We start from the raw sequence: 144,179 nt of genomic DNA on the forward strand, positions 1-144,179 counted from the left end.
GCAGGGCAATGAGCCTAGATTTCAAGACATTAAAATGCAGGGGAGAAAAAGGAGCCAGTTAGATGGCATACTTGAGCTTCAAAGGAAGAAGAAAAGAAAGTTCAGAAGAGTGACTGATAAAATAGAGAAAGACAAGAAGGTTCGCTTCAGATGATTTTGATTATGACAGGGACTAACCAGCATTCTTTCGTGTTTTTTTTTAAAGAATTTCAAAGAGCGAGCATTGTTCTTTAGAGTTAGGCACTAAAGCTACGTCAGCAACTTTGAGCCTCTTCGTGGAGCTTTGAAAGTGTGCTGGATACTCATTAAAGATGCTCAGTCAGAAGAGTGAATGTTGTGACTGAAGAAAATGCCCAGAAACAGATGGGTTGAAGATAATACGATCGTTGCCTTTATCTCAGCAGTGAGAAGCAGTTGCTGATCACACTGTCAGATCTTAAAGGCTATAGGAAAAGAAACATAGGGACATAGGCGGTGGTGTTCAGCTTTTTCTCAACGCTTGCTCTGGTGTTCAAGGCTAGACAGCAGTTTCTGTGAACAGGACAAGTTCCTTATGAACCAAAACCTGCAACCCTGTTATGGGTTAATGTGCCCGGCTTAATAATGAATCACTAATTGTGGTACAGTATATTGGTCACTGAGGAATAAATGGGATACCCACCCATTCTCCTGGTACTTCTGAAGGTAGAAAATAACATCTGCCACACCAATGCATATGGGTTAAAGTATTTGGTCAACTTAGTTTATAGGTTATACAATTTATAAAAACCAAAATATGCTCAGACAGCACAAGGCTTAAAATCTAGAATCCCCGCACAAAAAGTTAATATGGGGACGGTTTCAAGTTCGAGTGGACCTCAGAAGTCCTTGTCACGAGGCCCAAACCTTTTTGGGAGCAGGGCCTAATTTACTTACTACCAGTGAGCTGTGCCCACAGGCAGCTCCCCAGTCGGGAGGGTGGGAATTCTGGCAGCTCCAGTGCACTGAGCTGGAAGTTTTATCGGGGAGTGGGGGGAGGCACTGAATGTTTCATTCTTATTCATGTGCCATGAAGCAACCAAAGTGATGTTTTATATATTGCAATTAACCTAGTCACAGTACATTGAGTTATAGTCCAGCAATTTTATTTTAAATTCACAAGCTTTCGAAGGCTTCCTCCTTCCTCAGGTGAACATTGTTGGAAATGAAATCCTCGAAATGAAATCGCATTTATAAATCACAGAACAATGCTTGGTGATTACAGACAGTTTTTTCAACTGCCCGTTGCCAAGGCAATCAGTGTGCAGACAGACAGGTCTGTCTGCACAATATAACGGGTCAGTTGCTGTCTTTTCTATGTTTCTACCTCTCTATCTCTTTTTTTTTTTTTGGTGATTTGTATATTCGGAGACCTTGTAGGTAACACCTGTCTGTCTGCACACTGATTGCCTTGGCAACGGGCAGCTGAAAAAACTGTCTGTAATCACCAAGCATTGTTCTGTGATTTATAAATGTGATTTCATTTCGAGGATTTCATTTCCAACAACGTTCACCTGAGGAAGGAGGAAGCCTCCGAAAGCTTGTGAATTTAAAATAAAATTGCTGGACTATAACTTGGTGTTGTAAAATTGTTTACAATTGTCAACCCCAGTCCATCACCGGCATCTCCACATCACAGTACATTGAAGTGCTCTAGTGTTACAAAGAAAAAGCAATACTGCCATTGTTGTACTAAAATAACATAACTTGAAACCAAAAAAAAAATCTAAAATATGCCTGAATACATTAATGTGTATAGGACCCAGAGGACTAAAAACACCACTGGTGAAAATGTGCTCCGTATAGTGAACACACTTATAAAGAACTTGTTTGCAATTTCACTACATACATCTTCCCCATCGTGTGCTTGATCATTTTAGCGATGTAAAAGAGCATATAAGAAGGTGAGAGGGAAAATTGGTATAAAAAAAGAACAGTGGAATAAGAAGTGATAAAAAAAAATAAGCCAAACATTTAAAAGGTGAAGAAATGGTGTCTCATTTTGCATATGTATGTGGGACAAGTTTACTATGGCTGGGAAATTCCTCAGAGCTGGTCCCTCTCCCCCCTGTGACTTTCCTGTAACTGAGCTTCCGCTGCACTTCCGACAAAGTTACGTTGGAGCAGCTCCGAGGAATTTCCAAGCCTACTTTTGTCAAATATTATAAATATAAACATTAAAAAAATTATTATTTTAATTAATGCAGCTTTTGTTTAAAAATGTGAACATTTAATGCATAACAGGATGGAACATTTTCACATGGCTATATATCCTAAAATAATTTACTTTTCTTCTATTTATAATGTTTCCAAGAACTTGCCTCTGAGCTGTGGAAGGGTTCATCATTTGAAGGGTCCTTTCATAGAGCCATTTTTCAGTATGTGTATTATTGAGCTCAAGGTGAAGGATGTTAGTCTTCAAGAACGTAACACTATCCAGCTCATATACCTAATCAGGGAGTGTTCGATATTTGGTACAAGATGGTTAGATACAAAGTAAAGCTCCTTCTACTCTGACCCAACAATGTACCTCAGCTACAACCTCAGAAGAGTATCTTCTACTGCACCAGTTTTACATCTTTTCATTTTTCCACACCTGTAATCATAGGCTAGTTGTTTTTCCTTCTGGGACCATGCCCCCCGGGACTGTGTTGAAACCGATTGAAGCTGTTCCACGTCAGACTCTTAAGAACCTAAGACCCGGCACAGGCACGATGGGCTGAGTGGCCTCCTTCTGCGCCGTATGATTTTAAGAAAGTAAAAGAGATTTTCATCCCAACATTCTTACTAACAGCCTTTTCTCGATGTGGTATGCACAAGCCACCGGCAACTGGATATTTCCCCACAATTTCATGGCTTTCAGACGACGGAAGGAAACTCTGAATGGCAACAACCGGGAATTGCAAGCGGGACACTTGCTGATTTCTCATCAGTGTGATGAGCAGGTTAACTTGAGAATTAATCTGCCCTGCCAACAGTGCTAAAATAATTTGCATAAGATTATACAATGTCATTGTCACTGTTGGCGTTGCCAGACTGCACAGTAGCATGGACATTTCAAGCAGCCCCATTAAGCAGGTGAATCATTTCCTATAGCATGCTCCGTTTATATAGTTGAGGGCCTGTCAACTGCTGCTACTTCTCTTGGCCTTTTGTGGGAGACTGATAAAAATGAGGGCCTGAAATTCCTACCCAGGGCGCAACCCGGAACTTAGACCCAAAAATGCGCCCATTTCTGTGCCCATTCTGCCGATGTCAAGTTACGTTCAAATTTACTGTCAATCTCATCAGAATACGCCTGAACATTAAATGGCGGTAAATCAGCTTAAACAATCTGGGCCCAAGGAACATGTTGAATCCACACCATATATTTCTTCTTTAAGTATGAAAATTCCAGTTTCAACTCATTTAGCCGTCATTCATGCACATTAGGCACAGTGAGGTAGAGTTTCCACTTTGGGTGCAATCAGCAAATTGGGTGCAAATTGTGCTTGAAATTGCACTGGTTAGGTTACAATTCAAGTTTCTGCTAAAATACATTTGCATAATCACAAATGTATTTGCATAATCACAAAAGGAAAATCTTCCATGAACCGACACAATCGGTCATCGTATTAAAAGGTAATCGTTCATTTATTTTTTCTTCTTTTGCATTAAAAATATTCATTGATGTACTTAAGAGTGGTAACCTGGTGCAGTTTTATTAATACAGCTGAAAATGGGTTTATCACAAAAAATAAGCATTTTTAATAAAAGTGTCTGGTCCTCGACCTGTGAGCAATCTGATTTTAAATCACTGAAAATGGCTTTTATAAAAAAAACTATACTGAACCATTTACTAGTTTCATCGGAGTACGCTAGTCAGTTTCTTAGTAAATTAAATATTTTTTAATATTTTAAAAAGCGCCTAAGAAAACGAGCTCAATTTGAAGACCCTCCACAAACGGGCGCAATTGGCGGAAACTCACCCTCCTTGTTATTTCGATCTGGGGGCGTGGCCAGTTTCGTGGGCTTTGGGCGCAATGATTTTCGAACCAATGATAAAGATTGCTGAAACTCGATACTGAATCTGATAAAACTAGCGGAAACTCTACCCCAACATGTTTAATAACCTGCAATCGGGGAAGCTTTTCAAATTTTAATGTGACTTATACTGATGCCATAAAATCCATTCAAAGAAACAGAAAATAAGTTGCAGGTCTCAGTGAGGATAATTTTTTTTTAAATCATCCCTCAAGAAAATTGAAATAAAACACCAGAAAAATGATTCTTGTTTCCTGCTGCGCCTGAAAATCTGCTCGTAATTTGACGAGAGCCTCTGGGCAAGCACAATTTGCAGGAACCTGGCATATAAGGCTGTGTGACTTGTGGGCAGGACCACCATTATTATGGGTGGAGATGCATTGGGACGAAGGGATCGATAGACAATCGTAAAAGGTGGAGGAGATTAGAGAGTGTTGTACTTGTGCGTGTAACTCACGGAGGCACAAAGTCCTGCGATCTTCTAGGCCACCTTTTTGATTTGTGCCCGGATACACAGGAAATTCCAGGCTGAGGTATTTTCGTCTAGGTTTAGGTTTGCTAGTTGCCTCATTAAACACAGTCATACTACAGAGGGAGTTGACCAACTGGCCAAATTGCAATCTTCTACTAAACCTATTCTGACATAATGTTGCAAGTTTTGTCACAGATTGAGGTACGGATAATTCAAAGTTGAACAATGCAGTGAGATTGTACGTCACTGACAGCTTTTTCTTAAATCTGAGTGGTGGGATATTCAAAATCCAGTAAGTCCCAATAGCTCTTTTCTGAGATATAAAAGACAAGTTTCTGTTTGAATCAAACTTCCTGGAAAATTTAATGCGAGGAGATAGTCTCAGAGAAGCAGCCAGGCAATATTAGCAAGTTTGATATGCCTTAAAGAAAGGAGAAATACTTTTTTGTGAATTTAGAAGTTATTTACAAAGGATTAACTTAGTTTTTAAGAGTTTTGTTTTATTCATTCTTGGGATGTGGGCATCGCTGGCAAGGCCAGCATTTATTGCCCATCCCTAATTGCCCTTGAGAAGGTGGTAGTGAGCCGTCTTCTTGAACCACTGCAGTCCGTGTGGTCAAAGTTCTCCCACAGTGCTGTTAGGAAGGGAGTTCCAGGATTTTGACCCAGCGACGATGAAGGAACGGCGATATATTTCCAAGTCGGGATGGTGTGTGACTTGGAGGGGAACGTGCAGGTGGTGTTGTTCCCATGTGCCTGCTGCCCTTGTCCTTCTAGGTGGTCGAGGTCGCGGGTTTGGGAGGTGCTGTCGAAGAAATCTTGGCGAGTTGCTGCAGTGCATCCTGCAGATGGTACACACTGCAGCCACTGTGCGCCGATGGTGAAGGGAGTGAATGTTTAGGGTGGTGGATGGGGTGTCAATCAAGCAGGCTGCTTTGTTGCAATCTTTTTATTATTTTGTGTATTCCCCAGGCACCGCAAAGATGAAAATGAGCCCTTAGGTGTATTAGGAACATATATAATGGCCAGCCTGCAGCCCATTATGGATGTGATTTCATGTACATGCATCATGCAGCAAAATTTAGATCAAAGTATTTTTGGGGTGAAACTTTTTAAGAATGTGAGTGTGAGAGGAGTTACAGGTATGAATTGTTGGTGCAAAGTGTGCCCTGCTCCAGAATTGGCATATACAGTAAATGCTCAATGGACTGAAAGACTGAGGGAAGGAATGCTTTGTCCAGGTAATTAGTGTACTCTTATTTTGTCTGATTTGAGATCATTTTCCCACACTTAAAGCCATGTCCCCGCCTATCATGTAATGTGCACAGCTTACCCTATGTGAATGGTGCCCTTGGGTGTCAGACATGGCCTATATCCTCTGCCATAATTCATCCTGCAGCAGTTTACAGAGGCATCAGTAAATCATAATGCTCCGCTAGGCCTCTGTTCCACATTCCTAATTGCATTGAAAATTCTTTCCCCAAAAATGCCCTCAACGAATGAATTCCTAATTATGGGTTTTAATCATGACAGGAGCTCACAAAAAACACATTAATAAGCCACACGCCAGAACGTTATATGGAATCAGGCTTCCTCATTCCGTAAGGACACACCGGGCTGTCCCATGAACATTGCAGAGATTCACCATGCTTATGTGTTCCGACACCTGGATTTTCCGCAGGGATTCTCCTATCATAATCCCACAGGAAGATCAGCAGATACCCTGGAAAAGCTGTGTAAATGGACGCTGACTCCATTTCTCTGGGGTTTTTGTCGATCTTCCGCCAAAGTTACAGTGGAAGATCGAAAGACCTGACAGGAATTGTACCCAAGTCTTTATTCACAACAGAGATATGGGGCTCAATTTTCAAATTAAAAATCAGGTGGGTTGGGGGCGGAGACATTTAAAATTACCACCATTTCAGATTCGCCTCCAACCCGCCCATTTCCGGTTTTCACCGGGACGAGGGGTGGGCGACCAACCCGCTCCCAGGAAGCGAGTTAGGCTTTTCAAGGAAGCTTCAGGCCATCATTTTTCTCCAATTCCCGATTTCAACCCCGGGGGGGCCGGGATTCCCAGGCCTTCTGTTTTACACCTCGTGAAAGGAGGTGAGAAGGCCCAAGACTGACAGTTAGGTGCCTGAAAAGGCACAGCTTGTGGGCCCAGAGGAGCAGAAATGCTTCCCCCAGGCCCAACAAGCCTACCTGCACCGATCCCCTGATCTTCCCCCTCCATCTCCTGACCCCGGTCCCCCAACCCCCGACCTTGAACCTCCCCCTCTGACCCCTGATGCCGATCCCCCAATGCCCGACCCCCATCCTCCCCCTCCGACCCCCAACTCCGATCCTCCCCCTCCCACCCCTGGCACTAATTCTCTCCCCCACCCACCCCCCACTCCGATCATCGACCCTCCCCCTCAACGATCGCAGACCTCAGCGATGACCCGCGGTCCTGACACCCCACCGTCACTGACCCCCGATCCCATCTCCAATGACTCACAACCCCAGGCCCACCTATGACAACCTATGCCCACCCATACAAACAAAGACTTACCTGCAGACTGACCTGAAGACGGCCTCTCACTGGCTGGTCTCCCATCCAACTGAGACCAGCCTGTCAATCAGCCGGTCAGTCGGACAGGAAACCGACAAAAAAATTATTAAAAAACGTCCTTACGTCAAAATCGTAAGGACGTCCGGTAAACCCGCACTAATGGGTTTGCCGACCTCAATTTGACCCCGCTGCACCCTTCCCGGCTCCATTTTAAAATTGAGCCCATGATATGTGTAAAATCATTCAATCTTGAAAGATGATGCCCAAACGGATAGCTTTCTAGACTTCGGTGAGTGATGTGTGTCCCTCTGGGGAGAGAGTATGCCCGACATATCGGGCAAACAGAAATTATACAGTAGCTTGGTTCAATGACTCAAACATGATGGGTTTTGCATGTGTCTGAAAAAATAATGATATAGCCCCATAATTTTGGCAAGAGACTAGCCAGACCTCCAGGGAAATGGCGTGACCAGCCATTTTTAGCCGCTTATGCCATTTCCCTGGGGGCTCCTGCTGGAGTTACGCTGGGAGATCTGGAGAACTCCCACTTAATTTCAGGGCCACAATTACAGTTGGGTAGCACTGGTCAAGAACAAGGATCTGGGTCAATTTTCTTGTAGATGATTGCAGGCCCAATTGGGACAGGCTGGAGCAGGAGGAGTTATTGTTTTATTCTGTTGTTTGGCCACCAGCGGGTGTCATATTGGGAAGTGATGAAGGCAGGGTGCCACAGCCAAATCAAATCATATGAACTGAAGTGTTATCATTCAGTTCAAACCATCTAATTATAACAGGTTTCATTTCACTACTGTTACAGGGAATAGAATATCATGCACATACTGCATGCAGAAATAAACCTGAATGATTTAACGATATGATACAATGCCTTGAGGCCGTTTTAATTTCCTTTTTAGTACAATACTGGTACTGTGTTGGTGTAGAACAGAATATTCACTTCAGACATGCTTGTTAGAAAGCTGTCAAGGATTTCTTGCAGTGGCTGCACATTAAATCCCGGTATTATGCTTTGGGCAGCAAGAATTTAAAAATAGGTTTTCATTTCGAAAATTCGTTGTACAGTTATGAAACCTAATGCTGCATATTAGGTACAATGAAACCATCTAATGTGCAAGTACATGGGACTCGGAATAAAGCTCACGTTAGTGATGCAGTCCATCCTCATTTATAGTCGCTATCTTGACGTCTATCTTGACGTCAGTGCCCCTTTTAACAATCAGTTATAAAGAACTGTAATTCACTAACATCATTTTTTCTTCTCCATTAGCCTGTTGCTTTCCAATTTTTTTTTCAAACAAGACAACATTGTTAGGAAAACTGGCCTGGAGGATTTATTGACCCTTGACAGTGTGAGGAGGTTGAATTAGTATCAGTCAAGATGCAAGGCCTTATTCTTGGACTTCTGGGGAATTGGGGAAAAGGCTTTTTGGGGAGCAACTAAGTGTTAACCTCATTCATTTTTTGGCCCAGCCAAAATGTTGCTATTTTCAGATCCAAAACTTCTTAACTTATTGTCAGCAGTACATTGCACATCAGCATTAATTACAGATATATACCAGAATGATCCAGAAATGAAGTCCTTGACTTATGCTCATCTCCAGGCAACAATATCAATGGCTGGTCTAGTTGGAAATTGTTAACTATGATTAAATCTGTTAGGACATGCAGGTACACAGCAACAGACAGCAGAGCCTTTGTTTTTGGAACCCTATTTAATCAAATGAATCGTCACTTGTAAAGTTGGCTGAGAAGAAATTGATAGATAATTAAACTGAATCTCTTGAAATCAAAGGAATTGATGTGATATCGCCGAATGCTTTAACCCATGGTAGACAGAAGATGGGTTTACTCATCTCACTTTGCTCTTCTGCACACTTGCAAACAGTACACTATTCCATCACTAGCCTCTTTCGGGTTAGATGCTGTTATAAGTTCAAGGTCTTGCCTTAGATGGTCACTCGAGTAATGTCTTATGCTTAGGGCCAATATCTAACTGTACAATAACATGACCAAGAGGTTTAACGATATCCCTTGTAATCTGAACTGGATATTCGTGTCTTTCACACCTGTGCTTCTTCAATCTCTTTGAAGGTGGACTAAGAAAACATTTGATGAGATGAGGCCAGATACGAATTAATCAGCTGCTTTATTTCTCCGAGCGAACATACAAGGCACCAGTTATGATCAGAATCACTTAGCTCAATCAGTACAATTTGTCTTCATATAATAATACAAAATAACGAACACACTATCTTTCCCCACATCAGTGGGTCATCTTGACTTGACTTGAATAAAATAATTTCTAACTATACTCTTGTATTCTCCTTCTCTTTTTGATGAAAGCTTCCCCTTGCAGCTTTCAGTTTTAAAAGTTTGACCATTAGGAGAGGCAGCAATCACCCATTGCCAGCATTGGCTGACCATTGCTCCAATCTTGTTTCGGAAGTTGCTAGGCATATTCTCTAATAACTCCCAACAATCTTTCACGCTTTGAAAATATACTTCTTTGAGTAGCTGGACCCTGGAGACCTAGATCTATGGCCTCAACAGCTGGGGGAGGGAGGGGGAGTGAACTTGGTTTCTGAGGTGCTTTCTGCTTCTCTTCTACCACCTGCCATTTTATGAATGCATATGGAATTTTGTCCTTCCTTAGCCCTTGGAGAGGGTAAATGCTAAATGTCTTATTAATTCAGTAGGAGAAGCTAGGGAAGATTAGTGCGAACCTTACCCTACACCTGACAGTATTATGCATGATTTAGGAATTTTAATATTCATAGTGGATGCTTGAAACAGAAAACCTTCTGTTTCTCAGTAACAACTCCCCTCACCTCAAAATGCAAAAAGTTCACGAGGTGAATGGTGGGCCGATTTTCCTAGTCCCTTTTCTACCCTGGCACAGGGATAGGCGTGGTACGTCCAATGTGCACGGCATCTGTCCCGGTCGCATTGAGCCAAATTTGATCTACTGGTCCATTAATCTACCCTGATTGTACAACTGGCATAGGCTCTGCAGCTTCAGGACTGTCCCTCCAGCCTCCTGGTTGCTATTGGAGAGCAGTAGCCAGAAGACAGAAGTTCTGATAGGAGCGAAAGAAAAATATTCAACGTGCCTTTGGGCTCGCCGAGTCCCCCTCAGACACTCTCATCTGAGGGAATCCCAACACCAGCTTCTTGCGGCATCCCTCACCCCGGAGTCTGGGCATTGCTTGAGGCGAGAAATGTCATGAACATCCGATCACTGAGCCTGCTTCAGTTGCAGGCATAGGCCCAACTCCACCCATCAAGGGAAGCCCTGGAAATCCATGGGGCACTGGAGGGGATAACCACCCTCCACCCCCTATTCCTAACCTTTGTGCCCAGGGAATAGGCGTTCACCTGGTGCAGAGCTCAGGACAATTGGCCCCATCATTTTCATGCGATGAACTAAGATCAAAAGGGAATCATTTTCGGCAGTAAGAGAACACTGCTCTGCTAGTCAAGTCTGATGAAACTTTTCTTATTTCCCAGTAATTTTGACTTGAACGGGGACATGACAAAGAATAGTAGCTGTTGAAATATGAAGCCCCTGCTGTATGAAGGTACATAAATCTTCCTCACAAAGGATAATCACATTTCCAAGATGCAAGACAGTTGACACAAAAAGTGTTTGGCCCTTTAAGAAGGAAGTTCCATCGCACATGGAAGTTCCCTTTTTCCCATTCCAGATGGATAAGAAGAGCACACAATGTAATTTGACCATAAATGGACAGGAAGTTGTGCTGTACCTTATTCACATAGGTTACCATTCTTTTTAATATTGAAATGAACATTTTGTGTGTGAGCACTTTAAACCAGTCTTTTGGTTGGAAGATGGCACAAGGTGCAAAACAAGTGGGTATCTCCGCCAAATTTTCTGGCCTTCTCTTGCCTGTTCTGAGGCTGTGCAGACCAGAAAATCTGTACTTATAGGAAAATAGCCTTAACTAGTTATGTTAGCACAAATTAATCTGTGTGAACAGCTTGCTGTACTCCCTTAACAACTATCCCTGCAAGCTGTCATCTACCTCAAAGAACTGGAAAGTGACAACTGGGACACAATGAAGGTGTTATTACAAGATTTTGAGAAACTGCCAAATGCAGGAATAATGTATATATCTGAGTCTGTATGCACATTTACAGAATTCAGTGCTTATAGTTGAGGAATCGACATGAATCTTGATGAAGTGTAGTTTTTCCAAATGTCTGCAAACCATTATTCTAAATTTCCAGACTCCAGAGAAACCAGATATAGACCTAGTAGGGTAGGAATACGTTGTGCCCGTTTTTTGGGCGTATAACGAGCACAATGCTGACAAAATTAACAGTGGGACAGCTCGTGCCCAATCTGCGATTGCGTTCCACTGCTAAATTCGTTAGGCCCATTTTTTAGGTATCCCGGGCAGCCGCCTAAAACAGGAGTTAGGCCCCTTACAATGTTAAATAGGCTAAGCTGCCTGTGGAAGAGCATAAATGGGCCCAGATGGATTTCCTCCTCCGATTCTAAACCGAAGTTCCTTCCATGCACTGAAAATCCAAGTCCTACCCCCAATTACACTTAAATCCTGCCATGCACTGAATATTCAAACCCTCCAGTCATTAAAACTTCAAGCCAAAACACTCAAAATCCAAGTCTGCATGCATTCACAGCCCTCAAAAGCATTTAAAATTAACCCCCGCGCATTAGAAACTTAAATTCCTCTATGCTAACAATCCAACTGATCAGATACTAAAAGCCCAAAGCCTCCAAATGCTGAAACTCCACTGAAATAAAATCCACTGAAAATCCAAGCTCCCATTTCTACATAAAATTCAAGCCCTCAGACACTCAAAATCTAGGCCCTCATACATTCAGAATCGAAGCCAAGTATACTAAAAATCCAAGCCTTCATACTTTCAAATTCAAGAGCCCACGTGTTAAATTGAAAACCTATCATGCTTTAAATCACGCTAAACATCCAAATCACTAATAATTCAAACTCCCCATACACAAACAATTCCTGGTACAGTGTGTCAAAATGCAACCCTATATCCTAAAAATCCAATCCCATATCTTAAAAATCCCAGCCCTCGTACATTGAAAATCCAAGAGCCACATGCACTAAAAATCCAAGCGCCCCGTTCCCCCGCCCCCTTCTCCTCCATACAAGAAGACTTTATACCTGACTTACCTTTTTCCTCTTCACTCCTTGGGCAATTCTGCTTCCCCACAGCCTAATATTGATGGGGAATTAGGCAATGTTGATGCTATTAAAGATCAGAGGGAGGGAATAGGGTGTTTTCTTCTTGAAATTTAAATTTCTGCCCTACAACTAGAATGTTGTCAGGGCCCATACCCTTTGCTGTGTCCTGTGCACCTAGCCACTTCTTAATGTCATGTCGAGTGAACCAAATTGGCTGGACATTGCCATCCATTAAAATGGTGGGGATCTCGGGAGGAGACATAGTAAGATTGTCCACTCTGCACTTTTGGCTGCAGATGTTTCCAAACACTTTAGACTTTTTTTTGCACATATGCTGGGTGTCACCATGGTTGAGGATTAGGGTGTTCTTTAAGCCTCCTTCTCCTGTTAGTTTCTGATTGCCCGCCACCATTCTTGACTGTAGGGCTACAGAGGTTTTCTGTGGCCTGTTGGTTGTGGGATTTAGCTCTGTCTATAACGTGCTGCTTTTGGTGCTTATTGTGTGGGTAGCCTTGTGTTGTAGCTTCATTAGGTTGATGCCTCATTGAACCAGGGTTGATCTCCAGCTTGATGGCGATAGAGGAATGAGGGATGTGCTGGGCCATGAGGTTATATATCATGGTTGTATATGATTCTGCTGCTCCTGGTGGCCCACAACACCTCACGGATGCCCTAGCCTAACCCTGTCTTTAGTCTGTCCCACTTAGCATGGTAGTAGTGCAACACTACACAATGAAGGCTGTCCTCACTGTGAAGACAAGACCTTGCCTTTATAAGGACTGTGTGGTGGTCATGCTAACCACCTGGATAAATGTTTCTATGATAGACAGATGGGTAAGGATGAGGTCAAGTTGTTTATTCCCCATGTTGGTTCCTTCATCTCCTAATCCAGGCCTGGTCTAGCAGCTTTGCCTTTCGGGGCTTAGTCAGTGGTGGTACTGCTAAGCAACACTTTGTGTTGGACATTAAAATTTCCCACCCAAAGTACATTCTGTGCCCTTGTCTCCCTCGGTGCTTCCTCCAAATTGTGTTCAATGTGAAAGAGTACTGATTCAACAGTTGAAGGGGAGATCAGTAGATGGTGATCAGCTGGCTTTGTTTGACCCAAAGCCATGAGACTGCATGGGGGCTGGAGTCAATGTTGAGGGCCACACCCACCTGAATGTATACCACCTCTGCTGGAGATACTGAGGGATGATGATGATACTGCTCAATCAATATTTTGTTAACATCACTGTATGTTTTCAAGCAAACTCACGTGGATCCAGAACTCAAAGTGAATGAGGAAGAAGAACATTACTGCTTCCAGGATTGAGAATCCACAAAAACAACAAATATGTCCAGAGACAACAAATATGTCTAGAGTATGGGATATGAAAGATATGAGTAAGACCATACAACTATGTTAACTCTCTGAACTTGGGCACCAGTCCCCAGATGTTGGTCAGGAAGGCTTTGCAGGGTTGATAGTCCATTCGATATTTCTCTTATTGTTCTGTTTTGTAGTGGTTGTTTTATAACTGGTCACTTGCTGGGCCACTTCAAAGGGCATTAAGAGCCAACCACTCCCATATTCTAGACATATTTGTTGTCTCTGGACATATTTGTTGTTTTTGTGGATTCTCATTCCTGGAAGTAATAATGTTCTTCTTCCTCATTCACTTTGAGTTCTGGATCCACATGAGTTTGCTTGAAAACATACATTGATGTTAACAAAATATTGATTGAGCAGCATGACTTCCTGGCCATTGTTTTTAGCTCATTTGTAAATAATGCAAAGTACAATCTGCTCATTGTCATACATTTACATGAGATTCACATCTTAAATGGCTATCCATGACAACAAAATCCTTTTATTAAAAATAAAAACCACACCTGCTAATCAAATAAAACAAAACCAGCTTTAAATAAGAATCCCCCTATATTTATAATGTTTTTTTCTTAATGGAAAATTCCTGTACTCTGAAATAATTTCTTAACAGTTAACATGATAGATTGATGTAGAATAACAAGTTTGACTATTTAAAGAAGTGTATTTCAATCCAGATAGACCTCTTGCTTGTTTCAGACTATGTGACAATGGGCTGTGAAAGAGCTTTCGGTATCTTGGTTTGAAAAGCAACGATGATTAACCTGTCTACAGCTCTCCATTACTGAGGATGTACTGATAATACTACTGAGAGCAAACCAATAAAAAGCAATGGGGAATGTCAGCAACTCACAGCCTGCTTTACACGACATAAGTACATGACAAAATGCAGCTGACACCAGGGATGAGTCTGAATAGAGCTTATTCATGGAAACATATTGGGGTTCACGTTGACTTGGAGAGGTCGATCCCTGTGACGGTTAGTGGATTTTATGGTTAAATCAATGAAAAGAGAAACAAATTGTGCAGCAATAAAGTACCATTAAATTACGATAAGCACAGCAAGTTAATTTTGTACTCTAATAGCTTATTATATTTGCAAAGATATAAATTCATTTTTTAGATGTATCAGAACTTTATTGTAAACTGATCTCTGAAGAGATAATTCTCTTACTACAAGCCCACTCTTTCAAAAATTGAGTTGCTCCATACAACTATTGATCAAAAAGCTTATACCACCCTACTGCTTTTTATTTTCTTTCCCAAACATTCTTCTTAGGTTTTTTTTTTAAAGCTGGATGATGAAACATAACACACAATATCTTGGCATATAAGCTTGTTTGAAGGGGTGTCTTCCTGGCAGTGTGTAAAATATTATTTTCTTTACATCTCTAGATGCCCACATGGAGGAGCTTACTAAAGCCCCTGTCAGCCTTTCACAGCAGCCATCATCTCTCATTGCAGCTCTGGAAAGTGCCAGCACAGATACATTCACTCAGGAATGTATGTTAGTTGCAAGAGAAATCACTCAGTGAATCATGCAACATGAGTGATTATACAAATGTTTTATGTCAAAAATATATAATTTTGTACTGGTCTTTCAAAAATCATATGCAATTTACACCTTAAATTATTTGACTACATCGTTGGGAGCTAATGTCGACCTCTCTCCAAGCTAACCTTCGCTGCCATATGGATAGGGCCCAATAGCAGATTTTGGCAGACGTGTTACCCCTCAAACTGCAGCACAAGCCATGAATATGTTATTTTCTCCTTCGCATCACCTTCGAATCTTTGGGTATAGTGGCATCAATGTAGGATTATCCACACAAGAATTAGGTTTAAGCAATTTTTTCATTAGTATTATGATTTAAGGCTCTAATCCACTGCACTTGCATTACTTATACTCGCCAGTCACTTTAAACGGCGTCACAGAAATGTTATTTCATGTTTTGGAAAATGCTTCTTATAAAATTTAATAATCTTAAAATAGCTGAGTGATCTTTAAAGCAAATCATCGACGATTTTATTTTCTTGTACATTAAATGCATGATTGAGAAATCATCCCAGCAAGATAGCTGTCATAATAATAATATCTTTCTGTTCATTTCTAATGCTCAAAAACTTCCTAACATAACATAAGAAAGGAACCATACTGCGATCATAGAATTATGGAAATTTATGGCACAGAAGGAGGCCATTCGGCCCTTCGTGTCTGTGCCAGCCAAGAAAGAGCTATCCAGCCTAATCCCACTTTCCTGCTCTTGGTCCATAGCCTTGTAGGTTATGACATTTCAAGTGCATAATCAAGTACTTTTTAAATGCGATGAGGGTTTCTGCCTCTACCACCCTTTCAGGCAGTGAGTTCCAGACCCCCACCACCCTCTGGGTGAAAACATTTCTCCTCAACTGCCCTCTAATCCTTCTACCAATTACTTTAAATCTATGTCCCCTGGTTATTGATCGCTCTTCTAAGGGAAATAGGTCCTTCCTATCCACTCCATCTAGGCCACTCATAATTTTATACACCTCAATTAAATCTCCCCTCAGCCTCTCTCTAGTGCAATCACATCTTTCATGTAATGTGGTGACCAGAACTGTATGCAGTACTCTAGCTGTAACTTAACTAGTGGTTTTATACAGTTCTAGCAAAACCTCCCTTCTCTTATATTCTATGCCTTGGCTAATGAAGGAAAGTATCCCGTATGCCTTCTTAACCATCTTATCTACCTGTCCTGCTACCTTCAGGGATCTGTGGACATACACTCCAAGGTCCCTCTGTTCCTCTACACTTCTCAGTATCCTACCATTTATTATGCATTCCCTTATCTTGTTTGCCCTCCCCAAATGCATTACCTCACACTTCTCCAGATTGCGTACAGTTCTGTTCATCACATTACAGGAAAGATGTGATTGCACTAGAGAGGGTACAGAGGAGATTTACGAGGATTTGCTAGGTCTGGAGAATTTTTGCTATGAGGAAAGATTGGATACGCTGGGGTTGTTTTCTTTGGAACAAAGGTGGCTGAGGGGAGATTTAATTGACATATGTAAAATTATGACTGGTCTAGATAGAATGGATAGGGAGGACCTTAGCAGAGGAGTCAGTTACCAGGGGGCATAGATTTAAAGTAATTGGTAGAAGGATTAGAAGGGAGTTGAGGAGAAATTTTTTCACCCAGAGGGTGGTGGGGGTCTGGAACTCACTGCCTGAAAGAGTGGTAGAGGCAGAAACCCTCAACTCATTTAAGAAGTACTTGGATGTGCACTTGAAGTGCCATAGCCTACAGGGCTACAGACCAAGTACTAGAAAGTGGGATTAAGCTGAATAGCTCTATTTCGGCCGGCACGGACACGATGGGCCGAATGGCCGCCTCCTGTGCCGTAGCTGTCTATGATTTTATGAATTCTGTTTGCCACTTTTCTGCTCACCTGACCAGTCCATTGGTATCTTCCTGCAGTCTACAGCTTTCTTCCTCACCATCAACAACACGGCCAATTTTTGTATTATCTGTAAACTTCTTAATCGTGCCCCCTACATTTAAGTCTAAATCATTGATATATACCACAAAAAGCAAGGGACCTAGTACTGAGCCTGCAGAACCCCACTGGAAACAGCCTTCCAATCACAAAAACACCCGTCGACCATTACCCTTTGCTTTCTGCCACTGAGCCAATTTTGGATTCAACTTGCCACTTTCCCTTGGATCCAATGGGCTTTTACTTTTCTGACCAGTCTGCAATGTGGGTCCTCATCAAAAGCCTTGCTAAAATCCATGCAGACTTTATCAAACATGCTACCCTCATCGACCCTCCTTGTTACCTCCTCAAAAAATTCAATCAAGTTAGTCAGACACGACCTTCCCTTAACAAATCCATGCTGATTGTCTTTGATTAATCCGTGCATTTCTAAATGATGATTAATATTGTCCCTCAGAATTTTTTCTAATAATTTGCCCACCGCTGAGGTTAGGCTGTCTGGTCTGTAATTACTCGGTCTATCCCTTGCTGTCTTTTTAAACAATGGTACAACATTAGCAGTCCTCCGGCACCACGCCTGTAGCCAGAGAGAATTGGAAAATGATGGTCAGAGCCTCCGTTATTTCCTCCCTTGCTTGTCTTAATAGCCTGGGATACCTTTCATCTGGGCCTGGCGATTTATCTATTTTCAAAGATGCTAATCCCCCCAGTATTTCCTCTCTCACTATGTTTATCCCAGTCAATATTTCACACTCCTCCTCCTTAACTACAATCTCTGCATCATCCCCCTCTTTTGTGAAGACAGACGCAAAGTATTCATTAAGAACCACACCCACATCTTCCACCTCCACACACAGGTTACCTTTTTGGTCTCTTTTGGCTCTACTCTTTCCTCTTGCTCTTTATGTATTTATAAAACATATTTGAGTTTTCCTTGATTTTACTTGTCAGTATTTTTTCATGCCCTCTCTTTGCTTTCCTAATTTCCTTTTTAATTTCACTCCTGGCACTTTCTATACTCCTTTAGGCTTTCTGCAGTATTATGCTCTCTATACTGCACATATCTGACATAAGCTTTCCTTTTTTGCCTTATCCTACCCTGTATGCTCCTTGACATCCAAAGGGATCTAGATTTGGGAGTCCCACCCTTTTTCTTTGTGGGAACATATTTGCTCTGAACCCTCACTATCTCCTCCTTGAATGCCTCCCACTGCTCTGAAACTGATTTATATGCAAGTAGCTGTTTCCAGTCCACTTTTGCTAAATCACATCTCAGCTTAGTAAAACTGGCCTTTTCCCCAATAGAGAACTTTTACTCCTATCTTTATCCCTTTCCATAACTACACTAAATCTAACTGAAATATGATCACTACCACCAAAATGGTCTCCCACTGTTACTCCATCCACCTGCACAGTTTCATTTCCTAAAACTAAATCCAGAACTGCCCTCTGTCTTGTTGGGCTTGCTACATACTGGCTAAAAAAGTTCTCCTGAATGCATTTTAAGAATTCTGCACCCTCTATATCTTTTACACTGATTCTATCCCAGTTAATATTAGGGCAGTTGAAATCCCCTACTATTACTGCCCTATTGTTTTTGCGCTTCTCTGAAATTTGCCTGCATATTTGCTCTTCTATCTCCCTCTGACTGTTTTGGGGTTTAAAGTACACTCCCAGCAGTATGATTGCCCCTTTTTTGTTCTTCAGTTCAATCCATATGGCTTCATTTGATGATCCTTCTAACATACCATCCCTCCTCACGGCTGTAATTGTTTCTTTAATCAATATTGCGACACCCCCCCTCCTTTTTTATCCCCCTCCCAACTTGTCCAAAAACCATGTAACCAGGAACGTTGAGCTGCCATTCCTGCCCCTCTTTAAGCCATGTTTCAGTAATAGCTATGATATCATACTTCCACATGTCTATCTGTGCCCTCAGCTCATCTGCCTTATTCACTAGACTCCTTGAATTGAAGTATATACCATTAAGCACTGCCAAACTCTTTTGTTTATTTTCTAGCCCTTGTTTCCTCTGCCTTCCAAACTCGCTTACTAATTTTCTGCCTTCCATTTCGAGCTTTGCTTCTCTCCCTTCTGAATCTACGCTCAGGTTCCCATCCCCCGCCAAGCTGGTTTAAACCCTCTCCAACAGCACTAGCAAACTTCTCTGTGACAATATTGGTCCCGGCCCTGTTGAGGTGCAAACCGTCTGGCTTGTACAGGTCCCAACTCCTTCAGAACTGGCCCCAATGCCTAGGAATCTAAAGCCCTCCCTCCTGCACCATCTCTCCAGCCACACATTCAGCTGCACCATTCTCCTATTTCTGTACTCACTAGCGCGTGGCACCGGGATTAATCCGGAGATTACTACTTTTGAGGTCCTGCTCATTAATCTCTTTCCTAGCTCCCTAAAATCTGCTTGCAGAACCTCATCCCTCTTTCTACCTATGTCATTGGTACCAATATGGATCACGACCTCTGGCTGTTCACTCTTCCTCCCTCAGAATGTTCTGCAGTTGCTCAGTGACATCCTTGACCCTAGCACCAGGGAGGCAACGTACCATCCTGGAATCACATCTGCGGCATTCCTATAACTGATCCTTCCTATAACTGACCCTTTCAGGATGGCTACAAAGGTCAGTGCCAGGGAACGTCTTTTTAAATCCAAATAATGTAGTTAATGAGTGTAACAATTTGATTTTTGAAAGAGCTGTGCAAAATTTCATATTTTCTAGATGTGAAAAGTTTATATATTCTGTTAAATCATGGTGGGATTGAGTTTCTGGGTGTTGGAAATCTTAACGGTATAATAACACTCAGACATAACACAGATTTGCTAACTTCCAATGTCTGTTTCTGATGTTAAAAACTGTTTGGTGAAGCTGATGTGAAAACACTGATTAAATGTATTAACTTGAGGGGGAATGGGATGGATCAAATTGGAGTGTGCTACATTTCAGTTTCCATGCACTTTATAGGTCTAGCTCACATGCTAGTGCTGACATGCATATGGAACTTTCTCCTGTCACAGTAGCCATCATTCTATCAGATTAGGACGAGCATAAATGGAAATGACAGCACATGGACACCGGGCTCTAAGGAGAATATCAATAACTGAATGTTACACCTGGGACTGACGGAGAAATACCACAGGGAGACAATTACTGATCTGCAGCAGATGATTTGAGGGCATCCTCTATGACCAGAACTATTCTATCTGCAGCTGTAAAAGATCACAACTGCTTAGAGCTTCTTGATCTTTTGAACTCATTTCAATCAACTGTTGGAGCTATCTCAAGTATCAGCCAGATAACAATGTCCAAATGCATTTAATTCATAATTGATGCTGTATGGATAACAAACTGATGCATTTTCAAAGAGGTCAGGGGTAACAGTTGCAGAATCAGTAGCAATTCTACATCATTGATAGCTTTCCCAAATATCCAGTGATTGGTTTGATGTAAGTAGGTAGTCTCCATAGTCAATGAAGTACTTTTGAAGTGTAGTCACTATTGTAACATATAAGGACAAGCAGCAGCCAATTTATGCACAGTAAGGTCCCACAGACAGCAATGAATAATAATTCATTTTAGGAATGTTGATTGAGGGATAAATGTTGGAGAACTCCCCTGCTCTTCACCGAATAATGCCATTGCATTTTTTGCATCCACCTGAGAGGGCAAAATGCACCTCGATTAACATCTCATTCAAAAAACAGCATCCCCAACAGTGAAGCACTCCCTCAGTACTGCACTGACGTGTCAGCCTAGATTATGTGCTCAAATCTTTGATTTCCAGCTTGTAACCTCAAACTTCTGAGGCAAAAATGAAAGTGCTACCACTGAGCCAAAGCTAACACTTTGGCCATAGCCCTGGAAATTGAAACACAAATTGCTTATGTGGAAATTTTTCCCGAGGACAATTAACAAAATTCTTAAATCATAGCACATGTGAAACACAATATCTGATTAAAAGAGCCTGCATAGCTCAATTTTAGGGGCAATTTTGCTTTGTATTTCTACTCTGGCCAGACAAATGAGAGCAAAGGTGAAAGCCTACACTTCCATCCACCTATAACTCGCAATTAATTCACTCATCAGTAAAGAAAAAGATGGCCCCTGTCTCCTTATATTGCTCACTCATCAGCAAAGAGAAGGAAAGGTTTATCTTGCAAGAATTTCTTGACTAGCCTAGAAGTAGAATAGGAAACCTCCATCAAGACTTTCAGCCTGGTGAGGTAAATCATACTGTACATAAGAACATAAGAAATAGGAGCAGGAGCAGGCCAATCGGCCCCTCGAGCCTGCTCCGCCATTCAATAAGATCATGGCTGATCTGATCCTAACCTCAAATCTAAATTCATGTCCAATTTCCTGCCCGCTCCCCGTAACCCCTAATTCCCTTTACTTCTAGGAAACTGTCTATTTCTGTTTTAAATTTATTTAATGATGTAGCTTCCACAGCTTCTTGGGGCAGCAAATTGCACAGACCTACTACCCTCTGAGTGAAGAAGTTTCTCCTCATCTCAGTTTTGAAAGAGCAGCCCCTTATTCTAAGATTATGCCCCCTAGTTCTAGTTTCACCCATCCTTGGGAACATCCTTACCGCATCCACCCGATCAAGCCCCTTCACAATCTTATATGTTTCAATAAGATCGCCTCTCATTCTTCTGAACTCCAATGAGTAGAGTCCCAATCTACTCAACCTCTCCTCATATGTCCGCCCCCTCATCCCCGGGATTAACCGAGTGAACCTTCTAGTGAATGTCTTTGTTTTGAAAGACTACATTCATGTTCTCAAAGACCCCGTGCCTCTACAATAGCTCAGGGAAGAGGTCCTGGCTCTTCCTGTCCGTTGGTAAAGATAATTCTACATAGTTTTGTAAATTAAATGCTTTTTTGGACACCCATTTCAAAAAGTCTCAAAGCACAGTCTTGATGCCGAGTAACTGCTTGTGGGTTTCAAGAGACATTGCATGTATGTGCTTTTGCCTCTTTGTCTGTCTGTAGAGATAAGCTATTGTGCAGTCAAATTTCCTTTCTCTGAGCTATTGTGAAATGCCACGGAGATTTATTTTAAGACATTAATGCCAACTGAATGGCCAAGAAAAATCTTAATACCTAAGAAGCTAACAGCTAACAGCAAACAGTCGACTGCATCGGCTAAAAATAGTTTAAACCCACTCCAATAAACTAGAAATTAATGGAATGGTATCACCGAGCCTTTTCCCGCTTGTTTCAGTTGATTTGTGTGTCCTTAGTGTACAGATAGAATCCATTACCAGTCAGTCTGTTGGGGAATACCCTGATGCTTTAGTGAAGAACTGGCGGGTCACAGTGGCTTCATTTGCAACCTAATTCTGAATGCGTTTTCAAGCTTTTTAATCCTGGCTATGGGAACTATCGGCATAAAAATAAATGCAAAATGAATCCAATGAATGGTTCTCTATTAAACTGTATTAGAAATAGTACCGAAGTGTTTACGTATATATGTATATGTATAAAATACACACGTATAGAAATGTAGGTCGGTAGATGGGTATAGTTGGTAGATATAGGTAGGTAGATAGATATGATATATAGAATGTGTGATGGTATCATTCTAGTAATAATATAATTTTCTACTGGGGGACCTGTGTTTATTACTGGTTATTGGGCCTTGACCTGTTCCCCTCTGGCGCGAAGCAAACAAGAGCAGCACAAAACCAGTTAAGCGCTTGAACAAAATGAGACCAGAACTTCGTTTGAATAAATCTACTCATGTCCTCTTCAGACTCCACTTGCCAATTGTTGGTCATTATTAGCACCAATCTCCTTCATAATTTACATTTAAGGAACTTTATTCAGACACAACTAAATTAAATCATGTAATTTACTGAAAACAAACTCGGATTTAAAGCTGCTTATTGATCTAGTAAGAGACAGGAGGAGATTAATTCCCATTCACTCAGCCTCCTTGCATCGGATAATCCTTCACCTATTTATTTCTCATAATTTCACTTTTCCCACAACACAAGCTTTAAATTGTGCCGAGAAATAGCACCCCGAACGCCCGTGTTTGATATCCTTGAGCTGTTTGGCGTTCCTACGCTCCGCTCCGCCCATGTAGTTGCAGGCCTACACATACCCTTCCTGAACCAGCTGGGCGCCACAACACCCAGTCTCCATTTATTCTGTATACGATCTCATATACCAGTGTTACGGTGTAATCCAGGCTTCATGTATTGTCCGATAATACCAGGCATTGCCCTTTGAATATTATCACTAGACGATTGTTTGAGGTCGTGTTTATTGATTCACACGTTTATATTGGAATAGAATATTTTAGATTTGTCCACACTAAATATTTGTATACAGTATGTGGAATTTTATTATGAAGCTTTGCAGTTGCTCAGCAAATTTTGTGTATTAATCATTATTTTGGAAGCAGACTTAAATATGCTATTTTATAAATTCTGTAATCGTAAACTTTACATGGTTTCTTTCCAATGTGTAGATAAATTTATGATGTGGAGATGCCGGTGATGGACTGGGGTTGACAATTGTAAACAATTTTATTTTAAATTCACAAGCTTTCGGAGGCTTCCTCCTTCGTCAGGTGAACGATGTGAAAAAAAAAATTAGATAAATTTAGGCTGCGTGTACATCTGTTGTACTCCTGTATAGCAGTTTCAATTTGCATCGCACGAAAGTTATAAGGGCCGATTTTATCTGTGCTATTACCAGCGGGAGCCTCGCCCGCAGGAGCGCATATTGGGAATCGCAGATACGCTCCTGACCACTTTCCATAGTGGTTGGTGAGCCCCCAATTTTCTGGTATGTGCTGCTAGTTGATTTTGCCTTCTGTAACCCAAGGGAGCCGAGGCCCATCAAAGTGCGCCTAGCGCCACACAGACTGGGATTAGTTAATTCAGCACAAACCTGGATCAAATCTGGGACCTTCCTGGATCAGCTATTCGCTGGATAAACTCTTCGAGCCATTGGAGACACCCAACATAGTGTAAAGAACAGTTACATAAATCGAACAATTTGACAGGATAGAAGGCAATCTTATCTCCTAGGAAAAAGTCCAAAGTAAATCCGATAGCAGGTTGCCACGGGAAATACTAACTCTGGTCGAGTAGAATTTTGCAGTGCGAGTACATTGTAGAGTGTATGTTTAGAGCTTTTGTAATACGTGAAAGGACACTTCTATCAGGATTGCCATAACTTGTATTAAATTATTATTTAAATACTGTTTGCAATCCTGATAAAAATCAGTTTGGAGCTGATTTTACCAGGGCCCCTCTACAACACCTTTAAGTAACACTGTGATTCCGTTTTATGATGTATGCGAGTTGGTAACACCCAATTTGTATTCAGCATCCACATGACGGACAGCATCTCGATGTCACCCTGGGGTGGAAGGAGGGAATACAAACTGAAGCACAGGCCAAAAGAATGGGATTCTGCATATTAAATACCAAGCTGATTTAAAACTATTCATCTGACGAGAAGAAAATTACGCAGATAATCCAAGAATTAATCATTTTATTCATAATATATTTCAGTCCAGCGACTTTGTACATACACACATTAGATACTGGAGTTAAAACACTCCTGCTTGACATTTCCTTAAAACTCTAAAAGGAAATATTCCTTTTAACATGTTGACTTCCACCACCTCAGAAGTAAGCCGCTTAACCTTTATGTTCAGGTAACTTAGTTTTGATGTGTAATGGCATGCAATATTTAAAGAATATTCTATATCCACCAAACACTTAGACATACATGTTTGGGGAGAAACGGACGCAGAGAGGTTTTTTTGGGGGGAAAGGCATCTAGCCTCCATGTTTGAAGGGGGGGTCGGAGAGGGGGGGGGGGAAACTGGCTTAAAATATTAACAGAAATCAGTACACAGCCATAACTGTCTGTAGTAAAGCAATTCACTACACTTCCGAGCACAAATACGTTCGTCTTAGTGTAATCGCACGTAAGAACAACACGTTTTTTTAAATTCTGAAGGGGAGGTGTCTGTCCTATTGATTTTCACATGTTTTCTATGTAAATAAGATGGCGCGTCTTGTCACATCAGGACAACAACATGCGGTTCATTTGTGAATGACGGTGGTGGATGTGATGGATCCACCGGTCTGCAATATAGTTGATCTCTTTACGCACAATAAAAATACCGAAATTAATAATGACTTAAGTAAAAACCCTTAGTTTGTGAAACTATTAAGATCACAAAATACTGTTTACAATACAACACACTGTAATGAAACGCCCAACTGAACATTCCGTTGCCTCCTACTTCCTGTGATTTTCAGTGAGTTTACTCCATAGACATATTACATAGATTTGCATGGCTTTGTCTTAGTCTTAGTATTGAGCTGACAATGTTATCGCTATATGGCAATGGATGGGTCTAGCCAGCAGCAGCTGTGTGCAAGGAAGATTAATTTCGTACGGTTAAAAATTTGTAACCAGTATAGGAATCGCAGCTTTTTATTTAGGATCCAACTTGTATTGTAACAGCGGATACTCAATATAATCCCTAAATTAATATTAACTTAAATAAGAACCTTAGTTTGTAAAACTATTAATATTTCTATATATAGTTAATAAATTTAAAGGGGCAACGTCCGACCTGTGGAATTAGGAGTTCACAGTGATTCAAAGTATCGGATGTTACCATGACCACGGGAATTTAAAGTCGCAACATCGTTTTGCTAAATCTATTCCACTGTTTCATTATTATTACAGTAACCTATCAAGGGACCAAGTTTTTAACCCCGGGTAAGTACATGATTCAGTGGTTTGCTTATTTGGAATTTGATCTGATATTCACATCGATTGCTGGGAAGGGATGTGGCAGTTTTCAGATATAAAGCATCGCTGTTAAGCCAGGCTCCATCGATCAGTTTGTTCTTAAATAATTTACCAACCTGCAGTTTGGAATGGAATGGAATGAGTCACCCCTCACTATTTGCAAAGCTCTTTGACTTGAACATAGTTTGTTCCTATAGAAAGTGATCAATTTCTGTCGATATTAGATTGTACAAACAATCACACGATAACACAGAAAGGAACGGGTGGCTGTGTTCTTGCTACACGCCCCCTCAGTCAAAGTGTGTCTGTCATTAACGGTTAATTTACCGGACAACCACCGTCCTGGGACGAGTCGCTATCAGTACTTTCCCCTGATAACAGTCTGGTAATGTTTGGATTCTGAGTCAGAGACGCAACGCTGTTCCCAATGCTACATGAGCTGATTTGACGGGAAATTTTGCAGATGTCAGACTCTGATCCGTCGTTTTCAAACACCTCCTCACAGTCTAAAGGGTCCATGCTTCTTTCCTCCTCCTCCTCCTCCTCCTCCCCAACCACATCCTCGGCAATGGAGCTGAGCCTGGGGGCACTCTTGCTGTACTCCACTGGGGGTCGATAGGGACATTGGCTGTTCAGGAGTCTCCTGATGGGGATCAAAGGGATGATGACCTCGCCCAGCCGCTGCTGCTGCCGGTGCCTGGCGTCGTCTTGCCTCTTCAGCCTCTTGAACTCGTTGAAAGCCGAGGTGGAAGTCTGGTAGAGCAGAAGAGCCATGGCCTTGGCTTTGTCCGACTTGGAGACGAGCACGGCGTGGCACCTCAGCACCACCGCCTTGTTCTTAACCTGGTGCCGATAGACCCAGGCGAAGATTTTGGAGCGGCTGCCGTCGGCCACGCAGTAAGTGATCCTGTGCAAGAGGTACAGATGCCCGGCTTGTTTCGACTTGTGCTCCGCATGGCTCATCCGGATGCCATGTGGACCGATGGTCAATCTCATCTTGGTGCCCGCGCTGCCCTGGTCGCACTTGGCCCAGATTTTACCCACCGCTTCGTCCGTGCAGCCTTCCCCTTTGGCGTTGAAAGTCACCGCGCTGCCGAGGTACCAGACGGTGTAGGTCGGATCCTCCTTCGTCAGCACCACTTTCTGCCGCTTGGTTTTGAACATGCTCCCGAGGCGATCCAGAGAACACTCGGACCAAATATCAGGGCATGCACGTACAAAAGAAGAGATAAGCGAGCTGTAAGTGAGCCCAGCAGCTAAGCTCTTTGCCTTTGATTTGTTTTCTTCTTCCACCAAGACGAATTTGCTCCTTCTCCAAGGCAACATGATGGTGGTGATGATAACGTGTGAAAGGGGCTGTTATGATTTTAAACGGGGTTTTGCTGATAATACAACCGAGGACCTCTTGTTTTATCTGCGATCATTCGCAGTCGTCAAATGCAAAAGGCACCGAATTAACTGCACACAGACGGCAAGACAGTCCCAGACTGAAGCGTTACCCCGCCTACCTCGCCACAAACCTACTTGCAATGACGTTTGCTGGTTAGTTCGATAGGTGTGGTTTCCCCTCGGAGTCAATGCTCGGGACTGAGCAACGAGCTGCTTATGGCCGGTTTTTTAATAGTTTGTCAACATCTGACCAAACAAACAATCTTGGGCTTGTTACCTCGGAATGCACAAAACGTTCAAGTATTTCACCGAGCTCGCCTCCGCTGAGCATGTTCTTTTTAAGACGAAAATGGGAGGAAAAAAATCATAAAAAGTTTATAGCGTGGTCAAACTTTTATTTTAAAATTGGCTTTATAAGGACAATTACACACGTTACAATAAACGGTTCAGCCGAGAAGAGTAAACACGCGGCGGTTTACAAATGAGTGAACATGCGTTTTATTTATTGCAATTAAACATTTGAAATAGAGAATTCACAATCTGAATAATTTTAACTTCACTCAAGCAGTAGGTGAGAGAATAGATTTCGAATGAATTACAAATGTAATGACAATTTGTAGAGAATGTATTATGTAACCTAAGAGCTGAGATGTAAGTAGCATTTCAGTACAAATATATATTAGATCACCCTTTGTATTTCGAGGTGATTATTTCATGAAGGGTGGGAGGACATTATGTTATTTCATCAGCTTATTATTGATTTTAATGCCAGTTGTAGTGGAATTTCCCCTTAAATTGTGTTATGCATTGACAAAAATCTAACGCTGTGGATTTGTTCAACCTGTTCCGTACAAGCCAGATCCATAATGTTAGCTTAATGTGTGGTTAGGTTCTGGAACACGTTTGTAATCAGAATCTTGTCGGCAGGATTCGTCAATTCCTGCCAAGTTTAGCATAAAATGTGAGGTTTCAACCTTGAACTGTTTATAGATGAGATCTTGTAATGAAACGTTACCAAAAACATTTGGAATTTTGAGAATTGTGGTGGTGGCATTGTGTATCTGCATATGTGTTTGAGTTAGTATGTTTGTATTTGTGTATTTTTGCTTTTGTTTGTGTTCTTATGTTGTGTATTTGTGTTTGTGTTTTTCTGTGTGCGTTGGCTGGTTGTGTGTTGTGTATTTGTGTTTGTATGTTTTTCAGTGTGTGTTGGTTGTGTGTTTGTGTCTTGTTTGTGTGTGTGCAAGACTGTTGTTAAAACTTATTTTGGGAATATTGGAATAAAGAAAATAATAACCTTTAGTTTTACAGCTTATACCTTAAAGGAAACAATTATGAATCAAGATTATGAATGCATAGTTTAGCAGCTAAAAAGTAACTTTAATATTGGACAGGTAATTGTAACCACTGTTGTTGTCAAGCAGAACCCCTGACGTTAAGTGATTCATGTGTGTTGTGTAATTTTCTAAATGTATAGACATTCCTAATGGTTCTTTCCTTTATTACAATCCTGCATTTTAAACATTAAAGATCATCATTAATAAAGAGTAGCTGAGCTGTTCGGAGTCCCCTCAACCACACACAGATCATAGGTTCACATGTGTATGTTTTCACTGAAAACTATTCATTGTTTCCTCCCTTGGACATGCTGCTGTAAAATAAATTTCACTTCCATGTAGCAATTACAGAGGCTTAGAAAATATTGCTTTCTTTCTAAGGGTGAGATCCTTGTCATGCCAGAATACATTAGTATCAATCAAGAGATATTTTCATGAGTTGCAAGTCTGAAGGCACTGTGATATAAATTAGAGCTTGAATGGAGCTTAATGAATTAGAGGTCTTCGAACACAAATCTATAATTTCCTATATTTATACTGCATGTAGGATAACTGGATACACGTCATATGCACATCTATTGCAGGCTGTTACCTCAGGCTCAGCCATTAGCACACAGCAAATAAATAATTGTCTTTCTTATGACCGGCTATTTTAGTTAAAAGCTTTACATAGTAACAGAGGTAGGTTATCCAACCCCTCGAGGCTGTTCCGACATTCAATTAAATCATGGCTGATCTGTATCTTAACTCAATTTACCCGCCTTGGTTCCATATCCCTGAATATCCTTACTTAACAAAAATCTATCAATCTCCATTTTGAAATTTTCAATTGACCCCCAGCCTCAACAGCTTTTTGGGGAGAGAGTTCCAGATTTCCACTACTCTTTGTGTGAAGAAGTGCTTCCTGACATCACGCCTGAATGGCCTAGCTCTAATTTTAATGTTATGCTCCCTTGTAGAATTTACAAAATGGAAACAGGCCATTCAGCCCAACCAGTCCATATCGGTGTTTACCCTCCATGTGAGCAAACAGTTTTGATCATATTTAACTACTCTGTTCCCATATCCCATTATCCCCTTTTCCTTCATCCACCTATCCAACCTAATCTTGAATGCTGACAGTTTCTGCCTCAACCATTAACCCTTGAAGTGAATTCCGCATCCTCACAACTGTGTGTGAAGTTTTTTCCTCCCCACTGTTCTAAATCACTTGCATTTAATCTTGTATCTATGGACCCTGATTCTTGACCCCATAACGATTGGAAACAGTCTTCTTCGATCCACTCTGTCTCATCCTTTCATAATTTTAAACACTTCCTCATAATGTTGTATAATCTGCTTTGTTCTAATGAACAAAGACCAAAGTTTCAAGTCTGTCTTCATTTTTTGTATTTTCTCACCAGACAGCATCCTAGTGAATTTGTGTTGTACCCTCAATATTCTTCCCACAGTTGGAGCCCAATATTGCTCACAGTACTCGAATTGAGGTCTTAAGGGTTATATAGGCTCATCATTACTTCCTGGCTTTTACACTCTGTACCTTTTGAGATAAACCTAGAATTTGATTAGTTTTTTTACAGCCTTACCAAACCGAGGTACCGCCATTAATGTCCTGTGAACCTGTAGCCCTCCTCCCCCCCTCCCCCTCCTCCTTGTCCACAGCACTGTGTGTACTCCCAGAGTATAATTACTACACTTTTTTTAATCAAGAGCATCACCTCAAACTTAGTGACAATGAATTCCATCTGCTACTTTTTAACCCATCCCCATCCCCTCCCCATCTTATCACTATCCCTTTGCACCTTCCTTTGGTCTTCTAAAGAATAAGTATACCTCCTATTTCGGTGTCATCCGCATATTTTGACACCATTCCCTCTAGGCCTCTATCCAAATCACTGATGTACACATCGGACAAATGTAGCCCCAGAATGGAGTGCTGTGGCTTCCAACCACTTGGCGGTGGGGGGGGGGGGGGGGGAACTGCCTGTAACTCCTACTCTGTTTTCTCCCTTCTAATCAATGTTTAACCCAGTTTGCAATCCTCTTAATTACCCTAATCGAACCTGGTGCCCTAGTTTTTGTACTTAACTTTCTAGTTGTATTGTAAATCTTACAATATTGTGGTCATTACTCCCAAGGTGCTCACCCACGTTTAGTTCAACTACCTGATCTATTTAATTACTATTCAATTACTCATAACCAGCTTTAGCAACACCTCCACCCATCTAAACCTACCAATATATTGCTTGAAGAAAGAGTCTTATACACATTTTAGGAATTCCATTCCCTTTTCTCCATTTACTCCCTCTCTGTCCCAATCAATAAGTGGATAATTAAAATCTCCCAGAATAATAATTTTGTTACACCTACTCATCTTTCTCATCTGACTGCAGATTTCCTTTCTATTTCCTTCCAGAAGTCTGTAATGCACTTCTACTAATGTAACAAGCCCCTCTTTTAATCTTTGAGCTCCATCCCATAATGACTGTCTGTAGCCCTTTCTTGTCTACATCAACTCTCTGCAGCATTCATTCTCTCTTTTACCAATATTGCCACTCCACCTCCTTTCTTACCTGTTATTTTCCATTCTTGACAGTTTGCATCCAGGTTTTTGGTCATGCTATTGTCTGTCTCTTTCTGTAAAATAATTGCTTCCCGTTCCCCCAGTTTATTTCCTACAGTCTGCACATTGCAATATTTCACTGCTGTTTGTGGGACCATGTTGAGTGCAAATTGGCTGCTGTGTTTCCTACATTACAATGGTGACTAATCTCAAAAGTATTTAAATGGCTATAAAGCACTTTAGGATGCCCTGAGCTCACGAAAGGCACTTTAAAAATACAAGTTCTTTCTTTCTTGCTAGCTTAAGTAAATATCAGTGTTCTGGGGTTTTATAAGTTGCAATGATTCACATAGGGAAGAGTAATGCTAGTGGAGCTTTCTCCACAACTTTTGATGACAGCAAAAACGTATTGAAGCCTAATCACAACCATGACCTGTCAGACAAGTTGGTCATCTTTCTCTTCATTCCATGTTAGTCATCAGCCTCCTTCAAATTGTGCAATCTCAGCCTCAGTGCACAAAATTTTCATTCCCTTTACAGTGAAATTGTTGAATTACTCAATCTTGATCTCTTCCAAAGATTAGTTTTTAAAGGCAATGACCTTTCAACTCTTCTAAGATCAAGTAGGATCGATAATGCGATGTTGTGGTGTAGAAAATGCATAGGCTTAGCTAACATGAAAGGTGGTGGGAGCCTGCGTATCAACTGTGTTCAAAGCTCATTAGCACTGCATTAAATATTTAAATGAGGGGAAATACCTAAACCTGGCGCCAGTTGCTGAACAGCACAAGTCACAGCAGCACCCTACGGCTCCAAAAGGGGACACACAAAGCCTGGGAACAGCTAAAGAAAATTGGTCAATTTTTTTTTTGGATTTCCCTCAAGGAGTAAAGGCCCAGCCCTTTAAAGGTAATCAATCCTTCTGCTCTCAGCAGATGTAGGTCCAATGTGTCTGGCCTCTTGTCCATCCCCCAGGCCCTTTGCCCCATCATTGGCATTGTGCCTTCAGCTGCCTAAGCCATTAGCTCTGGAATTTCCTCTTTAGACCTCTACTGCTCCACCTCTCCTCCTTTAAGATCTACCTCTTTTGATCAAGCTTTTAGTCACACCTCCTAATGCCTAATGTTATTATTTTGCACTGACAATCAGCATTTTGGAGGCCTGGTCAGCATATCATTATTGGCTGACACAAATCAGCACAACCTGGCCTGCTTTGACCCACTCCGGTCCCCAGTTCCACTCCCACTGCTTCTGCTCCCCCTCAACCTCGCTCATCTCCGATGGCTTATACTCTTGGACAGGCCCCCCTCCTCCTATCAGTATTTTCCCAACGACAATGACTGACTGCTGCCTGTGCATACTGTAGGTAGGACTTATTCCTGCCTGCAGTATACAAAGGCAGTAATGTTATTAGCATTGGAAACATTGACAGGTGGAGCAGGGTCTCAAGACTGGGAAGGAAGAGAAATGGTTGGAAAGAAAATGGGGATACACTGTTGGCAAGGGAAAAGGGGGGAAATGGTTGGGAAGGAGAATCAGTAGAAAGGGGAGGGGAAAGGTGGTTACAGAGAGAGAGAAATGGTGGGGAGTAAACAATGACAGTTAATAAAGGAAATTGTTGGACCAGCTGACATCCTGGCTGATTTTTCCCCTTCCTAGTTCAGAGATGCTCAGGCCAGTGGTATCTCCCCAACCATTGCTCTTGCTCAAATCATTTAAAACAGAACAGAGTGAAATGTATATCTGGGATTTTGTGCTCTATATGCCACTAGCTCCAAACCAATAACCCATTGGAACAGGATGTTATGCAACCTAGATTGTCATCTGTGGTCTCCATGTTAATAAATCTGCAGAATTTGCCAAAGGGACTAAGGACTATCTTGGAAAGCTGTATCCTTGAATAATCTTCATAATGTATGAAATGCATAACATAATTCACAACAGAAATCGTGGCATACTCACTCTGGATGTCTGTTTTGCTATTTTATTTATTTTAATAAATACGGCTGAATTTTTATAAGGGCATAATTATTTTCCCAGAGAAGTTTATGCAGTGATTAGAATTGTGCTTGAATCAGCATTTCCATAAACTGCAGATAGAAGCAAATCCTTTTCACGCAGCCCATTTGTTCAGCAACTAAAGAAAAAAAACAAAATCCATTTTTTACTCAAAATTGATCCAATTTCTAAAATGTGCTTCTGTTGCCAGATGAAATATGTCAAAGAATTAATTGTATTTAGCATTTCGAGCACTATAAATCAAACAATGTTATGCTTGGATCAGGAATCTTACTTAAGATTTGTCTCTGAGGTGAGTCCAAGCTTGTGGGTTCAAGCCCCACTCCAGGACTTGAGCACATAATCTAGGCTGACACTTCAATGCAGTACTGAGGGAATGGGGCTTTCGAATGAGGCGTTAAACTGAGACCCTGTCTGCCCTCTCAGGTGGATGTAAAATTCACATGGCACTTTTCAAAGAAGAGCAGGGGAGTTCTGCTGGTGCCCTGGCCAACATTCATCCCTCAATCAACATTACCAAAACAAACTAACAGGCCATTTATGTCATTTGTCATTCATGGGACCATCTTGTAACCAAATTGGTACCACATTTGCCTACATAACAACAGTAACTACACTTCAAAGGTATTGCATTATCTGTGAAGCACTTGGGATGCCCTGAGAATGTGAAGGCGCTATATAAATGCAAGTTCTTTCTTTAAGGGAGACGGTAGCCAAGAAATTCAATTATTTCAAGCAGGGGGCTGCTCACCTGATTATTGCATCAGGCAGGCCTTGGGTATAAAAGGAGTGACTGAGGAGGCCCCTCCTCAATTTTCAACTGCTGGCCGCCGTTTCTCAGGTGCAAAATGGATGGCTGTGAGCTGAATTTCTTCCCCTCTGAGCCCAGTTGCACAACAGATACTGGTCTGAGTCCAGTACCCACATAGACTGATGCCTAGCAGGCATACCTGAATTAGACTGCTGGCTCCATATCACTCCCAGACCAGAGCAAATTGAATTCTGTGTGTGCGTGCTTGCATCTATGCATAGAGCTCTGTTTACTGGCATCTGAATGCTTTTTAATTTTTAGTGTTAATCGAGAGTCAGTGGTTTAGTCAGATCTCAGGTAATCTTAAGAAAAAAACAGCTGAGAAATTAAGTTCAGAAAGTTTTACATTTTGCTTTTCATCAGTTAGTTATTCGCCACCTAGTGTGAAACTGTCCAAAAAACATGAGATATATACACATGTGTATGTATACATATATTTACGTGATTCTCTTCTATGTTTATAGCCTTCCAGCAATCACACGGGCTGCGGACGAAACGATAGAATGTGAGAACGGGCACCTACCCAGACTCAGCCAGCATTACTCAAATAGCCAGCAGATAGCACTGAAGTATAACTTGACTGTGCCAATTTCCTCACCCTCACGTCAGCTGAGATTGGCAAGTTGAAGTCTGAGTGCAAACATCAGCTATGGCTCGGTATCAAGCCTGAGTCTGTCAGGCAGCACACAAATGCATTATGTCACAAAGCTGCCTTGTAGAACAATTTTTAATCAACAACACTTTCCAACATCCAATCAGACAATGTTCTAATACATAAATGCTTCTCTTTCATGATGTCTCTAGGTATAAACCTAATTCTTTGGTCATTAAATGTTCTACTATTCTGGTCTTTATCAGTCCGGCTAATGCCTCCAAATAATTCAAATGAAACCATTTTGCCAATTTAATTCATGCTTTCATGGACATGATGAGGAACAAAATGCCTCTGAGAAAGCTTTGTTAAAGTGGATGACTGAAACATTTACTGCAGCTTTCTGAAAAATATCAGTTGATAAAGCAAAATGAATTGGAATAAAAGGCAGACTGTGTGTGGATCCCTCTATTATGCAAATATATCTATTGCATATTTACTTCACAAGATGTTTAGTACAATATATCTATATGTAATATATATAACATGGCAAACGATATACAATACGTGTCAGTTAATGACCATCTTACCAACTTCTCGACAGGAAATGGTTTTCAGGTATTTATTCATTTCACATAAAGCCTCTCATTCTTTGCCTAACAAGGACAACTGGATAAAGGTAATGTTTTGCTCGTTGTATGAATGTTTCTTTTTTCCCCATAATTCTCTTCTCCTATCCCTCCCTTTTCGAAGACTGTGACTCATGTTAGGGTTTGGTGGATGCTGGCAGCCTTCTGTATCTCCAGCAAAGTGGCCATTCGTTCCATGTGAGCCTGCACAATGAGCTTGGACTGTGAGTGCTGGCAGGCTATTTAACCATGGAGGGCATCACAGTTGAGCCTCATCGTGTCCCCACTTGATGTTTGCACATACCCACTTCCATAAGGTTTCACTGGATAACAATCAGGAGTGGGACTGGATGAGTTTTCTCTCCTCCCTAGTCCAGGATACTGAAATCAATTGTAGCACCCTGACAGCTGCACCACCTAAGATTGGCTAACTCAATACAAACCAGGGATCATAGCTGGTGCCTTCCTTGTCTGCGTAACTCAGTGTCATATGATGTGGTTACTTACCCAGTGAATCATCAGGGGAGCTTTTATACAAATGTTTCTATTAACAGTTTTATATTAAGAGGCTGCAATAATATGCTTTTCTTTCTTTCAAGCCACATATATTGTAACTTGTGATTGCTTTCATTACAGACATTGTGACATGCTCCTTTGTGTCACATTGCAATGTCTTCCTTGCGTGTTGTTGCTGCACATTTTGCTCTTTTCTTTCGTATGATTCAGACATACACCCACACTATAGTAGTGGCTAATAAGCCAACAGTGGATTTAAGAATATAAATAATTGATCTGTCTCATGCATAAAAGTTGGAAGTGGAATATTCTTCAATCATATTACATGGGGGATTTCAATCCCAGATCTCTCGCAAAAAGCTACAATCTTGAAATTCAGCTGCCATAAGTATTCAGCAGTCTGGACCCCGTTGCTGCAGACCCATACAACAGATCTCTTCTCATTAGTCCAGAAAACACTGTGCAAAGGGACGAAGTGATAATGCTGCTGAGGCAATTTATGGGGCTGAGTTGCATTCTGCATTATGGAACTATCCAGAATCTGGCTGTCCAGATAACATTCTTTCTCAGTTGGTGCCGTTATAGTGAAAGAAAGTTGAAATTAATCAGCTGAAGAGAAAGAGTGACCAACTCAAAAACACCCCTCGGAAAGGTGGCAGCACCCCTGTGCACATCTGACTGGTTGTGCCATTCCACCTGCGTCTGCCTTAATCCTGTAGTGCGTTAAACTACTGAAGAAACAATGTACCCTTCCTGCAAGTGCTGAGATGAGGATGTAAAATACTGCTATATCAATGTGAAAACCAATGTACCATTTTTCCCTTTATCTTGTCTGTTAATTATTTAATGTTTGCCAGTTTTTCAGTTTCAATTTGGAATCTTTCTAATAATATGCCTTTATTTCCTCAAGGCATTTTCATTTGTATGCTAAGCAGTATGTATAATGGTAAGATAGATCTGGATATGCTTTTATTCAGTTACTAATTGTAACTATTTAAGAATTTCTTAGTTTCAGTGAAGGGGATTATGATTTAAGTCAGATTTTTCAAACCTTATTTCAATGACAAAATCCAATCAAACTAAATAAACTGAAAAAGATGTATTTACTACAGCCTTTCATGCCAAGTAACTGGACATCACTACTGAGTTTTTTCACCGGTATTGATGAGAAAGTATTGACCTTTTTTGGATCTGTACTTGTAAATATTGACTGCGTACTATAGTTTTATTGTTACTCTGGTTGTACTTATGATTTAATGGCATACCTTAGTTCATCATAAAGCTAGATTTTAACCTTGGATTAACTATGGAGCAATGCAGCAATTTAAATCCCTGTAAAAGGTAACTCCTTGTGGATGAGATTATTCTTGGTGTACAGACGGTGTGTTCAGCAATAAGCCTCACCCCATCACTCAGCAACAACACCAGTTCAACGATATGCCAGCACAGAGACACGCACTCTGGAGGATATTAGTGATTTAGAAGTGAAAACATGGACATGCAAGTGCTAAAATATTAATTGAAGAAGAGCTGGCTGCTGAGTAGAGATATGGCTTTACCATTGGTCGTGCAGAGTCACTTCATGATTCTAACTTCATGGGGTTAGTTATGAAGCAGAAAACACTTCCTGACAATGAAATGGTGCACAATTTACTTGCCTCCTTGTGGGTCATAACGTAAGCAGTTGGCACACAGCTGGGTGTTGATGTGCACCAAGGGTTTTCTGTTCTGCAGACTGCTACTGAGCAAGATGCTGGCTCAACTGTACCTGCCTTAGGCTTGCAAGTGCTGAGTACAGTTGCAGGAACTCTCAAAGGTATCCCTGTAGCAAACTCATGGATTTCTGTGGTGTATTTTACATGGCTTTAGATAGTTAGGGTAAATGTTATTTAAAAATTGCTTTCAGCCAGCTGTATCTCATGATGAAGCCCACTGTTTCAGTGACAATGGTGCCCAACACAATTAACTGGCTGTACAATCAGACCATAGTAATTGGAAATGTCTGTCCTGGGTGAATTTTTATTGTAACAGCACTTTTGTTCAAAAATTAACAACAAGAAATTTGCATTGACAGAGAAAAACATTCCAAGGTGCTTCACAGAGGAATTAGAATGAACTCTGAGCTTAAGTAGGGGAATTAGGAAAGGTGACCAAAGACTTGGTCAGATAAATAGGTTTTGAGAAGGTGAAGAGGGAATTCCAGAGAGTAGGGCCGAGACACCTGGATAGTAGCCTCACCTTCAGCCATCTAGGCCTTAAGCCCTGAAATTCCACCCTTAAACTTGGGCTCCCATGAGTCCTTGTATCAATTGTTCTAAATTATTTATTTTTTGTCCCCAGCATAATTACTGTTGCCAATAGGCTTCCCAATGGAGTTCTCCCATCTGATATGTTCAGGAAAAGAGGATGACCCACAAAGCAATGGCAGGCAGGTCAGGCTGTACAAAAGATGCTCTGTGCTGACCTAATAGTATCTGCACACCCACATCTGCAGACCAGTTGAAGTCTGCACTTGGTGCTGTGAATAATTTTACAAATGAGCTTATCCCAGAGAACTGAGTGATATTAGCATTTTACCATTCAGCAGGATTGCACTAGTTCTTAACCATTCAAAACTGACTTACAACAATACACAAAAAAATCTCCCTCTGAAGCTGCTTGCTGAGGTTGAATCTGATGAGTCTGGAGATGACAGAAGAATGGGTTACGGTATCGACTGCAGTGGGAACGAGGTAGGGGCAGAGGCAGATGATATTGTGGAGGTGGAAGTATGTGCTCTTGATGGCAACGATTTAGAGTTTTAAACTCAGCTCTGGGGTAATCAGGAAGCCAAAGTTTCTGACCATCTGGTTCAGAGGGAGATGGAATCACTGATAGGGGTATAGAGATTTTGATGGAGGCCAAATACAATGGGCTCGATTTTGGGATCGTGTTTCCGGCGGGTTCCCAGCGGGGCGGCCCCGAAAATCCCGATATCCGGTCACGTGACCGGATCGCGACAAAATCCCGGCCACTTCCGGGTACCGCGCTGACGTGCGGGGCTGCGCGCGCAAGCCCCGCTGGTGGGAATCCCGCAGGCAATTAAAGCCAGCGGGGCTCCACTTGAGTGTACTTACCTTGCTTGTTGTGGTCAGTTAATGAGCTGAAGCAGCTGTCAAAAGAGGAAGTGTGGGATTTTAGGTTCAAGGCAGTGAGTTTCACACACTGGGGGAAACAGTCCCTCTCCAACCAGGCGTGTTGCAGCCAGCAGCCTGTGGCAGGTGCCAAGGTGCGCTCCACGGGGGAGAGCCCTCACCCACGCAGGAGGCCACCGCATCACATAGGGCAACCCCTGCCCTCCACCACCCCCCGCCAAGCCAGAGGACAGACCGACACGAAACCGCAGCCCCAGTCCGAGGAAACACCCACCTACCCTGCACAACCCCTCAGACCAACACCTGCCAGATGGGTGGTGCGTTGACATCGTCGGAGGACGAACAGGATGACCAGCCCCAGCAGCCTCGCAGTCCACGCCGTCCGCCTCGGAGACGTGGGGCCCCCCAACACGGTGCGGTGGCACACCCACCTGCACAGCAGGAGGGAGGGCAACCGCAGAGAGAGATGCGTCGCAGGAGGCACTACCCTCCGCACAGGGTGTACAGAGCGAGGCTCAGCTTCATGGACCTCTCCGAGGAGCAGTGCATACGTCGGCTCAGAGTCAATTGCCAGGTAGTCGCCGACATCTGCAGCCTCCTTAACGACGAGCTGCTCCCTGATGGACCAAGTAGCATCTTCCTACCTGTCGCCGTCAAAGTCACCACTGCCCTCAACTTCTTCGCATCCGGTTCCTTCCAGGGTGCCACCGGGGACATCACCGGGGTCTGTCAGTCCTCTGCACACAAGTGCATAAGGCAGGTCACCGATGGGTTGTTCCGCAGGGCCTCGCACTACATCAACTTCGCCATGGACGAGCGCAGCCAGATGTAGAGGGCGGTTGGATTCCATGCCATGGCCGGCTTCCCACGGGTGCAGGGTGTAATCGACTGCACCCACAACGCAATACGGGCACCTCCGCATGAGCCAGGGCTGTTCATCAACAGGAAGGGGTATCACTCCATGAATCCAGCTCATCTGTGACCACCGCCAGAGATTCCTACACGTGTGCGCCAGATACCCCGGCAGCTGCCACGATGCCTTAGTCCTCAGGGAGTCCGCCGTCCCGCCCATCCTGCAGGCGCCCAACGCCGGCAACGGCTGGCTCCTCGGCGACAAGGGGTATCCCCTACACACGTGGCTCATGACACCTCTGAGGAACCCCATCACCGAGCCGGAGCGTCGGTACAATGACAGCCACACTGCTACCAGGTCTACAATTGAGCAGACCATAGGGCTTCTCAAGATGCGCTTCAGGTGCCTTGATCGTTCTGGGGGAGCGCTGCAATACACACCATTCAGAGTGGGACGAATCATAGTTGTCTGCTGTGCCCTGTACAACATGGCCCAACAGAGAGGGGTGCCGCTGGAGGAGGCCCCATCCACACCCGCCACCCACATTGAGGAAGGCGAGGGCGAGGAGGAGGAGGAGGAGGAGGAGGCGGAGGAGGAGGACGCGCCAGAGGATAGTGGACGACCCATGCGCCGAACCACGACTCACCGGGATGGTCGCCGGGCCAGGGAGGCACTCATACGTCAACGGTTCTCCTAGAGTCAGACACTGCGAGGCGCTCGCATCTCCTCACCTGCACATGCGAGCGGCCATACCAGCCCCCTCCACTGAAGAGTGTTGCCAGTAATCCTGCACCCGCAGCAGTGTGCCCAATGGGTGGCAGCAGGTGTTCGCCGTCATGATGGCCTCCACGGAACGCACCTATTGCACAGGCCGCGGAAGAATGGACGAGAGGTGGCAGGAGTGGTGAGAATAGAGTATTTAATATCTCCAATGTGACATTATATAAAAAAAAATGTACAAATTAATAAACACCCTGGTGTATTCCCTTTGTGATTATAACGCCTTTGCAATTCTTTTCCGGGAACCCCTACGTGGTGCTACCCCTGTGGCTCCAGCAGAGGTAGTGGCAGGTTGCTCGTCTTCTTGCCTTGACCGGGTAGATGCTTTTGGCGGACGGCCCCTGGGTTTCGGTGCCCGTGACGGCACCTCCACAGACTGCTCCTCCTGCACCGGGGCAGGGGCAGACTCGGCCACCTGGAGAGGAGGCACCATTGCGGGTACTGGTTGAGAGGTGGGCGACGGGTGGGACGTGGGGGCGCCTTGAGAAGCGTCCCCGCTTCCATGTCCCCGGTCACCATCATCCCTCTCCTGGCCTCGGCCCACATCACCCCTTCCACCCTGCTGGACGGCAGTTTGGATGGCATATGTGAGGCCTTGCAAGGCCACCCCTAGTGTATCCGTCAGCCTGTTGATGGCGGCGGAATGTGACTCACCCTGAATCCGTACAGACGTTGTCAGGGCCTGCAAGGACTCGATCTGGAGCTGTGCGTGACGCTCGAGGGAGGCCAGCCTGTCCTCCACCGCAGACAGTCCCGCACCTACCTGCGACACTGTGTCGCCGGTACCCTCCTGTGCCTGCGCCACCAATGCCCGCATGCAGGAGTTGGACTCCTCCATCGCCTGCGCTATTGTGGACAATGCGCGCGGCACCTCTCCCAGTACCTCAGCAATTAGCTGGTGCCCCTCGACGACTCTCCTTTTCACTGGTGGCCCCCTGGGTTCAGCATCTGGGTCCGGCTGAGCAGAGCCTGGAGATGAGTGCTCCCTCCGTCGTGGACCCTCCGCGGCTGCCCCTGCCACCAGGGTCTGCTCATGCTCACTCGTGCGCGGTGACTCACCAAGTGCTACCCCAACTAGTTGGCGAGGGGGACCCACCGAGGTGCGTGTCTCTGCGCTGGTGGATGGTTGGCTCTGATGTGACGATGCACCCTCAGAGACCGCCATGTCCTCTGAGGAATCGCCCTCCACGATCGCTTCACACACAGACGGACCTGCAAGAGAACAGAGGGCACTTTGAGGCATGTGGACCAACTTGACAGTGCGCCTGATGGCAGGTGATGATACGGTAACTCGCGATCATGGGTGTTGAGTGTCAGCTTTCCCTTACCGGCCGTTTCGGCAGCGACACACTCGCCATCAGCCACCGACAGGCAATGTCGCGTGCGGGCGAGGTCGAGCGCCTCCACCTCGGCGTCGGTGAGCTCCACCACTTGCGGCGGCCCACCTCCGGTGCGTGCCCTTTCCCGATCGTTCTTGCTTCTCTTCTCCTGTGAAGGCAAAACACAGATGTGTGAGTGGGTGCGTATTGCATCGTGAGACGCATCGAGCATCGGTGTGGTTGGGTTGAGCGTGGCGCGGATGGATGGGAGGATGCGTGGACCACGTGCCCATCCCATTGCATGGGGATTGGGGTGTGTGGTAGTGTTCGGGTGGGGTCAGGGACGGTGGGTACTTGCGTGCACGGCGAGGATGGTGAATGAGTGGCTGTGAGGATTGCTGATGGAGCGCAGTGGTGGCTGTGCAGGAGGGGTTGTGATCTGTTTGGCGTGATGGTGGGGACGGGATGTGGGTGGGTGCGTTGGTGTACTCACCTTGCCAGACCTAGTCAGGTCATTGAAGCGCTTGCGGCACTGCTCCCAAGTCCTTGGGGTGTTGCCCCTGCTGCTCACCTCCGCCGCCACCTCTGCCCATGCCTTCCTGATGGCGGCGGCAGGGAACTTGCGTCCATCTTCTGGGAAGAGCGTTTCCCTCCTCCTCCTCACGCCCTCCAGCATCAGCTGCAGTGCCAGGTCTGAAAAACGGGGCGCAGCCTTTCCCCTTTGCTGAGCCATCGTCTCAAACCTCTTGATTGCAGCAGGAGGGGCTTTGGGAGACTGCCCCTTTAAGTGGAGCTCCTACATCGCGTCGACGGTACTGCGCATGTGCAGCCGGCCGGCACGCAGCTGGGGAGCGGAGAACCCGGAAGCAGGGCTTAATCAGGTCAATTATCCCGCGATCGCGTGGGGGACGCACACGATTAGCCGTCCGCGTTTTCCACGCTCCCGGAGGACCACCCGCTGGGAACCCGCAGGCCTGCTAAATTCGAGCCCAATGGCTCTGGTCTTCCCATTGTTCTGGTTCATCCTTGGACAAGCAGCCTCACTAGCACATGTCAGAAAATGGGTTTATGTCTTGGAGCTCTATCTTTGGCCCATGCTCACCATTAGTGAGGCTCGATACTCATGGTGGAGTCTCACAAAATTACCCCTCAGAAGTCCCTTACACTTGATGTTAGAAGTGAGGGTACAGCAGGTGGGGTAAGAGGCCAGAGGAAGTGGTTTATCCATTGCAAAGAGGAATCTAGGATTGTCCTTCTCCCCGATGATCCTGGAATAGTAGAAAGTTTTAGCCACAGAGGGGGAGGCATAATATTGCTTGGTGTATCGTAAATACCTAGAACAGTCATGTACCAGATGCACTCCAGTCTACTGGCCTCAGACTTGAGTTTGGGAAGGTGGGGGATCTGTACCAGGGGAAAAATGGGAATAGAAGATTGTGAGCACCTGTTGAGCAAGTCAACAGTGGCATAGGTGGCATTGTGGGTGAAGGGCTACATGAGAGGGAGGTGAGAGCTAGAGTGTGACTGTGAAGAGATGGGGAGATGTTTGTCCCCAGAGGCAGAAGTGGGAGTGGAAATAGGCAGGGGGACGTGGACAGTGAGGGAGATGAGGAAGTGATTGGAGACAGCCTTGTACATCGTCAGATTCAACCTCAGCAAGCAGCTACAGAGGGAGATAGAATGGGGCACTTGTTTATGGTGTGGACTTTGTGGCAGAAGCAAAACTATGGTGGTTGTCTTTATAAACACTGCTTATTTATTGGCAAGAAATGTTCTTGTTTGTTCCATGTGATACAAACACTGCATGATCTTTGTTCTAGCAGAACAAACTCTTAGTTCCCCCTCTAGTGTCTGGGTGAATACATTACATCACTCTCTTTTCTATAAGATGGACTGAGAACTTCTTTAAAAAACAGGCTTTCTAAACCATAACATGCAAACAGTGTAGTCTTTTAGGTATAATGGGGTCTCCAGTTCCTCAAAAGAAGACTGCAAGTTGGTTGTGCTATATCCTTTTATGTAGTTTGTTTGAGATCAGGTGGAGTGATTAACTTGAGTGTAGAATGTTGAGCTATAAAATTAATGATTTTTCCACTCTCTCCAAATAATAACCTGTGACAGCATCCAGATCAGCGTATATTGATATTTAGTCATGAGGGTTATCAGATCATCAGATTTGACTTTCAGCAACCAGTACCATATCCTATAAAGTTTAAACTATGACATGAAGCATATGGGAATCAAAGGTTTGTGATCTGTTAGTGCCTTAAATTGTTGATCATCGCTGTATAGGTAGAATCATTACACAGCCTATATAATTGTCAATGTTCCACGCTCAATCTTGTAGTAGTATTGCTTTATAGAATTGAGTGAATGATTGGCATGGATGATAGCATTCCTTAGGTGCAGTGGAAAAATAGGCTTCCATTTTTTTTTACTTAAAATGTTATCTCATACTGAGAATTATTCCAGTGCACAATGTATGAGCTGAAAATGTAAAATAAAAAGATGGTTGGCCCAGGGAGACGAGAATTTTCTGGACCTGCCAGCAGTCCAAGAGTTAATTAATTAGAGACATAAAACATCTGTTAAAGCAATTATTATGGAACTACCTGCCATAAATAAGACAGCCAGTGATTTCTCACTTCAAGTACTGGATTACTCATGAGCAATATAGATCACAAATGAAGTGGGGTTAAATTTCACATGAATAATGTTTTATCCACATTACAAAACTATCAGCAGCAATGTCTTACTAGTAGAATCTTAATTTCAGTGCAAACCTTATTTTATGCTAAGTAGAGATGTTCTCACTAACACATACCGTCAGTTACACACAGACCTAGAAACAGCCTCTGTGTCCGCAAGTGTTTCACTTATAGCTGTGAAAATCATGGTCACATAAACTTCTATGCTACTTGCTCTACCCAAGCTCAAATGAGTGATAATGCAAGCATTACACAATCAACTTATGTCTACCCACATGCAAGACACCACAGACACATTACTAATTGAGACTTTTCAATACATATATTTGCCCAAAGCAGAGGAACAGCAGGCATCAATTCAACAGAGGTTTTATGCCACAGTTAATTTTTCACAGGTGCTTAGTATTGTCAACTGCACATACAGTGACGTAGTGCTCTTGTCCAGAGAGCTTTTCCATGTATGAACAGGAATAGTTTATTTTCAATGAATTTACAGGTTGTTTATTTTGCTCAGAATATCATTGCACATATATGTGCCAACTACCCCTGCAGGGTGACATAGAAGCTTTGGAAAAGGTTCAGAGGAGGGCTGCAAAAATGGTACCCATCTTAAAAAAAACTTGAGTTGCCCAGAAAGGATTAAAAAGCTGTGTCTATTTGCTTTGGGAAAGGTAGACTCCGGGGTAATCTGATAGAGGTGTCTAAAATAATGAAGAGACTAGATTTTGTTCATATTGATAGATAATTTCAATTAGCTAGGTTAGAGAAGGCCAGGGATTATTCATATAAATTAAGCAAGGGCAAACTAGGTTAGATGTCAGAAGGTTCTTTGCTTCCTAGAGGATTGTAGACCTATGGAACAAGTTGCCGGCTCGTGTGGTGTTTGCTAATTCACTGCATAACTTCAGAAGAGAGCTGGATCAGGTCCTGAATGGGGTAGAGTTCACAGCATACAAAAGGTAGGAGGAATACTAAATAATATAAATTATGGTCAATGTGGACTCCTGGACTAGTTTGGATGATCTAAGGAGGTCAGAGAGGAATTTTCCAGACTGTTTTCCCCTAAATTGTGCTTGAGTTTTTAAATCTGATTTTTTGACCTCTCCCAGGAGATTAATCTCATCACAATGCGCTGGTTTATATACTTTTAACTGTTTAGGCCATTTTGATAAGAGACCTATAATGTGGACGCTCAACATGACTTGATCATGCTTTGTTCACATGCAACTTTTACATCTCTAAACTACAGAGTACATGAACAATACTTCTAGATTACATCAGACAAGGGCTTAATTTCCAGCTAGCTAAACTGCTTAAAATTATTGACAACAGGTATTAATTTCATGGCCTAATTTATTATCACTGGTAAATTTATATCTGAGAAATTGTTACATTGTTCGATATCATTTAGATGGTAAATATATGTAAATTGTCTAAACTGATGCAAAGGAGAGAATCATGTCGTTATTTATATTTATCTATTTGCTCACATTCTCTTCCTTTGGAATTATCTTGTCCCTAAACTTTAAGGTGGATTAAGACCGTGTTCTAAAACTGGACTTGGGCTAATCAAATTGAGGTCTTCTCTAAGGATCAATAAATAATGAAACACAAGGTGGAAAAATGATTATCACTTTTCCTTTTTTTCCATTTGATTTGGAAATGAACAGACAAATAATTCGATTAATTCTACTTTTGTAGGTTTGTTATCTTAGGTTGTCTAACTGGAACTAGCAACTCCACTCCAATCCCTTTGTTAATGACCTGAAGAAAAGTGCTCAGGCCATGGAGCTCTGGATCTTTACAATATTCCCTTGTCTGATCTCCATATTTTAAGACAGTCTATTATATCAGTTTGAAAAAAAAAATGAACAAAATTAAAGTGTTAGTCATTAAAGAACTATCCAATTTTGAACTGGAGAATTATACATGTAGCCCCTTATGACTCTGGAGGACTGTTCCATTGGAAAAAAGAAAAGTGCCAATTCTTCCTGGAACATGGCTACAATACTTTACATTCAACATCATATTTTTATAGATGTTTAACCAGCTAACCTATATGTTCCTGTCCTCACATAACATCCAGCAGAGATCAGTAGACAGCGAACAGGAGAGGAAGCCCTATCTGATATTTCCTCTCTCCGGCTCAGAATCACTGTGGCTAAATAACCAGTTGTAGTACCACTAATGCCATCCCAGGCAAGGTGAACTGACTCAGCACAGACCACAGACTGTACATGTAACATTCAGTAGAATTGGGCCTCACAGGGTGAGGAAAGCCATTTTACAAGCCAGGTGCTGCAAGGATTTAGGAAGAGGCGGAACACAGTTTATGGGATTAATGGCTACCTCTCCATTAGTGTTTACTGCATCAGGTATGGGAGCAGTTTGCTGAAAATAGGCAGCACCAGACAGCCACCATAGTCCCAATGTGGCTGACTTACGACAATGCACAGGTCAGCCAGACGACATACTAAGGAAATACTTTAGAAGGAGTGGGAGCCTTGATGTTGCTTATCAGAAACAAAGTACAAGAATCAAGGATCACTAGCATTGTTGTACCAACTCAAGCTGCCAATATTCACATACTACATAATCGATTAAATAAATGCACAACACTTGATTTGAGCAGTGTGATAAGTATTTATTTGCAATTGGTTAAAATATAGCAGGAGCCCAGCATTAGAAGGCATCTGAAGACATAAGTACAACAGTGTAGAACAAGGTAGTTTGGGCAATTACTGGGCAGATGTGGTTTGTCCCCTTAAGAAATGTGTAGCTGTGGCATTCCTTAGAATACATCTAGAACTGATGGTCAATACTGATCTTTCCTGCTGCATTGTTTGTAACACTGCTAATTCCTCATTGGCTTTTTCACCCTTACTTTGCCGTGGCTTTGTCATCATGGTCACTGAGCTGCATGCTGAGGCATCTTTTCAGTGTGAAGTTATAAACCATGCAGCAGACAATATTCTGGAAACCCTGGGATGAGTTGTACTATCCCAAGACTATCCCAATTGGTTTGACATGTGAAACACTGCTTCAAGATATCAATGGTGTGTTTGATAATTATGGTTCATGTATGAGCTTCTCTGTACCCACGTTCTGCTTCTGCCCATGATTGGCACTTGGATATTATGAGCCATGACTGCGTAAGGTAGCCGTCACTCCCTGGCCCCATCCTTCTACTCTTCATTCCTCTTCAAATAAGGGTGACACAGTTGATTGCCTTAATGAAGTATTTGTGAGAGATTCCAGGAAAGCAGCCATTGATCAGCTTGATTCTGTACAGGTGCTCACATACCATGTCCACAGTGAGATAAAACAAATCCTTTTCAGTTTTATATAGGGCACAGCATTTTGCCAGAGCCTGAATGGCAACATGAGCACAATCAATGACTCTTTGGCTCTGTAGATTTATGTTGCCTTAAAATACTACTATTACTGGTCTATGACAAAAATAATGAAGTAATTGGCTCTGTTGAACAATGCATCTATAACCTCCTTGCTGCAATTGGAGACAGTAAACAAGCTAAAACTGCAAGTGTTCCCATTGCTAGCCTGCAAAAAGCATAACACATAAAAATTGGGAGCTTTTATAGTCACTAGCAATGCTGCACTTATATTACATGCCTAGAAAGATCCCTGAATGTTATGGTACAAATCTATCATTACATAATTATGGAAGAGGAAGACCATTTGGCCCATTTTATTCATTTATCCAGAGAGATCCTACTACTCCCCCCAGCCCCAATTTATGGCATCCAATTGTTTCTTAAATGATTCCAGGGTTTTTGCCTCCACTACTCTGTCTGGAAGTTTATTTCACAAGTTGATCACTCTTTGTGTGAAGAAGAATGTTCTGATATCTGTCCTAAAAGTATTCTCTTCCAGTTTGAACTGGTCTCCCTTAGATCAACTCTTACAATTTAATTTAAAGTAATATTCCAGGTTAACTTTTTTCTAATCCCTAAACAATCTTATATACCTCCTATATATACCTCCTATAAGATCACCTCTCACACACCTTGGGGGTAACCTGGCTCCAACGCGTCCACTTCTGGTAACCCAGGCGCGTTTGGATGCGTGCGCGCATTCGAAACGCCGAAGTCCCATCCCCACTTAATGCTGGCGGGCGGATTGTTAAAGCAGCAACGTACCTCATTGAAATAGTTGAGGTACTTATTTTTTTTGTGCATTCTAAAGCTGAAACAAATTTAAGCTCACCTGCACGGGTTTCCCATGGCTGCTAACTCTCGTCAGATGAAAGCAGGTGAGAAGGGCCAGATCCATGAGGTGAGTGCCTTTATTGGGCCTGAAGGAACACGAGCGCTTCATCCAGGCTCAACAAGATCATCTGGCGCGATCAGACCCCCACGATCGGTCAAACCCCCCCACCTTTGACTCTTCATCCAGCTGCCGATCCGATCGCCTCCCTCCCTCCAATCTTCTCCAATGCCCCTCCCCTCAATCTACTTCATACCCCCCCCCCCGGATGTCGTCCAAGGCCCATGATCGATCCCTCCCTTCCTTCTCTCCGATTCACGGCTCCTTTCCCTCCCAACGGGCAGCCAACCTGTCAGTCTGGCTGGCTGTCATGCGGGAAACATGGAAGCAAAATAATTACCTTCAATTGATTTGCAAACGCAGATTGCGACGCACTCACTTGACTTCCATGTTTCCATGCGAACATCTACCCACCCATTAGGTTCTTGGCTCCAAGTAAAAATCATGCATGCCCCTCCTATCCAGGCTGAAAAGTCCAAGTTTCTCCAGTCTTTGCTCATACCTCAGACCCCTGACACTGGGGATCAGCCTCATGGCTCATCTTTGCACTGCCTCCAGGGCTTGAATGTCTCTCTTGTTTCTTGGTGAACAGAACTGGATGTCTAACTAGAGCACGATAACGTTTGATCATTATCTCCTCTGACTTTTATCCTACTGTTTTGGCTATGTAGTTCAACATCCTGTTGGCGTTGTTGATTACTGCTCAGCATTGGTTGGACATGTTTAGTGCTGAGTTTAATAGGCCTCTTTCAGCTTCATCCTTAGCTATTTCAACATCATTCATGGAGTACAAGTGTCTCCTATATTTTTTGCCATGTATAGCACTTTACATTTGTTTATATTAAATTTCATCCGCCATTGTTCTGTCCACTTACACATCTTGTCTAACTTGTTCTGTAGTTTCTGAGCTGTCTCTTCCACCCCCCGTCCTAGTTTGATATCATCTGCAAGTTTGAACGACTTTGCGTTGTGTTTCTGAATCCAGGCTGCTTATGTAAACTAGAAACAGTAGTGGTCCCAGTACTGAGCCCTGAGGCACCCCACTCAGTATTTCACCCCACACTCTGACATAACTCCTCTAACCAGTACTTGTTGTTTCTTACCCTTTAACCAGTTTATTATCCATTCCCATGGTTTATTCTGAATCCTCACAGCTTTGAGTTTAATTACCAGCCTTTCATGTGTAACTTTGTCGAAAGCCTTTTGGAAGTCCTGACACTGCATCCCTGTTAAATCTCAGCCTCCTTAGGCAACTCTACTGCCATTATTTGGGATTATTAGAAATGTAAAGAAAGTCTGAACTTCTGAAAGTTTAATTTTGAAGTTTAAAAGTTCCCTTTGAATTGAAACATATCAAAATGGCCTTACACTACTTCTGATAGATCTACTTGTGCTCAGATCATTTGCATAATACTGCTGTTGTACTGCAGATTATGCCTATATTTTACAGATTCAAATTTGCCAACTATATGTATCTATTGTTGTTAGCTGGATTCCCTTCGTTGGACCATACTAGTTTGGTTTTGTATTTTATAAACATTCTCATCTCATTCAAATAAAATGATGCTTAATCTCAGTCCCCTTCAAAGCTGCAAGATAATTTTGTGAACAATCCCTCTCTAGTACCCAGGGATAGTGGGATCATTATATAATTGGTATCAGTGCTGATGTTGCATCCCTTCACATCTGCCTTGGGTTGATTTTTTGGCACAAGTTTAGTGTTAAATTGTTTTTAAAACTGGAAATGTTGACACCTGTCTGCTGCAGCAAAGTCATGCATTACAGCTCATACTTTCTCATTACAAGTGACAATTATTCACTTTGATTTAAAAACTTGTCATATTTTGACATATTGCACTCATAACTTGTAAACGCAGCTCTGTAGATTTAAATAGGTTTGCAATCTGTGCCACTTTTGCTGATCATAAAACAGGAAGGGGAAGGGACTTCATTTTTGAGCATGCACAAAATGGATTCATTCATATGAACATGGCATGGGTGCTGGAAACCGGACAGTTGGGCAGTTCAAATCGCTCAAGTTACTTACACGCCCTGGAGCTGACAGGTTCCAATTTTCATCAGCTGTCCCAAAGCCAGAGAGGTCCTTTTTAACATATGGATCCCGATGACGTTTCCGGACCCAACTGCAATTTTTACTGGGCGGCCTGAGCGGGAAGCAGTAGTGAGTTTCCCGCCAGGCGAACCTAGCGGCAAAGAGGATGGAGGCAAGAGGATTTAAATCCCCATCCATCCTGCACATCCTGGACCTGTCAATGACATAAAGCAAAATACTGCGGATGCTGGAAATGTGAAATAAAAACAGGAAATGCTGGAAAACACTCAGCAGGTCAGGCAGCATCTGTGGAGAGAGAAACAGAGTTAAACATTTCAGATCCATGAGACCCAGGGGCAGATCGACCAGGGGGGGTCCTCCTGTTAAGCCTCGCCTTCTGTGTGGGACGAGCCCTTTAAGAAGGGGGCGGGGCCACAGCGGAGGGGAGGCGGGGCCACAGGCGGAGCGAGGAGGCTCACGGGACGGCCTTCTCCACCCCGCCCAGACCGTTCGAGCCGATGGATCTGAGCGGTCGGGCGTCCACCGGCCAACTGGTGCTGCTGGCCGCCAGCTCGGCTCTCAGCGCGCTCTGCTACTCGGTGTACTGCAGGAAACGGGCCGCCGCCCGCACCCTCAAGGTCAGGACAGCGCGGTGTGCTCGCCCGCCCTCCTTCCTTCTCTGGGAACCCGGGCCTGGGCCTCCAGTGAGGAGACCCTGGGTCACTTTACCGCCGCGCTTCCCAGTCATTCCCGCGGTAGCCCCTCTCCCACCCCCGCCGGACAAACCCCTGCATGTTGTCTAGTGACTCCTGGTGGAATAAATCGCTTAAAATTCTGCCTGAGCAGCGACACTGGCATCAATGCATCAATTAGTTGGTTAAATACCAGGATCTGACAACCCATATCTGTAATAGATTCTAAAATCACAGGGCTGTGAGGAAAGAGCAGGGGAGTGGGACTCGTTGGCTAGCTCTTTCCAAAGAGTAGGCATAGGCACAATGGGCCGAACGGCATCCTTCTGTGCTGTGTGATTGAAAAGGAAAAGGATAAACATACTGGAAAAAGAAAAATGTAAAAGGGTTCAGGGAAAGGGGTTCATTGAAGAGAGAAGGCACAGGTACAATGAGCCAAATGGCCTCTCTGGTAAAAGTTATCTCGTCTCTGGATATCTTTTATGCCACAGGTACCAATTTGAGAGCAGTTCTTCTGAGGATGTAATGCAGCTGCTAGATTTGAGTTACACTGCTGGCTGTGTTGTCTCTATCTGGCCAGGACTAGCTCCTATAGGTGGTCTTGCACTGTTTGCCTAAATTTGATGCCAGCAATTTCACAACTGAATTATCTATGATAGTTTGCATTAAGGTGTACTGAAAACTGCTATGCAGTGACAAACAGCCCTTTCGTAGGCTGGAATTGTTTTGCTCTCCATCCCTTGTGCACAGTTTCTTTTTTGAGACCGGGATGTTCTGTGATTGTCTAAAGGGGGCTTTTGACTGACAAAACAAATGTTGTGATGTGCTTATGACTCAATGCAGCTGCTTATCTTCAGTCTGCTCCCCCATAATTACAAATGTAAGGAATCTTACAACACCAGGTTATAGTCCAACAGTTTTATTTGAAAATCACAAGCTTTCGGAGGCTTTCTCCTTCTCCTGAAAGGAGAAAGCCTCCGAAAGCCTGTGATTTTCAACTAAAACTGTTGGACTATAACCTGATGTTGTAAGATTCCTTACATTTGTCCACCCCAGTCCATCACCGGCATCTCATCATCACCATAATTACAGGAGAATCATTGATGGTGGTTGGAATGTGGGTACCATGTCAGCCTTTCAGTCAGGCCAGTTATAGTGCACTGTTTGGATTGATGCACAGCAATTTTAGCTTTTCATCATTTCAAGCTGTTTAATGCACATAGACAAGTAGTAGTCTTGTGTTGCTTCAGCTTCACACCAATTGCAGAATAGCCAAATTTAAAACCTTCCCAAAGTGGATCAAATGTTGTTGGTACTCTACTGGCACTAGTCTCTGAGTACCTGTTGCGAGTGCTGCAGGACTTGCAGCTCAAAGTTTTCTGGCTTCATGATGCTTTCTGCCCAGGGATAATTAAGCTTGTAGGTGAAGAACTGTTCGCTGGCATTGCAATTCTGCATGTATACTATTGGGCCGGATTTTGCTGTCCATTTGTTAGACTTGCACTTGCCTATAGACTTTGAGCTTTTGCATGGTAAGTTATGATAACATGACAGCCAAATGACATGGTGCCCTCTACAGGGCATCTGGGACCTGTGAACATGGCAAGCAACTGTGTACCTCCGTAACCAATCAAATTGAAGAATCGTTAATAACAGTGCAGTCAGAACAGTGAATTCAATGTGAAATCAGGTACAGAAAGTGAAATAGAGAAGGAAAGAAAGATTGAATAAAGAGACAAAGAAAAAGTTTTTAAAAATTATTTAATTTTTTTTAAATGTCCAACAATAATTAAAATCTGAAGGAAGAGACTCGACACTTGTAAAAGTTAATTTTCAGAGAGCGGTTGTTTGGCAGTGATTTAAACTTACCAAGCAGTTGAAAGGATACTTACACTGGAATGGACAAGCCCTAACTTTTTTTGGTGCGTTTAATCTGTGTCTGAGGCAAGTACAAGAACCTCAAGCCGTTCAATACATTTGAATGGTGAGTCAGGTGGCGAGATGCTGTTTTCGCGCATCTTTTGGAGAAGCATCACATCTCGACAGCAACTTCCCGATTTCTCCATTTAACTGCGCATGTGCGGTCGCCAGAAGTTAATGTTCGATTTGCACATAAATAACATTGTTGACCTCACTGTTATTTTGACAGCAAAATCCGGCCCATTGTTTGGTGAGAGCTAACAGCGTTATCAGTTCAATGCTGACATTGAAAATTAAATTTTAAAAGTTCCCAGGTGATCCAAAGCACAATCCAGTTGGCTGTTTCCCAGCATTAAAACTTAACTGGTGTTTGTATCAGTCAGTGGAGCTCTACACATGTGCAAGAATGCATGCACTGAGTTCTGTTGTGCCTGGGCAGAGAGTTAAGAGCCAGCAGTCTGAAGGTTCAGCATTGCTTTACCAGTCTAGTGCGACAGTACCTGTCGTAAAACAGTGTCTTGATCAGCTCCACTCTGCCTACTGAATGCAAGACTTTTTGCATGTTGCACTGAGAGAACATAAAGCACAATGCTTTACGTAGCAAAAGTAGAACATTTGGCTCCGTATCGGGCAAGTGCCGGCCCAGATAGCCCTTCCAAAATTTGAGACAATTTTTAAAAAAAATCTCTCCTTGAATATTACAATGTTCATTATAATGGTTAAATAGTTCCTTAAGGGTGAATGAAAATATTCCATAGAAAACTAATAACTTGTGATGCTGAGTTGTATTTGAACGTGTACCTAAGTAAATGCAAAGTAAATTGCATAAAGATGGCTGCTTTGTTCCATTCCTGCTCTGGGCTTCTTGTTTTTGCTGGAGAGCAGGAAAAGGAGAGGGAACATAATTGAATCCCAAGCTGAGTCAACAGGTCAAAGAGAAGTGGACAACAAGTGGCTTCTGCACTGGCTCACAGGGTGGGCACATAGACTGGGTTCTTAACTGTAAATCAACCCTTAGTGGAAAATCTACTTATGTACTATCACTTGGAGAACATGACCATAATCTACTAACCTTCACAATTTTTATTTTTTAAAAAGTTATGACCTAAATTAATGCACCAAAAAGCTTGAGAATTAGGGTGATATTGTACAAGGCTGGTGGGGTGTTATAGAAGAGTGCTCAGCGGGCATCATTTCAACCTGAATTCTTTGCAGGACAATTGTATTGTGTTTCCCATAAACCACAACGATTCTCATTTACTGTGAGCTGGTGGAATATTTGAAAATATTTTGTTCATCAAAAGCTTTAATCTTGTTATATTTTATTGTCATTTTATTTGCTAAGTTTTTTGTAATAAATGAGCATTAAATATAAAAATTATAATTCTGAACCCCAAGCCTGTGATTAGGTGATGTAGGTGGAATGTGGGCGAAAACAACATCACTGTTGAGCGTGGCAAATACTTTGTTTTGCCACTTTGCAAATGTTAACCTGAATACAGTTAGTATCTACCAATTTTTTTCGAACATTTCATTACACTAAATTGAACTTGCAATACAAGGCTGTAATGTTGAAATAGAGTAATTTAAATGATTGGTAGTCTAGAAAGCTGTCTTTGCAGTGTAAATGTGTTTTTTTTAATTTTTAGGAAGCACCAAAATTTCCTTTAGATCAAGATCTCAAGACTGTTCTGTTGAATGCACCGGGAAAATGTCTTCCGTATGCTGTAATAGAAGGTACAGTTCATTAGTGCCATTTATGGCTGTTTCTCAATACAGGCAGTGCATTTGAATCATTGAAGGGTGAGAAATACTTTCAGAATGGCATACATAGGGATTTTTAAAAAGCTGTAAAATGCAGTACTTGATGCGCACTGAATAAAACAGTATAGCATTGTACCAAGGAGAGAATCATTTGACACAGCAGAAATAGTCTTAACTGGTGATTGGATACATTTAAAAAAATTAATTCCTAAAATTGTCCTTGACCCACCGTGGTTGAATTGCCTGCTAATATGGATGAAATCCAGAGTCTAGGTTACCTCGTAGTTCTAACCAGAAGAGGGGTGGAGGTGAATGGCCTATTAGAATCCAGCTTGTGACCAGATCTCACTCCGAAGATCCGATTGAGACTAAGGCTTTTGATCTCTCATTCCATACTCTGACTCCCTTGTACACCCAAATGTTGAAGTCAGAAAATTGCTATGTTAGTAATGCTCCCTTGGAAAATGCTGAATTTTTGCATTAAAAATGATGCATTCAGGATCATTTTAAGTACTACATTATTTCATAATTGATGAATTTTTTATCTAAAAAAGGAAAATTAAATGATGTATTTTCAACATGTAAACCAGACCATCCAAATTTACCCTCAAGTTACCTCAATTGTCACACTCCCACACCCAATTCCCCTCACTCCAGTTCACAAGCACTCTAGCTCCTCCAGACCCTGTTCAAAGACATTGAACCCTTTTCAGCTTACTCTTGTCTCCAACCCTCCCATTTCATGCTGGCACTATTTTCTCTTTCTCTCTTTCTCTCTTTCTCTCTCTCTCTCTCTCTTTCTCTCTCTTTCTCTCTCTTTCTCTCTCTTTCTCTCTCTTTCTCTCTCTTTCTCTCTCTTTCTCTCTCTTTCTCTCTCTTTCTCTCTCTTTCTCTCTCTTTCTCTCTCTTTCTCTCTCTCTCTCTCTCTCTCTCTCTCTCTCTCTTTTTCTTTTTCTCTCTTTTTCTCTCTCTCTCTCTCTCTTTCTCTCTCTCTTTTCTCTCTCTCTTTCTCATCAGTTTCACCTGCCATGCTGCTCTGCTTCCAATCTGGTTAAACTGGTACTCTGCTTCCATTACCCCCCTCCCCCTATTCAAGTTGGTACTCTTTCCTCCACTCCAGAGTTCATGCAGGCACTCTTTGGCCCCACTCCTCAGTAAATGTTGCACTCCCCTTTTCACTGCCCACCGCCTCCCTCCCAACAGTACTGCTCTCAGCTTCTCTTCACTTCTCCAAAGCGCCACTCTCAGTTTCTACCCCTTCTCCCTTCCTTTTATCACCATGCAATACCCTCTTTCATTTCAGCCACTTTGCCCTGCTCCTTGCCATCCATTCCCCCATCGCCGTGCGCGCGGTCCCCGCCCCATCGCCGTGCGCGCGGTCCCCGCCCCATCGCCGTGCGCGCGGTCCCCGCCCCATCGCCGTGCGCGCGGTCCCCGCCCCATCGCCGTGCGCGCGGTCCCCGCCGACACCGCGCAACAATCGCCAGACAGGAGGGTTCCCTCCCAGTCGGGGAACACTTCAGCAGTCAAGGACATTCAGCCACCGATCTTCGGTTAAGCGTTCTCCAAGGCGGCCTTCGAGACACACGACAACGCAAAATCGTCGAGCAGAAATTGATAGCCAAGTTCCGCACCCATCAGGACGGCCTCAACCGGGATCTTGGGTTCATGTCACGCTACACGTAACCCCACCAGCGAATAAAGGTTATCTGTTTTTAATACAACGGGTCATTATCTTTCTCTTCCTTTCGGATGTTTCTCCCTCTCTCTCTCTGCCTTGTGTTCTGGCCGTTTGTGTATTTGGTGGTCCTGTAGGTAACACCTCTCTGTCTGAACACTTTGATTGCCTTGACAACGGGCAGTTGGAAAGATTATCTGTAATCACCAGGTATTGTTCTGACTATAAATGCGAAACGTTCAAGGAGTCCCACACTCTCTCTCCTGACGAAGGAGATAATCTCCGAAAGCTTGTGATTTTCAAATAAAATTGTTGGACTATAACCTGGTGTTGTAAGATTCTTTACATTGGTTGGTAGGTATGGTTTTATTTTCCATCCCATTATTCTGCTGTGATTTTAAAATGTTTGGAGCTTGTTGCTTCATTTGAAAACGCCGCCATTATATCTCTCCAGTTTAACATTCAGACTGAGGCTCTTATTCAGTGCAGCAGTAGGGATGCAAAAAGACTCGAGGGCTGATTATGTAACTTCCAATAGGTTGCAATGAGTAAAAGCTCTAAAAGGAGCATTGTTGCTTTGCTTTCTTTTGTTAGGCAATGGGCTTATCATATAGGCCATAGATTCTATAGAAAGAATGGAATCAAAGGGGAGATGAGGAGAAATCTTTTATGCAGTGAGTTATGATCTGGAATGCACTGCCTGAAAGGGTGGTGGAAGCAGATTCAGTAGTAATTTTCAAAGGGGAATTAGATATATACTTGAAAAGGAAAAATTTGCAGGGCTATAGGGAAAGAGTGGGGGAGTGGGATTAATTGGATAGCTCTTTCAAAGAGCTGGCACACATACGACGGGCCGAATGGCCTCTTTTTGTGCTGTAAGATTTTATGATTCTATGAATGAAACAATATTAAAGGGAAATAATCCTAACTTTCTGCTCCATCTACTGGTTATCTGCTGTCATCGCTGTTCATGCTGTGACTTTCTGATCCATGCAACACGTAAGTTACTTAGATACTCAAGGTCTATCAGGATGCTGGTAGCTTCAGTCTCCCAATAAAGTTACCAGGTTTATAGCCACTTAGTTACAAATCTTAATGTAGGGATACTTGTCTCTTCAGGCACTGTGATTAAACCAATATTATGTTTCGGTTGAGTGTTAAACTTTGGCTTGTTGGGCATTGAACCCATACAGGTATAAGTGAATATACAGTGAAATTATTTATATCAGTTATCCAGTACTGTTCATATACTGTATGTTAATTGAAGTAATATTCTTGATTGCAATTTAGAAGAATATTGGCTGAGTTCAACTTAGTATTTGATGTGCGTTTATAATTATAGACTCATTTTTTTGCTTTAGGTTTGGTTAACTCTGTAAAAGAGACCTTGAATAGCCAGTTTGTGGATGGTTGCAAAGGAGTAATACAGCGACTTGTTTTACAAGAACATAAAATGGTGTGGAATCGAACCACCCACCTCTGGTAGGTTTGTAATGTACAAAGAGGATCAGTAATGACAGGCAGAAGAGGCATCTAATTTATTAGTGTTCTGGTACTTGGAGGTTCTGCAGGCACACTGCTTAAAATGTGATCTGGAGCCTAGTATTCTTACATAAGCACAGCGCTTTATCACGTGCTGTAAGTCAAGTCAGCTGAGCCACCCTGCCTTAGTCTCAAAACCCTTGCTGTAGTGTGATCATTTTAGTTTCCTCCACAGAAACCATGCCAGTCCCAGAAATGACACCAGAAGAGGACATTTGATGGAATGCAAAACCTGCAGCCAGCTCAGTGGAATTTGTGTTAATGGGTTAATTGTAAAAATGGCACATTGAAATTTCCATAACGCACATTCTGATGATCTCCAGAAATGTTGCTGGGCAAAGCTGTACATACATCACATCATTGTACAGCTTCTCTTGTTTGCATATCATCTCTATTTCTTTGTTATTTGTGTGGCACCCCTTTCCCATGCCCACGGTATTGCTGTATTAAATGCGCAAAGCAGCCCGCTTGATTGGCATCCCATCCACCACCCTAAACATTCGCTCTCTTCACCACCAGCGCACTGTGGCTGCAGTGTGTACCATCCACAGGATGCACTGCAGCAACTCGCCAAGGCTTCTTCGACAGCACCTCCCAAACCCGCGACCTCTACCACCTAAAAGGACAAGGGCAGCAGGCACATGGGAACAACACCACCTGCACGTTCCCCTCCAATTCACACACCATCCCGACTTGGAAATATATTGCCGTTCCTTCATCGTTGCTGGTTCAAAATTCTGGAACTCCCTTCCTAACAGTACTGTGGGAGAACCTTCACCACACGGACGGCAGCGGTTCAAGAAGGTGGCTCACCACCACCTTCTCATGGGCAATTAGGGATGGGCAATAAATGCTGGCCTTGCCAGCGACGCCCACATCCCATGAACGAATGAAAAAAAAACCAAAATTTGGGACTTGAATTATCTGCTAATGTCCATTATTGTCTGAGGATGATGCTGCTCCATTATGGTCGGAAATTAAGATTTCACTGTACCATGATTTAGAGATGAGAAAGCCCACAATGATTTTGTTTATTTGGTTGTTCGGGGTGAAAACAGAGTTTTAAAAGATAATTTAGAATAATACTAACTGATTATTGTGGGAGGCTTGCATTTCATTGAATATGCTCATTCTACTTTACAGCTTCATTATTTTGAAAGTATTCATTCATCTTAACAGTCCGTATTTATTTCACATCTATGTACTACCTACCCATGCCAGCATTTAGTTGGTATGGTGAGAGTGGTGCCTTGGCTCAGTTGGTAGCACTCTGGGTTTTGAGTCGGATGATTGTGGGTACAAACCTGTTCCAGGACTTGTGCAGTACTGAGTGTGTCTGACTAGGGGAATCAAGGGATATGGGGATTGGGCAGGAAAGTGGAGTTGAGGTTGAAGATCAGCCATGATCTGATTGAATGGCGGAGCAGGCTCAAGTGGCCATATAGCCTACCCCAATTTCTTATGTGTGCTATCTTTTGTGTTATATGTTAAACTGAAACTCCGACTGCCTTCTCCAGTAGTTGAGATGGATGTTAAAAATCCCATTTCAAGCAGAGCGGGGAAGTCTTCCAGTTTCCTGGTTAATGTTTTCTCCTCGCCCAACACCACCAAAAACAAATTAATTGGTCATTAGTTGCTGTTTGTGGGATCTTGTGTGCAAAATGGTTCCTGCATTTGTCTACGTTAAAAACAGTGACTACATTTCAAAGTAATTCACAATATGTGAAGCACTTTGGGACATGAGAGATTTGATCAGACATTATATACATGTAACTTCTTCCAAAGCATATCTGCTATAAATTGTGGGGGAGGGGTCTACTTTTACAGTTTCATTGAACATTTTAGAAGCTTTTATTAGTTGCAGTTTCCTAATAAGCAAGAATGTAGAACTTGAAATTGGGAAATAAACACAAAGCCACTCAGTAGCTATCCTAGAAGAATGGGCAAAATCGTAGAATGAGTGCCCCCAGAATCTAGATAAATAAAAATGTTAAAATAGAAATATTGTATGGCAAGAGAGGTGATTAGCAAAGTTCAAATAACCCAAGTCCAGATTGGTGAGCCAGTAGGTAGTTGGGTGTAAATCTGAGATGCCATCAATCGAAGCGGGAGAGTGGTCCACAGTTTGCGACTGGTGTCCACGGTCACGTGTGTTGTCTCTCATCTTCCAGGCGTGTAAGGAATGACAGCATCTGCCATGCGATGTTCTGAAACTGTTCAATGCAAACCATTGTTTCTGGGGTAGGTTGAAGCCTGGAAGTTCTTTTGTGGAGTCGGCAACTGCAGGACACAGTTTTGGCTTTAAGTTAAAAGTAATGCATATTTTAATTTATATGTTGTAAGATATTCAGAAATAAATTCACCCAAGATAAATTGAAAACCTTCACAGTACTTGAGTATTGCTCCATTATTACAGAAAACCTTCCAGTTTTAGCTATAAATTTATTAATTGCTGTTTTAAGGGTTTGTATGTATAGAAGATTTATCATAAAGTGGGTTTCAATTGAGGTGGATTACACATGCAATGCAGTATATGCTATCCTGATGTAAGTCATTCTTGATGCATGCATATCATTACAGAACTTCACATTTGCTTCTTACATGGCCAAGTTTGTTCAATGCAGCATCTTGATTGTCTTGGCTGAGTGTAAGTAACAGGATTTCATTAATAAATCACTGGTATAAGTATTGAAAAATTGGCCTTTTAAAAAAAAAAAAGTCAGTGAAAACTTAATTGTTTGGATGTTATACCTCGCTCCAAAATGGATGCTAGGAAGTGGGAATAAGGAGGAACAAGGTGCGTGAAGAGTTTTAAAGTTGGATACATGTTGGAGTAGATTAAGTTAGGTTAGATCAAATAGAAAAAATAAAACTTAGAATGGAGGAAAGAGGTAGAGAGAGAGATGGGGCAAGCAGATTTAGTGTTTACACATTTTAAAATTGTAATTAAGTGCTTATTTCACTTGCCTATGGTTAATATTAGAGTAATAGTTACTTTTAACATTTGAACAGCTTTATTTCTATAAAATTAACATTTGATATTGAAAACAAAAGTGTGAATTGAAAATCTTAGTACTTTTGGTTCAGCGTTTAACAGAAGAAAATACTAGCCCCACCGTAAATTTTTTGACTTTTATATTAAAAAAAGTTAACTTTTATATTAAATATTATTGCCAGTGCAGGGTCTCTCTGCCTTTTAGGACGCTTGCTGTAGAAAGTGTCCCTGTACATCGCAGAGCTCTATTACAAAGAGCCGGGGAGGTCTGCACCCCCAGCCTGTAGCGTCTGGTTAGGCTGTTCCAGAGAGATGCTCAGACTGGCTTGGGCTCTAGCCCCCTTTATTTGCCATGGAGCCATTCAGAGATCTGGGGTGTTCCCTATAGTTGACATCACCTAACTGGGAGAAGGGACCCTATTCTAGTGTGTCCTTGTCAGTAAAACATTTTAGAAAAACATGGCAAAGAACTTAACGGTGAAATTGGTATTTTCCCCCGGAGAAAACTGGGAGAACATTGAACAAAACGTCTTGTGGGCTAAATGAAACTGAGATTTTATAGTGCACGGTAATACTGCATGTGTAAGAGGTGCTGTGTATATTCCTTTATCCATGGATTTCACTGTGTTTGCTTTCAACAGGAATGACTGTGAAAAGATTATTCATCAAAGGACTAATACGGTACCATTTGACCTTGTGCCTACTGATGGCAACCCTAACATATCAGTGAGGGTGATAAAACCCTTGGAGTCATCTGAACTGGACCTCGAAACAGTGTATGAAAAGTTTCACCCTACGGTGCAGACATTTACTGATATAATCGGCCATTACATTAGTGGTGAGCGGCCAAAGGGGATCAAAGAGACTGAAGAAATGCTAAGAGATAGGGACATAGTAACTGGGGTTGGGGAACTTGTATTGGACAATAACTTTATTAAGCTACAGCCTCCAAAACAGGGGCTGCAGTACTACTTGAGTAGACTGGACTTTGAGTCCCTAGTTCGAAAGCAGGAGTCCAGGATAAAGCTGTGGAAAATCCTGACTCTGGTTTTCGGAATTACGACTTGTGCAACCTTATTTTTCATATTACGGCGACAGTATAAACGCTACAAAATTGAACAGGAGCAGAGGAGGCTGCAGAGAGAAATGTTGGCAGTGAAGAAACAGCGTTTGCAGGAGCTTGACCTAACCGAAGACGAGGTTCCACAAAACGCATGTGCCATCTGTCTGACCAGGGACCGGTCCTGTGTGTTCCTGGAATGTGGGCACGTCTGCTCTTGTGCTGATTGTTACGAGGCCTTACCTATTCCTAAGAAATGTCCCATTTGTAGAAATGTTATCTCCAGAATAGTCCCATTATATAATAGTTAAATATTCACTTTTTTTACAGCTCTTTCTATAATGAAAATGCACTGTGATAAGAAACTGACTGTTTTCATTCCTCATCTGTGGGACAATTAGTTGATGTAAAATCTGATGTAAAAGTCTGTACGTTTAGTAGTTACAGTTCTTACTTTGCCTGTTATTTGGCTTTTTCTTCTACATTTCTCCATCTCCCTTTGTATATTATCCTATTATTCCCCTTTCCCCAGAATTAATATTTAAATCTCTTAAGTATGCGTCCCATCATTGTGGCTTGCCGTTAGAAGCCTTTTAAATTTGGCCTTTTTAACAATTATATTTTATCAAAAAATGTTTTTTTCATCCGTGGAACGGTCTCATGATATAGCTTGTGTAAGTGCAGCGAACTGCAATGTTTCTGTCCAAAAACTACTAAAGCATCTGGGAAATGGGATTGACATTTATATATCTTTCAAAGCCAGACATCACATGGCAGCTCTGATCCTGGATGGTTGAACATTCTATTTTTGTCCAGAATGTCTTTTAAAAAGGAGTCATCAAGGTGGGCTTGGTAGCTGATTTACTGCATTACCAGCTTCTTAAGTAAATTGGTTTCTGCACTAGTGTCAGCAACATCTTTAAGAATTGCTGTTAATTTTGCCGATTACACTTGCTGATCAATCTGCCTTAGTATCCACCAGACTGCTCTACATAATGGGTTAATCCGATGAAGTTTGCATAAAATGCTCCCCCATTTTTGCCTGCAGTTTTTGGTATATTGGTCTGATCTTATTAAAGCATTGCTGCTGATAGCTTGTAGTGGAAATTCAAATCGGTCTGTTTTTTATCATGCACTTTACTGTCTGTTTACTTTGTTTATGGTGTCTGTTTCTTGACCGTCATGGACTATGATAAAGTAAGTTAAGGATTCATTTTAACACAACATATTTGTATGTGATGGTTATGATTGTTTCTATACTGGATTGTGTTTATTAAAAATATGAAGAAAAGATGAGGCAAATAACTTTTTGGACCAAAGGTACAGTAGATGGTGAGTGTAATGTCCCCCGTAGTTATCAATCAAGCCATGTGTTTATTAATGGCTTTAACATCCATTTAGTTGGGTGTTTTTATGAAGGTAAGTGAATTATGAAAGTTTTTGGTGTACATTTTATATGCAGATGTGTGTTGAAATAATTATATATCTCGGACCGGAGACCCTGTCCAGATTAAAAATCTTAATTTCCAACCCAAGCACTATTAACGTAAGATTGATTAACTGAAAATTTTTCACATTATAGTGCAGGAGATTTATCTTTGTAAATCTATGGTTTAATATGTAATGCTGCGCTTGGCTTGCTTGAGTTGTCTTCTGTTAAACCAACCCAAATAACATGAATGGACAAGATATTCTGTTAGCAGCCTTAATAAAGTACAGTATTGGTTGAAAACCATTTAACAATTGGCTTAACAGAGATCAAGAAAAGAATGGTAACAGACTTGTATCACTAATACTACCTTATTCTCCTAATTCTACACATGTAAATAGAACAAGGTTACCAAAGTAACCATCACAAATAGCTAATAACTATTTCAGAATTGCAACAGCACAGTACCAGCCGGGTTCAACTTAATATGACAGTTTAGCATTACAGACTCAGAATCTTAGCTGGATTCAGCTTAATATAACAATTCAGTTCAGAATTTGGTTTTAAGGATTACACTGTTCAGCCTTTTGTAGCTGTATAGCAGCATAACTGGTAAGAATTGTCTGCTCTCTATTTTAAGTCTATGGCATTCTGACCACGAGGTCAAAGTTGAATCATCGCCTGCAGTGACCTGATTCATTCATATTCTCTCTCTCTCTCTCTCTCCCTGTAAAATTTGACTTGGGCCGTAGTGCAAAACAAGTGATAACGAATCGGGCGCCCGTTTTGTATGCCACATGATTTTCTTTTTCATTGACTTCAAAATCGGGTGGAGTGTAAAACGGGCTGTCAATTCACTATCGTCCATTTTGCGCTACTGCACAAGACTGATTTATACCCAACTGTGCCTTTTTTTAAATTTATTGTTCCCATGCCAGTTGTATTTGCCCACATTGACCTGTATTTACCACCTGCTAGCCCAGTTTCCAAAAAGATTCAAATAGGTTTGTACGCTGTTGTTATTCCTTATTATTTAGTATTAAAATTAAAACAATGCTCTGAAATTATGATCAGACCTTTGTTAGTTTTTTAATTGCAGTCATTTCTTAACTCTCGTCAGTTTCTGTGAAAACCCACCAAGAATCAATAATATTACTGTGACAGTAAGGAAATATAATCCTGAAGTTGCACCAGTCTGTGATGGTAGCTGAATGGTGCTTGGTCCATCAATTTTAATTCTGGAAACGCAAAGCAACTGCTCAATAATTGTTAAAAACATGAGCTGATTTCCTTTGTGTCGATCGTAATCCGTGTAGCTATGGGAATGGCATTTAGGCACTGCCCTCTTTGTAAATGGCAAGTAGTGACCTCCTTGACAATCTTGGCGAGAAAGGCATATACTTCCTATGAGCAAAAGAGGGCAAACTTTGTGCATTTCAACATTCTTGGTGCTGCTTAATTATACACGTAGTGCTGATTTAGTAGTACTGAATTCCCAAGTGCGCGATTATTTTCAGTACATAGCCTGCTGCATATTTATCATAGTATGATACTATACAATTTAATATTTCAGTGTAATGTGGTACCTGCAATATGCCAATATCTCAAACAACAACTTTTCACCATGTAAGGCTTATAATGATGGCATCTAGGAGTAGGAACTATGGGCTAGTTTCTGAATTCAAGATGCAAGTTGCTGAATTTTCAGTGGAAAGCTCCTTGTTAATCTCCTGCTGTGCTTCAACATTTTTTAATTTAAACAGGCAAGGAAGGACAAAGTTGAGTTTAAAGTGGAAGAAACATTTTAGCTGAATTTATCCTGCACAAAGCCAATTGAATCCATTTAGGATATGGTTTTGAGAGATGAAAACCTTTAGGTCATAAGCACCATAAGATAATGCTTTTGCACCAGTGAAAAAGCATTGTCAAACTGCTGCAGAGGGGAATTGTTTTACAGCTGCAGTATCTCACACTAACGACCTTTTAATAATACAACAATAGTACAAAGCTTAAAACCTCCCGATGAAAGCTAGCAGAGCAGAGTTTAATGTGATGACAAAAGGAGTCCCTTTGAAACCGGGCCAGACTTCTGCTTGTTCCATCATATTTCTGACTCACGCTAAAGAATGCTATTAAATGTCCAAAAGTTTAATATTCTTGATACCTGTTATAAAAAAATCTATATATAATTCTGCATTCAGTTTTCCAGATTTTACATAATACAAGTAGCCATGATGCTCACTCACTGTCATAAACCATACATTCAAGAATAATACTGTGTATATTGCCATTAGTAGTATTGGAGGGAGGTCATGCAACCAACATTCCGATCGATGTGTTCTCTTCGTATAGACATTCCCCAAGAACCAGCCCAAGGTCCCAATGGCACTGAAGGAACCAGCACTTCACAGCATCCTGTACCAGTACACACACACTCACCCATGAGTGATTTAGCTAGTAAGCTTGAGTAGTACCAGGTGTACTCGGCACAAGTTAGAAGGAGCACATGGCTGTTGAGTAGCTGAGACTTGCTGGTCAGTGATCTAACTTGTGTCCTTCAATTACAGAACCCAGGGATTCAGATCTTTTGCAGCCTATTTATAAAATTAGCTTGCCATCCGAAAATGATGTTACAAGGTTTCCAAAGCATCTTGCAGGGTTGGTTGCAACTTAGAGAAGCCCACTAGCTGCATCTGTGCAGTCCTGTTGGAAAGCATATTGGCACTGCAGTTCTGCATGAAGCACATTGTAACCACAGGCAGCAGAGCCCTCTAGTGTCAGGTTTCTAAGCACAGCAGGACTATTTGTCGTGAAAGTTTATGCTGATGCTGTGGAAACCTGAGCACAAATATACAATTATATATTTGGCTTCAACGTGAACGTATTGAGGGATTGGATACAGAGAGACACGAGACACGAAACAAGGCTTCACTAACCTTATTACTGCCCAGAGGTTTGTTCTAACACAGATTGGTGGACATGCTGAAGCAGTACCCAGCAACCGGAGTGTGACTGGAGTAGGAACGAATGAAGGTGCTGCTCTCTGAGGGTAACACCACATCTTGAACCCTCCCCCTACCCCTATTCAAATGTCAGTTGTATATGCCAGAAAGAAGTCAGCATTAGCCAGCCACTGTAACAGCGTATGTGGTAGAACCAGTTGCAGGGCCACCTCCTGACCCAAAACAAAGAGGTACAGGGGCCCAAGGAGTTTTCACTGAAACTCAGCAGCCAGCCATCTCACTTCTTCCATGGAAGAAGCATTTAGGAGTACTGTGCTAAAGTATAGAGGACAGACAACATTCACTAACAATACGGGGAAGCACTTGGATAAAAGACAATAAACAGAAATTCACAATCACTTGCGGGTAAATAAATTGGTTACATCTTAATTTAACTTGGCTAGAGAGTTTACTTTTGATGGTCCAGAATAAGGCAGTAGTGGATCAAACAATGGGCATCCATGATAGTTGAGGTAGTACAGAGAAGCATGTTAATAGAAAGATTAGAAAATGAATGCAGAAACACATGCAGAGTATCCATAAGAACCAGGCAGATTTGTTCTGCAGTGTCAAAGTGTTCACATGCAGGAGATAATTATTTTGGAGATCATGCTGGAGCTGTACCATAAGACTCCCCACTCCCCTGATCTGCCCAGACGTCTGAAGCACTGCTTCAAGATGTCAATATTATGTTGCATCATCACTGGTAGCTCCATGCACCTTTTATTTGCATTTCCCTATTTTTCCATAGCTCTTGCATTAGTCCAGGCTGGTTCCGCCTCCTAGGAGAGCCATCCTTTCAAGATTGTCTTCTTCAAATAAACGGGGCACAAAGTTCAGCACAGTGTTGACCTTGACTGGCTCTTAAAATGCTATCTCTGTTAGTAAGGTGTTCGGCAGGTCAGATTGCACAATTCTGTCACCCTGGTGATCCTGAACCTGTGGAGGCAGTTCTCTTTGGACATTACTAGGTTCTTCTGCTTCCATGGGTGATGGTGGGAATGGGCTTTCAGTCTCTGGTGCAATTGAATCTTTCTCGCATCCCTTCTTTCATCATCATCTTCCACATCCAAAAATCTAAAGGAAGGAGGAGCACTCAATGCATTACCCATTTCCTCAATTTTGGTTGCAACAATCAAAAATACAAGAATTCTCCTTTTACGGGATCACTTCTCGGAAGGCCAGACATGGCATATAGGTGTTTGAGCCCTTTATGCAATTCCTGCATGAGTGAGAGGATTTAATTAGCATCCAATTATCATGAAATTTACCATTTAATTGAAGCTCTCACATGTTCAGTGCATTGCACACAATCACTAAAGAGCCAGTGAATACCATTAATGGCCCATTTCCTGCCGCTGGATACTGGTGGCACCGTTCCTGCTGCTTTGGAAATTCTAGCCCACAATATCTGGAAAAAAGATTTTAGAGAGGATGCAATTTATGCAGAAATTTTCAGCCTTTACTAGAAAGCTGCTTTTCTCAAGTTGATTGCTGTAGAATTTTATTTATTTTGCTATTATATTTACTTGCAATACTTGTTATGCCAGTTGGTGATGCTGTGATAGGGGTTATCGATGTTAAACTTTGCCAATGTTAGGAACACCATAATGTCTTACATCATAATGCATTATCTCAAGAACAATCCTGGAGAAATTGGTATCTGTTCAGAAATTATGAAATCTTGCCAGTACGAGTAGGCGCAAACAAAACGGGGCCTCCTCCAATTTGGAAAAATTGTGGCTCATGAAAAACCCCAAAACCAACCCTGCTAACACGAATCATAATCTCTAAAATCAGACCTCATAAAACTCTTCACATTAAATTCATTAAACTCTCCCAAATCAGCCCTCATCAAACTAAATACCAGCTTTCATCAAACTGAACACCAACTTGCATCAAATCTTCAAAATCAGGCCTCATCAAACTCTCCAAAATCAGCCCCCATCAAACTCCCCTAAATAGCTCGTGATAAAAATCTCTAAAATTGGTCCTGCAGCAACAATGCTGGGAAAATGGAAACTCAGAAAAACTCTGGGCCCCTAAAGTGTATCTTCACTCCCTCCCCTCTCTGCAGTTGTATCTCAGTCCCCTTTTCTATTGACATAGACTCCTTACTACCCCCTCCCCTGCTAAGGTCCTTTTCTAGACCCCCTGCCACCCATGGAGTCTCCCCCCCCCCCCCCCCCACACACAAATTAGATACCTTTCTTGCCCTTCCACTGCCCTGCTGAGACAGTTTCCTGACCTCTCACCCCCATTAGGATTGTTTCTCACCACTCTTGCTGAGATAGTTTCCTTGCTCCCTCCCCCCACAAAAGCTGAGGTACTTCTTGCCCTCCACCCACAGCTGGGAGTTTTCCCAACTACCTGCCCCTCCCCTGCTGTAATTGTTTCTTTGTTGCATCTCCCACCTCCCCATTTATCTGTCCTCTTACTTGGGCATTTTCCTTCCTTTCTTTCTCCCCTTCCACTGAGTTGGTTTTCTTGCCTTCTCTAAGGTATTTTCCTACCATCCCCCACCACCGGGATGATTTCCTGGCTTCCTCCTTCTGCATTAGTCCAATTATTTCCCCACGCTCTAACATTGCTTGACCTGAAGACCGCTCTTGGTCTTGAATCTGTGCATAACACTATGGAAGATTGACTAGAAATAATAAAAATAATTATATTGACTATTTTCTTTAGCTGTCTAAACATTCAAATACTAGTAGGAGAACCTGCTCCTGATTCCCACAATTACAGCAGCGCAATGTCCCTATTGTATATTGATTACAAGCAGTTTGGAGGCTGTAACAGCCTGGGGGAAGGGTCAAGTTATGTTATTGCCATATTGACAATGTTATTCAGTATTGTTGCTAGCCCTGTGTGTTCCTTTGTATCTGTTATGTGATGAAAGAACCCAAAAGCATATTTGCAGATCCTTAATGGTTAACCTACTCTCCATACACAGATCTAATGTTAAACCTGCATAGACCTAAATTAACTTGCTTACACAAGGGAAGCATGTCAATCATTATTAGTGCAAATCTGCTGTGTGCTTCATGTAATACATACTCTCTTCGAAAAAAGCCTAATTTGGACTGGTTTTTAGACCCTTAGGAAAGCATCAACATGCCTCTAAAATATGAAAAAGGCTGTGCCTTTGAACTTGCTCTGTTAAATCAAAGAAAGCAGAACAAAGTTAAAATTCCTGCCTCTTTCAACTAATTCAGGAAGGTCAGAAGAAAAGAAAACTAGACCAAATTATAGAAAATCTGAGACGAATGTGACTAAATCAGTGGCAGGATAAAGTGAGTGACAGAATTAATGGTGAGTCATAATAAACAAACTAAAAAGGCAAGTTGTTCCAACAACCTTATCTCACATTCACTCTCATGCTTCCCAAACAATACATCAATGGACTACCTTGCCCTTGATCAAGAACCAAGGCTACACAATAATAAATATTCTTGTCTGAATGTAAGACGTGTGAGCAATGGAATATTGCACATTGAAGCCAGTTTGCAAATTAAATAAATAACAGGATGTCAAAAATAATGGTAGACCAGACTAAAAAAAAATTGAGGCCAGGATTGCTACAGCCTGAGACAGAACAGAAATGGTTTTAAAGAACCCTGACTGACTGTAAGAATTTACAGCCCATTTGCTAACTTTTTCAAGATGTTTTTCTATTCCAGTTACCTCTCAGCAGTTCAGGCAACTGTGCAGCAGCTTTTGAACCAGCACTATTTTTATGCCAACGTCATCTAATGGTACCACAATGAATGCCTTTATTGGAATCCCCCTGTATTTAAGTTTTCTGGAGGAAGAAAAGGAGTGCTAACAGAGAGATGACTATTAGGTCAGGTTGCATTGGAGGTGCTTGGCACTCACCTACATTTACAGACCAAGACAAAAATACCTCCAACTGTCAGAAGAGCAGTGTGTGTGCAGGCTGTGATTCTCAAGTAGTTGAGTTGTGCCACATGCTACAAAGTGATTTGCAGCCAACCTCATCCACTAGCAGTGGCAGTGTAGGGAACAGCGCTTAACTTCTAGGGAGCAAAATTTTCTGAAGCGGTTCCCCCAGTGTCCCTCCATGACTTTGGCAGAAGATCGGTGGATCCCTGGAAAAACAGCATTCCACATCGGAAGGACTCCCATGGATATTCGAGGCAGATATCTCCAGATCATTCCACTGGTGACAACAACCATATTAATCAATCCACAGTATATAGATGTATAAAGCAAGTGATAGATGCTTTATTTGCTTGAGAAACAGATTGCATCTCCTTCTCTTAGGACAACTGACAACAGGGTGCAGAAAAGATTTACTAGAATGGTTCAAGGGATGAGGGACTTCAGTTACGTCAATAGACTGGAGAAGCTGGGGTTCTCCTTAGAGCAGAGAAAGTTAAGAGGAGATTTGATAGAAGTGTTCAAAATCATGAAGGGTTTAGATAAAGTAAATAAAGAGAAACTGTTCCCATTGGTAGAAGGGTCGAGAACCAGAGGACAAAAATTGAAGGTGATTGGCAAAAGAACCAAAGGCGACTTGAGGAAAAACTTTTTTTCGCAGCGAGTAGTGATGATCTGGAATGCGCCGCCTGAAAGGGTGGTGGAAGCAAATTCAACCATGGCTTTCAAAAAGGAATTGGATAAATATTTGAAGGGAAAAAAATTGCAGGGCTACGGTATAAAAGCGGGGCAATGGGACTAACTGGATTGTTCTTACACAGAGCCGGCATGGGCTCGATGGGCCGAATAGCCTCCTGTGCTGTAACCATTCTATGATTCTATGAACAGCATGAGAGCGTTGAGCAATTTTGCCGAATGGCAGGACTCCTAAAGGTCCAGGAGTTATAGGTTGCACCCACGTGACCATGTATACTCCCTTGCACATTGCCACTACCTGCATGAATCAGAAAGGTTTCAACTTTCTGAATATTCAGCTCATTTGCAACCTTCAGCACAATGCTCGCTTCCCAAGCAGCTATTACGATGTTTTCATTTTAAGGCAGTCTGCTGTCCCACCAATATTGGACCCAAAAAGGCAAGCCTCAGAGTAGTCCTGGGCATTCTTGTCTATCCACCTCTGCAATATCCTAGGTCACCAGCTGAATACAGGTCTAATGAAGTGCGTGCATCTACCCAAATAATCATTGAGTGTACCATTGGCTATATATCCCTGGAGCTGCCAGTGGCGGACTGCAATGTCGCGAATCCATCCTGCAAAGCAGTGAGCCGACATTTCCAACATGCAGCTTGGCGTAGTCTCCAGTGATTGCACCAATGTATGGTGCTCAGAAAGCACCCTTTTCAAGGCAGGTCTTGTGACATTCAGCTCCTGTGGCGTTCAGCTCCCTGGTGCAAGCTAGACAGCAGGTTTCTGCTCCTCTGGCACCATCACTTGCTTTTGCCTATTCGTGCTGGGTCTCATCCAGTGCTCTCCCCTCTACCTCACAATCTAAATCCCCAACATTTATTATTTGTAAGGGGAATGCACTCCCAAAATGCATTTAAGATAAGGATCAATCAGTGGATGGATTCATTAGTCTCGCAGATTAAATACATTTTGTGGGATGCAGAGTTGTGTCAAATCCAACTGACTAACTGTTCCAAACACCAGCTTTCAAACTCCCTGGCTATTGCTGTTAAATTACTACCTTGCAGTTTGTGGGACTTTGTGCGCAAATTGGTTGCCGTGTTTCCTACATGACAACAGCGACTACACTTCAAGTGTACTTCATTGGCTGTAAATCACTTTGGGACGTCCTGAGGTCGTGAAAGTATAAATGCAAGTGTTTCTTTCTTTCTTCTATCGGTTCTGCGTCGCGTGAAGCGGCTTTGCCTGCACATTGATGCAAAAGTGGCAGTGGGGGGCACATGAGAATCAGGTACCAAGCTGACTCCTGACCACACTGATGCTGGGAGGTGTGAGATCATCACCAGTAGGTAGTCTCTGTAGTTTGGGCTTTGCACCACCAAGCACTTTATAAACTTACTTGTGAATTATTTGTGAGGAGTGATCCCACGCTCTTGCCTGCACTCACTTAACCTTAAATTCTAGTTGTTTAGGAAGTGGAGCATGTATACAACATAGCTGTGCAGAACTCTCACCTCTCTGGAGATAGAGCGAGGCACAGCAGCAGCATAACTTGCAACTACTGATTGCACATTGCACTCTACAGATATTGATCCATAGTTCAAGGGCATTCTTAGCATTTTTTAATAAAATCTGTAGTTCAGGAAGCAATGCTTTACAACAATGTCATGGGGTACTGCATTTTCACCAGAACTAAGAGCTTTTCCTTCACTGAAGTTAAATGATAAAAATCCAATACTTTATCAATTTGATATATTAACAGCAAAAGAAATCTTCAATACAGTGGGAGTTTAGTCCAAGAGCAGTCATCAGACACAGGAGAAACTATCTTCCAATGGCTGTTTATGGTCAGAGTATTTCAGGGAGGTGTACAGTCTATTCTCTCTTTATTTTCCGTGATTGTTTTTTCCCCCATTTTTGCTGGGTGTTTGGACTGCAGCTCAGCTGGCTCTTACATCCTTGCTTTGTATGGTTCTAAGGACCTAACTGACCTCTTCTTGGAGACTGATTAATCGACTGGGTGGTCCCTATACGTGGACTTGATGAACTTGGGCAGTAAATGATTTAACTAATTTTGTGACCTCCAGTTCTGCATTTGTTCTTTCCTACTTTTGATTTCCTCAGCATTTTACGTGTAAGTCTGATTGACTCAATTATTCTTACTGTGACTTTTCTTTGTGTATTGGTTCAAATTCATAAATAAACAAGAAAATCTTTAAGTAAAACTCCAGTCTGCAAACAACTGTTTAATGCACATAGATATACTCTTTGGCTGCTGTACTTCCTATGACCAGCTATTTCGTATTATTAAATGTACACAGTACAAAATTGACTTTTCCTACTCACCAGATAACAATCATTGACTGCCTAGGAGAGATAATCAAAAGTCTTTTGCCACAAGACAGTGTACCGAAGCTTACTGCTGCTAGCTGAGGTACACAAACCAGAAATATCAATATCTGAGAAAAAAATGACTTTCAAAAATACATTATTTTTTCTGGTAATTAACATAGGATTTTTTGTATGTTAATTGCATCCTGCCCTTTGCCGAGAGAAATAATTATGTGGAATCTGCAGCACAAAAACAGGCCATTCAGCCCATGCTGCTGCTAATACTCCACATGAGCCTCCTCCCAATCTAATTACCTTTTCCTACCCTGCCCCTGTAACCCTCTATTCCGTTCTCCCTCGTGAATGCATCAAGCATTCTCTTAAATGCATCAATGCTATCTGCTCGGACCACTCCTCATGGTATCGAGTTCTACATTCTCACCACTCTCTGTGGAAAGAAATTCTTCCTAAATTCTGTTAGTGGCTATCTTATACCTTTGCCCCCTTGTTCCAGACCCATCCTCAAGTGGAAACATTTTCTCCCCATCATAATTTTAAAGACCATTATCAGGTCTCCTCTTAGTCTTCTCTTTTCCAGAGAAAAGAGCACCATTCTGCTCAATCTTTCCTAATAGTTGCATCCTCTCAGTTTTGGTATTTTTCTATTGAATTTTTATATATGGATATTAGTGACTCTGCGATCTCCTCCCTACTTTCTTTGAGTATCCGTGGGTGCAATCCACCCGGACCTGGGGTTTTGTCCTCTTTAAGTTTGGCTAGTTTGCCTAGTAATTCCTCTTTTTCTTTCTTAACTGTTGTAATATCCCTCTTGACTTCTTCTACTGTTGTCATTTCCTCTTTGTTAGCCACTTCAGTGAAAACTGAGGCAAAGTACCTATTCAGTATTCCTGCCATTTCAGTATCATTTCCTGTGAGTTTATCTTGCTCATCCCTTAGTGGCCCTATCTCTAGCTTAATTCTCCTTTTGTTAGTTATGTGCCTATAGAATACTTTATTTCTTTTTAAATTATTTGATATTTTCATTTCATATTTTGCCTTTGCCTTCCTAATTGTCTTTTTAACCTCTTTCCTAAGCTCATCATATCCCTCTTAACTTCATCTCATTTATTGTTTATGTATTTTGTGTATGTCTTTTTCTTTACATTCAATTTTATCCTCACCACTTTATTTATCTATGGTATCTCATTATTGGCTAGTTTGTTCTTATTTCTTAGTGGAATATATTTCTCCTGAACTATCTTGATCTCCCGGTTAAATATTGCCCACTATTGTTTTATTTCTTTGTTAATATTTTTCTTCACCTTACCTTCCTTAGCTCCATCCTCATTTCCTCATAGTTGGTATTTTTCCATCTATTCCTTTGGTCTTTGCACTGTCCATATCTCTCTCAATCATTATTTTAAACCTTATATTGTGATCACTACTCCCTAGATGTTCTCCCACTCTTACTTCTCTTATCTGCTCTGGTTCACTTCCCATTACTAGGTCCAGCAATGCTTCCACTCTTGTTGGGCTTCTTCCTCATTGGGCCAGATTATTCCGTCTTGTACCTATTGTAAAAACTCCATCCCCTTCTCCCCTTTCATTCCCTCTCCCTGCCAGTTAATTTCAAAAGGCTTGCCATTCTGGTCTTCTATATTTCAGCCGACAGCATTCAGCTTTCTGACATCTTCATCTAGTATCAAACAACCACTACAATGAGTGCTTCCAAACCACTCGATAGCCATTTCGAGGTGAGTGGAAAGCATCCACTTTTGAAGTATCTTTTTAGCTGTTCGAGAATTATAGTGCAATGAATTGCTGCGAAAAATGAGATAGCTGTGGAGGGTTCTGTGCATTGAAGTGAAGTTGTTTGGTGCTTTGAACGTTCCTTTAAGGTGACTGAACAATTTCCTTGCGTCTATTTAAAGGTCTGAATACTCACAGGAATACAGCCACTCAGGGAAAAAAAGGTATGAAATGGTTCATTGGTGCCCTTCAGCTTTGTGTAAAATTGACCTGTGAATTTCTGACTAATGGGAATGAGACTACAATCCTCACACATTTTAGCCGGCAGACTATTGGGAATATCCCCAGTTGTCTCCCCATGTTCAGGGCATGATTTATTAGAATGAAGAAGATAAATAACACAGTTATGAGAGTTGAGATTGAATCCACATCCAGCTACATCCTGATTGTAGAATGGGTTTCTAACCTTCTTTATGCCTCCAGATACTTTTGTGTGTATATGTGACATATACTTTTTTAAAAAAAGTTAAGCAAACTATTTGGATTTTCTCATCTAACACTAGATAATACAGATGATTATATATATTGACTTGAAATATTGGTAAGTGTCAATAAACCTCAAATTAAAAGGATCACAAGCATCCACCTCCCAAAAAAAACCTTGGAACTTTAGAACTGCAAAGAGAACTATTAGGATCATCCCACTGTTGCATTTTAGTTATAGCTATAATACTCTTTCATTCCTATTTATGTCCTAGCTTACCAGCACTGCTTGGTCCTCTCCCAGGGAGGTGGGATATTCTGGGCTGAGGAACTTTCCACAGTCAATCCTGCCCCAAATCAGTAGACAGCAGATTTAGTTCATAGGCTGGGATCAGTCTCCCTGGTGGTTTTCCATCCCTGTGATGGAGCTCTCTGTAACCAAGAGCTCGTCTATTGAGCAACTTAGCTGAGAACAGGGCAAATACCAAATACAGAGGTGACTGATATTTGGACACAATCAAGACTGGGATTGAAACCTGAACACTCTGAGTGTGAGAATAATGCTTTATCATTAAAGTTACTGCAACATCAAGATGTAATATAATCTTTGCCTGATTTTCAATTTTTATCATTTTGGCACTGCTTTCATTGTTAATTCATGGTTTAAACTACTATTTTAGTATCCAACCATATTTTGTGTGTTTTATTTTGATTCCCAATGGCCCAGCTGAATAAAACAGTGACTAGCTGAGCTATACAGAGTAGGAAGATCTCAGGTTTGACTCTTGGTTTGCGGTGGGGCAGCGATAGTCATGATAATTGGCCTCAATGTCTCGGGTTAGGGAGAGGAAAAGTACTCAGGATTCCCACTCTGTTGTTATCCACTGATCCCTATTGGAAGTTGGGTAGCAAAAGGATCAGAATTGGATGTGATAGCTCACGCATCCAAATAGCTTGCTGACATTCCCTGCCCAGGCTCATGGCCAGTTGAGTAAGGTGCTGGTGGGTGACCAGTGCCAATGGAACCACGTGCCAGCAAGGAGTCAATACCTTCAGAAAAGGGAGGGGGGAAAACTAGTGGAATTAAGGAGAAAGAATTATTAATATATGTATGAGATTATACATGGGTCTTATTAGCTCATGTAAAGTAAAAATTTCTCGTTTTTTCTGGGAATGCATATTTGACTTCCTCTCCTCCCAGTCATTCCCGTGACATCCTATCAATAATTTGCTTATCTTTATTGGTACCGAGCCTGCTTTTTAATGTATCTGCATTCCTTTGAAACCTAGCAAGGTTTACACTGGCTGATTTACACCAATCTCAAATACAGTTCTGTTGCGTATGTGCCACAGTTTGACATAACTGCTTTGAATTGCCTGATATTTTGTATCGTACATTTCAGCAGGAATATCGCATAAAGGAATTCTATTATCAGAACACACCATAGTCTCCTATGAAAGCTTTACATTGTGATATGCAAGGTCTTTGATTGCCATCTTGTGGAAATGTTAGAGAAAAACAGCAAAAAAAATGTTAGTTTTCAAATGTGTGTCACAGTCAGCTGCAGTTGATTGAACATCTGATAATTTAACATTCCAAATTGTGAATAGAAAAAAAATTCCAAACTGCTTTATATCAACACTCATTACAATTGCTCAATTAACTAAACAACTTTGACTGTTAACTTATATGAAGTGGTTGCTTTTCTGCAGGTTTGCCATGTTATGTTACACAATTTCTATTATTTCAACAATCTTAAGATACTGCAGTAAGTCGTATTTAAGGACAGTGTGAAACAGTTTGAGTTCAGTTTATTACAGATAAAAGTATCCAAAAAGTGGCACAGTGTAAAATTCTTACTAATCCTTTGGGTTGCCCTCCTGAAGGTGTTAATATCTTCTTGGAGTGCGGTTCTATAGGCGCTGGCCACCATCCAATACCCTACCTGAGTGGCCACTCTTCATATGTGAGCCCAGGCAATAAGTGCTGTTCAACGACGGGGAGCCCAAACCTCTCCTCACCCAATTTCCACACATGGGGGTCTATTTTGACTTTTGGGCGACCAACCGGTGGAGTGCGCTGGTCGGCCACCCATTCTGGCGGCAAAGAGGCCCCTGCGATTTTGAGGTCCCGGTCTCATTTAAATCTGACAAACCGGATTGGGGCCTCAGGATCAGGCAGGGGCGACCACCAGCAAGGTAAATTGCGGGGGATGGCACTGAACAGGCTCCAACCTGTTCCAACCTGAAATGGCGATCCGGGTCCAATTTACATTATAGGACCATGATTTCCATATTAAAAGGGGCCTATCGCCTGAAACAGGCGGACACTTTAGACACCCGGCAGTAGGCCTCTTTCAAAATGGAGCCGGCTGCATCGCCAATGTTACCAGGAGCGGTAAGGTTACCGACTCCATTTTGAGGCTGTTACCATCCCATTAACGCCAGGCGAAGACAGTCAAAATCGGCCCTATGCGGTTTCCAGCAAGAATTACTGTATAGCAATCAGGTGCACAAACTGTGCTGATTTTCCCCCTCCCTGCTCCAGGGAGTCCAAACGTTCTGTCCCTACACCACCCTAGCTGGAGATCAGCTAACGACATATGGTGCAATATTTCTGTATAGCTGACTTCCATACTGGGCAGTGTATTTGCCCAACTGAGCCACTGGGGGAGCATTTATTTAATTATGAATTTGAGATGTGAACAGTGTGATCTTTTTTTGAAGGCGAGACAGTCTCTTTTTAACCTATTTTCTCCCCTGGCCCTTTTTTCCCGAACTCCCCCATACCATACATTATCTGTGGCTGAGAAAGTGAGCAGGCAATCTGTTCCCAGCCTTGAGTGCCAGTGATGTACCTAAACCAGCTCCTGGGACATGCGCAGTAATCAATCAGGGACTCTCCTGTTAATATTTCCTTCCTTACATGTAGGAAAATATCTGCCTTTTGATTGGCACTTCCCCACTGTGGCACAGTTGATACTGAGTATTTAGCAGGCAGGAATCAGTAAGCATGAAACCACATACCACTGCGTTATTCCCCTGCGAAGAAGTTAGCAGTAATTTATTGCAGGTGAACATACGTTATTTACAGTTATTTCTAGCAGTTCCTTCACTTTACCAAATTATTGGTGGATGTAACTGAGTGTAACTAGTAACATTACAGCCTGGACAAAAATGTAATTTACACATGTGAATTAACATTTTCATTATGTGTACACAATCTAACTCTGAGCAGCTGTCCAAAATCCCCATGCAAAAGAAACAGAACAACTCACTCAAGGTACTGTAATGTGTTCTTTCTCATGTGTGAATGACCTATATAATCACTTACATCTGTGTACCTTTTAGATGTAGATCTTTCATGCATGTGAGACAAAGGAAAGCAATGAATCTTATCATGCTTATTATTCTTTATATGATCCTAATTGTCTATTTTCCAAATGACAACAAAAATCTGCTTTAAGCAAGATCATTCCCTTTGTCATTGATTTCAATCCCATCCTTCTCACCATATCCCTTGATCTTTTCTCTCTCCAGAGACACATCTGGATGCCTCTTGAACCTATTTATACTGTCTGCTTCAATTACTTTGCCTGGCAGCTTATTCAACAAGGATATTACCCTTTGCACAAAGAATTCCACCTAACTTCCCTCCTTACTATAAATGTTTGAATTTTTAATCAATATCTCCTAATATTTGAATGTTTTCTTGTAGTGAACAATTTGACTGGATTGGCATCACCAATTCCTTTCATAATCATAAAAAAAAATCAACTAGCATGCTGTAAAGTCTTGTTTTTTCCAAGGAATGCAAACTCATCCTCCTTAACCTTTTGTTACTAGTTTAATTCCTGATACCTGGAGTAATCTTTATTGCTCACCTCTGGGAGGCCAATAACATCCTTTCCAAAATGAGATTGTCAGAACTGCGCACTGCTCCAGATGGGGTTTGTCCAATACAGCAACAGTATATCCCCTTTTAATTTGTATTTTATCCCTCTGTAACGTAAAACAGAATCTTATTTGGCTTGAATGCCTTCAAGAGGGGGCTGGGCCAGTTCTTGACGAGGGCGGAGATCGTATCATATAGAAGGTAAGTGGATTAACAGTTAACGAACACATGGTCCGTGCGATTTCCCGGACTGGTATCGATCGCCTGAGGGACTCGGAAAGGAATTTTCCATAGTCTTTTCCCCCTATAAGCCCTGGGTTTTTCTCTGGTTTCTTGACTCTCCTAGGAGATTACATGGCTGCGGGGAGGTGGAGGGGTGGGGTGGGGGTAGGAACTGGTCATGATGCTCCATTGTTGGACAGGCCTCATGGACCAGCTGGTCTTTTCCTGCCTGTCATTTTCGTATGTTCGTATGTTGAATAGTAAAGTCCCTGTTATCTGACGCCATATTACCTTTGTCTTCTATAGGCTAATTATTGCATCCCTGCTGCTGCCCTGACTGATCAGCTATCCCAGGACAGACCAGGAGCTTTCCCAGTTTATAAGGCTGAATTTCACAGTGAGCTGTGCATTTATCCATGAAGCCAGAGAGCTATGTGTAAGAATCTTAAAGGATTTTTATTAACCTGAATGTTTCTTGCAGCGTATAATCAATAAACTTGTCATTATATAAGAATTAAATGCACAATATGGTTTGATCAATGCTTTTTCCTGTCATTTTGTTACCCATCTGCCAGAACACACCACTGGACGCTGAACCTCAGGCAAGCCAGATCTTCCACTGATTAACTATTCATGGGCTGAAAATCTCGCATTTCCTTCATGATCATTTTTCAATGTACTTTTGATATTTTCTACCTGGATAAACTAAAGCCTGGGGGGGTGGCAGTTTCTGCCCCGTACACCCAAATCTGTCAGTGAAAGTGCTTCTACATTCAATCAAACATTGGAACAAAAAAGAACCTACAAAGCAAGCCATCGGAGAAGAAGCTTTTATCAAAAGACAGTGGCCTAGAAATTGTTTTGCAATGACCTGTCAGCCCAAGGCACACCCAATATTGGGCCTCGGGTCACATTTACATAAGACCGGGGAGCTGCAGACGCCTGCTGGGCATTCCCAAGCAGCTCGCTTGGCGAAGAAGATTTCAATTTCGGGCCAGCGCATCGGAGCAGTGGCCCCAGATAAGTCCTGGGAGGAGTAGGGGGTGGGGCGCGATTGGGAGGGAAAGAAGGGATCGGTGGGGTGGGAGGGGGGAGATCGGGAAGGGCCCGAATGGGGTTTGTCAATGGCCTTTGGCACTGCAGTGGACTCGAGAGGAGCATTCCTGCTCCTTCCAGCTCCACATTCAGGTACATTTTTTTTTAAACTTACCCTTTTGGTGGCGGCCTCCATTGGTCCCTTTAAGGAGCGCTAGTTAGGCCAAATGTAGACCATGTTTGGGAAAGTGGGTTTCAAACAGGCATTAGGCATCTCTTTGCATATGCAAAAGGACTAATGTCTGTTTCAGGTGTGGGCCCTGGATGTCTCTTTTTCTGCCTTTACCAATATGGCGGGATGCGCACTTCCGGTGAGTAATGAGTGTGTGCGCCCTGCCCACCATATTAGATGCTTAGGCGCCTGTTCTGTGCCTGAATAATGGGTGCAGCACCATTGAATATCTAGGCCAGTAACCTAAAAGCTGAAATTTTTTTCTAGTCAAATGCTCGAATCAAAGATTATTTGAGTAGCTGGTAATGTAATAATGAAAACAATCCATCATTTGATCTTTGAACATTTTCTTTTAATTACTAATCAGTGCCTGGAGTGCTCTAGTAAACTTCCATTTCATGGTACCTTGGCAGCTCTGATAATGTTATGCCTTCACAGGAGCCCCGGTGCTAGCTTACACCTGAACACTGATCCCTCTATTATATATGACAAGAGGAAACCCACTCAATTTACGATCTAAACTGACAGTGTAGAAAAAATGGTGACGATGCTGATATGATTTTTGGGTAAATTGACTGACTTATTTTCCTATGAGCCATGGGGCCTCAATATCACTGCTTCTTCCTCAGAAAGCAAAAGTAAATTCAATAATTTTACTATCAATTCTGTATTAGGGTGTAAAAAGATTCTTTCATACAGTAACATTCCAGTAAGTCACGGTAGCACTTTCAGGTTGGTTATAGTAGAAGCTCTTTATTTTGCCCCTAGTCCTATAGCTTAAGGTATTAGAAAAGTACCCCCCTGCTGGGCCCAGAGTGCCATTTTACATTGAGTGCCTGTTTGGTGAGGTGGATTTAGACTACCTGGACCTAAAGACCCCTTACAGCCAAGAGAACCTTTCGCACAATCATTCCAGGCTGGGTTTGAACCCGGTTTGCAGAGTGAAAAGACGGTATTTGAAGCCACTGCACATCACCATAAACATGAATGTTTTGAATGTCAAATACATTTACAGTACAATTATCCACATTCCCATTATCCATAAACCTGATTATCTACAAATATTTCAGCATGAGTTGAGGCTAGGAGACCAGCAGGAGATGGGGTAGGTTGAGTCAGGAGAGCTGTCGGAACTGGGGCTGGATTGGGAGAGTAGTAAGAATTGGGGTTGGTTGGGGAGAGCAGGGGCAGTTCAGGTGGATCAAAGTTGGGTTCGGGTCAGTGACAGCAGTAGAAATTGGAGTTAAGTTGGAAGACCAATGGGAATTAGGGTTAGATTGGGAAAGCAGCAGGAGTTTGGAGGTAGGTTGAAAGAGCAGTGGGAATCAGAGTGAGGTTGGAAGAGCAAGGGAGTTGGAGGCATGTTGGGAGAGCAGTTGTAGTTGGTGGAGAGTTGGAAGAGCAGCAGACGTCAGGTCAGTTATGTTGCTCTGTTTTGGTTGCTGTTGCGTAAGTAAAGAAATTAGTACAAGGAGAAGCTAATGCACAATGTACATTTTAAATATTTATAAAATGATCAGTTTCAGTCACTTCCTATAATGTACTTTGGCAGGGAGTGAGCACTCCTTGTACACTTGTGAAAAAAAGATGATTTCTTATGAAAATTAAGGGTCAACGGTAAATATTAGCAGAGCCTGGGTGGGATTTTCCTTACCGGAATTGAAATGGTAAGGTGGGCTTTGCACCTGCCTGACTGACCTACTGCTGACCTTGGTGAATTTACAGAGCCAATTTTTTTTGGCGGCTCCCAGCAGTATTCCTGTCTGCTCGAGAGCTTGCTGCTGGAGTGCAGTGGGAGGAGAGGGAAATGGCAATAGCCACCGAAGTCAGATGCGCGCAGCAGCTTAAAGGGCCATGCAGCATCACCCTTCTTTTCAATCTGGCTGCCTCCACTGAAGAATTGACTTTCTGCATTTATGTTATTTTCCTCGATCATCTCTTTATCGATTAAAGCGTTTTGACCTAAAGCTCTTTATTCTGGATTCCCCATTGCCTAGTATCACTAGATGTCTGTCGAATTCTGCCGTTCTTAGTGACCAACAATGACAGAAAATGTGACGTACAAAGCCACTCCATCTTTGTCGCCTCATCTGACATCCACCGTCACTTCTGGTGGAAAGTACGGAGGGGAATCCGATGTTACGAGTCCCGCCCAACTTTCCAACTTTCCACCTTAGTACTCCCACAAAATCGATGGAATGGCAGAGGCAAATACGGGGCTTTGCCCACAGGTATACCTAGTTCCTGGACACAAAGCAGAGGAAAAAAAGGACGGGGGAATCTGTTATGCGGGTCTCTGCCACTTTGCGCTTCCCTCACACATCTGGGATATATTCCTGGACCATTGGGACCTGCCCCAAACAGGCAGTCGTGTTGAAATCAATTGTAAATGGCATGGGGATGATGTGAGAACACCTTTCTTCGGTTTCCGTGGCGATGGTCCTGAGAGGCTGTAATCAACTCCCTCAGACTGCAGGATCTGAGAATGTGCTACCAGAAAACTCTTCACACCGTAAGTGTTTCCTGTTCAGGGCCAGCAAGCAGGCTGTCTGGTTGCTGTTTTTTGGACAGCAGGCTGAAGGCCCTGAAGCCACCGGCTATTACCATTGCTGCACGCTTCTCAGGCTTGCAGCAGAAGTTCCACTTTTCTCGCCTGCGTTCAGGCGCAGGCCCACTTCAGGAGACATTCCTGTGCCGGGGCCACATCAGGGCCATTCTAATAAACTGAGCCTGGAAATACGGGCAGTTCAGGTGCGTGAGGCCGAGGCGCGCTGTGGGTGCGCTCCACCTGATTTGTGCTCAGGTAGAAAGGAGAGAGGAAAATTGGCCCCTGCATACACAATACCACATTTTGCAGCAAATATTTCTAGTAAGGAAAAGAACAAATCCAATTGTAATGTTTTCCAAGACTCAGTCCTCAAAAGCGGAGAAACAAGCACAGGAGGGAACCAGGAAATGAGAGAGTTAAAATGAGGCTGGTCAATTTCCTGTTCTAATCCTGTCCAGTGGCAATTTCAATGTCACTGTTTTCTTGGGCGGCCGAGGCTCTCTCCTGAATTAGGCTGGGGCCTCAATCATTTATGCAAATCGAAGGACTATGCCTTGGGACGTTTTACTACTTTAAAGGCGCTATACAAATCCAAGTTGTTGTTGTTGTTGTGCATAGGACCTCGATGGTATTTTAACCACCGGGCTGAGCAAGGAGCCCATTGCGGCCTCGCTCTGTGAAACTTGGCCTGCAGGAAGAAGAGGCCCTGTGAGATATGTGTTAAACATTCTTTTGTGGGGCCACAAGGAAAAGGTAAGGCTCTGCTGCCCCGAGCTGCCTTCCCTCTCGCTCGCAAGACCTTGCCAAAATGCACCCCCCCCCCACCGACTCAGTGGTTTATCTGAGTGCCGGCAGGCAGACTCTGGGCTGCCTGATCTTCAACTGTCGACAGCTGGCCAGCTGCCACTTTCTGATTGTTTTGAGCGGGCAGCTGGCTGGTGGGATGTTAATGAGACCCAGCCCGGGAGTTACAATTCCCCCTTTAGTCCTAGTAATTCCATGTCAGATCTACATTTGTGTACATGGGATTGTTAAATTGCAGTTTTCTTTAGTGAGTCCCCGCTAATTATTTAGCATAGGGTTTCCCTCCTTTCTGGTGGATGATCGAGGTTCCACTGTAGAAGGATTACGATGTCAGTGACGTACTGCATATGGTGCGGCATAGATTGCAGAACCTATTAGTTTACTCAGGGTTTGCCCAGAATATTAATTCGGGCACCTACCAACATATGTCTAGAAAGCCATCTATCACTGTGAGCAATCGTGTTGTGTAGCAGCTGAAGCCGACACGCCTCCCAGTGCCTCCCCATATTGAAAGGTTTCCTGCACATTACTTTCCCTTCCACACTTATGTTCTGTGGCAATCGGCAGGAAGAGAGTGAGAAAAAGGCACCAAGTGCAGCATGCAGCAACAGATTTGCTATCTAGTTCCTGTCACAATGTGAAAACATAAGCTGCTTTTTTAAAGCAATCATCGTAACTCGCCTTAGTGTTTGTCGACAGATTGAGGGAAATGTTTTTTGAGGGAGAAGTATCACGATGATGTCAAACAGAGTTGTCCCCAGTTTGGACAGAGTTCAAAGGCTAAATTTGCCAGTCCCGTCACAGTGGTGGCAGGACTGCTAGAAATCATACGCAATATATGGGGGAAATTGCACAGAACAGACCTTGCAGTATCTTGTGAGGTTCACCTATTTACATATAACTCCTGTGTTCCCTGCAAGCATTGCGCACTGCACAGAAAATGGCGCTGCCATGAGGATGGCATAATTCAGTACACCAACATATTTAAAGGGGAACAGACTAGTGTAAAATTGGATCAATAATTAATGATCCAAACTTCAAAGCAGGATGTGGCTTCACAAAGTGCAAGTAGCCAGGGCAGAGGAAGAAATGTCCCCTACACAGAGAGGGATCTGCAGGAGGCCATCACCAGAGTCCCAGAGGAACGGACCCTACTACAAGGTCAGTGCTCTGAGGGGAGTCCCAGTTAAGGGAGGCCCAAGGTTTCCTTGTGGGGCCAGGGGGAACACTCTTGCACCTCCTGGCCCATAAGAAATCTGATTTTTTTTTTAAACTTAGCTTGCTGTTTTCTACTGGCCCTGGCTGCTGTTCCCAGCAGGTTTTGCCTTGTGGGGAAAGCCACCACAGCTCCCCTCATGCAGGCCTACAGTTAAAATAGCAGATTGGGCCCAGATGATGTCATGGTAACCCGATCTAGATATTTAAAGAGGAACCCGTCAGCTTGGGATGGGTGTCCTTGCTGCCTGCAATTTAAAATTATAGTCTGCCCCATTGGGGCAGGAAAGAAGTGGGTAAATCTCCTGTTTCATTTCAACTGCCCAACCACCCCTCCCATGGCCTGTTTTCCGCCAGGCAGGTGGAGTTAAAATTGGCCCTTACATTTTCATACCAATGGGGTTTTACCTGTTTGCATTTACAAATGTCTGTTCTCTGTGTTGTTTCCTTATTGGTGAGAATCAAAATAAGGATATAAACATTGTCTGTTCTCTTCCCCCCCCACCCCAGTCTCACGCTGACTTTTATGAATGTTGACCGGGAGATAGGCACAGCAGAACAGGGGGATAGTGCAAGTCAGACAGGAGAGTGAGATCGGGCCAGGTGGAAATAGGTGTGCCCCCATCCTGCTGCCCCAGTGTTTGGGGAAAGTCAAATAGGTTGTTATGCTACAGCTCTGAGGTGAGGTGTGGTGTTATACAATCCTTGCAACACTATCAGATTAGGGGAGAGTATGGGCACTTACACTTGTGTGCAATGCATTGCTAATCAATATTCAAGCTTTATGCACGACTTGTAGTTAAATTGTTACCCAAGAACTGGGAGCACTTTTCAGAGTTTTAAGAAATTAGTAAGTTGTTCTTTATTGGACAAATAGTTAAGTATTTACTTAATTTTATGTCATCACCACAGTATTTTAACATTAATGTTATATTTAACCATCATTTGCTTACTATGAGTTGTGGATTGGAAGAATAAAATGTTATAGCATAGGAACAAGTCATTTGGTCCATCAAGTCTGCATCAATGTTCTTATCCACATGAGCCACCTGGTGTAATTCCACTCTCCTGCACGTTCCCCATTTCCTATAACATTCCTCTTTTCCAAACAACTAGTTTCCCTTAATGTTTTTAAAGACTTATCCTGGAGATGGTCTGACACCGGAGGCATGGAACCAAATTGAATCCAGTTTGGCTTTAGTATCAATGAACATTTTGCATTCCAGTTAATTCAAAACGCAAACGTGCATCGAATTCCGCACCGCAAGACTTTATATTAGGGACAGCAATGCTGCTTTCCCCACAGGAGGGGGCGATAGAAACCCATCTTATCCCTATCGCACTGGGGCTACATTTAAACAAATTGCATTTAGGAATTTTCCGTCGACAATTTTCAATTGCAAAAAAAAATGCATGTTGTTAATTTATCGGTCACACTGGGATTGAACAAGGTGCCCGCAATATTCGTGCACCATGTGAATTATCTGGTACACAGGTCGGGTCAACAATATCTCGGCAGCTTATATTTTACCGCGACAATCTTACATTTGCATAATAAATATTGGAATTCCAGTTGATACTAGAAAAAAACGGTACAGCAAAAATGCGTCGACTGCAAACAGCGCGGACATCACAATTATAACTACAAAAATAAGAGATAATTGCAACCTTGGACAGGACCTCATGTCTGCACTTTCTCAAAAGCAAAATACTGCGGATGCTGGAAATCGGAAATAAAAGCAAAAAATGCTGGAAAAGCTCAGCAAGTCAGGCAGCATCTGTGGAGAGAATTAACGTTTCAGGTCGAAGACCTTTCTACTGGTTTTTATTCCTCCCTTAGCGCCTTGTCGAATGAAAAGTACCGGGGTGTCCCTTGCTTTGTTTGTGTTATCCATTCCCAGTGTGAATGTGTGTGTGTTTGTGTTTTCTTTTCCATCTCGTCTGCACTTTCCCTTTTAATCTGCACGCCGACCATCGCTGATCGATACATATTTGAGCAGTGTGGACCCGTCCCCCCTCCCACTGCGCCTCTTTCTTTGTGCCGTTTAGGTGCAGCGCTTGTCTCTTAAAAAAGCAGAGCCAATCATTCCCCCACCTTCCCCCACAACCGGGGCACCACTGAGACTTGTCAATCCCAGCCTGACCTTTGGCCGTGGCCACCTTTTACTGAGCTGCCGAGCACTGAGCATGTGCGAGGAGGTAAACCCTTCCCCGGAGACCCAGAGAGAGAGAGAGTGAGATGAAAAAATCCAACGTGCAGCTGTGGCTGAGCCGGCGAGTAATGCAGCAAGCCAGCACTCCGGCTCAGTGAAGTGTGGATGGGATCTGGCTGTTTGCGTCTCTCCGTGTGTCTTTTTTTTTGCATTCAACCTTCCAGCACCGACAGACAGACAGACAGACAGCAAGCAAAGAACAAAAAAAATTAGGAATTCATCAGGAAGAAAACAACAACAGAAGAAAAAAAGGAGATATTGAAATATGTGACTGATTGAGAAGGGCGAATTGAATGAATAGATTTTCACGCAGCCACTGTGAGCAGAGCTCGTCTCCCCTGGTCGCCGTTTTTCCCTTAACCCAACTCAGTTTTCTTGTTTACATTTTGATCGCCGAGAGTAAACACAGCGCCATGTCGGAGGTCTTGCCTTACAACGAGGAAAAGATTGCGCACTATGGCGATGCCGGTGATGTGGGGCAAATCTCCTTCACCTGCCGCCTCCAGGACACCAACAACTTTTTCGGATCAGGGCAGAACAAAAGACCGCCCAAGCTCGGACAGATCGGGAGAAGCAAACGGGGTATGTGATTGCTGAATACCTGTAGCGTAAAAAAAATTAAATAAACCTTTTATTGCGAGCTCGAGATTCTGGTTTTAAATCCATGAGATTTTTTTTTTGGGAGATCCAGGAGAACTAAAAGGCTATTTCCAGCACTGGTGTTTAAATAATGCAACATTCTGCGTTATTTTTCATGGAATAATTTTCGGGGGGAGGTGTCTGAGTTGATCTTTAAATCGTAAATGGTTTATGGTTACGCTTATGGTTTTGCAGGGGTGGAACATAATTCAAAATATATTGCGACTGAAGACGAGGGGATGCAGCGCCGTTCAAATGTGCGGTTCTGTATAACCGAGATAGCTCTTTTCCGGTTTATACACACATTAATGTGTGTGTTCATACATTTAAAATACTAAATCTCCTACCAACTGCTTTATTTGCTTCGCGTGTAAATGTAATGAACACATACTAAATCTACTACCCCACATAAGACATATTTCTAGTTATTTTGTATTCTTGTCTGTTCATACCCAGCCTCTGTGCACGAACTCCCTCCCCTCTGCATGCTGAGCATGAACTTAGTTAGATTTTTTTTTAATTAATTGTTTTTCTGCGTTGCAGTTGTCATCGAAGATGACAGAATTGACGACGTGCTGAAAAATATGACAGAGAAGTCCCCTCCGGGTGTTTAAAAAAAAAGTCGAAAGACACTGTGTCGAACAACAACAAAAAAAAACATTTAAACAAGTCCCACCTTTTCCTTGGCGAAAAAAAAACAAGCACTTTGAGACGCAGAACTAACCTTCACTTATAAAAGCTGTGATCCACGTTGCTAAAAAAGCGAACTATTGTATTTCACGCTTGGAGACAGAACATGAGGGCAGTGACGGGGGAAACAGGACGAGTAATGTATGTTGGTATGGAGTGAAGCTTCCAATGTCATGTGCAAGGATTGATTGCTCTTGAACTCTCAGTCCTATTTGAAATTGTTTAAAACCAATGTGCAGGATGTCTGTAGCAGACTATAAGGGCCAATATGTGCAACCCAGCATTGGAACGAGAGAATGATGTAGCAAGCACATAAATGTATATCAATCAAATCTTTGTATTGTATTGCTATCCGGCTACGTTGTTATGAATGGAGCACCTTGTTTACATACTTTATCTTGCAAATACTGTAATTCTGTGCACCTTGGATGTAAAATATTATTTTAATTCTCCTTTATTGCAGTGTTGAGGAATGTTGAAAACAAAAACATCTTTTATAGGAATGGAGAAAATATTATTTCTTTTTTAATTTAAAACTTCTGTGCAGCTTGATTTTTTTCTTGTTGCTATATAATGCAGCCTGCTGAATTTAAAGTGAAAAGGCATATTTTATATATTAGGATTTATAAACGACAGTGTATATCCTACAGTGCGATCAATAGAGTATGTTTTGTTATCGTGGCAGTAATATACTTTCTATATTGTATGAAGCATCATCACGACAGTGCCAAATATCTCGAGAACGCCAAAAAAGGTAATCATTTTTTTTGTGCTCTTGGTGAATGTATAAAGTAACGCTATTTGGCTGCCATTTTTTATGTTAAAGGACTATTTTTTTTCTTATTGGTAAAATTACTGCTCTGCATGAAAATGTGCAAAATGCCTCGTGTGAGGAAATCTATACATCACTATAGATCTTGTTTGCAACTTTGAATGACAGACCTCAAGAGTTTTTTTCTTAATTGAATATATATATATATATCTGTTGCACCTTTCTCCTCTACAGGGCTATTTCTGCAAAGTATAATAAAATGTAAAATCTCCTACCGTGTGTCTCTCTCTTTCTTTCATTGGGTTTGCAGAATGTTACTATTAATTATCATATTTAATCCAGATATGGAGTGGTTCTTGCAATTAGTACATGTTCAATAATAGAGGTCGGATTGTCTATTAAGTAATTTATCCTGCGTCGTAATAGACACGGTGCAATTGATGCTTTCGACAACAAATCATTATTTTATTTTATGTAATGAAGTTCACATAAACTGTCCAGAGGAATTGTAATGCAGAGCTCTTAAGACGGTACAGTGCTAGCAAATCAGTTTGATCAAGTAGCAGACATATTAAATCCTGGCACAAAAACAATCGGGCTATGAAATATAATAAACTCTATTTGCAAAGCAGCAGAGGCAGTTTTCCAATATGGTTTACATTTTTCATAATAGCATCGGTAAAGTGAGCGTTCCAAACCAGATGAGAAAAACATTGTTGTCATTCGATCTAACAGGTAATTGAATCGTAATCCCATTTTTCTATAATCTTGTCAAGGCAATTAATCAAGGAGAAACTGATTTGTTTTATGCAATAAAGCCAACGGCCTGTTTTAAATTACATTGCAACAATATTTTCGTGTAATCTCCACGTGCACTGCCAGTACCTGTTTGAATAATCTAATCCTCTGGGCTGCCTCGGAATTTGAGATTGAATGTTTATGACCTACAATGTTTGTCATTATCCTTCTTCATCACCTCATTAGTCAGAAGGTGAAGTATCTGTGAAGTGCGAATAGTGAGGTTAGATGGGTATGTGGGTGGTAAAGTGAGACTAGTTTAAATATGCATGTTTAGGAGTCTCTCTATGTGTGTGTGTGTACCCCCTGCTTGTGTCAGAGAGCGAGGAGAGAAAGAGGAATGTGTCACATAAAATCTAAAAAGTGACTTTCTCACATTAGCTTTTAGGATCTTTTCAAAAAAAATGTGCACACTGGAAGCATCAGAACCTACAAACTCTGCCTCTATCCTCTTGATTGCTCACCTTAACAGTTGGGTTGATGAAGGTATTTAATCCTGCAATCGCCAACAGTAGCATGAAGAAAAATTACTTGATACCTTAAAAAAAAAGCCTGTTTCAAATCCGTTCTCTTTCAAAGTTGCAATAATTTGGAATTACGTGAAGCATTGATTATCTAATTATCTAGAGGTGGAACTCTGTGTATGAATGGATTGAAGAACCTTCTAAAAGATGCGTCTCTAACTGATTCAATTCAGATCTTTTTTTTGTCCGATTTGCATCGCAGCCTTTAGACTGAAGGTCAGGGATACTTGGATTTGCTGAACTCACAGTAATCCAGGCAGGACGTGCAACGTTTATTAAACGGTTACGTTACGGTTTGTTGCATTTTGAGCAGATGTAACATCCTTTTAAGAGTGAATTCTGAATATATATTGCTTAACGATGTACACTGGGGGAGCAGATTCAAAAATGAAGCTTTGGCCTTCTGTTTGTAAATGTATTCTCAAGTCCTCAGAGGGCACCGCAACCATTTCACTGCAATAATTAATTTTTCAGTAAGAATTGAATATTCATTGTATATATTTTTTTCTGTTTAAACTGGAAGCGAAAGTTAAAATGAGTTATAAGGAAGCTTTGTGAACAAATACACACCGATGACATCAGTGCTTCAGTCACACACCCGTAATGACATCACCATGTGGTCACTGCCAGTTTCAAACTCCTGGGGAAACTAACACCTGCCGATTTGTAGACACTTTCACTTGTGTTAACATCGACATGGAAGTGATTTGAAGAGCAATATTTTCAAAAGATATCATCATTTTGCGGAGTATAATCAAAAGTCAGCAAAATGCAGCTTTAATTTAATTTTCTTTCAACAACAGGCGTTTAAACATTTTTTAAAAATCATGCTCGGGATATGGGCCAGCATTTATTGCCCAATCCCTAGTCGCCCAGGAGAAGGTGATGGTAACCTCCTTCTTGAACCGTTGCAGTCCATGTGGTAAAGGTACTATCCCACAGTGCTGTTAAGCAGGGAGTTCTATGATTTTGACCCAGCTATATATACTATATTGCTGTTTATATCAGACAGCATATTGTTCCAGAGCAATGAAATTTGAAATTCTTAGATTTAATTCAGGGTATACTGACATACATGAGGAAGATAACACGTGTGGCATCTTATAACTGCTTCATAGAACACATTTTATTGATATAGAATAAAATTAAAGTAAATCAAGCCAACTCAAATGAGGTCAGTTAACTCAGCTTGCCAGTTCTGAACTGAATGGCTCAGTACCACACTTAATCGGTGCAATTGCATACTGGGGAATTTGGAAAGCGGGTGCAATTTCGTGTAATCAAAGTTTTTAATTCATATTAAAGCCAATCTTATTTTTACAACAGCACAGATCAGTACGCCGGTCTACCCCACGTCATGGGGCTTTCCACTAACCTCATCATCAGATTCAGTCAGGATTGTTTTTGAAGACAGACCAGATTCTGCATTATTCATATCTTTGTACACATTAAACTACTCGCTTCAAAGATGTAAATACGTTTTATGAAGACACGCCACAAATGATGTCAAATTTTGTCACATTTACAATTCAGCAACCCACAAATCATTTTGTTGATTAAAAAAAACTGCAGCCGCTGGAAATCTGCGCTAAAACAGAAAATGATGGAAATGAATAGCGAATCCATTAGCATCTGGAAAGAGAAAAGACTAAGTTAGTGTTTGGGGGTAAATCAGGGAACCACACCCGAATCCCTGCCTCATCGTTCCCCTTTTCAGATACAGACGAATCCATTGCATATTCTGTTTTGCCCAAAACGACTTTATTGGATTTGCACCAAACATGCCAAGTGAATTCCCTTCCTTGGTCTCGGAGTCCTTTTCGGGGAATGGGTTAGATACGGCCTGGACCGATGTGAATATCATACCCGCAACAACCACCGCGGATTTAAAATCTTCCAAATTCGTCCTATTCAAAACAGGATAGCAGGCTCGCAGCCGACTGCCACCAATGATACAAACGTTTGACCCTTTTTGTTCATATATGGTCAGTGAATTCTCTTCATAATAGAAACCCCGATGACATTGCATTGGTGAAGAGACCATACAAAGAATACTGTGGTATAAAATCTAAAATTAATATTGTATTTACAATAATGGGAATCCCATTAAAATCTAGAGAGTTTAATATATTGTAGAAATGTGAAGATGCACTTAACTGAAACAACATAATAAATGTTTGTATAAAACCCACATCCAGAATGGGCGATATTAACAACAAAACTGCTGACGTGGCGTGCAAGTGTAGCCGCTGCTGATGAGCAGGAAACCAGACTTGTTTCAATGAACAATTGAAAGACTAATATTTTCGAAGATGGCTAATGTTCCTCATTTGAGAATAATAAAATGGTCTGTTTATTTAGAGAATTCTGTGGCTAAAGGAGTGTTTTGCGTTTCCAATATGTTTAACTTTTACTTGATAACCTTTAGAAGATAAGACTGCAGTTATACTGTGACCACCCATCTGTGCAATGCGGTGCATTGCGGGAGAGTGGAGTTATACTGCTGACTACCATCACTGCAGGTTTTATTTATTCATTCATGGGATGTGGGCGTCGCTGGCAAGGCCGGCATTTATTGCCCATCCCTAATTACCCTTGAGAAGGTGGTGGTGAGCCGCCTTCTTGAGCTGCTGCAGTCCGTGTGGTGAAGGTTCTCCCACAGTGCTATTAGGAAGGGAGTTCCAGGATTTTGACCCAGCAAAGATGTAGGAAGGGCGATATATTTCCAAGTCGGGATGGTGTGTGACTTGGAGGGGAATGTGCAAGTGGTGGTGTTCCCATGCGTATGCTGCCCTTTCCTTCTAAGTGGTAGAGGTCGCGGGTTTGGGAGGCACTGTCGAAAGTTACATGTTGCAAGCAGAAGCCCTCTGGGTACCATGCTTGGATGCTCATGGAGACTGTCGCTAAATGTTAATATTAGAAGAGTGCAGGTGGGAGTACCCCTTCCTCATAACGTTGAAAATAAGTCGTATAAGGTGCTCGGGGCAGATCCAACATGTTTAAATGTGTGGTTTTGAACTAAGTTGTATTCAACACTGCACCCGGTACAAGCTCAAGCCAGTGTGAGATGGTATTCTGGAGTCGAGTCTGGCACCTCCTGACTTTAGTGCATCTGGAAGTCAAAATAGCATAGCTCCTGAGTTATACTGCCTCGTTTGCATGAATGCACGACCGAAACGGCGATATAAGGTGCCTGACGAAAACATAGAAAGAGGGTCCAATTGGCCTATCACTGCCACTCACCCCACAGGCTGTATATAACCTGCCCTATCAGGCACGGGATCCCACACTACATAAATACTCCTTGATCCCAACTTTAACACGCAAAATGCAAATATCCATTGTCCTTTCCCCTCAACTTGTACAACTTGTTTACGCATTCATTTTTGTCTGTAACCTATGGGAGACCTTTAACTGTGGCATGGTGTCCATTGGCAACCCCGCCAGTTCAATTGTTCACGTGGAGGTTGAACAAAAGAGGTAGAAATAATATATTTATGGAGCTATTCCATTTAATAGGGTGTCTGATTTTGAGCGGTACACCTAATATCTGACAATTACGAAAACAAGCTGTCCAGGGAATTCTGACTTCGTTTATCATCACATCTGTGTGACTCAAAACATCAAAATACTTAAGATGAGAAAAGAGGAAAATGAAATTAAACATAGCCAGGTCACGATTTTTGTAAATAATATCTGATAGAAAATGCAAATGCATTTGGAGAGCTTCAAAGGAATCCCGGTTCTTAAGGAATTCATCGATTTTTTTTGTAAAGCGAGCATTGCAGGGGTAGACTGCAAAACAGTGCACTGAATCCCAAGTTGTTACCGCAAGAGCAATGGACTTTCATTGAAATAAATGGAACTCATTTTCTCTTTTAAAACATTAGGCACCAAAATGCAATGTATATTAACAGACAAATATGTATTAAACCGAATTTTAATAGAATCATAATTTACAAGGACAACAGTGTTCCAAAATGTTCTTTCTCAATTCGAGCTGTTGATTTCAAAAGATGTGTCGATCTTTAAGATCGTTCACTCATTTCCTTTTTGTTCTGCAGAATGACTCAAAACAAAATTTTCAATCGTGTTAGTGAAACATGAAAACGTATGGCAATATATTCATGTTATGGCCAAAATAAATGTATTTCCTAAAGTGGAGTGAATAGTTCGTGTAAAATAATTGGGATCAAAATGTCTTGCACACAATTTTCATTTGATCTCCGCAGTATAATTACCTGTTAAAACATTTATGGGCAAAATTAGGAAAAGCTATTACATTAACAACCAAATTAAGAGAATTTTTTTATAAAGAGTTGCAATTATACTGCAAAATGCAAAATAAGCTTCTGTCGACGATCATCTGATGAATTATGTAGGAGTCAGTAAACTGTGAAAATTTCATGTAAACAAACATCCGTGGACCCGTCTGTTGTTATAGCAACTAGAGCTGTCCGCTCTCAGTGCAAAGTCAAACCAAGAGGGACCTCTATTAAAGTGAGTTACTGGGAGCTCATTTCAAGAAAATTCCCTTCACTAAGAAAGAACTTGCATTTATATAGCGCCTATCAAGACCTGGGGATGTCCTGTAGTGCTTTACAGCCAAAGAAGTACATCTGATGTGTAGTCACGGTTGTAGTGTAGGAAACTTGGCAGCCAATTTGGGCACTGCAAGGTCCTGCAAACAGCAATGAAATAAATGACCAGATCATGCATTGTGAGTGTTGGTTGAGGGATGCATGTTTTCCAGAACACCTGGGAGAACTCCCCTACTCTGAATTGTTCAGTGGGCTATTTTAAGTGAAAGGGCAGACAGGGTCTCCGTTTAACATCTCATCCAAAGGACAGTACCTCAGTCTCAGTACCCTGAAGTGCCAGTGTAGATTATATGCTCAAGTCCTTGGACTGGGGCTTGAACCTTCGGACTCAGAGGAAAGAGTTCTACCATTGAGGCAAGACAGATACTAAGAGATGGAATAGAATGGATTGATAGTAGGATCAAGCACCCAGAAAAGGCAGCAAGCCCGGAATTCAGATCGGGTGCTTTTCATTCTAATCTTCTATCTAGTTTTTAGTAATTATATCATTGCAAGATTAATTTTGTCTGCCAATATTAATATTTCAAATAATATCATAGATGGTATTTAGAAGTTTAGTAGAGATGGGATGTTCAACTCTCCTGATTTAGTGGGTAAATTTATTGCTCATTGTCGTACTGAGCTAGCCAGACCAGTAAGGTCTCCAAATTTTGTTGAAAAATATGAACTTGGGTTGTTGGGGAAGGGGCGTGGGGCACATTTGGAATTCTACAATTGACTTTGGTGCTGTCAGCTTGGCAGGTAGAAAATCAGCCAGGTTTCATGCCCTTATCCAGTGAGCCCTGCATGTTTGTGGACATTAGGTGAGGGTGAAGCTCAATTGTGCTGCTCCTATAGTTGAATAGTTCAAAATGCTAACAAAATTACTAAAGTAATTGGAGGTAAACTGAGTGTTACTGAGGGAGACTTGGGACAGTAGAATTTGTAATTGGATTTCAAAGAGAACTGCATAGGATAATCCAAAGACAAACTACTTTCAATTGTAAGATCCATGAATTCCCTCTACCCTTAAATGCATCCTAACACACTTAGAGGCACGGCATGTATCACAGTTGAGATAAGATATGAGAGAACAATTGGTGCCTTTATATCCATAACAAAGACATTCATAGTCTTTTTAACTGTGTTTGGCTTCAGTTTATGCTATCCCCCCTTGGCTGCTTAGATTCACACATGAAGAATGGCCACTTCAAAAGGGTGCTGTGCCTGTGAAACTGTATAACTAAAGAGATGATACAATTATGGGAGAAGTAAATACTCACAGTAGTGTATGAAATATCTATGTCACATTTTTGTCTTTTTATGCTAAATATTTTCTCAGGTTCAGTGACACCAGCTATTCCCATAAGCGGAACTCGCATCCTCCATGACCTGGAGTATGCCCTATCCTGCACAATATCTAGGTAAATTATAGCGCAACCCAAAGATCACAGCAGAAAATCCTTACTCTGTAAATAGGCTACTGGGATGCCGCCACATGGTTCCCTTTTCTTCAAAGAATAGACTGAATATACACACTTATTAGACTCAGGTTCTGAACCAACATTTAGTTATATTTAAATAAAATGGAAAAAATGAACAGTATCACTTTCTCTCTGTACATAAACTTTAAACCAGACATCCGCCTCTTTTGCTGTGAAAAAGATACAGTTTGAAAACTAGCTGGCACAATCATCGAAGCTAGAAGTGTATATAGTATTTAGAAGTTTAGTAGTGGAGATGCAATGTACACTGTCCAGATGACTAAGTGCATAAATAAACTGCTCATTGTGGTATTGATCTATCCAGATCTGAAGGAATCTGGTCTGATCCCCATATCTTTGTTGAAAAATGTGAATTTGGGGGGCCGTAGTTTGGGTTCTATAATTGGCTTAAATTCCCTCAGAATCTTAGCTTTGGGTTGGAAAACTAAAAACTAACTCATACAGAAATACAATTCCAACCTCTTTGAAGTTATACTGAAACAACAAAGGACACTAATGTCCTTTAGGGAAGGAAAACTGCTGTCCTTACCCAGTCTGGCCTATGTGTGACTCCAGACCCACAGCAGTGTGGTTGATTCTTAACTGCCCTCTGAAATGGCCTAGCAAGCCACTTCAAGAAGGCAGCTCAACACCTTGCCAGCAATGTTCACATCCCATGAATGAATTTTTAAAAATTGAATGGGTAGCTAATCTTTGACAATGGCGAGCAAGTTTGTGATTGAATGTGACAGCTCTGGTCATTTGAACAATAAACACTTTAGACGTCCCATTGTGCTTTCCTTAGCAACCCGCACTTTGTGAAGCCCATAACATCAAACCTTTCTGGGGTTTGAATTGATGCCTTTTCTGAGAAATACTCTGTGTGTCTCTTGGATTCAAATCTCTTACATGCTGCTTCTTTGTATAAAGAACCCAGACAAAAACAATCGAATCCACTACTGTGATATATGCTACATATACATCAAATTATACACTGAAATATTACCAAGGGTTATGGAACCAAGGTGGGTAGGTGGAGTTGAGATACAGATTAACTAATGATTGAATTGAATGGTGGAACAGGCTTGAGGGGCTGAATGGCCTGCGCCTGTTCACGTTCCTATGTTTGAACACATTAGGAAACTGCTTTTGTGTGCTCTAATGCTAAACTACTTTTCTGAGTGATACATTAATCACCAAAACAACTGGCTCAAGGTTTGAAACTTCTGTTTCAATTCAAATTTTACTTCTAGAAACCAAATCTAATGGTTTTCATTTCCTGTAAATAAAGTGTAGCCAGCTAAACACAACACAACGTATGAACACTGCTTACATCCAATAATATTCATAGCAACACTGTTCACACTTTAGCAAGAAAATATAACAAGCAACTAAACAGAGGAAGAATGGCCGTGATAAAAAGAATCCAGTTGAAGTAGATATCAGAGACATTGCAGTCAATATTTCTTTTGTTATAGTCTTGTTTACCAGCACTTTAACTACCGCAGGTCAGATCACTGAGCACTTCAAAAGGCAACAAACTACAGGGTGGCATCATAGACTGGTGCTCACAAGGATATTCTGTTTTCTTATTCTCTGAAGCCATACCTTGAAGATTTCTACCCTCTCCAGGGAGACAGCAATTAGCAGTGAATACTCTTTAATGTTGCAACATCTTTGATAATTAAAGGTGCATTTTTAACAGACTAGACTAGAACACATTTCATGAGGAATAAGTGTTCACTTTTTTTTATATACGGTACATGAAAGTTAACATTTTTAGTAATCATCTCAGTTATTACATGTGCTATACATAATTAGATATTTGTGATCATTTCAATCTTGTTGCTGAAATCAGAGGTCTCATACATTAAATTGACAATCACAAGTTGATAAGTTTAGCATAACAAGGAACTGATCTTAAAAAAGCTGTGCATTATATTACATATAGAAGCTGGAGGTCTCTAAACCTTTCCACTTCTCTACCTATCTCTCCTCCTTTAAGACGCCCCTTAAAACCTACCTCTTTGACCAAGCTTTTGGTCACCTGTCCTAATATCTCCTTTTGTGGCTCGGTGTCAAATTTTGTTTGATAAAGCTCCTGTGAAGCACCTTGGGATGTTTTACTACATTAAAGGTGCTATATAAATGCAAGGAGTTGTTGTTGTCTCATATTGATTGAGGAAAAAATGCTTGAAACAATGCACCAGAAATGTGGTGAACAAGGATGGCAGCTTTGTTTTGAGATTTTGTTTCTCCCAGGGCTTAATTCCAATCAGAAGAATCATAGTATCATAGAAATTTATGGCAGAGAAGGAGGCCATTTGGCCCATCATGCTTGTACTGGTCAAAAAAGAGCTATCCAGCCTGATCCCACTTTCCAGCTCGTGGTCCGTAGCCTTGTAAGTTACGGCACTTGAAGTGCATATCCAAGTACTTTTTAAGTGAGTTGAGGGTTTCTGCCTCTACCGCCCTTTCAGGCAGTGAGTTCCAGACCCCCACCACCCTCTGGGTGAAAAACTTTCTCCTCAACTCCCCTCTAATCCTTCTACCAATTACTTTAAATCTATGCTGCCTGGTTATTGACCTCTCTGCTAAGGGAAATAGGTCATTCCTATCCACTCTATCTAGGCCCCTCATAATTTCATACACCTCAATTTAATTTCCCCTCAGCCTCCTCTGTTCCAAAGAAAACAACCCCAGCCTATCCAATCTTTCCTCATAGCTGAAATTCTCCAGTCCTGGCAATGTCCTCGTAAATCTCCTCTGCACCCTCTCTAGTGCAATCACATCTTTCCTTTAATGTGGTGACCAGAACTGTATGCAGTACTCTAGCTGTAGCCTAACTAGTGGTTTTATACAGTTTCAGCATAATCTCCCTCCTCTTATACTCTATACCTCGGCTAACAAAGGAAATTATCCTGTATGCCTTCTTGACTACCTTATCTACCTGTCCTGCTACCCTCAGGGTTCTGTGGACATGCACTCCAAGGTCCCTCGTTCCTCGACACTTCTCAGTATCCTATCATTTATTGTGTATTCCCTTGCCTTGTTTGCCCTCCCCAAATGCATTACCTCACACTTCTCCAGATTGAATTCCTGTAAGTGGAAACAAAATTATTTGTCCACTCGGAAAATCAGAACGATAACCTGGAAGGGCGGATTGCACATCTTTTCAGAACCCACCTGATTTTCATTCCTTAAAGTTCAATGCAACGAACATCAGGCAGTCTCGTAAAGGACGTGTGATCTGTGTCCCCAGATTACCACCCAGCCAGTTAAGACCAAAATCTACCCCCCATGTGTTTTTAAAGCACTAGATTTTTTTAAATGATTGACAGCAAGACTGAGTATTCGCTGAGCAAGCCACAACTTTGTGTTTGTAAGTCCTCTTACACAGAGTGACACTGATACACCCTGGGAGCTTGATACATATTCGAGTCAAGATCCTTCCCACGGGGACCCGGGAAATCCGGAAAAAGACATGCCCGAGGCATTTGACACAGATCAGCTTGCCGTTTCATACCTCTTTGCTACTTCTTGATTGGCACTTCTTGTTCTCACTTGTCGATTCATACATTCTGTACCAGCTCAGTTGTAATTTGTTGGTGTTTTATGAAAAATCACGTTTGAGTCAATCAGATGCAGATATGGCATACAAGTGCAATGGGTTGAGGTGTGATACTTTTCAAGTGTAACACATTGAGGTGTGACAGTGTAACAGTTTGAAGTGTGACAGGCACATACTAGGCACAATACTTTAATATATAAATATAAAGCTATCTTACAAAGAAAGGGGATATGTGGATGGCCAGTCTAAATGGACTGATGATCCTCTTCCTGAAATATGTTACCATATAAAATCATAGAATCATGGAATGCTACAGCATAGAAATGAACCATTCGGTCCATCAAGTCTTTGCACCTAGTTTAATCCTATCTTCCTGTTATTTCTCCAAACCTCTAATATTCCTCTTTTTCAAGAATCTACCCAAATCCTGTTAAAAGTATTTGTAGTCTTGGCTTCAACAATGATTTGTGGCCACATTCAAACTACCCTCTGTAAAGATTTTTTTCTAACCTCCCCTTTAATTTTTTTTTGTGATTATCTTAAATGTCTGCTCTCTTGTTACTGTCTCACTGACTAGCGGAAACAATCTATCACAGTTTACCTTATAAATGTTATAGTTTACCTTACCCTCCATAATCTTGGGAAATGGTGTTCCACAGGAATCGGTGTTGGGGCCACTGTTGTTCACCATTTACATTAATGATTTGATCGGGAATCGGAAGTACAATATCAAAATTTGCGAATGACACCAAATTGGGGGGTATAATTAATAGTGAGGAGGACTATGACAAAATACAAGAAAATCTAAATGGCAAATGAGTTTCAATATAGATAAGTGTGAGGTGCTACATTTTGGCAGGAAGAATATGGAGGCCACATATTGCTTGGATAATAAGAGTCTAAATGGGGTAGAGGAGCAAAGGAGTACAGATACACAAATCACTAAAAGTAGCGACACAGACCATAAAAAAAGGCAAACCTAGCACTGGGGTTCATTTCTAGAGGGATAGAATTGAAAAGCAGAGAAGTTATGTGGTTAGACCATACTTGGAGTACTGTGCACAGTTCTGGTCTCCATATTATAAAAAGGATATAGAGGCACGGAGAAGGTACAAAAAAGATTCACAAGGATGATACCAAGCTGAGAGGATATACTAATCAGGAAAGGCTGAACAAGCTGGGGCTCTTTTCTCTAGAAAAGAATAGGCTAAGGGGTGACCTGATAGAGGTCTTTAAGATAATGAAAGGGTTTGATAGGGTAAATGTAGAGAAAATGTTCCCACTTGTGGGGGAGTCCAAAACTAGAGATCATAAATATAAGATAGTCACTAATAGGGAATGCAGGATATACGTCTTTACCCAAAGAGTGGTAAGTATGTGGATCACGCTACCGCAAGGAGTATTGAGGCAAATATCTTAGATGCATTTAAGGGGAAGCTAGAAAAGCACATGAGGGAGAAAGGAATAGAAGGGTATCCTGATAGGGTTAGATGAAGAGAGGTGGGAGGAGGCTTTTGTGGAGCATAAATGCCGGCATGGACCAGTTGGGCTGAATGGCCTGTTTCTGTGCAGTAGACTCGATGTAATTCGATGTAGATAAGTGTGAGGTGGTGAATTTTGATAGGAGGATTAAGGAGGCTACCTACTCCTTGGAAAATAAGAGTCTTAATGGGGTAGAGGCGCAAAGGGATCTAGAGGTACTGATTCATTAATCACTAAAAGTAGCAACGCCAGTTAACAAAGCCTTAAAAACTGCAATCTAAGCACAGGTGTTCATTTCTAGAGGAATAGAATTCAAAAGCAGGGACATTATGCTAAACTTATATAGAACCTTGGTTAGACCACACTTAGAGCACTGTTCTGGTCTCCATATTACAAAAAGGATATAGAAGCACTGGCATAAGTGCAAAAAAGATTTACAAAAATGATACCAGAACTGAGAGGGTACAACTATCAGGAAAGGCTGAATAGGCTGGGGCTCTTTTCTCTGAAAAAGAGAAGACTGAGGGGTGGCCTGATAGAGGTCTTTAAAATAATGAAGAGTTCGATAGGGTAGACGTAGGGAAGATGTTTCCACTTGAGGGGGAGTCCAAAACTAGGGACCGTAAATATAAAATAATCAGTAATAAATCCAATAATGAATTCCGGAGAAAGTTCTTTATTCAGAGAGAGGTGAGAATGTGGAATTCATACCACATGGAGTGGTTGAGGCGTTTAGCATAGATGCATTTAAGGGGAAGCTAGATAAATACATGAGGGAGAAAGGAATAGAGATTAAGTAAATAGAGTGGGAGGAGGCTCACATGGAGCATAAACCGAATGGCCTGTTTCAGTGTAATTCTATGTAATTCTATATAATCTTGAAGACCTTTATCAGGTCACCCTTAAAACTTCTTAGCTCCAGTGAAAAAAGCCTTAATTTTCTCAAATATTTCTTCATACCTATAACCTCCTCATCTCTGGTAAATGTCTAGTGAATCTACACTGCATCTTTTCATTGCTTTTCCATTCTACCTATAACAGAGTATCCAAACCTATACATGGTCCCACATTTCAATTATTTTAAAATCAAAGTCTGGAAACACTAATACATTGCAAGGCTTTCCAGAGAATTATAGGCTCATCCATTTTGTATTCCATGTTTTATATTAGCATTCTGATAGCAATGGCTTAGAAATTACATAAGAATCATTTACCATTGAAGTCTCTTTGGGACAGTGTTTTCAATCCAAGCAACAGTGTAAGCAACAGTAAATTTTATAATCTGCCTCTGGGTTTGTAACAACACAACACATGGTATTGGGAACTGGGGAGATTTCCACCACATTATATTCATAGCACGTCCGCTTCCAGCAATTGATCTCATTTGGTTTCTGCTCACAACACTGTGGCACACTGCAGGAGCATGCTGCTGTTGAATGGATTCTTGTGAGAGGACCCCCGGGTGACACTGAGGGGACTTTCTGCAGTAACAAAGCAAGGAGATTGATCCAGAGTAAGACATAGAGAGTTCCTATATGCATTCATCCTGTTTTTCTGCTAACATGGCTGTTCTATATTTTTTAAGCTGAAATCTTTTTATTTGCCTGTATAGGTTTGATAATCCAAAACAACCAAGAAATTCATACGGTAGTTTTATTGATAAATTGTACATAAAGATCCATGTAATTTTTGACCTGATTGAATGTTAAGCAACAATTAGGACAATAAAATTTATCACATACACACACACACAAATATATGTAATGTTCCGACCTGAATACATGGTATTACAGTTAATGTTTATTAATTGCTGTTTGACAGTAACATCCCTTCAGTAGCAATGTAGTTAATCTCATTACTAAATCCTAAAAGGGTAATCTAATACGATTAATCCTTATCTCCTCTTAACAGCAAAGTTCAGGTAACATGAAGTCAGCAATAGTGACACTAACACTTCAAGCAACACAGAAAGTGAAACATATAAGATTTTTATTAATACCTTTTGCAAAGAATCCAATTTAGAGTCCATAATAGTAGCAACATTCTATTAAGGTGCAGATTTTACTGGGATAGTCCTTAAGAGCAAGATCAAAGCAAAAAATAATGAACAGTATTGAAATTTATGAAGTATTTGGAACATGTTGTTTAGTATGAATTAGCTTGTCTGTAGATTACCTGCAGTATTTTTTAAATGGAAATTCATGGAAAGTACCTGAGGAAATGATGGCACCCTGCCACTTCAGTATTTAGGAATGCTGACATCATTCAAAGAGGTTAAAATGGCAACAAAACAACTTAAATCATTAAGAGTAAACTGAGTATCACAGGGAAAGACTTAAAACAGTACAATTTGAAACTGGATTGCACAGGCTAACCCAAAGTAACACTATTGCTTTACTGAATGAAAGCATCGGACCTCAGCTGTAAAGTCTGTGAATGCCCTCTATGCTCAAAAATGGCCATACAGACTTCAAAATATGGCGTGTAGCATTGTTTGGCTAATTTCTGCTTGAACGATTCATACAAGTCAGTGTTTATATCCCGAGTAGGTTTTTTTAAACCGCATTGCACTTCAAGTATCTTTGAAAGCCCTAAAATAAGAAAGCATGGAATAAAAAAAGGCCATTCAACAAGCCTACTCTTTCCATAGTCTGCATACGATCTGTTATGGACTCTACCCAAGCCATATAATCTTGTAAAAGAAAATTCTGCATTAAAAAAAATGCTCTCTGATCCCCAAAGGCTATCCCACAAAATATTTGTGACTCCCCATCCCTCCAGTGTTCAACCCTGGTCTGCTGCCCAACACAGAAAATAACTCTCTTCTCTAGTCCAACAATAGAGACAATTTCATATCCTGTGCAGTATATGATAATTCCTGTTGCTATTTCCCCCTGTAATTCCTGAATATCGATGAAGCTTTTCCAACCCCTAAATACAAACTGCGAGAGTTTGCGTAACAATAATTTGCCGTTAGATATTTGTCACCTTCACAACCCCAAAAGGAGAATGAGTTCTTCTGGTCCCTTCCTCTCCTCACAGGTCATATTAAAGCACTGAGAAAAAAAAAGAGATTTTTAAAGCAACCATTTGCCAAACAGAATCAGTGCTAATCACATATTGACCACTCACTATTATCACAGTGATCTTGATAGTAGAAGTTAACAGGAAATTTGTCAGACTCATGACAAGTTTATTTAAATTAATACAACTATAACTTGCATTTATGTAGCATCTTTAACTTGGTAAAAATGTCCCAAGGCACTTCACAGGCGCAAAATTTGACACCGAGCCACATAAAGGGATATTAGGACAGGTGACCAAAAGCTTGGTCAAAGAGATAGTTTTACAGGCTTCATCGAATCTACTTTCTTGGGATGTGTTGCTTAAGGTGATGCTATCAGGTTTATCGCTAACTAACAGCTTGAAAGAGAGTGAAAAATATAAAAACAACCATAGTTACAGGAATAGATAAACTTTGTGGGTAACATGATTCTTAGCACACTCAGAATGTGTCAAATGACAGTGAAATGTTTGTCCCTTTTTTAATGGACTGTTTAAATGCACAATTTCATTCTGCGACTGTTTCTGTGAGATTGGGTACATTATAATGCACAACTGGATATCCGATCAGAACTCCTTGGTGATAATGGTGTAATGTCACAAGAGCGCTGCCCAAATAGCCAATATAAATAGCACAGAGTGGGACAATACAGTTCAGGACTGTGCTGTTTTTAATGTTCACGGAAAGGGAATGCAGAAGACGCAAAGCTAGATTCATTGAGAAAGTCCTGCAGATTATTTTAGATGATGCGATGACCCCTGAAGACCATTGTTTCTGGGGTGGAAGGGCAACCCACCTATAAACTGGCAGTGCAGCATGTGTGGAGGCAATAGTGCAAATGGTGAATGTAGTGTCCCCCAACTGTCACAGAGGAAAGGATATGCACAAAACAATGTCACACCTGAATAAAGCAACAACAGCTTGCATTTATATAGCACGTAGTAAAATATTCCAAGGTGCTTCACAGGAGCGTTATCAAACGAAATTTCACATTGAGCCAGATGAGGAGGTTTTAGGACAGGTGACCAAAAGCTTGGTCAAAAAGTTAGGTTTTAAAGAGCTTCTTAAAGGAGGAGAGAGAGGTAGAGAGGCAGAGAGGTTTAGGGAGGTAATTCCAGAACTTAGGGCCTAGGCAGCTGAAGGCACAGCCGCCAATGGTGGAGCGATTAAAATCAGGGATGGGCAAGAGGCAAGAATTGGAGGAGCGCAGCGATCTCGGTGGGTTGTAGGGCTGGAGGAGGTTACAGAGATAGGGAGTGGTGAGGCCATGGAGCGATTTGAAAAGAAGGATGAGAATTTTAAAATAAAGGAGTTCCCTGACTGGGGAGCCAATGTAGGTCAGAGACCACAAGGGTGATGGGAGAATGGGACTTGGTGTGAGTTAGGATACGGGCAGCAGAGTTTTGGATGAGCTCAAGTTTATGGAAGGTGAAAGATGGGAGACCTCCCAGGAGACAAAGTGCTAAAGTGAGCAATGAGGATGACCTGTTTTATATTGGTATAAAAATAAGTTGAAGGTGTCAGACATGTTTCTTTGACTAGCTGTGCAAAGAGTATACTTAACCTGAAATTATCCAATAACAAGAGTGGAAGTATATCAAAAAGGAAAGTCATGAAGATTGTTGAGAAGGATTGGAGCAGGGCAAATAAGAGAAACATACCAAACTGCAGGATGACAAAAAAAATACTATGAACAAAGTCACATGCACATTGAAGTAGCCTTAGCTTCTCACTCTGTAACCTCCACTTATTCAATGCATATTATCTTCCTCCTTTTTGAGGAAGGTGTCTTTCAATAGGCAGGATTGTCTGAAGACAGATCGGGACTTCTTCACACAAAGGGTAGTGGAAATCTGGAACTCCCTCCTCCAAAAAGCAATTGAAAATTTCAAAACTGAGGTTGATGGATCTTTGTTAGGCAAGGGTATTAAGGGTTATGGGATCAAGGCGGGTAAATGACGTTAAGATACAGCTCAGCCATGATCTAATTGAACAGGCTCGAGGGGCTGAATGGCCTACTGTTCCTATGAGAATCACAGTTTGGAAGACCTTGGAAGATCAGGACGATGCACAAGCTGAAGAGTAATGACATGCTCCTGATTTGTACAATTATGTTTGCATACATTAACCGTGCCAATGAATGTGATTTTCAGCAGGTCAAAAACATGTTGGTACTACGTTGTGCTGACAGTGTTCATTATTTTTCACAGCTACAACAGGTATAATTATACACGTCATCACAAGCGCTAGGCTGACACTTCAGCACAGTACTGAGGGACTGGTCCACTGTCGGAGCTGCGCCATTTTCTCCAGAAGGGCAAGCTGGTTCCTCAGGACCTCAAGCCTCAATATTCTTCAAGATTTGGAGCAAACGGCAGTTCAGATACACACAGTAGGTGGTTTTAGTGAGTTACAGGAAACACAAGGTGAGTCTCATGACACAGGTATGGAGCGGCAGAGATGGCAGCTGAAGAATGGCCAGCTGTTGCTGTGTGGAGGTCTCAAATGTCCACTGGCCTGGTAGAGTTGCTTTGTGTTGACAACTTTACAGGCCACTGATGACGAAACAGAGAATGCTCTGCGAAACCAAACGTGAACAACAGTCTCCTTGGAAAACATGCTGGAAGCAAATCTGGATAGTGCTGTGCTCTCTATCACTCAGCATGCACCCACAATGGTTGTCTCCTCTGCAGGCTGCCATGAAGTTGCTCACAGCATCAATGGGAGCTACAGGGAGCCCTCAGACATACAGATGAATATCACAGTAGCAATATCTCTCAGGAATGCGATCGTTGGAGTTGACTAGGGATTGGGGGCTAAAATCCAAGACTCGATAAAGCCTAATTTCCTCTTAATGACTACTTATAAAAGAAAACCTCAGCAATAAGAGATGTTAACAATGGAAAAATAAAATGAAACTTAAATGTTTCTGATTTTCTCAAATTTGTTTGAATACTTGCTACAATAGCATTGTTCAGTTCTCAAGGGAGGGACTTCTCAATCAGAGCCAGATGTGCCTGCGTTGCTTCCTGTAGTGTTTACTTTGCTTCTGCTGGTTCCTGGTCATCACCGCCTTCCTCCCCCTCCTTTTGCAACTTGTTCCTGCTCTTCATCACAAATAGTTTACACATCTTTATATGGCAATGTTGTGCAGGGTGCAACTACCATTCTGCCAACTCGCTCCAGAGCACCTCGTGGAGCATCACTGGAGAAGTCCAAACATCAGAATCATTGGGGGCAATTTTTACCTAATTCGGCGGGCTGGAATCGATCAGGTGGAACATTGGTTTTATACCCTGCCCAATATTGACTTCAATGGAGAGTAAAATCCAAGGGGGTGTAAAATCATTGTTGCAACCAATCCCGTCGGTTTCCCGATGGGCGGGTTAGGTTAAAATTGCCCCCGTTATTTCAGCAGCCCAAATGTCTGCTGTAAGATGTTTTTGTCTCTCAAAATGTGCCTCGCTGTACACTGCTTGTTGACGATAATGAGAGCTGTGCAGAGGTGTCATGAGCCACATCAGTGAACTGCCAGCTGTACCTATCTCTTCAGCTGCCATTGCTTCCCAGTGTTAAACTTAACATCTCCACAAGCTTGTTGAAGTGGAAAGAAGAAAGCACTTACATTTATTTATATAGCACATTCTTTTCGTGTCCTCAGACATTTTAAAGTGCTTCACAGATAATGAATTACTTTTGAAGTGTAGTCACTGGTGTAATGTAGGCAAATGCAGCAGTCAGAGTGCACACAGCAAGGTTCCACAGACATCAGTGAGATAAGTGACCAGTTGATGTGTTTTGTTGCTATCGCTTCACGGATAAATGTTGTCCAGGACATTGGGATAAACCTCTGCTTTTCTTCAATAATGCCTTGGGTCCTTTTACGTCCACCTGAACAGACTGACTGGGTTTCAACTTAATGTCTCATCCTAAACACGGCATCTCCGACAGTGCAGCATTCCCTCAGCCTAGCTTATGCGTTCAGGTCCTGGAGCGGGACTCGTACAGATAATCTTCTGACTCAGGCAAGAGTGCTACTACTGATACCTAAATAGAGCATCTTTGATCTGTTATGCAGTGAAAACCACAAACTGCCTGATCTCTGTGACGACTCTTGCTGGTGCCCGGAGGAAACCTGTAGCATAAAATCTAAAGGACGATTGTGCAGTCTAGCACTCCCTGTGGGGAGTAGCACTGGCAGGGAGCAGTGGATCGTGGAATCACCCCTTAGTGCTTGCGGCCCGAGGAAATGCTTTCACCATTCTAGATCCGACTATTGGAAATGAACGGATTCCTGACGATCATCTCCGATGAGGTGCAGTCCCTGACACAGCGCTTCTGCTTAGATTGGGGTAGTTCAGTCACCTGTAGTAGACAGGCTGCCCCAGGACAGCAGTGAATCAGTTCAATAATCGCCAACGCAATGATATTTCCTGCTGTGCTCCCTGATGGACCTCGGCTGGCTCCTTTTGCTGCTTCAACACAAATTTCAGTGGGTGTACATGTGTGGAGGAAGTGATGCCTGAGTAATTTTGTATTGGCCCTATTCGTTACTGCTTAACAAGTGAAAATGTACACAGCAAATGTTTATACACTGTAAGAGTGGGGTAAAAGTGTCACTCAAAATTACTACCGAGCAGAGGTTTTCAAGGTTATGGAAGGTGTTGCCTTGGCTCAATGGTAGCATTTGTCACAGGTACATAGGTTCAAGCCCCACTCTAGAGATTTGAACACATAATCGAGGCTGACATTTCAGTGCTGTACTGAGGGAGTGCTGCACTGTCAGTGGTGCCGTCTTTTGGATGATACGTTAAACTGAAACCCCGTTTGTCCTCCCAGGCGGACATAAAAGATCCACTGGCATTATTTGAAGAAGAGCAGGGCAGTTCTCTTGGTGCCCTGGCCAACATTTATCCCTCGACCAACATCATAAAAAAGAGTATCTGATTAATTATCTCATTGACGTTTGTGGGACCTTACTGTGTGCAAATTGGCTGCCACGTTTCCCTACATTACAATAGTGACTGCACTTCAAAATACTTTATTAGCTGTGAAGGACTTTCGGACATCCTGAGGTCATGAAAGGCACTATTCAAACAAGTTATTTGTTTGTTTGTTTGTTTCTTCCCTTTGAGAGGATAAATAGTGAAAGATTGTTTTCACCGGTTGGTAAATCAGTGCTAGAACTCAAAAACTGATGTAAATAAACGTAAATCAGTGTAAACAATTGAGGCCCAAGGAAACCATAGAACTTACTTCTTTAAGTCCCCCTTTATCAATTAAAATTAACGTTTGAAGCCATCAAACCATTATTTGTGCACATCAGGCACGTTCAAGAAAATGTAATCGTAGAAGCTTTTAATTTTTAATATAAATTTAATTTCTGATGTCATAAAAAAGCATTTAAAGATATAGAAAATACATTGCAGGACTCCGTAAGAAACAATTTTAAAAAATCACTGTAAAACTCCACAATTAGTGGCTGTGCTCCCTGCTGCACCTAAATGTTTTGGCTTAAATCTATGCCTGCAGAAAACTAGTGTAAATACAGGAAATTCATGTGACCTGCTCTTTTGCACAGGGCCAAAGTCATGTTAATGAGCGGCAGATGGTTTCAGCGGAGGTTATAATCTTTTCCGCTGAGATTCGGCATTACACCATACTTACACCATGTTTTGGCATAAGTATTCCAGGAAAGTCCTGGCCATGATGCTGTTACCCATAGCGACCCCTTACTTTGACCTCCCAGATAATTTACCTTAATAAATAATGCCGTACAGTTTTGGTGCTTGCAGGTCTTTACATGGCTGCAATAAGGCGGATACAATGGTTTAGTGTGCACTGGGAGCAAAACGGTTTTAAAGAGCAAAGAAAATGATTGTGATATTTGCGAATGAGATAGAAAAAAATCCCTTTTTCCAAGGTTAGGCTTTAGAAAAGGATGTGCGTAAGGATGTGCACAATTAGCTCCCACTTCACACATGTGGGATGGGATAGTTTCACACTTGCATACGACCATTTTTAAATGTCTAGTCCAGATTTGTGGTAAATACTGGTCACTCTATAACAGTGGAGTCCGAATTACTTTGTGACTGTAAAAAATATTTTTTTAATATAGTAATTTAAATTTGAATATTATTATTCATAGAATAATAGTATGTGTATCAGCAATTACATCACCAGGAAAGATTGGTCCTTTAAAGTAGCATCATCTTCATGAAAAATGTTTGACAATTTTTATATCTTTGTGAACAGAAGATTCAATTAAGTCAATGATTTCAAAACACATCGCATCACTTGCATGTGTGGTCACAATGACAAACATGACAATTGTCATCTTACTTTTCTCCTTCACCAACATGAAGCCAATGTTCCCATAACAGATATCCATAAAGATATCTGAATGTTCAAATGGAATCATAAAGCTGGCAACAGGGGGAACTGTGTGAAAAGAAAGAACTTGCATTTATATAGTGCCTTTCATGACCTCAGAATGTCCCAAAGCTCTTTACAGCCAATGAAGTACTTATGAAGTGTAGTTACTGTTGAAGGGTGTAATAGGTTAACCTCTGCAATCCAGAATGAATAGATGATTATTTTCTCCCTCTGCTAACTTGTAAGCCTTCTAAATGAAATGAGTTTGGGCAGCCTCCACCAAGTTCCTATTAAGCATGTCTCTATAGAGCAGCACTATCCTTAATTTGGCACTAATTGCCACTAAAATTGTCAGCCTGACTCAGAGAGGCTACAAAGATGGCTGTTGTGGGAAATGGAAATGTCACATTGGTGCAGTGGAGAATGTATACGAGCTGAACTCTACAACTAACTCATGCTATATCTGACCTGGGAGAATTTCATATCAGAAATGCAAAAAAAAAAATCCATTGTCTTATCTTAAAGAGCAGAAAATTCATCCAAGTTGAAAAATAATAAGTTTGATGAATTAACAAGCCATATTGGCAGTGATGAAGCTTGTATATGAAATTAACAATGTAACCATTTTAATTGTATTTTATAAATCAGCCAAAACCTCATTAGCTAATATCACAAATTGCTTTAAATAACAAATCTTAAAGGTTTTTTTTCCCTGCAAATTTTTTCCCCTTCCTTCCTCTCACTGATTTCTTGCTGGGGTGAGGTTCTGCAGGTAACTTTGCAGTTGATGTAAGGTGTGGGTAGGTGCGGTCAAAGAAGCCCAATACTTTGGGGAAGTCAGCCATTGGATAATTTTATTGCTGTCTCAACAAATCATTCTCTATATTTCTGTGGAAGTGGATGATCCTGCAACCACTCCAGAACAGTGCATCAGTAATAGCTTGAATGTGGGGGACCTGTTTCTTGGATAGAGTACTCTTGCTGGCTTTCAAGATATTGCCTACAGGTGATTGGAATGAGCCAGTGGCTGAATAAGAATGAGAGCAGCTGTGACCTTCACAGCCATAGGCAAAGAAGCTCCTGATCATGGAGGATACACTTGAGTCCTCTGCTATCATTTAACACAGTTCAGTAACTGGGTTCCTGAAGAGCCTCAACCTTCTTGAACACTGCTTCACCATTTTCTAAATGGTGAGAAGCTAGGAACTATGGAGGAGCTGAGAGATTTAGGGGTCCATGTACAGAAATCACTAAAAACTAGTGGAGAGGTACAAAAAATAATTTGAAAAGCTAATGGAATGTTAGCCTTTGTCTCAAGGGGGCTGGAATACAAAAGGGTGGAAGTTCTGCTACAGTTGTAGACCCTATCTGGAGTACTACATTCAGTTCTGAGCACTGCACCTCAGGAAGGATATATTGGCCTTGGAGGAGGTGCAGCACAGATTCACCAGAATGATACCAGGGCTTAGAGGGTTAAATTGTGAGGACAGGTTGTATAGACTAGGTTTGTATTCCCTCAAATATAGAAGATTAAGGGTTGATTTAATTGAGCTGTTTAAGATGATTAAAGGTTATGATAGGGTAGATAGAGTGAAACTATTTCCTCTGGTGGGGGAAGTCCAGAGCAAGGGGGCATAACCATAAAATTAGAGCTAGGCGGTTCAGGGGTGACATCAGGAAGCATTTTTCATGCAAAGGGTAATGGAAATCTGGAACTCTCTGCCTCCAAAAAGCTGCTCAGGCTGGGGGTCCATTGAACATTTCAAAAGTGAGATTGATAGATTTTTGTTGGGTAATGGTATTAAGGGATATGGAACCAAGGCGGGTAAATAGAGGTAAAATACAGATCAGCCATGATCTGATTGAATGACAGAGCAGGCTTGAGTGGCTGAATGGCCTATTCCTGTTGCTATGTTTTTATGATCTTATGTTCTCCATAAGTCCAAGGTAAGACATTCAGGGCCTGTAGATCCTCTCGCTGAGAGTCCTGTACCTTTCGTGCCATCCCTCTCATCTGACAGGATGTTGGCCACCATGGCAGAAGAAAAATCACATTGCTAAACTCTTGATGGTTTTTCCCATTAACCAGCTCTGCATTCAACTCTGGGCACTTACATTCTCCATCAAGTGAATTCAGAGCAAGTTTCTCCTAAGTTTGCCTTGGATTTGACGGCCTTGTTCACTGAAAACTCAGCTCACGGGGATTATTTTGATTCTGACATCATGACAAATGTGCCAAACACTTCAAGTTACTTTTATGTTTAAAATCAGTTGTTACTTTTTCCCCAGGCAGGAAAGAGAAATTAAGAACTCTTTTTCGGTAATTCAATTTTTTTTTTCTTCCTGGCCCTGCTAAAATTCACCTTTAGGACATGGACTACAGCAGACTGTTTACGCTGTAATCTGAGATTTAAAGTTTGGGTCTGAAACCAGAGTGGGGTTAGAAAGTCAGGTCTGGAGATTGATTGGCAGGACCAGCCAGGCTGATGGTACATCATCTTTAAACTTACAGCAACTCAAGGGATGGTGTGCAAATGCAATCTTAGACGCAACACATCTGCAGGGTCCTTAACTTTGTAGAAACTACAACTTGACCCACTCCAGTTGAATCCACCTTCAATTAATGAGTTTAGCTAATGTTTTGTTGACAGCTTCGCCAACTGACTTGACATTGAAAACTGTCAACCTCCATCCCCAATGGAGGTCTGTATTGACCATGCATCACTGCTAGTTCCAGGTGTCCTTATATTGTCAACAACATTTCTGAGACCTGGAAACTTGCCCCAGTGAAGAAGGCTTGGCTTTTAGACCAGGGGGGGGGGTCACTCTTTATTTGTGTTCAAAGCCGTCACTTGTATTCTGTCATTTTTTCCTCTGCCCATGGTCCTGATACATGTGATAACGAATATAGTGCTTACTGTGTTTTTGCATAGCATTTGTCAAATATTGATCCACTATTGACGTCACTTCTAAACATATTTAGTGTGCTCCAATTTCTACCTCTCTACACTTCAGCACAAAACTGATATTTTAATGAACTTTTAACATTTTAAACTAAAGGAACTCATTGTTTTTGAAGGATGAATTAATATTCTTCCTGTTCCTGATGCTAGTCCTATTGCCTCAAAAGTATTAGAGCATTCAGTGGAATTGGCCTCAGTATCCCGATACGAGAGAGGGAACTAATCAGCCACTTTTAATTGATATTCAGTGATTCCTGCTGGAAAGTCAGTTTGTGTGGATCTTGGCTGAGAACAGGATCAGTCTAGGCTGTGGTGCTCCCACAGTTGAATAGTCGACAGATACACTCTGTCACCTATGAAAAATGGCTCCTTGAGCAAGGTACCAGTGCTTGGCTGGCATCCATGGATAAACCCCCAGCGTGAGCTAGCGCATTCATCAGCAGAGAGTGGAGACTCTGGAAAATTAAGCAAGTTCTGTACAATACATGGCAAGTCCTTGGATTTAACCTATCTGAACTGTCTCTGTACCAAATAAATACTTTGTCAACAATTGGATAAATGCTTGAAGGAAAAATTTGCAGGGCTATGGGGAAAGGATAGGGGAGTGGGACTAATTGTGCCTGTGCTGATTATTTCAAAGAGCTGGCACAGGCACAATGGGCCGAATGGCCTCCTTTTGTGCTGTATGATTCTATAACTAAAATTAGCGAATCACCAGAATAACAATGGTTAACTGGTGTCTTACCAAATATGTGTTCTGACATTGAGTAGATGAAGCAGTAACAAGAATAGACCTTGAATGCAATTCTGCAGATGGATGCTGGTGTCTTTTTTTTAAAGATGCAGCCCCCGTGTCTTTATGAATCTGAATGAATAACATGTTGGTGGGAATTATGAATGGAAATGGAGAGAGCAACAATTTCATTGCATCAATAAAAGATGTTCTTCCCATTCAGCCGAAGCACTCAAGATGACAGATGGTGGAATAAAAGCCACTTGCTTTATAGTGAACTGTCTCTTCAGGTGAGAGTCTACTCAGGTACAAAGCAACAATGGTCTATCTTATTAAGAGAGGATAGATAGCTGTACAAAGTAGCTGTTCTTCCATATAATGATTCAATCCATAACATTTACAGCTCTTCTCAGCTCCTTTTTTAAATAAAATTTGACGTACACACTGAATACGGCAGCTCACTGTGTTTGGTACATAATTGGTTGCTCGCAGTTAATTATCACATAAGCAGCCTTTGTTAAAAGGACTGCTACTAGCAATTAGGCAAACGTGATACGGATGCATCATGTTACAAGGGTATACTCTGCACACTGGAAACTATGACAGCACTCCTTGCGTGAAGAATGCAGTGTTCTGTAGATGGCATCATGGGTGCAGTTATGCAAATCTATCCCCAGTATCTTGGTGTTACCATGGCAACAGTTTATAACAAGTTAATAAAGCTGCGAACGGTTACATCAAAGCTCATCGCCCCACATGGAGCAGCAACTGATTATTACTTTATGGAATTAATCTAACATAAGAACCCCTACTCTTGCTGAAGAGAAGCTACTTATTACCTATTGTTTCAAATGTGCACTGCATGCGAAATTTGTTACAATATGGAGAAAAGTGTACAGGAAAATAAAACATAAAATGCACCATTCATCTGCTGTGCCATATGTGGTTTAACAGTGTAGAATCATAGAACGATCCAGCACCGAAGAAGGCCATTCGGCCCATCATGCCTGTGCTGGCTCTCTGAAAGATCTATCCAATTAGACCCACTCTTTCCACAAATTTTTCCTTTTTAAGTAAGGATCCAATGTAATTAACCATTTTAGGGCTGCTGAAATTCCGCATCAAAAACTCAATTTTCTTCACAAAACAAAGTACCTAACAGACACTGGTAATAAGTGTATGTACATTTTTAAAACCGTGCTGCATTATATTTATGCTAGAACACTTTTTTAATATTCAAATCCCAGATGTTATTTGATGCAAATTTAAATGGGCAGAATGTAGCAGAGCAAATTTAATACAGAAAAGTACAATATTGCATTAAGAGGAAAAAATGGGCATCATAAGTACTCCACAAATGGCGTTGAAATAGCTACAAATGAAGTTGAAGGAGATCGAAGGATATGGATAGATTTGATGCTTAAAATGTCCAACCACTGTGGAGCAGCAATCATCAAAGCAAGTAGAATGTTGAACTATTTGGAGAAACAGCACAGTACGATTGATAACGTTATGCTTAAATTGTGCCTCAGTTGCCTAGGCCCTAAGTTCTGGAATTCCCTCCCACACCTCTCCACCTCTCTCTCCTCCTTGAAGACACTCCTTACAACCTACCTCTTTGACCAAGCTTTTGGTCACCTGCCCTAATATCTCCTTATGTGGCTCGGTGTCAAATTTTGTTTGATAATCGCTTCTGTGAAGCACCTTGGGATGTTTTACTACATTAAAGGCGCTATATAAATGCAAGTTGTCGTTGTTGTTGTTTTACAGTGCTCTGGTCTGGTCAGACCACACCAGTTTTTTTTAATTCTTTTATTCGTTCACGGGATGTGGGCGTCGCTGGCAAGGCCGGCATTTATTGCCCATCCCTAATTGCCCTCGAGAAGGTGGTGGTGAGCCGCCTTCTTGAACCGCTGCAGTCCGTGTGGTGACGGTTCTCCCACAGTGCTGTTAGGAAGGGAGTTCCAGGATTTTGACCCAGCGACAATGAAGGAACGGCGATATATTTCCAAGTCGGGATGGTGTGTGACTTGGAGGGGAATGTGCAGGTGGTGTTGTTCCCATGCGCCTGCTGCTCTTGTCCTTCTAGGTGGTAGAGGTCGCGGGTTTGGGAGAAGAAGCCTTGGCGAGTTGCTGCAGTGCATCCTGTGGATGGTGCACACTGCAGCCACAGTGCGCCGGAGGTGAAGGGAGTGAATGTTTAGGGTGGTGGAAGGGGTGCCAATCAAGCGGGCTGCTTTATCTTGGATGGTGTCAAGCTTCTTGAGTGTTGTTGGAGCTGCACTCATCCAGGCAAGTGGAGAGTATTCCATCACACTCCTGACTTGTGCCTTGTAGATGGTGGAAAGGCTTTGGGGAGTCAGGAGGTGAGTCACTCGCCGCAGAATACCCAGCCTCTGACCTGCTCTCGTAGCCACAGTATTTATATGGCTGGTCCAGTTAAGTTTCTGGTCAATGGTGACCCCCAGGATGTTGATGGTGGGGGATTCGGCGATGGTAATGCCGTTGAATGTCAAGGGGAGGTGGTTAGACTCTCTCTTGTTGGAGATGGTCATTGCCTGGCACTGATCTGGCGCGAATGTTACTTGCCACTTATGAGCCCAAGCCTGGATGTTGTCCAGGTCTTGCTGCATGCAGGCTCGGACTGCTTCATTATCTGAGGGGTTGCGAATGGAACTGAACACTGTGCAGTCATCAGCGAACATCCCCATTTCTGACCTTATGATGGAGGGAAGGTCATTGATGAAGCAGCTGAAGATGGTTGGGCCAAGGACACTGCCCTGAGGAACTCCTGCAGCAATGCCCTGGGGCTGAGATGATTGGCCTCCAACAACCACTACCATCTTCCTTTGTGCTAGGTATGAGTCCAGCCACTGGAGAGTTTTCCCCCTGATTCCCATTGACTTCAATTTTACTAGGGCTCCTTGGTGCCACACTCGGTCAAATGCTACCTTGATGTCAAGGGCAGTCACTCTCACCTCACCTCTGGAATTCAGCTCTTTTGTCCATGTTTGGACCAAGGCTGTAATGAGGCGTGGAGCCGAGTGGTCCTGGCGGAACCCAAACTGAGCATCGGTGAGCAGGTTATTGGTGAGTAAGTGCCGCTTGATAGCACTGTCGACGACACCTTCCATCACTTTGCTGATGATTGAGAGTAGACTGATGGGGCGGTAATTGGCCGGATTGGATTTGTCCTGCTTTTTGTGGACAGGACATACCTGGGCAATTTTCCACATTGTCGGGTGGATGCCAGTGTTGTAGCTGTACTGGAACAGCTTGGCTAGAGGCGCAGCTAGTTCTGGAGCACAAGACTTCAGCACTACAGCTGGGATGTTGTCGGGGCCCATAGCCTTTGCTGTATCCAGTGCACTCAGCCGTTTCTTGATATCACGTGGAGTGAATCGAATTGGCCGAAGACTGGCTTCTGTGATGGTGGGGATATCGGGAGGAGGCTGAGATGGATCATCCACTCGGCACTTCTGGCTGAAGATGGTTGCAAACGCTTCAGCCTTGTCTTTTGCACTCATGTGCTGGACTCCGCCATCATTGAGAATGGGGATGTTTGCAGAGCCTCCTCCTCCCGTTAGTTGTTTAATTGTCCACCACCATTCACGACTGGATGTGGCAGGACTGCAGAGCTTTGATCTGATCCGTTGGTTGTGGAATCGCTTAGCTCTGTCTATAGCATGTTGCTTCCGCTGTTTAGCATGCATGTAGTCCTGAGTTGTAGCTTCACCGGGTTGGCACCTCATTTTTAGGTACGCCTGGTGCTGCTCCTGGCATGCTCTTCTACACTCCTCATTGAACCAGGGTTGATCCCCTGGCTTGTTGGTAATGGTAGAGTGAGGAATATGCCGGGCCATGAGGTTACAGATTGTGCTGGAATACAATTCTGCTGCTGCTGGCCCACAGCGCCTCATGGATGCCCAGTTTTGAGCTGCTAGATCTGTTCTGAATCTATCCCATTTAGCACGGTGGTAGTGCCACACAACACGTTGGATGGTGTCCTCAGTGCGAAGACGGGATTTCATCTCCACGAGGACTGTGCGGTGGTCACTCCTACCAATACTGTCATGGACAGATGCAATTGCGACAGGTAGATTGGTGAGGACGAGGTCAAGTAAGTTTTTCCCTCGTGTTGGTTCGCTCACCACCTGCCGCAGGCCCAGTCTAGCAGCTATGTCCTTCAGGACTCGGCCAGCTCTGGTGCTACCGAGCCACTCTTGGTGATGGACATTGAAGTCCCCCACCCAGAGTACATTTTGTGCCCTTGCTACCCTCAGTGCTTCCTCCAAGTGGTGCTCAACATGGAGGAGGACTGATTCATCAGCTGAGGGAGGACGGTAGGTGGTAATCAGCAGGAGGTTGCCTTGCCCATGTTTGACCTGATGCCATGAGATTTCATGGGGTCCAGAGTCAATGTTGAGGACTCCTAGGGCCACTCCCTCCTGACTGTATATCACTGTACCGTCACCTCTGGTGGGTCTGTCCTGCCGGTGGGACAGGACATACCCAGGGATGGTGATGGAAGAGTCTGGGACGTTGGCTGACAGATATGATTCTGTGAGTATGGCTATGTCAGGCTGTTGCTTGACTAGTCTGTGGGACAGCTCTCCCAATTTTGGCACAAGTCCCCAGATGTTAGTAAGGAGGACCTTGCAGGGTCGACTGGGCTTGGTGTTTTGCCGTTGTCGTGTCCGGTGCCTAGTGGTCCGATGCCGGGTGGTCTGTCCGGTTTTATTCTTATTATGACTTTTCGTAGCGAGATTTTACAACTGATTGGCTTGCTCGGCCATTTCAGAGGGCAATTAAGAATCAACCACATTGCTGTGGGTCTGGAGTCACATATCGGCCAGACCGGGTTTTTACGACAATCCGGTAGTTTCATGGCCATCATTACTGATACTAGTATTTTAATTCCAGATTTTTATTTATTTAATTAATTGAATTTTTTAATTAATTAATTGAATTTAAATTCGCCAGCTGCCGTGGCGGGATTTGAACTCATGACTTTGGATTTTTAGTCCAGGCCTCTGGATTACTAGCCCAGTAACATAACCTCTATGCTACCGTACCAAGACACAAAGGAGACATTCAAACCCTGATGACAGTGCAGAGAAGAGGCAGGAAAACTGATCCCTAGCATCAGAGGGCTGAGACATGAGGAGTGACTGGAAAAAGGCTTTTCAGCCTTTAAAAGAAGTGACTGATATATATCAGAGAGGTGTATAAGATAGTAAATGGTGTATCCGTACTTATGATCTTGTGAACTAGGTATTTCACTGTTATGGAAGGAAATCCTTAAAATAAAGAAAGATTTGCATTTATATAGCGCCTTTCACAACCTCAGGACCTCCCAAAGCGCTTTAGGGCCAATGAAGTACCTTTGAAGTGCAGCCACTGTTGTAATGTAGGAAACGCAGTTGTCAATTTGCGCACAGCAAGGTCCCACAAACAGCAATGTGATAACGACCAGATAATCTGTTTTTAGTGATGTTGGTTGAGGGATAGATATTGACTAGGACACCGGGGAGAACTCCCCTGCTCTTCTTGAAATTGTGCCATGGAATCCTTTATGTCCACTTGAGAGGGAAGACGGGGCCTTGGTTTAATGTCTCATCCGAAAGACGACACCTCCGACAGTGTAGCACTCCCTCAGTACTGCACTGGAGTGTCTGCCTAGATTTTGTGCTCAAGTACACAATGCAGCAGTATCTGAATATAAATATGGTAGTGAAATGATCAGCAATAATTCCGCCCCCCCCTCCACCCCAAACAAAGTGAAAGATGTTAGACATAGAACAATTTTGCATTTTGGGCACCCAGTTTCAGCATCAGACACGGCCAAGTCAGGTATAACACAGACAGACACAGACTGAGCTCCCTCTACTCTTCCCCAATAATGTGCCTTAGCCCCAACCATGGGGACATAGTATCAGATTCAGCTGATGGAGTGTAGGCAACAGGGAACAAGCAATAATTCAGAATCAAAAGGAATGGAAGGTGCAATCAGGTACATTTGGCGGAACAAGACGGCAAATAAGGTGGAATGATGTAGGTGAAGGAATTTGAAAATGAGTACGAGGATATTGAGGTCAATTTGCTGGGGCACAGGATCTGTGGAGTTCTGGAGTTTGTGAGGCTGGAGGGAAGCTAGCAAGGAGAGCATTGGAGAAGTCAATCCCTGAAGTAATGAGGCATGAATTAGAGTCTCAGCCACTGTGAGTAAGAGGTAGGTGTGCAAGTAGGTATTCCAGATGTGGACATGCAGTCTTGGTGATGGAGCAGATGTGAGGTAAATAGGTCATCTCAAGGTCAAACAGGACATTAAGGATACAAGGAATTCACTGGGCTCAGTGTTACATTGATTGGGTAAGCGGAACGTCTGCCCCACCAGATTTCTGAGGAAAATCTGAACCATTTTGTCTTAGAAGAAATGAAAGTACTAAAGTTTTCACAGTCCCATTGAAAACCATGGAGGAGATCAAGAGTTGGGAAATCGTTTCCCATGTCTGCTAAATTTAACAAAAAGTAGATGGAGTAAACAAGACCAATAGGAAGTTCTACCATTTCTACTATTGCTCTGAATTTTGTTCCCAAACTAAAATGTTAATAAAAATTAGTCAGAAAATTATGTTAAGATCTACTGAAGCCTTTTTAAAGGCTGATCATAAGAAAGAATTCCAGAATGCACTGGAATATAAATGAAAATCGAGTTCTGAACTCTCGGTCAGACCTGGGAACTGTTGGGATATCTCTGAGGTCAGAGGGGCAGAATTACAGGCTCCAGCAGCCATCAAAGGGCTGCTGGTTGCCCTTGCAGTGCCTCAATTTCCGCCCCTCCCCACCCATAACGTTTGGGGCATGCCAATCCAATTCAACAATTGGCCTCTGGAGGCCAAGAAACAAGAGAAAGCTGGATGTCCCTATTGAAAGGGTGTGGCCATCAGAGTAAGAATATTAAATTTCTATAGGGGCTGATTTGCAACACCCATTTGTAATGATTGTTGAGCAACAGGAGCACTGGTCAGGAGCTTGGGCTGCATTGTGGGGCTGGGTCTCATTTAAATACATTTTGGGCCTTAATGAGCCTTGGCACAGTTTGTTCAAGGGCTCTAAGTGCTGGCAGTGCTTCAGGCCTACATTGCTCAGCAATGAGCATATTGAACATGAAATAGGCCTTAGGTCTCAATTTCCAATAATTTGGAGAATCAACATTCAATGTAGTTGAGTGGTCTAGAATAAGAACATAAGAAATAGGAGCAGGAGGAGACCACATGGCCCCTCGAGCCTGCTCCACCTTTTCAATCAGATCATGGCTGATCTTCGACCTCAACTCCACTTTCCAGCCCGATCCCATATCCCTTGATGACGGGTCATAGACACAAGATTAAATGTAAGAGACTTAGAACAGAGACCAAAATAAACATCTTTACACAGAGTTGTGAGGCTGTGGAATTCACTTCCAAGGCTAATGGTTGAGGCAGAAACAAGGTTGACATTCAAGATCACATTGGATGGTTGATGAAGGAAATGGGGATGAAGGGATATGGGACAGGGTGTGTAAACATGATTAGAACTATTTTCTCATGTGGTGGGTAAATGCCAACACGGACTGGTTGGGTCGAATTACCTGTTTCTGTGTTGTAATTTCTATGCAAATACGCTTCAGCACAACAGGCACCAGCCATTGTATTATCATCTCTATGGAGTTAGTTATCCAAAGGAAGATCAAGGTTTCCAAGTATTAGCACAGGTAATGCTCATAAAAACAATCTAAATAAACACATCAACAATTCAATAGATAATTCAGATCTTTTATTAAAATGCTATCATATATCAAATTAACTTAATGGCAATATTTTACTAAGCATGCAATGCAGTTTATATGTGTCCGATACATTGTCAAAGTTCAATTTTAGTTTGTCTGAAGAAATGTACCAATGAATACTGAGTGTCTTTTTCTAAGTTAACCTGATCCTGACTTTCACTATAAATGAGCACCACATTTCAATCAATCTTTTCTGCTTATATTAATACTTCATGTTTATTCATGTCCTTGTTTTCTGTGTGCTTTGTGTCCCCTTTTATCTCTAATTTCTGCTTGCTTTGGAAAGCTCTTGAATTATTGGGAAATGTATGACATAAAACAAATTAAATATTTGATTATATTTACATGTTTTTTCAAATATTGCTACCACAAATGCAATAAAATCTGTTTTTTAAAATGATGTAATTACAGTTTGACTCTCCCATATTGTATATATTTATATAAAGACACTAATAGTAAATTCATGTTGTTTATGACATGACTATTACTACCATGAAGAATATAACCTTTTGGTTAAAACCCATTTATGTGGACAGGTTGTGAAGATTCTGAATGATTTAACCATGGCAAATTAACTGAGGACTATTGCTGACGATAATTATCTGAGTTTAGAATTTGTACTTATTGTTTAGTTTTAATCCCCTTGGCAAAACTAGTTAATGAAGACAATTCACACAGTTATTGTTAAAACATCTGAAGCTATTTAACAACTATTACAGCATCAACATTTGACATTTATATATCACCTTTAGCATAGAGAAGAAGAAAGGAAAAAACGGGCACCTAACCAAAGAAGGAGATAGTAGGAGGGGTGACCAACAGCTTGGACAAAGGCAGCTGAAGGCATAGTCACCAATGGTGGGGCAAAAGGGAGGAGATGAGCAAGAGGCCAGACTCAGAGGAGCAGAGAGTTAGGGGAGTGAGGGCATTGTAGCACTGGAGTGGGTTACAGAGATAAGGAGGGATGAGGCCAGGAAGGGATTTAAAGGGATGTATGTCATAGAGGACAGGGCTGGTGGACAGTGGGACCTTTTGCAGGAAAGGATGCGAGCAGCAGAGTTTTGGATGAACTGAGGTCGATGAAGGGGGGAAGATGGGAGGCCGGCCAAGACAGCATTGAAATAGTCAAATCTAGAAGTGACAAAAGTACGGATGGAGGTTTCAGTGGCAGATGAGCTGAGGGAGGAGCAGAGCTGGGCATTGTTACAGAGGTGGAAGTATTCACTATATAAAAGGATGTGTATATTTCTGTTCATCTTTAATTGAAGAATGAGATGAACAAAAATAACAGATGGAGCATAATATTTGACTTGTACTGTGGCAATGTCGCAACTGTTTCCTAATTTGTTGCAGATGTCTTGCGTTTCCTTCAGTGTAAACGGACACCATGTCTTCAGCACAACAGATTGTAATGATCTTTAGATGCAATGCTGAGTGATGCACTCATCAATTCAGATGATTTATTGCTTATTAAAAGACAGAATTTAGATTGGTTATGAATCCCAACTGAAGCAATAATTAAGACTTGAAAAAAGCAAGTCAGCAAACATGCTTAATATGCAAAAAAATGCATCTGTAATAATTTCGTAGCAACTGCCTGCTGGATTGCCAAACTTTTTATCAGTTATACCGATTAAGCAGAGCTTGAAGAAATATGAAAGGAGCATTATTACAGGTGCATTGCGATTGACTGTTATGACATCAATTAAGCATTAAAGACCATTAAAAACCAGGTGGTCATGTCTGCATCAGGCATCAGTGGGAGGAGCTGAGCAATTCAATTCAAACACAAGCATCTTGTGGGTTTTGTTTCTATATATGTTTGATTGGCAGCTTCTATTGAGTTTAAGAGATGCTTTATTTAAATTTCCTTTGTCCTGGTTAAATTTTGAAAAGTATTTATAGCCTGCCTCGCTCCAAATGAACAGTCTGTCTGAAGCCATGAGAGAGTTAGGTCAGAGAGACTCTGTGGATAGTGAGCAACAAGCTGCCATTTAAAGGGTAATATTCAAAGAACTTGTTTTTAGTCCAGTTTACATTGGAGCAGACACAAAGGTTTGTTATTTTCTGCAAGGAGATAGTTAAGCCTATAACTTACTGTAAAGCTATGGTGTGTCATCGCAATTGTTCACTTATCCACTTATTTAATAAATCTGTTTAGCTATTTATAGCCCCAACTACGGCTTAGAGGAGTCCTTATCTCACCACCTTCCAAAATCAAAGAAGATCATGTGGGGAGACATGATTTGGTAACATACAGTAACAAGAGTTTTCTTTCTGAATCCTCGACTCACTACAAATAACCTATATGTTGGGCAGGTAAAGGGAGCAAGAGCTTGCTTAAGGGAGTGGTCTGAGACAATAAACACAAGACAAATATCTACCGGGGTAAATTTGATTTTGGGGGATGGTGTAAAATGGACGATACTGATTCAACCGTCCATTAGTGACATCAATGGAAATAAAAATCGGGAGAGATGTAAAACAGGCTGCCGATTTGCTATCACCCATTTTACATAATTGCACAAAGTCCAAATTACTCCCCTAGAATAATACATTTATCTTTAATAAAATCACCCATAGGAAAATTGCACTCTGGTGCCATTTTGTTTGGCAGTCATTAAATTCTACAAAACTCAATATTTAGTTCCTTTTTTTCCTCTGTAAGAGAGGATGCTCCTCAGTTAGCCAGACTCTGCACTCAGAGGAATTACAGTTGTGTGGACTGAGGACCAGCAATCCGAAGCAAGTTAATGAACGCGGAGTGGAATCTTCAGCTGTTTGATTGTCAATCAGCAGCAAAATTATAATTTAAGCAAAACAACAGTTAGACGCTTTCTAGAATCCAACTGTGGTAACCTTAAAGTAAAATTCTCATCTGGCACTTTGAGATGCAACAGTCCACCAGCTTTCCAAACAGACAAACGTGTAGTCATAGGAATAGAAATTGGTATGTGTTGCACCTGTTTTCAGGGCATAAAGCATACCAAGTTAGGAATGGGACAACTTGCGCCAAATCCATTGCAGGAGTTGGTCCTACTGCTAAATTTGTGGGAACCTTTCTCTAGTCATCCCAGGCGGATGCCCAAAACAGGCATTGACCTCTTAAATATGTAAATTAGAGGCCTAACACCTGTTGAAAGCCCCTATCCAGAAATTAGTAGGTGATGAGTGAGGCAGGTGTCAGACCTGACCCGCTCAGGATTCTTCAGCAGCCCCAGTGGCCACCAACGAAAGGTGAGTTACCATTCCTGTGTAGCCAGTAGGAGCAAGAGTGCTCCTCTGACTCCACAGTAGTTGCGATTCCGGCCCCAGCTCCCTGTAGCCCGCTCCGACCCCCCCCACCTGAGATTTCAAAAAAGCACCAAGACCTAGCTTGGCTGGTGGTGAGAAGGGCCCTTCCCGTCAGATCCTTCATGCACTCCAGGACTCTCAGCGCCACCGCACACTGTCCCACAGGAGGCTGCGATGGAGACGAGACCGTCACCCATCTCCTTCTGGAATGCGCCTTTGCAAAGAAGGTCTGGAGAGAGATGCAGTGGTATCTGTCCAGGTTCGTCCCGAGCAGTTCCCTAACACAGGACTCTACGGGCTGTTCCCGGGGACGCACACCGAGACAAACATCAACTGCTGCTGGAAGACCATTAACTCAGTGAAAGACGCCCTTTGGTCTGCCCGAAACCTGCTGGTCTTCCAGTGCAAGGAGCTGTCCTCGACCGAGTGTTGCAGACTGGCACATTCCAAGGTCCAGGACTACGTGCTCAGGGACGCACTGAGGTTGGGTGCAGCAGCCGCAAAGGCTCTGTGGGGAAAGGCAACCATTTAGAGCCTTCCCGCCATTGTATACCGAGGGGCTGCAATCAGGGAAAACCCCCCCTGGGCAGAATGTAAAATTCAAATTGCTGTAATGTACCTGTAATGAATCTGTAATGTACCTGTAATGAATCTGTAATCAATAATCTGTACTGAGTATGATGCAATGAGACACCCCAGAGTGTCATGAACTGAAATTATGTACAATGTGTTCATTGAACTGTACTTGATTTAACCTGCAAATTGTATAATCTGACGTTTGAAATGTGATATGACAACTGTATTGTATGTATTGCTACAAATTTTATGAATAAAGTATATTTTTTGAAAAAAAAGATGGCTAGTGAGGCAGGCAGCCTGACATTGATCTCTTCGCTTGGGCAAGTTGCCTGTGGAGGTGCGAGCAATGCCAGCAGCTCACAGTGAGTACACTGATTAGGCCTCCCGGTTTGGGCGCGCGCTGGTCACGCTGTGAAAACGGGCCCAGACCAAAATCTAGCCCACAGTCTATGATGGGATTAAATCATTGAGTCACTGACCAAGCCTGTTTCTTGGTTTATTTAATGCTGAATCCAGAACTAGAAATTCAGAAAACCCATTACAACAACTGCCACAGCAGCTGATGGTTGTCCAGAACCACTGCCCCTGCCTTTTGGTGATAGATGAATTTGTAATTTTATTTTATAGATCCCTAAGCCTGATATTTAAATTTGGGCTTCCTTATGTTGTCACGGTTACATTTTCTACTCATTGGCTATGAATGGGTGGAGATTTTTGTACAACAGCCAGTTTGCAAAATAGACATTAGATTAGAATCCCTATAGAGTCAGACTGAGAATTAATTTTAATATTCAATCCTATGTAAATGAGATTTAAAGCAGTGTTGCCATGACAAGATCATGCAGGACGTTTAGCCTGTCTATCTATATATATATATATATATCTACGGCTGCAAGTAGTTAGAAATGTTTTGGTCTTCCAGGAAATGGCTTCATAAATGGTTAAACTAAATGGTACAATTTTAAAGGGATGCAGTAATAGAGAGACCTGGGGATTTACGTATATAAATCTTTGAAGGTGGCAGGACAAGTTGAGAAGGCTGTTAAAAAAGCATATGGGATCCTTGGCTTTATAAACAGAGGCATAGAGTACAAAAGCAAGGAGAAGCTGGGATTGTTCTCCTTGGAACAGAGAAGGTTGAGAGGAGATTATTTAGAGGTATTCAAAATCATGAAGGGTCTAGACAGAGTAGATAGAGAGAAACTGTTCCCGTTGGCGGAAGGGTCAAGAACCAGAGGGCATAGATTTAAGGTGATAGGCAAAAGAACCAAAGGTGACACGTGGAAAAACTTTTTTTTTTAACACAGCAAGTGGCTAGGATCTGGAATGCACTGCCTGAGGGGGAGGCAGATTCAATCATGGCCTTCAAAAGGGAACTGGATAAATACTTGAAATGAAAAAATGTGCAGGGCTATGGGGATAGAGTGGGGGAGTGGGACTAGCTGGATTGCTCTTGTTTAGAGCCGGCACGGACTCGATGAGCCGAATGGCCTCCTTCTGTGCTGTAACCTTTCTATGATTCTATGTTATACTAAAACTTTATAAATCACTGGTTAGGCCCCAGCTGGAGTATTGTGTCCAATTCTGGGCATTACAATTTAGGAAGGATGTCAATGCCCTAGAGAGGGTGCAGAGGAGATTTACCAGAATGGTACCAGGAATGCGGGACTTCAGTTATGAGGAGAGGCTAGCAAAGCTGGGGTTGTTCTTCTTACAGCAGAGAACGTCAAAGGGAGATTTAATAGAGGTGTTCAAAATCATGAAGGGTTTTGATAGAGTAAATAAGGAGAAACTGTTTCCACTGGCAGAAGGGTCGGTAACCAGAGGACACAGATTTAAGGTAATTGGCAAAAGAATCGGAGGCGAGATGAGGAGAATTCTTTTTACGCAGCGAGTTGTTATGATCTGGAATGCACCGCCTGAAGAGGTGGTAGAAGCAGATTCAATAGTAACTTTCAAAAAAGGGAATTAGATAAAAACGTGAAGGAGGAAAATTTACACAGCTATGGGGAAAGAGCAGGGGAATGGGACTAATTGCTCTTTCAAAGAGCCGACACAGGCATGATGGCCGAATGGCCTCCTTCTGTGCTGTATCATTCTATGCTTCTATGATTCTATAAAACAGTACATATTTGGTTATTGCAACAAAAATTGATGAAATGGGTATTACACTTAGGGGGTTGATTTTGAGGCCTGTTGCCTGGCCCCAAAAATTACGGGGAAGAAATTATTGTCCCGCTTCTGGTATCGCTTTGGTCATAAGTCATTTTCCAGGGGCCTGAAGGCAGCACAAACCTAATTTAAGTATTTAAATTGGGATCCTATGACATCGATAAGACTCCAGTGTCATTTTAGATAGCAAGTGTATATTCTACTGCTTCTACAAGGTGCTCCCCCAATGGCTTCAGTAGAGGTGATGGAAGTCTGCTGATGCTCAGATGAGGTCCCTTGAGATGCTCGTGGTCAAACTTGAGGGCCCGGCTGCAACCTGCAACATCTCGGCTGGTGCTGGGGCAGTCTGACACAGCTGCCTTTTGTGCACCATGTTGGGCATTGGTTGAGTGGGTGGCGAGGGAACACGTGCTGCCATCCTGAGAGAGGGCAACAAGTGCCACTCCCATTGTGCCACTGCCACTTCCATGGGGCTGTGACTAATCACTCCCAGTGATGTGTGGGAGAGCAGACTGTAGGAGATCTGAGAAGCTTTTGGAGCCTATATCTATGGGTTCTACCAGCCTTTCAAATCTGGCGAAGACTGAGGAACCCAGAGCTTAAACGGCACCATTCTGAGCTTCCATTAAAGCTGCCAGAGCTAGTCCCTCAGATTCCTGGCTGCAGTGTCCACAGAGGTGACCACATGCATGGTAAACTGCAGACTGCTCATGCCATTGGCCAGAATGTCGCATTCCTGGAATTGCACTCCTCCATATTCTTAGACACACAACTCCTAGGCAGGCTGTCCAATACCACCAACAATTACTGATGCCTTTCAATCAGTTTCCCTTTGTAGGATGAGCCACTAAATGTCTGCATCTTGATCACAGCATTGCTAGGACCCGGCCTTGCCTTCCAGCAAGACATGTCCTGGGTTTCTCTTTCCACAACCTCCTGTTCCTGTGGTGTACAAATCTCCTTTGGATTCCCCCTCTAGCTCACCATCTCACTATCTAAGCCAACCGTTTCTATGCTGATGCTTGGAGAGATAGAGCAAGTGAAGGTGTTTCTTTGGGAGGGTTTTCCCCTTTCATGTCTTCTGCAGCATCTTCCAAGTGATGGGGAGAACCTAGAGAAGGAGAAAAGGAACAAGGGTTAGTATGAGATGAAAAGTTTACCTAGCAGTCGATGACTGGCAGCGCTAAATGGCACCAAGGAGCCATGTAGCCTACACGGTAGCTAGAGAATAGAAAGAATGCAATAATAAAGGCAGATGCCTCCAGTATCGCCATATCCTATACTCTTCATCTATTATCTGAAATGGAGACAGCACCACCAGTATTGAGAAGACACATTTCTCTGCTGTGGCAAAGCCCCTCTCCCGCCACTAATGAGAACAAATTGTTTGTGGAACATATGTCAGTTAGAATGAGTGATGTATGGCCTTCACCTAGCACTGGGAAAACACTATGCAACCTGATAAGAAGTACCCCTTCCAGAAGGGTGTACAACAAACCCTCACTGACTCCATAACAACTCCATAGATGGAGGGACATGTCGATATGAAGGAAGATGGGGTGCAGCATCCAATCTGGAGCAGGATCTCTAAGATGTCTTCAGGAAATGGGAGTTTTCCCAATATTTCTACTTCCAGTCATTTTTGCCTCATTGTAGTTTTGTCAACTTTCTCTGCAACCAGTAACTCTTCTGGCAGTGGAAGCACAAACTTTGTTCCAGCAAAATATCCTCACTCCTTTAAGAGCAAAGAGCAGCCGTTTAAAAGTTGCTGCCTCACTGGACAACCACCCCACCCCACCCCGCCCCCGCCTCCTCTCGCTCCCAGCCAATTGCGCTGCTGGCTAAGTTCCTTGTGCTTGTTTTTCACATGCAGAGAGCCTATTAAAATTCAGAGCAGGGGCTAGAAATGCAAAATCCAATAAGGCCAGCCTCTCCACTGCTTGCATAAACCCACCTGTGCTACTGTGGGCCTGGTCCTGTGTTAGCTTTGATTATGGAATTGGGGCTTATCTTTACTCTGAACAATCTATACCCCTATATCTTGGGGATCAACCATGGAATAGATTGTGTTCCGTCACTCCCTGGACTAGTTTCAATCACCTGGTCATCAAAACAGCTTTTCCTAAGTCACTGCTCCCAAATTGTACCCATATCAGCTGGATTATGCTCGCTCGCCCATACCATAGTTTAAGTTGCTAATTAAGACTTTAACCAGTTGCTAGGATAGGATTATTACAGATATAGTTTCACTGGCTCCTCCATTGTGCAATCATTGGATTGCATGTGCGCTCAAAGCAAACAAATTGGAACAAAACTACATGTGCGCTGCATTATACAAAAAAAGTAACGCTCAGTTAATTATCATCAAGCAATTTCTAGGCTACTCTTTTATATTAAAACTGACCCAAGTTATATGAAGTACTTTATTAACATCATAAAAATATTTATGTATGTAAAACTATTTTAATCAAAATGTTGGATAATTCACCAAATGCAGTCAAAAATCACAATATTCTGGGGGATGTCTCAGACCCCCATGGAAACTAAATCTCATACATTTATTGCTTGCACACCCCTTCAGGGATGCTTACATCTGCCAAAGAACAGTCAGCTACAACTTGAGCATTTCATACACTCTAGTTTGGTTTCAATCACTATGTATCTAGACAATTATCCATTTCTCTTTTTAAAAGATGAATCAACATGGCATTAGCTACATTTGTTGCGAGTCTATTGCACATATCCACTGCTCTATAGGGAAAAACAATTCTTCTAATCTTTATTCTTGCTTGAGGCCTGCTAACTTTGCACTTGCAAATCTGTAATTTTTAATTGTCCTTTCATTCCAGAGGTTAAAATAATTCACCTCATTTATACTAACAGGTCTCCTGTGCCATTGCTTATATTAGGTTGGAAGATAAACTGTCTCATAACGACAGGAGCTTTTACACCATATAGCAAACATTTTTGGGATGTGGGCAATGCCGGCAAGGCTGTATTTATTACCCATCACTGGGAAATAGTGGTGGGCCTTCTCCTTTGAACCCTTGTGGTGATGGTACAGTTCCCACTACTTACACTGTCCACGCTGATCAGGGGCAGCCGCCTATATCAGGGAAATGGCGCTAACCATTTGCTATTACCATAGGAGTCAATTACATAGGCATCGCTTATGATATTAAGCACGTTGACTATTTCGGGCAGTTCAATAAATATTTACCCTGCACTTACCGATTTAGAAGGCTCTGCTGATTCTGTGCAAAGTCGGGTCTTCAAGCAGTTTCAATCAGCTGTTCACACCTGTAGACATTGGTAGATACTTCGTAATGGATTAGATGATCCTCATTTGATTGTGACAACGTAAGTGGTTTAATGATGATATTGCTGGACGGGGTCTCCTGGTTCAGTTTAACCTCATATAGTGCACTGTTTGTAAAATATAGCAGTGGTACATGTCATATGGAAAGTGTATACCATTTACATGAGGAGTTAAACATTTCCAAATCAATTGAGCATGACTGAAATACTAGATAAATAAGTACCAGCAACTCTGCAACCAACATAAAATATACTGACCCCAGGCAGTTAGTTCCTCAGTAATGGTGAGAATAAAATTTCCTTAAATTGCACCATGCATGTACAGAAGACAATCCAAACTATATATAGCCACATGGTACCAGATATGAGTGAATCAGCTGCTTCCATCCAGTGTGTATCATATAACTCTTTTGAAACAGAAACCTGATTTTCTGGCATTTATTTTTATGTGTTCAATAATAATCTTATAGTTTACGACTTTTGTGACAAAAAAGGAATTCTAAAAACACCATCAGAAAAGGTATTTGAATATAAAATTCCTTCTCTGGATATTATAAGGACTGATTCCCTGACTGGGTGCTCCTAGCGCAAAGTGGTGCGCATATAGAGAGCAGGTGGTTTTCCTTCCAATCAAATGCATCGGTTGTCAGCCCACAAATTCCTGACCTATGCTCCCTGCGATCGCCAGCCCTCACTGAGAGTGCCCAATCGCACAATCAGTTCTATATCATAAAACCAACGTTCCTTATTCAAAGGAGGCTTTAATTTATTTATATAAATCCTTTAAATACATTAAGCAACCACCTGCTAACATAGCTACCATATCTATGTTAACAGTGTAATTAATTGGAACCTACCTTTAGAGATTAAAGTTATAAATTTTTCAAATGTTTTATGACTTATTTCAGATGAGAAGCATACTTCATATATATGCCTTTTCCAGCTGAATAGTCTTTCAAGTGGTGGCTTAATAGAGATTCTGCTGCACATATTTTAATTACCTTCTCCTCTTACTACCTGTTTATGACATGTAATAATATCACATATGCTGGCACCTAAAAGATTGGAGAACAGGCTACAGACCCTTCCATATTGAAAAAAGAAAGATGTACATTTATAAAGAAAGAAAGAAGAAAGATTTGCATTTATACAGCACCTTTCACAACCTTAGGATGCCACAAAACGCTTTACAGCCAATTAAGTACTTTTGAAGAGTTGTAATGTTGGAAACGCAGCAGCCAATTTGCATACAGCAAGGTCCCACAAACAACAGTGTGTTAATGACCAGATAATCTGTTTCAGTGATGTTGGTTGAGGGATAAATATTGGCCAGGACATTGGGAAGCACTCCCCTGCCCTTCTTCGAAATAGAGCCTTGGGATTTTTTTACTTCCACCTGGGAGGGTAGACAGGGCCTCGGTTTAATGTCTCATCCAAAGGACAGCACCTCCGACAGTGCAGCACTCTCTTAGTACTGCACTGGAGTGTCAAGCTAGATTTTGTGCTCAAGTCTCTGAAATGGGACTTGAACTCACGACCTTCAGACTCAAAGGTGAGAGTGTGATCAACTGAGCCGTAGCTGACACTGACATTTATACTCTATATGGGGTGTAATATTTAATGAAATATTTAATGGAATACTCTCCACTTGCCTGGGTGAGTGCAGCTCCAACAACACTCAAGAAGCTTGACACCATCCAGGACAAAGCAGCCCGCTTGATTGGCACCGCATCCACCACCCTAAACTTTCACTCCCTTCACCACTGGCGCACAGTGGCTGCAGTGTGTACCATCCACAGGATGCACTGCAGCAACTCGCCAAGGCTTCTTTGACAGCACCTCCCCAACCCACGACCTCTACCATCTAGAAGGATAAGGGCAGCAGGCACATGGGAACAACACCACCTGCATGTTCCCCTCCAAGTCACACACCATCCCGACTTGGAAATATATCGCCGTTCCTTCATCGTCGCTGGGTCAAAATCCTGGAACTCCCTTCCTAACAACACTGTGGGAGAACCTTCACCACACGGACTGCAGCGGTTCAAGAAGGCGGCTCACCACCACCTTCTCATGGGTAATTAGGGATGGGTAATAAATGCTGGCCTCGCCAGCGACACCCACATCCCATGAACAAATAAAAAAAAATCACACCACAAGATAACTTATTTAAGTCTTTATCACGTAGCCATGTTTCAGCATCTGCCTTCCTCACAGCAGCTGTCTGTCTCTCTGTCTATTGAGGTAGCAGTGCTGATTAGTTATTCTAATTTATGTTGAATCCATTTGAATTCCAGCAATAACAATTAATATAATTACATGGCGAGGCTGATGGAAATGTGCACATCACAGTATGAGGCCGCACATCAGTGTTCCTCATAGTGTTGATCAACCAAGAACTAATGACACTCTTCACAAATGTAAATGAACAATATCAGCGTTGCCTAGTAGGGCCCTGCTGATTGATGGAATATAATTAGTGAATTGATTAAGAATTTTAAGTGACAGATAATTAATGATACATTCATCTTGTTATTGAGCAAGGGGCTAGGTGCTTGACACTAGGGTATGCACACGTCCATTTGGGGTCATTCAGGCTTCTGTTCTTTGAACATTGCAACAATGCCATAATAAAATAACGACTGAAATATGTTTCAGGCTTTATTTTCTTAGTTGGACAGTTGACATTTGTATTGGCTATAAATGTGACACACTTATCATACATGTCCTTATTAGCTATTAAATATCTTTGATCAATATACTGCCTTTCTGATGAGGCCCAGCTCTAATTATTCACTGTTTCAATAATTTGCAGATTGTCCAATTAAAAGATAATTATTTGGCACAGTCCCACCCTCTCATAAACTGCAGTTAAGCATAAGACTTTTTAGGAACAGGAAATGGTCATTAATTGCAACAACCCTGTCTTTTTTTAATAGATCAACCCTACTCACCTGTTTCTCACCATATCCCTCAATTCTTTCTTTCTGCAGATATGCATTTATTTGCCACTTAAAGCCATTTATACTATCTGCCTCAAATGGCATTTCCTGGTAACTTATTTATCATATTTATTACCCTTGCTGTAAAAAGAGTTCTGCCCAACTTCCCATCTTCCTCCTAACATATGCTGAATTAGGAGTAAACCTGTAATCCACTTCATTAAAAAAAGTCAAGACTATTTCTGTTAGTCCCATGTTAGCAAATCCTTCTGTTGCTCTGTCATGGTGGCTGCCATATTATTTTGTGAAGCATGTGATCCAACTGACAGTGCTTAGTGTCTACTGCAGGACAGTGTCAGCCTGAACCACCTCAACTCAAGTTAAGGCAGTGTGGTTAAAACAAAGTCATGGCAAACTGTTACTTGTTTATCAATGTACAATTGTGTTAGAAGATTTTTAGGAGCAGGAAAGAGTATTACGTGCAATAAGCCTGTCCCTTTTGATAGATCAGCTCCATAGATCCAGCTTCTTACCACATCCATCAATCTCTAGAAACACATCTAATTGCAGGTTGGAAATATCCACACCACTTCAATGTTCATCTGTGAGGATGTGAAGATTGTAAAGGTGGAGTGGCATTATTTTATTCTCTCCACAAAGCAACTCAGAAGGGTCCATGGCCATGATGTACCACTGCACAGCAACATACAGCCCTTGTTTGCCCACCACCGATGCCTTTTTTTTAACCCGGGATCAGGAACTCACCCTGTGCCTCCTCCTCAAACTCACTTTTAACCTCCTGGGCGTGTTTTTGACGCTGTTTGGGCGCAGGAGGCTAGCCCCCTAAATTGGACCTCTGTGCCCCCTGTTTTCCACCCCAGCTCCAGTCATATTGCATAACTGTGCTGTACTTATATATTAGGACAGGCCCCTAATGACTAAACTGGCGAGTGTAGATTCTGAGTGGAAAACATTTTCTACTCAAAGAAATGTAAGCTGGAAAATTTCGGACAGATGGAAAATCAGCTTAAAAATTTCCAACCCAAATCTAATTTGCTACCTGATGGAAACAGTATAGAATTTACAAACACTGCCAAGCAGCCTTCTTATAATTTTTTTTTACAAAATAAGCAAGTACAAACACACTCAGGAAAGCAAAGGAACCTAAAAGGCTGCCATCAGTTTTTCTTTTAAAATCGAACAATAATTCTAGAATAAGAAAAAAAAAACACGTTTCAGGACAGATTACACATTTGTTGTTGAGTCAGATTCAATCACAGTCCATATTTCCTGGAACTGGTGATCTGGGGATTGCAGCTGTTTACAAGGCAGAAGTGTTGAATAATTTAATAAAGCGTTAAAGTATTATACGCCTTGTCTAATTGTTAAATTAATTTCCTTAACCCACTGAGGGCTGATTTCTTGAGACTTTCAAAATGCCTGTTGTTTTTTTCATAATGCAAAACAAATCCAAGAAACTATTTTCGAATTCTAAGACCCGATTTGAACTCCATCCCAATTGCTGGGGGTGGGCGGTTTGGGTGAGTAGGTAGCGGGATGAGTTCATATCTCGCCCACAGCCCCAGAAAACAGGCCTGGGACATTTTAACTCTCGGGCCACGTTAGAATCTCACGGATGGGCTTCCCACCCGATTCGTTGACCTGCCAGGAAAATAGCCCATTTCCGGAGCGCCAATTTCTGGCGGATCAGCCAGAGGCCTATTTAAAGTGGCAACGCACATCTTAAAGTGGTGTTGTACCTTCTGACTCCTGGGTAAATGTTGCTGAATAGAGAAGGGGAATGCTAGAGATGTCAAGGAAACAAGCCTCCCAGTTCTCTGTGCCTCCCTGGAGGTCCTACTGGAAGAGGTCACAGTGAAGAGGGAAGTTCCCTCTCCAGCCAGTGGCAGAAGGATCCCAAAACACCGAGTCCATCAGGCATGGAGAGTTATTGCACAGTATATCAGTTCCAGGAGCATCACCCCCAGGACCTCTCACCAGTAGCAAGGGTGAGTACAGCTCTTCATTTCTCTATCACTCTCATCTCTATCCCCCTCCCCAACCATACTCAACAATTCCCTCCCCTCCATTACATCCTTCATCACCCAACATAAGGGCACACTAGACCACTTCTCATTCTCATTACAAACACACACTCATGACTACCATGCAGAGTCTGGGCTGAAATCTATATTCCACCTTGGAGAGGCAGACATTCACTTTGGACAGCTATTTGGACTGAATTTTTTTGTGTTTTTTTTTGCTACTGACACTCAAGTTTTCATGAGCCTGTGTACCAATTTGTCTAATTTGGTTTTTGTCTCTAGCACCATTACTGGCACCAATGGGTTTCCCAATTGGAATCCCCCTATCTGGTGTGTTTGGAAGAGGAGGACCAACAGAGGGATGTCAGGCTGCAGGAGAGACAGTTCTGTGCTCACCTGCCAGCACATCTGCATCTGCAGACAGAGGTGACCCTATATTGGCAGATGATTAGTGTGTGCAGAAGCTTCTATTCAAAAAGAAAGCTGTGACAACAGACCAGATGGCACAAATAAGATATCTGACTAACCATTATGTTTGAGGTGTTTCTGAAAAACTATCAATCATAGTATGTAATGATTCTGTCCTACTCTTACCACTAAGTCTTGGTTTCAAGCCCCTCTCCAGGACTTCAGTACATAATCTAGGCTGACACTTCAATGCAGCACTGAGGGGGTGCTGCATATTGGAGATGTTGTGTCCCTGTTCAGGTAGGCGTAAAAGATCCCTTAGCACTATTTAAAGAAGAACAAGTGTCCCAGTGTCCTGGCCAACATTTATTTTTCAACCCACACCACCAAAAACAGATTAACTCGTTCCTCTCACTGCTCTTTATAGAATCTTGCTGTGTACAAATTGATTGCTGTGTTAGTAGCATGACCACACTTCAAAAATACTTAATTGGCTGTAAAGCGCTTTGGAATGTCCTAAGGGTGTGAAAGGTGCGAGCACCTTCTTCCTACACGTAGGATAGCAGTCTGTTCTAAAACACACTGCAGATATTCTGTAAAACAAAGGGTAAATCCCTGAGCACTGCAAAACTGAAACTCAGTTAAGGCACCATTACATTCTGGTATTACCAGAAGGTCAAAGGTGAAGGACCCTGTTCGGCTGGAACTGAATGAGACCTCAAGGTTATGAATAGTAAACTGAACAATATGATATGGGCCCTGCCACAAAAAGACTAACAAGCAGGAAGATTTTGGAACAGTTGGTGTTATTGCTTCAATGTCCTGATCATTAACCAGCAATAAGAAGTGAAGAGCCAGGCCATTGTCAAACTAATTGACATCCAGCAATCATAGTTCTGACACCTGGCAATCTCGTTGATTGACACCTTGGAAACGACCCACGTGGCAGTTAATCCTCTTGATCCATCTACAAAGGTTTTGTCCCATAAGTGAGCTAGTCTTAAAATATAGTTAAAGTCCAAAATTATGCTTATCCCTACCCCTAATTTATTTTAGAGCAGAGCAGAGAGAACAAGGCAGATTCCAAAACTTCCAATCAATTATTAGATACTTTCTAGAAAGGACAGAAGGTCAAAAAAGGAGTTTTGAAGAACTTTGGAAGCAGTTCTGCAAAAAGCAGAGTGATTGTTCAGAGTAAAACTTGTAAAATGTATCACAGCTATTGGTTAATAGCTTAAGTCACTGAACACAGAAAGTAAAGTAACAGAATGCAGTACAGACTGATAACATACATGCAATGTTAGTTAAGCTAGGATGAGAAGATGACCAAAGAAAGAAAACAACAACCATGAAGGGCAATTCACTAAAGACATCTCTAGAGGAGGAGATGACCACCCTAGAGGAAGTTAAACACCTAATGCTACAACAGCCAACCTGATGGATGGACATGGTTATATAACTGCACTTATATCAGGAGTGGGCTGAATGTTCCTGGCTCAGAGTTCACCAGTGATATACTAGATACAAACAGTAAACGTAATCTTGCTAAGCTGTACTGCAATTTTGTGAATACAGTTCTATAATGTTGTCAGTAAGCAAAGACCCAGCTAATGCTGTGATATTGGCCAGGAAATTCCTCGGAACTGCTCTGGCTCCACTGCAGCAATTTCATCGGAAGTGCAGCGGAAATGCCGGGAGCAGTTTGGAGGAATTTCCCAGCCATTGTGATACTTATTGTAATTCTCAATGCTTAACCTTATGATATTCATTGTTAATTAAATCAAGTAGTACCAGTTGATGCATCTCTGTGTTTGACTTCATCTGTCATGTTCATTCTTCTTCAGGCCAGAAAAAAAAGTAGGTCGAAAGTGGAGGGGCGGGGGAACACAGTACGGCTATTGCCTGTTATGCATCACCAAGAAGACCAATTTCAGCCCAATGTTTTGTCCCACCCCCCCGCCCATAACAATTCTTTGCTTTATATCAGGAGTATATGTTCCTTGCTGTATCTGGTCTCACTGTAAAGACTGTAGTAAATGCATATTGTGTTCTCATGTACGTTTTCTGTCACTGTCAAGAAGATCACCATTATTGAATAGTATTGTCAATGTCTTATGGTTCTCACACATAAATTCATGATACTGTTACCAAATGCCATTAGAACAACCTCTCATGTCAATTGTAATCTTACCAGCACCAGAAAGATGGTTCTTTTTATAGTTCCACTGATCAAGATTTACTTAAACAGGTAATTGTTCATGAATATTTGAACATTGTTATAAAACACTCGTTGGAACCCTTATCCCAATTAAAGCATATCAATACTACCTGGCCATATTCCTGTTTCTCTTGAATCATCTACAACCTCCTTTCTACTCCTTTAATGCCTGACTGTACTGACCCCTTAAGTCTGGAATATGAACTACTTGCTAACAACACTTCTTACCATGAGTTTTCACCTGCCATATTGTGACATCACAACCAATGCTTCTTGCCTCAAGCCGCATTAGGTTTTTAACATTTTACACAAAGCAATTAACCTCAAAATCCTATGAAGAAAGTTTTGCCCAGTTACTAAGGAACTAGTTGGGTTTCAGCATTGCTGAAACACTGGGGGTAATTTTAACCTAACCCCCGCCCCCCCGCCCCCCCGCCCCTTACGGGAAACTGACTGGATCAGATCAACCGCCCTTATTTTCCAATGGAAATCAGGCAGGATGTAAAAGAGGCGGCTGATCTGATCTCTGATCTGAAACTGATCAGTTTCCCACTGGGCTAGTTAGGTCTAAATTACCCCCAAAGTATTTAGTAATAGGATACTACAGATGCTTTATGTCACAGTCAAACATATTGGTCATATGTAGGTATTAGAAGTCAAATGATGTTGTACACACACCAAGCAATCATAGGTAATACTATACATTATTGTAGGCTTAGCTTCATACCAATTCAGTGTGCTTAACTGCTGGATATTCCCATTTCAGTACCAGACATGCCTCTCCAGACTCTTGATCCCAAACATTCTGGCCACAGCGTTTTATGCTGTGAGAGTAATTTTGGACGCTGTGTCTTCCCCTGCTGTTCTTCCTGGTCTGACAGTTGAAGGCATATGATTCCTTGCTTGTTTTTTTTTGATGTTGCTGAATTATTTCTGGACCTTGACAGGTGCAGACAGCATTCAGCTCGCTCTTGATTTCCTCATGTATATTCTTCTTGATGTAAAGATGGAAGAGAGTGATGCTCCTACAATGAAATCATTGCTCTCTTCAACAAAAAAGGACATTTCTGTGTCAGATATGAACCTTTTGTGGATTTGCACATTAAGTTGCAATTTTCTAACCAGCACAGCTGGAATACTGCCTGCCCGGTGTCTTATGGGATCAAGGGTCTTATTAGTGCTTATTAAAGACCTAAACAATGATTAAGAAAGCAGAGCTCCAATCGGGTGGTTTAACCTCCCATTGAGCAAGAGTGACGCTGCTTCTGATCAAAAGATGCTGCGTTCCTGAGTGGGAGGCATTTGAGCAAATTGCACAGAAAAATATGCTTTAAATGGCCTTTAACGTTCAATTGCCTCCTAAATCTCTATAGGCACTGTTTAAGGACATGGGAATGTACAGGAGTTGAAAAAATTATTGCAGACGATCTAGCCAGTCCCAATGTTTGGGAAATGTCTTATCACATGATGCCTCTCACACCCCTCGATCACATTTTTTGCCAGGTACTTATCCAATTCTCTCAATTTTGCTGATGCAATCAGTTGCCACTGCCTCCTTTGGCAGTCCATTCTATACACTCACTGCCTTCTTTCGTTTATGTGCATTGTATTCAACAATGACCCCAGTACTGATCCCCAGGGCACCCCACTAGTTACCTCCCTCCATGCTGGATCAAGCTCCATGTACAACACCATCCTTTGCTTCCTCTGCTTCAGACAGTTTATAAGCTATTTCCACAGCACTCCATCCGTTGCATGCCTTCCAGTCCTATGGATCAATCTCCTGTGTGGCACTACATCAAAAAAGCTTTGCTGAAATCTAAGTAAAAAAACATGTATTGAGTTCCCCCTTTCCACAAGGTTTTTACACTTCAAAAGAATTCTTAACAGATTTATCAGGCATGTGATCTTCCTCTATAAATCCATACTGGCTCCTTCATAGGAACAGGAGTGGGCCACTCAGATCCTCGGGCCTGTTCCACCGTTCAGTTAGATCATGGCTAATTTGTACCTTAAATCTATTGTACCTGCCTTTGCTCCATATCCCTTGATACCCTTACCTAACAAAATCTATTGATCTCAGTCTTGAAAATTTCCATTGACCCAGCACCCACAGCTCTTTGGGGGAGCGAGTTCTAGACTTCCACAACCCTTTGTGTGAAAAAGTGTTTCCCGATTTCACTCCTGAATGGCCTAGCTCTAAATTTAAGATGATGCCCTCTTGTTCTGGATTCCTCCACCCAAGGAAATAGTTTCTTTGTATCTATCCTATTGAATCCCTTTATCACTTTAGACTCCTTTATTAGGTCACCCCTCAACTTTCTAAACTCAAGGGAATACAAGCCAAGTTTATGCAACCAGTCTTCATAATTTAACCCTTTGAGCCTCGGTATCATTTTGGTGAACCTGTTCCCTACCCCCTCCAGGGCCAATCTATCCTTCCTGAGGTTTGGTGCCCAAGGCTGAATGCATTACTTCAGATGGGAGATGGCCAATTGAAGCATCACTTCCTCACTTTTGTATTCCAACCCCTTCAGATAAAGGCCAACATCCCATTAGCCTTTCAGATTACTTTTTGTACCTTTTTTATAGTTCTTCATTATCCTGACATATACACCAGTGTTTTCAGCTCTAGTAGTGCTAGTACTGAAGATGTTATAGGCCAGTTATATAGGCCATTTGTATCACTGCAAAATTACTTCAGGCTTGTATTCATGCAAGATGTACAGTATAACCTATGTGAAGTTGCTAAATTCAACTTTAGACGGGCAACGTAAGATCATCTCAGGGCGGTAGTTTAATACTTCTTCGGCCTCACACTAATTGCAGGGTAACTCTAACTGGTGCAAAGGCGCTTCTTAAACATCACTTTTAACTTTTCAAATACAATGCGGACTGCCTCACTAGCTCATTCTTAGTGGTAAAATTTAACTGGGGTTTGAATCCCGGTGAATGTTGTGGTTTTCCCCAACTACAGTGCGACGCAGAGCCAGCAGTGTAAATGTGGGCTGCCAACCTTCTGTTGCTTTAACCAGGGAACAGTATTATAACTGTGCCCTTAAAGAAATCTGCAATGAGGTTCATTATCAAATCAGGCTTAACAGCGCACATTACCATTTTATTTAAAATGCACAACTTATCAGGCCCGAAACACTTCAGTGTTGTAGGAATTGCAATTGACCTGTTTCTGACATTGTCATTCGTCAAGGCTGGCTTTGCAGCACACTAAAACTATAAAGCTGATTAAATCTGCAGTTTGCTTTTGGCAGTATTATAATCAGTTATTGTTACTTCAAGCTGATTTCTTCATCTGTAAGATTTTGCAGAATTTGGCTGGAGATTCTTCATAACAGACGTTCCTTTGTGTG

At 42.1% G+C, this 144,179-nt stretch overlaps 3 protein-coding genes across 3 annotated transcripts; 2 read left to right on the forward strand and 1 right to left on the reverse strand.

The window, feature by feature from the left end:
* Positions 1-24,651: 24,651 nt before the first annotated feature.
* Positions 24,652-27,413, reverse strand: fam43b (family with sequence similarity 43 member B). Its single transcript, XM_067970089.1, has one exon. It carries the CDS (start codon positions 27,266-27,268, stop codon positions 26,261-26,263), a length of 1,008 nt encoding a protein of 335 aa, XP_067826190.1. The 5' UTR covers positions 27,269-27,413; the 3' UTR covers positions 24,652-26,260.
* A 23,989-nt stretch (positions 27,414-51,402) lies between these two features.
* On the forward strand, positions 51,403-65,063 carry mul1 (mitochondrial E3 ubiquitin protein ligase 1). The gene is made up of 4 exons (XM_067970472.1): positions 51,403-51,570; positions 55,194-55,281; positions 58,348-58,468; positions 62,165-65,063. The coding sequence occupies exons 1-4, from the start codon at positions 51,451-51,453 to the stop codon at positions 62,892-62,894; spliced, it is 1,059 nt and encodes a 352-aa protein (XP_067826573.1). The 5' UTR covers positions 51,403-51,450; the 3' UTR covers positions 62,895-65,063.
* A 23,194-nt stretch (positions 65,064-88,257) lies between these two features.
* Positions 88,258-90,685, forward strand: camk2n1b (calcium/calmodulin-dependent protein kinase II inhibitor 1b). The gene is made up of 2 exons (XM_067970090.1): positions 88,258-88,911; positions 89,512-90,685. Exons 1-2 carry the CDS (start codon positions 88,623-88,625, stop codon positions 89,580-89,582), a joined length of 360 nt encoding a protein of 119 aa, XP_067826191.1. The 5' UTR covers positions 88,258-88,622; the 3' UTR covers positions 89,583-90,685.
* The last annotated feature ends 53,494 nt before the right edge of the window (positions 90,686-144,179 follow it).

This window comes from Heptranchias perlo, chromosome 32, assembly GCF_035084215.1.
Source record: "Heptranchias perlo isolate sHepPer1 chromosome 32, sHepPer1.hap1, whole genome shotgun sequence".
NCBI lineage: Eukaryota > Metazoa > Chordata > Chondrichthyes > Hexanchiformes > Hexanchidae > Heptranchias > Heptranchias perlo.

What these genes read in the sequence shown, in the direction of transcription:
- fam43b (XM_067970089.1), bottom strand. Translation starts at nt 27,268, where the DNA reads ATGTTGCCTTGGAGAAGGAGCAAATTCGTCTTGGTGGAAGAAGAAAAC.
- mul1 (XM_067970472.1), top strand. Translation starts at nt 51,451, where the DNA reads ATGGATCTGAGCGGTCGGGCGTCCACCGGCCAACTGGTGCTGCTGGCC. An exon ending in CCGCCGCCCGCACCCTCAAG is followed by an intron (nt 51,571 to 55,193) that starts GTCAGGACAGCG and finishes TTTAATTTTTAG; the next exon opens with GAAGCACCAAAATTTCCTTT. An exon ending in TCCGTATGCTGTAATAGAAG is followed by an intron (nt 55,282 to 58,347) that starts GTACAGTTCATT and finishes TTTTTGCTTTAG; the next exon opens with GTTTGGTTAACTCTGTAAAA.
- camk2n1b (XM_067970090.1), top strand. Translation starts at nt 88,623, where the DNA reads ATGAATAGATTTTCACGCAGCCACTGTGAGCAGAGCTCGTCTCCCCTG. An exon ending in GATCGGGAGAAGCAAACGGG is followed by an intron (nt 88,912 to 89,511) that starts GTATGTGATTGC and finishes TCTGCGTTGCAG; the next exon opens with TTGTCATCGAAGATGACAGA.